Genomic DNA, 136,632 nt, shown 5'->3' with positions numbered 1-136,632 from the left:
GATTACGTGGATTCTACGCTACAGGACTGTTTTGCTAGAACAGACTGGAACATGTTCTGGGATTCATCCAATGCCATTAAGGAGTATACCACCTCAGTCACCGGCTTCATCAATAAGTGCATCGACGACGTCGTTTCCACAGTGACCGTATGTACATATCCCAACCAGAATCCATGGATTATAGGCATCATCCACACAGAGCTAGAGCTGCCGCTTTCAAGGAGCAGGACACTAATCCGGATGCTTATAAGAAATCCTGCTATGCCCTCCTGACGAACCATCAAACAGGCAAAGCATCAATACAGGACTAAGATTGAATCCTACTACACCGGCTCATACGCTCGTCGGATGTGGCAGGGCTTGCAAACTATTACGTACTACATAGGGAAACCCAGCCGTGAGCTACCCAGTGACACGAGCCTACCAGACGAGCTAAATGCATGTTATGCTCGCTTTGAGGCAAGCAACACTGAAGCATGCATAAAAACACCAGCTGTTCCGGACTACTGTGTGATCACGCTCTCTGTAGACGATGTCAGCAAGACCTTTAAACAGGTCAACATTCACAAAGTCGCGGGGCCAGACGGATTACCAGGACGTCTACTCAAAGCATACGTGGAACAACTGGCAAGTGTCTTTACTGATATGTTCAATTGCTCCCTGACCAAGTCTGTAATACCTACACGTTTTAAGCAGACCATCATAATCCTTGTGCCCAATAAAGCAAAGGGAACCTGCTTAAATGATTACCGCCCCGTAGCACTCATGTTGGTAGCAAGGAAGTGCTTTGAAAGGCTGGTCATAGATCACATCAAAACCATCATCCCGGAAACCCTAGACCCACTCCAATTCGCATACCGCCCCAACCGATCCACGGTTTACGCAATCTCAATCGCACTCCAAACTGCCCTTTCCCACCTGGACAAAAGGAACACCTATTTGAGAATGCTGTTCATTGACTACTGCTCAGCGTTCAACACCATAGTGCCCACAAAGCTCATCCTGGGAATAAATACCTTCCCCTGCAACTGGATTCTGGACATCCTGATGGGCCATCCCCAGATGGTAAGGGTAAGCAACAACACATCTGCCATGCTGATCCTCAACACGGGGTCCCCTCAGGGGTGCATGCTCAGTCCCCTCCTGTACTCCCTGTTCACCCATGACTGCGTAGCCAGGCACAACTCCTACACCATCATTAAGTTTGCTGATGACACAACAGTGGTAGGCCTGATCACAACAATGATGAAACAGCCTATAGGGAGGAGGTCAGAGACCTGACAGTGTGGTGCTAGGACAACAACCTCTCCCTCAATTTGAGCAAGACAAAGGAGATGATTGTGGACTACAGGAAAAGGAGGGCCGAACAGGCCCCCATTAACATCGAGGGGGCTGTGGTGGAGCCGGTCGAGAGTTTCAAGTTCCTTGGTGTCCACATCACCAACAAACTATCATAGTCCAAACACATCAAGACAGTTGTGAAGAGGGCATGACAACACCGTTCCCCCCTCAGGAGACTGAAAAGATTTGGCATGGGTCCCCAGATCCTCAAAAAGTTTTACAGCTGCACTATCGAGAGCATCCTGACCGGGTTGCATCACTGCCTGGTATGTCAACTGCTTGGCATCAGAGGGTAGTGCGTACGGCCCAGTACATCACTGGGGCCATGCTTCCCGCCATCCAGGACCTATATACTAGGGGAAGCTAGGCAGTGTCAGAGGATGGCCCAAAACATTGTCAAAGACTCCAGTCACTCAAGTTAAGTACTGTTCCCTCTGCTACCGCACGGCAAGCAGTACCGGAGCGCCAAGTCTAGGACCAAAATGCTCAATAATTTATTTAACAGCTTCTACCCCTAAGCCATAAGACTGCTGGACTATTTATGTTGACCCCGCAACCCCTAATGTCTACATCTGTCGTATTCATGCATTTGACAAATAACTTTTTATTTTATTTTATTGGGAGAGTGGTTTGAAACTATTTTATATTGGTCTATTAACCAATTTACAACATACTGATGTCACCAGGCAGGCCAAAAAGTCAATCTCACGAAAACAGGCCGAAATTTCAGGTAGTCTTTTGAAACAGCTCTTACACTAAAAGGGCATTATTACAATTTTCACAATTTCACAGTATTATTCCAACCTCATAGTGTGGAAATACAGTATATATAAAACACATTTTGACTGGGCCTTTAAGGTGAAAGTAATCCAAAAGTGACTGAAAGTAATCAGATTATGGTACTGAGTTTGGGTCATCCAAAAGTTGCGTTACTGATAACAATTTTGGACATGTAACTATTACATTTAAAATTAGAATTACATTTAGAACGTAACCTACCCAATCATGTATACATCTGATAAGGAAACAAGTCCAACATACAGGTAAATAATTAAATGGTTCTTCAAATTGATTAAACTAGTAGCCTAATTGGTGGTGGTACCACATAATGAAAAGGATATAGGGATGTCCATGGGACTCACTCAGGTGTCAGGTTCCTCTTACAGGAGCTTATGGGGCCTGCTGGCTTGGGGCCACTATTGAAAGTGCTTCCCTTTTAATTTCAAGATCATCATGATTAGCTTATTGTGAAAGGTTCTGCGGCTGTCTGTCTTAACTGCCAGTTACCCTTGATAAACTGACTGAGATAATAATAACAACTATATTGGTGCTTATATTTGCCTATTTCACACATCTACAAGTGTGCATTAATTAATACAGGTGTGAATTGGAAATGTGTTTTTCTGCATATTTCAGCTCCCCCTGGGGGTCACAGCAAGGGTCTGCCATTATCAACAGCAACCCTGGAGCAATTAGGGTTCAGTGCCTTGCTCTAGTTCACATCAACAGATTTGTCACCTTGTCTGCTCGGAGATTCAAACGAGCAAACTTTCAATCACTGGCCCAACACTAACCGCTAGGCTATCTGCCACCACCACTTGATGTTCATCAGATCCTGGGCCTCTTCAGTTGGGCCTCTTCATCTTGTCAGCTTCCTTTTTTTATCTATGTCTTATTGCAGTTTTTTTTCATTGTACTATTAAAGAACACTCAACAATTAACAAAATAAGCTACGCTCTACAGTGAAAATCAACAAACAGATATTTCAAACAGAACAGTGGCATCAGGTATCATTGCCACACAGATAATATACACACTTGCCATTTCTTTTTAAATTACTGATCTGTACAACTTACATATGACTTTTGTATTTGGTCTGTTCTTTCTAAATGCAATTAAGAACGTTATAAAGATCAAGAACATTTGTAGTGTTATGGTACCCCACGTTGCTCTTGAAATCTCAACACTATTAGGATGTAGCACCACCATGTGTTTGTTATCTGAAGCTGTCTTTTTTTATTATGGTTCTATGTCCCATTATAAACCAATGACTGTAGTGTACATGTGACAACACATACGTTTAATTAAGTAGCTAGACTGCATATTACTTTCAACCTGCATCAAACCTCAATATTTTGTTGTATTTTCTACTCCGGCATTAGATGTACTGGTTGTACATGCTTCCGCCACATATTACCTTATTGCCTTTGGGGCCTCCATGATTCAAGCATTAGTTTAGCAAGTTATGTTCACATAGATAAGAAAGGTTGTCCAGAAAAATACTTAAATGACCATAAATCATGCAGTTATGATTTGCTCCGGAACTTCGGCGACTACTGAGTATTTTTTAAACCTCCTGCTTTCGTCTCAATTTGTGTACACTGCAACAACAAAAAAGATATGGCGGCATAGCAGGAAGATCTGAATGCCATGAACCAAGAGGTTGTGAGTTCAAATCCCAGGTGATGATGTGTTAAACAACATGTCATTTTAAATTGACTGACTTTTAGGGCCAACAATAATGTTTTTAATAGTTCAGGTTAAAAAAAATGCTATAGAACAAGTTACTTAATAATAATAATTAGTTACAACAACTACGTTTTTTACAGTGTAGTTTATACATGCAAAAATCTATGAGCAGAATTAATGTCTTATTAGCCATGAATTCCCTAGTTTGAAAGCTGTACTGCTCCATTTTCCCTACATTTCCCCCTACATGGCCCAGCCTCCTAACAATTTGAGTTCCAGTCAATGAGCTTCAGCACCTCACCTTTTCAGTGACAGCTGAGTTAGAGAGAGAGAGAGAGAGAGAGAGAGAGAGAGAGAGGGACCACTTCTGGCTCTTGAGTGCTACTTTCAGAACTTCTGGCTAAAAAGTATACAAAAGTACCGGGGAATCTCTTTAACATTTCTCTGGATTGTGAACAGGGCTTCATTAATTTATTAGGTTAAAAGTTCAGTCATTCTTATCTATGCAAATGTCAAGAGTTCCTGGTATGACTAATAAGTCTTAGTAGAGTATTTATGAGCCTCACTATTTCAATAACCTTATTTGAACTGTAAGTCCGTAAAATCATTGAAATTGTTGCATGTTGCGTTTATATTTTTGTTCATTATAATTTTTATAGCCTACATGAAATGATCATGTTAGGGTTCATATCTACAGTACATGTTTAACCTGTTGTATCATGTTAGGGTGCATATCTACAGTACATGTTTAACCTGTTGTATCATGTTAGGGTGCATATCTACAGTACATGTTTAACCTGTTGTATCATGTTAGGGTTCATATCTACAGTACATGTTTAACCTGTTGTATCATGTTTGGTGTCATATCTACAGTACATGTTTAACCTGTCGTATTATGTTAGGGTTCATATCTACAGTACATGTTTAACCTGTCGTATTATGTTAGGGTTCATATCTACAGTACATGTTTAACCTGTCGTATTATGTTAGGGTTCATATCTACAGTACATGTTTAACCTGTCGTATTATGTTAGGGTTCATATCTACAGTACATGTTTAACCTGTCGTATTATGTTAGGGTTCATATCTACAGTACATGTTTAACCTGTTGTATCATGTTAGGGTTGCCAAGGGTCTTTGGCATATTTTGGTTAAACTATCCCCAATTCAATGGAATTGCAACCCTCTGCATGCACAGTGCATTCTTCCATCACATGTGCAGTGCACTCTTCCATCACATGTACAGCTGATTCTCAAGATCGTGCAATCAATCAATCAATCAATCAATCAATCAATCAATCAATCAAATGTATTTACAAAGCCCTTATTACATCAGCCGATGTCTTAAAGGGCTATACAGACACCCAGCCTAAAACCCCAAACAGCAAGCAATGTTAGGTTCCTCTCAAGAAACCTAGAGAGGAACCAGGCTCTGAGGGTTGGCCAGTCCTCTTCTGGCTATGCCGGGTGGAGATTATAACAGATGACCAGGGTCAGATAATAATAATCACAGTGGTTGTAGAGGGTGCAATAGGTCAGCACCTCAGGAGTAAATGTCAGTTGGCTTTTCATAGCTGATCATTCAGAGTTAGAGACAACAGGTGCGGTAGAGAGAGAGAGTCGAAAACAGCAGGTCCGGGACAAGGTAGCACGTCCGGTGAAGGGTTCCATAGCCGCAGGAAAAACAGTTGAAACTGGAGCAGCAGCATGACCAGGTGGACTGGGGACAGCAAGGAGTCATCAGGCCAGGTAGTCCTGAGGCATGGTCCTAGGGCTCAGGACCTCCAAGAGAGAGAAAGAAAGCGAGAAAAAAAGCGAGAAAGAAAGAAAGAAAGTGAGAACGAAAGAAAGAAAGAAAGAAAGAAAGAAAGAAAGAAAGAAAGAAAGAAAGAGAGAGAGAGAGAGAAAAGGAGAGAGAATACTTAAATTCACATAGGACACCGGATGAGACAGGATAAATACTCCAGATATAACAGACTGACCCTAGCCCCCCGACACAAACTACTGCAGCATAAGTGAAAAAATGTCTGGTCCTAAAACGGAACCTTGAGGAACACCGAAAGTTCAGTTGATTTGTCAGAGGACAAACCATCCACAGAGACAAACATATCTTTCTGACAGATAAGATCTAAACCAGGCCAGAACTTGTCCGTGAAGACCAATCTGGGTTTCCAATCTCTCCAAAAGAATGTGGTGATTGATGGTATCAAAAGCAGCACTAAGGTCTCGGAGCACGAGGACAGATGCAGAGCCTTTAAAATGTTATTTACCACCTTCACGAGTGCAGTCTCAGTGCTATGATGGAGTCTTAAACCAAACTAAAGCGATTCGTATACATTGTTTGTCTTCAGGAAGGCAGTGCGTTTCTGCACAACAGCTTTTCAAAATTTTTTGAGAGGAATGGGAGATTTTATATAATAGTTTTTTATATTTTCTGGGTCAAGGTTTGGCTTTTTCTAGAGAGGCTTTATTACTGCCACTTTTAGTGAGTTTGGTACACATCTGGTGAATAGGGAGCCGTTTATTATGTTCAACATAGGAGGGCCAAGCACAGGAAGCAGCTCTTTCAGTAGTTTAGTTGGAATAAGGTCCAGTATGCAGCTTGAAGGTTTAGAGGCCATTATAATTTTCATGAATGTGTCAAGAGATATATAAAAACTTGAGTGTCTCCCTTGATCCTAGGTCCTAGTAGTGTTGTGCAGATTCAGGACAATTGAACTTGGAGAAAGACACAGATTTAAAGAGGAGTCCGTAATTTGCTTTCTAATGATCATGATCTTTTCGTCAAAGAAGTTCATGAATTTATCACTGCTGAAGTGAAAGCTATCCTTTCTTGGGGATTGCTGCTTTTCAGTCAGCTTTGCGACAGTATCAAAAATACATTTTGGATTGTTCTTATTCTCCTCAATTATGTTGGAAAAATAGGATGATCGAGCAGCAGTGAGGGCTCTTCGATACTGCACGGTACTGTCTTTCCAAGCTAATCGAAAGACTTCCAGTTTGGTGTAGAGCTATTTTCCTAAATGTAAACAGTAGCTATAAAAAGTGATTGAGTAGGCTGCATAGAAATCATGACTAGAAGCTCAAAAGACGAAAACGCAATCATTTTTTGGTTGTTGTAAATTGCAATTTGGTATCGTAAATGTTAGCAACACCTCCGACCTTTGCGGGATATGCGGGGGATATGGTAACTAGTGTAACCGGGAGGAGAAGCCTCATTTAACACAGTAAATTCATCAGGCTTAAGCCATGTTTCAGTCAGGCCAGTCACATCAAGATTATGGTCAGTGATTAGTTAGTTGACTATAACTCCCTTGAAGTGAGGGATCTAACATTGAGTAGCCCTATTTTGAGATGTGAGATATCACAATCTCTTTAGATAATGACAGGAATGGAGGAGGTCTTTATTCCAGTGAGATTGCTAAAGCGAACACCACCATGTTTAGTTTTGCCCAACCTAGATTAAGGCACAGACACGGTCTCAATGGGCATAGCTGAGCTGACTACACTGCTAGTGGCAGACTCCAACTATCCTGGCAGGCTGGCTAACAGCCTGCTGCCTGGCCTGCACCCTGTCTCATTGTGGAGCTAGAGGAGGTAGAGCCCTGTCTATGTTCATAGATAAGATGAGAGCACCCCTCCAGCTAGGACGGACTCCGTCACTCCTCAGCAGGCCAGACTTGGTTCTGTTTGTGGGTGAGTCCCAGAAAGAGGGCCAATTATCTACAATTCTATCTTTTGAGAGAGGCAGAAAACAGTTTTCAACCAGCGATTGTTGTGAGAGACTGCTGTAGAGCTCATCACTCCCCCTAACTGGGAGGGGGCCAGAGACAATTACTCGATGCTGACACATCTTTCTAGCTGATTTACACGCTTAAGCTATGTTGCGCTTGGTGACATCTGACTATTTCACCCTAACATCGTCGGTGCTGACGTGGATAATAATATCCCTATACTTGTAACGACATGTGCTGAGAGTTGGGAAGCAAGTTCAGGGAGTGAGTGTTTTAAGAAATAAACGAAACATAATACAAAACATGAAACTCAACCAGCACACAGACAAGAAACAGAAACAATGACGACTGGGGAAGGAACCAAAAGGAGTGACATATATAAGTAAGGTAATAAGGGAAGTGATGGAGTCCAGGTGAGTCTGAGCCTTGCATATGTTTTTTGTTAATAAACAGTAGCCTACCATGTGTTTAAATTGTTTCGAACTTCATAGCAATTTATGCTAGTTCGTTTTTGCTACTGTGGGTTTTAGCTTGCTTGAGCCTGCGTGTTTCATTTAAAAAAAAATCTTACAAAGGAGTTGTTTGATCTAACAGCTTGACTATTTCTCTATACATGGAATTGTATTTGTTTTTTTTTATTCATTTTTTTCTAATCTTTACAGGAAAATGCCATGGGCACTATCTGGTGTGTGGAAACATTTCACTGCAGCTAATGTAGAAGGAAAAGCTGTGTACATTTGCAAATATCATTGCAGAATCATCTGGCCAAGTGCAAAAAGTTCCCACAGCGCTCACAACAAGCAACCTCTGACAAAAGTCCCTCTACTTCTATTCGAGGTGAAAATGATGAATCAGACACCTTATTGATAGCGGCAGCTCATGGCCCTCCTGGAATCAGAAGTTATTTTGACTCAATGGAGGAATGTAGTCAGAGAAATGCTGATGAATATCTTGCTCGAGCTGTGTCTGCAACTGGTTCACCTCTGATGTTCACAGGCAATGTGTATTGAAAGAATTTTCTAAATGTTCTTCGCCCAGCATACACCCCTCCAACCAGACATGCTTTATCTACACATTTGCTGGATGCAGAGTTCAACAGAGTTCAAGTGAAAGGTCAAGCAAATCATAGAGAAAGCAGACTGTATTGCAATCCTCTCTGATGGGTGGTCGAATGTTCGTGGGCAAGGAATAATTAACTACATCATCTCCACCCCTCAACCAGTATTCTACAAGAGCACAAACACAAGGGACAACAGACACACTGGTCTCTACATTGCAGATGAGCTGAAGGCAGTCATCAATGACCTTGGTCCACAGAAAGTATTTGCACTGATGACAGACAATTGTTGGGGAATAATCAGAATTGGTTGGTAACATAGGTAAGATGTTTTATACTCATCATATGCTTATGAGTTATTTCTCATAAGAATGTATTTTGTTGTACTATAGTGGTGGCCATTGGCAGTTATCTGTTCTCTGTCAGGACTAAGTCGTTTGGGCCGCAGAGAGGGGAGAGGTCAAGGTGTCATCATGTGTAAACATATTTTTTGCTCCACTGTGTCTGTGTGCCGGTCACTCCCTACTTTTCCCATCGGGGAGAGGAGGATGGCAGTGTCTGGAATCATTCTATGCTCCCTCTTTTGTTGACCTATAGCCTCACTCTCCTCTCTGTGAGTTTGTCCAGGATTGGTTGTATTTAGAATTGGTTGTATCTAAATGACAATTTGATATATATCATAGGGTGGGGGTAATGTCTTGGTACCATTTTGTACCAAGGACGAAATAAGAGCTTTGTTTAGGAGACCAAACTGAATGATAATTTATAGCCAACTCTGTCTGGCTAGGGGATACTCCTCTCTGAAGTAAAGTATTTTCTTTGTGTAAGTTCCTAAGACCTGTGGTTTGTCATGTCGTCTAGGGGGGGTGGATCTTTGCTATTAAAGGATCTCAGTTGCAATGTAGAGGGGGCTCTCAGAGAATTCATTGATAGACACTGAATTGATCTGAGAGTCACAGGGTTGTGATAGAGCTCATATAATTAAAGATGGACTTTGATAACTAACTCTGACTTGTGTTGTGGTTTGCTCTCATGATTTGGTAAATAGAGGACATTTCCAGGACACAATGCTGCAAACATGAAGGCTCCTTGGTCTAAAGTGGAGGAGTCATACCCTCTCATCACTCCAATTGGCTGTGCTGCTCATGCATTGAATCTGCTCCTCAAGGACATCATGGCACTGAAAACAACAGATACACTCTACAAGAGAGCCAAGGAAATGGTTAGGTATGTGAAGTGTCATCAAGTTGTCCCTTGTGTTGTCTTAAGGGTAAAAAATTACCCGCCACTATGCTTAACAGCAGAGAAAACCCCCTAAATGATATTTTTTCAACTTGAAATTTGAAATTGGACTTTTCCTAGAGTGACCCCAACTTTAGAAAAAGTAAAACATTGCCTTTGTTCATATTTCCATGAAAGCTGTACCCCACCAGGGTACAAAGATTATTTTAGAGTCACACAGAAATTGAGATTATGAGTGCTACTGATTGAACTCAGACAAAACTCGAACTTTCTTGTGCATGTGCAGCATCCCCCCTTCATGACCCCACACATGACTCAAGTTCACAGACAAAATAAAAACAATTTCAGACAAAATAAACATTTATTGAAAGCATTGTTTACTAATGGGGAAGGCAGTCAGAGGCCTTAAAGGTGCTGCAGATGACAGTCCCCCCAGTTCTCTCTTTGCTGAAGCCATGCGCGCATGTCTCGGTGCCCAACAAGTCGTAGATCAGATTTTTTCAGATGTCCAGGAGGAACAAGAGAACAATGATTTAGAAGTGGAGGAGGTATCTGAAGAAGAAGATGCCGAAGAATACAACCCAGAGCATGATGCATCATCGTCAGACTGCTCTATCAAATATCAAACCATAGACTTAATTATAATACACTGCTCAAAAAAATTAAGGGAAACTTAAACAACACAATATAACTCCAAGTCAATCACACTTCTGTGAAATCAAACTGTCCACTTAGGAAGCAACACTGATTGACAATACATTTCACATGCTGTTGTGCAAATGGAATAGACAACAGGTGGAAATTATAGGCAATTAGCAAGACACCCCCAATAAAGGAGTGGTTCTGCAGGTGGTGACCACAGACCACTTCTCAGTTCCTATGCTTCCTGGCTGATGTTTTGGTCACTTTTGAATGCTGGCGGTGCTTTCACTCTAGTGGTAGCATGAGACAGAGTCTACACCCCACACAGGTGGCTCAGGTAGTGCAGCTCATCCAGGATGGCACATCAATGCGAGCTGTGGCAAGAAGGTATCTGTGTCTGTTAGCGTAGTGTCCAGAGCATGGAGGCGCTACCAGGAGACAGGCCAGTACATCAGGAGATGTGGAGGAGGCCGTAGGAGGGCAACATCCCAGCAGCAGGACCGCTACTTCCGCCTTTGTGCAAAGAGGAGCAGGAGGAGCACTGCCAGAGCCCTGCAAAATGACCTCCAGCAGGCCACAAATGTGCATGTGTCTGCTCAAACGGTCAGAAACAGACTCCATGAGGGTGGTATGAGGGCCCAACGTCCACAGGTGGGGGTTGTGCTTACAGCCTGACTGCCATTAAATACCCAGATGAGATCCTCAGACCCCTTGTGAGACCATATGCTGGTGTGGTTGGCCCTGGGTTCCTCCTAATGCAAGACAATGCTAGACCTCATGTGGCTGGAGTGTGTCAGCAGTTCCTGCAAGAGGAAGGCATTGATGCTATGGACTGGCCCGCCAGTTCCCCAGACCTGAATCCAATTGAGCACACCTGGGACATCATGTCTCGCTCCTTACACCAACGCCACGTTGCACCACAGACTGTCCAGGAGTTGGCAGATGCTTTAGTTCAGGTCTGGGAGGAGATCCCTCAGGAGACCATCCGCCACCTCATCAGGAGCATGCCCAGGCGTTGTAGGGAGGTCATACAGGCACATGGAGGCCACACACACTACTGAGCCTCATTTTGACTTGTGTTAAGGACATTACATCAAAGTTGGATCAGCCTGTAGTGTGGTTTTCCACTTTAATTTTGAGTGTGATTCCAAATCCAGACCTCCATGGGTTGATACATTTGATTTCCATTGATAATTTTTGTGTGGTTTTGATGTCAGCACATTCAACTATGTAAAGAAAAAAGTATTTAATACGTATATTTAATTCATTCAGATCTAGGATGTGTTATTTTATTTGAGCAGTGTATAATACAGAAATACTAATATGGTCAAATCCAGAAACTATCATTTCGAAAACAAAATGTTTATTTTTTCAGTGAAATACGGAACCGTTTTGTATTTTATCGAACAGGTGGCAACCCTAAGTCTAAATTGCAACGTAATCGACCATAATCGCCATCCAAAAAGGCAGATTACCAATTGTTATGAAAACTTGACCCTAATTAATCGGCCATGCCGATTACTCTGTTGACCTCTAGTGCAGACCGCACCACCCTCTGGAGAGCCTTGCAGTTGTGGTCGGTGCCTTGAAGCCTAAATACCAAGTCCTTGGTAGCGGGCCGCGTTGGTGGCACTGTATTATCCTCAAAGAGGGCAAAGAAGGTATTTAGGCTTCATGTTAGGCTTCATGTTCGGCTTCATGGTACAGGTTTAACCTGTATTGTGTGTGATGAATCAAAGTGACAGTTGTATACATCACATCATTTGTTTGTTTTACCCAAAACAGAAACTTATGTTTCGTGTCCAAGTTGATTGAGGATGGTCATGTGTGTGATAGTAGCTGTAAACTACTATGGAATTACCATCATCAAGTTTGCTGACAACACAACGGTGGTAGGCGACAATGTGTCAGCCTACAGGGAGGAGGTCAGTGACCTGGCAGTGTGGTGCCAGAACAACAACCTCTCCCTCAACGTCAGTAAGTTCAATGAGACTTAAAATGGTCCAAACACACACGCACAGTCGTGAAGACTGTGAATTAGGGTCGATTTCAAGTTTTCATAACAATCGGTAATCGTCCTTTTTGGATGCCGGTTATGGCCGATTCTACATTGCAATTTAGACTTAGTGTTGCCACCCGTTCAATTAAATACGGAATGGTTCCGCACTTCACTGAAAGAATCAACGTTTTGTTTTCGAAATGATAGTTTCCGGATTTTTCTTCCCCCTCAGGAGGTTTAAAAAGTTTGGCATCGGCTTTCAAATCCTCAAAACGTTTTAATGCTGTACCATTGAGAGCCTTTTGACTGCATCACTGACTTGTATGGCAATGGTGCTACAGAGGGTGGTGTGGACAGCCCAGTACATCACTGGGGCCGAGCTCCCTGCCATCCAGGCCATCTATATCAGGCAGGGTGGGATGAAGGCCCAGAAAATGGTTAAAGACTCAAAACACCCAAGCCATAGATTATTTGGCAAATGGTACCGGTGCATCAAGTCTGGCACCAACAGGCTCTTGAACGGCTTCTATCCCCAAGCAATAAGACTGATAAATAGCTAACAAAATTGCTACACACACTATCTGAGTTAACCTTGTAACCTCATTGACATTTTATTTTTGTCTCTATGCACACTCACAGGGCCCTACACACTCATACACACACTCACAGGGCCCTACACACTCATACACACACTCACAGGGCCCTACACACTAACACACTCAAATACACACTCACAGGGCCCTACACACTCATACACACACTCACTGGGCCCTAAACACTCACACATATATATACACATTCACAGGGCCCTACACACTCATACACACATTCACAGGGCCCTACACATTCATACACACACTCACAGGGCCCTATACACTCACAATCTCTCCATCATCTGCTCACTCAAACATAACATACAGTGTCTTCATAATGTATTCAGACCTCGTGACTTTTTCCACATGTTGTTAAGTTACAGCTGTAATCAAAAATTGATTAAATGAAAAGGTCCCCAAGTACACAGTGGCCTCCATCATTCTTAAATGGAAGACGTTTGGAACCACCAACACTCTTCCTACAGCTGGCCGCCCGTCCTAACTGAGCAATTAGGGGAGAAGTGCCTTGGTCAGGGAGGTGACCAAGAACCCAATGGTCACTCTGACAGAGCTCCAGAGTTCCTCTGTCGAGATGGGAGAACCTTCCAGAAGGACAACCATCTCTGTAGCACTCCACCAATCAGGCCTTTATGGTAGAGTGGCCAGACGGAAGCCACTCCTCTGTAAAAGGCACATGACAGCCAGCTTGGAGTTTGCCAAAAGGCACCGAAAGACTCTCTGACCATGAGAAACAAAATTCTCTGGTCTGATGAAACCAAGATTGAACTCTAGCCTGAATGCCAAGTGTCACATCGGGAGGAAACCTGGCACCATCCCTATGGTCAGTGGTGTAAAGTACTTAAGTAAAAATACTTTAAAGTACTACTTAAGTAGTTTTTTAATTTCAGTATTTATATTTTTCACTACTTTTACTTTTACTTCACTACATTCCTACAAAATAATAGCAAGAACCCCCTCTGCAGTTTAGAAAATGCTGTCATAATGCTGTGCTGATAAACATTTGCAATACATGTTTAAGTAAGAAAATTATGTACGTTTTACTCCATACATTGTGCCTGACACCCAAAAGTACTAGATACAATTTGAATGCTTAGCAGTACAGGAAAACGGTCCAATTCACACACTTATCAAGATAACGTCCCTACTGATAACGTCCCTACTGCCTCACATCTGGTGGACTCGCTAAACATAAATGCTTCCTTTTAAAAATGATGTCTGAGTGTTGGAGTGTGCCCCTGGCTGTCAAAAAAAGTAATAAAAAGGAAATTGTGCTATCTGGTTTGCTAAATATAAGACATTTGATGTATAGCGTTTACTTTTACTTTGTACTTTTACTCAAGTATGAAAATTGAGAACTTTTTCCACCACTGTACTTAAGTACATTTAAAATCGGATACTTTTAGACTTTTACTCAAGTAGTATTTTGCTGGGTTACTTTCACTTTTTCTTGAGTCATTTTAATTTAACGTATCTTTACTTTTACTCAAGTATGACAATTGAGTACTTTTTCCACCTCTGCCTACGGTGAAGCATGGTGGTGGCAGCATCATACTGTCGGGATGTTTTTCAGCAGCAGGGACTGGGAGACTAGTCAGGATCGAGGCAAAGAAGAACAGAGCAAAGTACAGAGAGATCCTTGATTAAAACCTGTTCCAGGAAGGGTCACCTTCCAACAGGACATCGACCCTAAGCACACAGCCAAGACAACGCAGGAGTGGCTTCAGGAGAAGTCTCTGAATGTCCTTGAGTGGCCCAGCCAGAGACAGAACCCAATCGAACATCTCTGGAGAGACCTGAAAATAGCTGTGCAGCATCGCTACCCATCCAACCTGACAGAGCTTGAGAGAATCTGCAGAGAGAAATGGGAGAAACTCCCCAAATTCAGGTGTGCCAAGTTTGTAGCGTCATACCCAAGAAGACTCGAGGCTGTAATCGCTGCCATCGGTCCTTCAACAAAGTACTGAGTAAAGGGTCTGCATACTTATGGAAATGTGAAATTTCATTTTTTTTAAATACATTTGCAAAAATGTCTAAAAACTTTGCTTTGTCATTATGGGGTATTGTGTGTAGATTGATGATCATTTTTTAAACATACATTTTAGAATAAGGCTGTAACGTAACAAAATGTGGAAAAAGTCAAGGGGTCTGAATATTTTCCAAATTCACCGTACATTTATACTGACTTGACACACACACGTACACTCACTCACATACAAGCTGCTGCTACTCTGTTTATCTTATACCCTGATGCCTAGTCACCTTACTCTTACACATGTCTACCCCCATCACTCCAGTATCCCTGCACATTGTAAATATGGTATTGGAACTGACCCTGTATATAGTATGCTTAGTTACTTATTGTGTTCTTCATATTTCTACTAATTTCTCGTGTTTTTTTATAGCATTACATTGTTATTGATTAGTGCATTGTTGGGTTTTGAGTTGTCAAGAAATGCATTTCACTGTACTGTGCATGTAAACATAAAAACTTGAAACTGAAATGTTGAATCCTGGACTTCCTGACGGGTCGCCCCCAGGTGGTAAGGGTAGGTAACAACACATCCGCCACACTGATCCTCAACACAGGGGCCCCTCAGCAGTGCGTGCTAAGCCCCCTCCTGTACTCCCTGTTCATTCATAACTGCAGAGCCAGGTATGACTCCAACACCATCATTAAGTTTGCCGATGACACAACAGCGGTAGGCCTGATCACCGACAACGATGAGACAGCCTATTGGGAGGAGGTCAGAGACCTGTCCATGTGGTGCCAGGGCAACAACCTCTCCCTCAATGTGATCAAGACAAAGGAGATGATTGTGGACTACAGGAAAAAGAGGGCTGAGCATGCCCCCATTCTCATCGACGGGGCTGCAGTGGAGAAGGTTGACAGCTTCAAGTTCCTTGGTGTCCACATCACCAACAAAATGTCATTGTCCAAGCACAGTACTGAAGAGGGCACAACAAAGCCTATTCCCCCTCGGGAGACAGAAAAGATTTGGCATGAGTCCTCAGATCCTCAAAAGGTTCTACAGCTGCACCATCGAGAGCACTGGTTGCATCACTGCCTGGTATGGTAACTGTTCGGCTTCCGACCGCAAGGTACTACAGAGGGTAGTGCTGGGGCCAAGCTCCCTGCCATCCAGGACCTCTATACCAGGCGGTGTCAGAGGAAGGCCCTAAAAATTGTCAATGACTCCAGCCACCCTAGTCATAGACTTTTCTCTCTGCTACCGTACAGCAAGCGTTACCAGAGCACCAAGAGAGCACCAAGTCTAGTTGCAAGAGGCTTCTTAACAGCTTCTACCCCCCAAGCCATAAGAACTCTATTCGCATTGTTGTTATCATCTATGCATAGTCACTTTAATAACTCTACCTTCATGTACATACTACCTCAACTAACCGGTGCCCCGCACATTGACTCTGTACCGGTTCCCCCCTGTATATAGTCTCCAAATTGACTCTGTACCGGTACCCCTCTGGATATAGTCTCCAAATTGACTCTGTACCGGTACCCCCCTGGATATAGTCTCCAAATTGACTCTGTACCGGTTCCCCCCTGTATATAGTCTCCAAATTGACTCTGTACCGGTACCCCTCTGGATATAGTCTCCAAATTGACTCTGTACCGGTACCCCTCTGGATATAGTCTCCACATTGACTCTGTACCGGTTCCCCCCTGTATATAGTCTCCACATTGACTCTGTACCAGTTCCCCCCTGTATATAGTCTCCAAATTGACTCTGTACCGGTACCCCTCTGGATATAGTCTCCACATTGACTCTGTACCGGTTCCCCCCTGGATATAGTCTCCACATTGACTCTGTACCGGTTCCCCCCTGTATATAGTCTCCAAATTGACTCTGTACCGGTACCCCTCTGGATATAGTCTCCACATTGACTCTGTACCGGTTCCCCCCTGTATATAGTCTCCAAATTGACTCTGTACCGGTACCCCTCTGGATATAGTCTCCACATTGACTCTGTACCGGTTCCCCCCTGTATATAGTCTCCAAATTGACTCTGTACCGGTACCCCTCTGGATATAGTCTCCAAATTGACTCTGTACCGGTACCCCTCTGGATATAGTCTCCAAATTGACTCTGTACCGGTTCCCCCCTGTATATAGTCTCCACATTGACTCTGTACCGGTTCCCCCCTGTATATAGTCTCCAAATTGACTCTGTACCGGTACCCCTCTGGATATAGTCTCCAAATTGACTCTGTACCGGTTCCCCCCTGTATATAGTCTCCAAATTGACTCTGTACCGGTACCCCTCTGGATATAGTCTCCAAATTGACTCTGTACCGGTACCCCTCTGGATATAGTCTCCACATTGACTCTGTACCGGTACCCCTCTGTATATAGTCTCCACATTGACTCTGTACCGGTTCCCCCCTGTATATAGTCTCCAAATTGACTCTGTACCGGTACCCCTCTGGATATAGTCTCCAAATTGACTCTGTACCGGTAGCCCCCTGTATATAGTCTCCAAATTGACTCTGTACCGGTTCCCCCCTGTATATAGTCTGCAAATTGACTCTGTACCGGTTCCCCCCTGTATATAGTCTCCAAATTGACTCTGTACCGGTTCCCCCTGTATATAGTCTCCAAATTGACTCTGTACCGGTTCCCCCCTGTATATAGTCTCCAAATTGACTCTGTACCGGTACCCCCCTGTATATAGTCTCCAAATTGACTCTGTACCGGTACCCCTCTGGATATAGTCTCCACATTGACTCTGTACCGGTACCCCCCTGGATATAGTCTCCACATTGACTCTGTACCGGTACCCCTCTGGATATAGTCTCCACATTGACTCTGTACCGGTACCCCCCTGGATATAGTCTCCACATTGACTCTGTACCGGTACCCCTCTGGATATAGTCTCCACATTGACTCTGTACCGGTACCCCCCTGGATATAGTCTCCACATTGACTCTGTACCGGTACCCCTCTGGATATAGTCTCCACATTGACTCTGTACCGGTACCCCCCTGGATATAGTCTCCACATTGACTCTGTACCGGTACCCCTCTGGATATAGTCTCCACATTGACTCTGTACCGGTACCCCCCTGGATATAGTCTCCACATTGACTCTGTACCGGTACCCCTCTGGATATAGTCTCCACATTGACTCTGTACCGGTACCCCTCTGGATATAGTCTCCACATTGACTCTGTACCGGTACCCCCCTGGATATAGTCTCCACATTGACTCTGTACCGGTACCCCTCTGGATATAGTCTCCAAATTGACTCTGTACCGGTACCCCTCTGGATATAGTCTCCAAATTGACTCTGTACCGGTACCCCTCTGGATATAGTCTCCACATTGACTCTGTACCGGTACCCCCCTGGATATAGTCTCCACATTGACTCTGTACCGGTACCCCTCTGGATATAGTCTCCAAATTGACTCTGTACCGGTACCCCTCTGGATATAGTCTCCAAATTGACTCTGTACCGGTACCCCTCTGGATATAGTCTCCACATTGACTCTGTACCGGTACCCCTCTGGATATAGTCTCCACATTGACTCTGTACCGGTACCCCTCTGGATATAGTCTCCACATTGACTCTGTACCGGTACCCCTCTGGATATAGTCTCCACATTGACTCTGTACCGGTACCCCTCTGGATATAGTCTCCACATTGACTCTGTACCGGTACCCCCCTGGATATAGTCTCCACATTGACTCTGTACCGGTTCCCCCCTGGATATAGTCTCCACATTGACTCTGTACCGGTACCCCTCTGGATATAGTCTCCACATTGACTCTGTACCGGTACCCCTCTGGATATAGTCTCCACATTGACTCTGTACCGGTACCCCTCTGGATATAGTCTCCACATTGACTCTGTACCGGTACCCCCCTGGATATAGTCTCCACATTGACTCTGTACCGGTTCCCCCCTGGATATAGTCTCCACATTGACTCTGTACCGGTACCCCTCTGGATATAGTCTCCACATTGACTCTGTACCGGTACCCCTCTGGATATAGTCTCCACATTGACTCTGTACCGGTACCCCTCTGGATATAGTCTCCACATTGACTCTGTACCGGTACCCCCCTGGATATAGTCTCCACATTGACTCTGTACCGGTACCCCTCTGGATATAGTCTCCACATTGACTCTGTACCGGTACCCCTCTGGATATAGTCTCCACATTGACTCTGTACCGGTTCCCCCCTGGATATAGTCTCCACATTGACTCTGTACCGGTACCCCTCTGGATATAGTCTCCACATTGACTCTGTACCGGTACCCCTCTGGATATAGTCTCCACATTGACTCTGTACCGGTACCCCTCTGGATATAGTCTGTCAATTTCTTTTTTTACTGCTGCTCTTTATTTACTTGTTATTTTTGTTTCTAATCCGTATTTTTTTACATTTTTTATTTGAAACTGCATTTTTGGTTAGGGGCTCGTAAGTAGCATTTCACTGTAAGGTGTTGTATTCGGCGCATGTGACTAATAACATTTGATTTCATTAGGTCAGTTATTTAAATAACATGAAATTATCATAGCCACATCCCCATAAGTTATGTTCTTTTCGATCACACAATGGTTTTGTAAATGCGTTTTGTATTTTATCATACATTCAACTAAAGGTTGTGTCCGATTGACATGATATTAACAATGACAACACACAATGATATTGATTATTATTATGGCTGATTACTTTATATAGTATAAATATTCCTCCATGACCACTAGAGGTCATCTAGTTAAAAGCCAACTGACATTTACTCCTGAGGTGCTGACTTGTTGCACCCTCGACAACTACTGTGATTATTATTATTTGACCATGCTGGTCATTTATGAACATTTGAACATCTTGGCCATGTTCTGTTATAATCTCCACCCGGCACAGCCAGAAGAGGAATAGCCACCTCTCATAGCCTGGTTCTTCTCTAGGTTTCTTCCCAGATTTTGGCCTTTCTAGGGAGTTTTTCCTAGCCACCGTGCTTCTACACCTGCATTGCTTGCTGTTTGGGGTTTTAGGCTGGGTTTCTGTACGGCACTTTGAGAGATCAGCTGATGTAAGAAGGGCTATATAAATACATTTGAATTTGAATCTTGTTCATAGTGATAAATATTTAAAAAGACAGACATGAAAAATACAGAGATATAGGAAATACTGCAATTAAAACTGCATTAGAGTAAGAGACCCTCAGCCTCTCAAGCCTTGTTTATTTCTGGTTCTAACATGCATCCTTTGTCCTGATCTTGTTCACATTCTGATTGTGCCCACATTGGTAGAGAGGTGTATATGATTAAAAGACACATTGTTATCTGATTGTGATCAGATTTTTCTGATCACCTCCGGAGGTAGTCAGGCACTCATTGTCTCTGGATCCTTGCAAGTGTAGATGGATCTGAATAGTGAAACAATTTAAATCATCATTTTCCAACCTTCTAAATGTGGCACCATTGATTTATTGAATGTGACTTAAAATAAATAAATACATTTTTTTTAAAGACTAGCTGTCAAATTACTATTTTAACCACTTTAAAAAATCTAACATAAGCTGAAACTTCAAAGAAGTGAACTGTCCCTTAAATCAATTGTTTCAGATATTACATGTTTTCATCCTTGTAGTGGGGGCTGATACAAGAGAGAGCCAAAACCTCACACATTCTGGATATTTAAGTATTATGGCTGTTGATACTACTTCTGCAAATGATTTTGTCAAATCGATTAGACTCTAATTTTATGAGAATATTATTCAAAACATGGCAAAAGTCAAGAAGGACCTCGTCTGTCATCTAGTGGATCTTATTTAGTTTAGTTTAAGGACAGCTTGTTATGTAGCCACAACTATGAGCATAATCATAAGTCATTTATTTCTTATATTTCAGAAAATAAAATTGTTTTGATGGATGAGATTTCTATACGACCATGCTGGTCAGATACGACCATGCTGGTCATTTATGAACATTTGAACATCTTGGCCATGTTCTGTTATAATCTCTACCCGGCACAGCCAGAAGAGGACTGGCCACCCCTCATAGCCTGGTTCCTCTCTAGGTTTCTTCCTAGGTTTTGGCCTTTCTAGGGAGTTTTTCCTAGCCCCCGTGCTTCTACACCTGCATTGCTTGCTGTTTGGGGTTTTAGGCTGGGTTTCTGTACAGCACTTTGAGATATCAGCTGATGTACGAAGGGCTATATAAATACATTTGATTTGATTTGATTCTAAGATTTCCGTATTAACTAATCTCATTGGTGTCTGTGAAAATACTTTTGAGTAGAATTTTATCTAACATTGGCATGATAACATCCCATTTATTTCTCAAAAATGTTTTAGATGAAATATCCTTGGAATGTTCTCTTAACGTTCACTAAAATGTTGTGCACAACATCTGTAACAACCACCACAGAACATTCCCCAGAAGTGTGTATGTTTGTATGAAACGTTTGCCCGATGTTGCAAAAACGTTGCTATAAGAACATCTAATCTCTTCTTTAAAGTTTCCCAGAATGTTTCATTAGGTTGTGGGAACAGTCTGGTGGGGACGTCACAAAATATATGTTCCCAAAACCTCAAAACTGTCCAGTTGTGCAGATTATTCTACAATGTTTCATTAAGGGTGAAAATAAATTTTTGATGTTACAAGAACATTCCCAGAACACATTTCATCTGTTCTTTAAAGGTTTTCAGAATGTTTCATTAGGCTGTGGAAATATTGTGGGGACATGAGAGAGGTTCCCAAAACATCAGTTGTGCTGACATTCAGATAATGCTTGTATCAGTGTGCACAAAACATTCCTTTGATGTTGCAAGAATGTTGACAGTTAAGCTTTTCTGGGTTATTTAAAGGTTCCCAGAACTTGTAATTATGTTGTGGGAACAGTGTGGGTACATTACAAACAAAATATGTTCAGTTCTGATGACTTTCATGGAATGTTTAAGTTAGGTTGCACAGGACATTCCCATTAATGTTGTAAGAATAAAATAAATCAGTTTTATGACATTCATAGTGTATTTGTTTTAGGTTTAACATAATATTCCATTGATGTTCACACAATATACATTTAGCTTTCAAGAACATAAAACAATGTTATATTTACCTTTACCTAACATTCTCAGCAATAAAATCCACTATGTTGCTCACCAGATTTTATAGCAATTCACATTTGAAGACTGGTCTAGACTATGTGAATTTTACACTATAGGACATTTAATCATACAAACATAATTCCTTTTTTAAAAGTTAATCTGTGGACAATCTGCACATGTAGGGTTTGAACCTGCAATGTTTGGTTCCCAAGCCATGTCTTTTATCCTCTGCGCCACCACAGAAGCTCATCTGCGCCACCACAGAAGCTCATCTGCGCCACCACAGAAGCTCATCTGCGCCACCACAGAAGCTCATCTGCGCCACCACAGAAGCTCATCTGCGCCACCACAGAAGCTCATCTGCGCCACCACAGAAGCTCATCTGCGCCACCACAGAAGCTCATCTGCACTGTATTTTTTCAGTATATAGCCATGGCAGTATGGTCACTTAGGAATTCCATTCTTCCCTTTTAGCCTTAACTAACCCAGGGAAATACTGTTAACTGGGTTATTCACCATCACTCCACCCATCCTCTTTATATGCTGCATACTTCTGGGCCCACATTTACAAGCATCCAAGACTATGACAGTTGATCTAGGATCAAGCCAGGGGGGGTCATATCAAGCGTTTCAAAGTAAGAACAATAAAAGATAATTCTATAATCATCACCATAACTGGACAATTTTTGTGTTATGAGAACATTTGTCACGACTTAATGAATGCTCTGGGAACCTTCACAGAACCAATTTTGGTTTGCTGGGTGTATCTAGTGCTAGATTATTTCTGCCTGGGGCCTCGGAAACAAAAGAGATGTGATCAATCACACATGTTCCGAGCTGAGCTTCTCTCACAGTAACGTTGTTGGTTTAAACAGTCCCATAATATTCCATGCGTATTGTGTCCCACACAAGCTGTCATCAGACATTTTCACAGCAACCCGCTACTGTTAGTGTTCACATCTGTCAACACATTATTCATTCATTTGATCAGTGGTTTGCATTGTAAAAAGGCTAAATCCCAGTTGAGTTCTCAGTGTTTCTCAGTGATTCACAGTGTGTTAGACATGCTCAATATGCTGTATGCTGTACAGTATATAACCACCACTGAAGTAAAGGGCACAATCTCAACTAAAAATATTGACACGGCTCACGACATGTAAGGAAGTGGTCTCATAGATGAAGTCAGTCCTTGTACCATATTTATTTGTTGTCAAGTTATTTTTAGTAACGCGACTAGAAATGGATGTGTTGTTGTTTTAGGTGTGTCTGGATGCATTGCACATGGCTATTTTTACAGTATGTTGTTGCTGCAATTATTTTTCCATAAACAGCTACCTTTGTGAATCCTAGCTGACCAAATGAACTCAATGAGCAAAGAAGAGCAAACTTGACTTGACAAGTTGGGATGCCGCAGTGGGGAAGAGTGAAGGCCTTCAGAGGACTTCGTTTTAATTTCAATTTCTTTATAAGATTCACTTTTAAACTTCTTTTAAACTTTGCTTACAAATGATCATCATCTGGTTGGTGGCACTGTTTTTTTGTTGCAGCTCGCTTTCTGTTAGCTAATGACTGTGAAACATCTATGTAATTAAACTTCATATCACCGGTTGGTGTGATGAACGTGATAAAATATACAGTGTCTTCGGAAAGTATTCAGACCCCTTGACTTTTTCCACAATTTGTTGCTTTACAGCCTTATTCTAAAATTGATTAAATTGTTTTTTCCCCTCATCAATCTACACATAATACCCTTTAATGACAAAGCAAAATTGTTTTTTTTTAGAAGTGTTTGCTAATTATATATAATAAAATATCACATTTACATAAGTATTCAGGCCCTTTACTCAGTACTTTGTTGAAGCCCCTTTGGCACTGATGTGATCTTCCTATCCGGGTGTGGCGCCCCCCTCGGGTTCGTCCCGTGGGGGAGATCTTCGTGGGCTATACTCAGCCCTGTCTCAGGGTAGTAAGTTGGTGGTTGAAATGCATTCCAGGAGACTACCTCATGAAGCTGGTTGAGAGAATGCCAGGAGTGTGCAAAGCTTTGGAAGAATCACTTTTTTGGTGACAACATGATTCCATATGTGTTATTTCATAGTTTTGATGTGATCACTATTATTCTACAATGTAGAAAATAGTAAAAATTAGGAAAAACCCTTGAATGAGTGGGTGTTCTGGGTGATGGACATCTACAAATGAATACATTCCATACGGAACGTAACATATCACACGAAATGGAGTGTCCCGGTGTCACGTCCTGACCTTGTTTCTCTATGGTGTAAGAGGTCAGGGCGTGACTAGGGGGTATTCTGGTTTAATATTTCAATGTTGTGTTCTAGTTTATGTTTTCTTTGTTGGTGTTTTGTATGTTCCCAATTAGAGGCAGCTGGTATTTGTTGTCTCTAATTGGGGATCATATTTAAGTAGATATTTTTCCCACCTCTGTTTGTGGGATATATTTTGTGTTTGTGCACCACGTAGTCACGTTCTGTTGTTTGTTTATTTGATTTGTTTTTTGCTTAAGTTCCTTTGGAATAAATATGTGGAACTCAATATCCGCTGCGCCTTGGTCCCATTCTTACGACAGCCGTGACACCCGGAATAATACGAAATGCTCTGAGACCAGGTTGCTGCGGTTAATTCATAATGTCATCAACAACAACAAAAAACCTTCCTCCTCCTTCACTAGAGCTGGAATGGTCCGACTATAGAAGATATAGCCTAATGACAGGCGCATTAAGTGATGCTATGTATTCTGTAGTTGTTTTTATTTTTTGAGTTTGATACAACATATTGGAAGATTTTTGGTCCCTCTGAACGTCTACTCACTGTTGCCACTGGGTTGCCATACATGTTGTTTGTCCATTTTTGAAAGAGAAGTTCTACCAAAGTTGTTTCTGTATGCACCGTGTAATATAAATGGTCCAGGTTGAGGTTGCGCCATCCTGGTACCCAAGAAAGACCATGCTGGATTATCAGAACAGGGTTGAAGGTGTATTCCATTTTGAATCCGGTCTATACAGGAAAACAAATTTCATTTCACGTACTGACATTCCCTGAATTTATCAATCAAATCTCAAGGCCAACCTTACACTGCCATGGCTAACAGAATATTAGCAGAAAAATCACAGTTTACACAGATTGTCATTAACAAGCCAGAAACAAATATTCCCACCCATGATGATACACAGACAGTGTTGTCTTCCTTCCTTCCTAGCTAATAATCCTGTCACTGCAGCTGTCAAGGTGGGTGGGTGTGTCCCGGTAGTCTACCAAAGTGTCCTATTTAGCAGACAGACAGACAGACAGGATCTGTGTCCCAAGTGGCATCCCATTCCCTATGTAATGCACTACTTTTGACCAAGGCCAAAATAGGGAATAGAATGCCATTTGGGACAAAGCCTGGGAGAGAGTGTAGTGCCTCACCCTACTGACGTCATCAGGTGACCTTCTGGTCAGGACACTGTCCTTATCGGAGTGTTTGGTTGTTCCGGAGTGTCTCTGACAGCCCTATGAGATTTTCACACATCCACCTGGAATGCCTGGGATCTAGGTGCCATTTCCTCCAATAGCAAAACATCTTGGCGGCCGGAGACTATCTCTCCATGTTGGAGAGTTGGAGAGCTCTCTGTGTCTACATAGTTGAACTGTCTAAGCGCATCTGGACCACAGCTGGGATTAAAGATAGACAAAGCATCTTGTTGAACATGAAAGGACTGAGAACATTTTTGCTTTTATATATTAGTTACTTGAAAAGTATTTATTTGTGTTTTCTGACAGTACTCTCCCAATTTCAGACAATGTACTTTAGCATGATGTTCCAAATATGCACCTGTAGCATTTTCTTACGGGTTTCAAGAGGTCAGCACGCAAATCCTTGTGCATGCAAATATTTTCATGGACACACCTGTACAGTACATCAAGAACCTAAAATAGTGTCTCTGTCTGGCTGGTGAGCATTACATTATCCAAACTATTCACCTGCGACCTCCTCATCCTCTTCATCCCAGGTTTCCTAACCATGCAGTTGAAACCATGTGCAGTCTTTGACCGCCACCTTTCCTGCTGGTGTCTACTTAGTAAACCTTTTAGCTTGGTGGAACATGAAGAGAGACTTCATGCAATGCATTGTAGTAATCATGTACAGTGCATTCGGAAAACATTCAGACCCCTTGACTTCTTTCACATTTTGTTACGTTACAGCCTTATTCTAATATATAAATAAATATATCATCAATCTACACACAATACCCTATAATGACAAAGCGAAAACAGTTTTTTAGAAATGTTTGAAAATGTATTACAAATAAACAGATTATCCCTTATTTACATGTATTCAGCCCCTTTACTATGAGACTCGAAATTGAGATCAGGTGCATCCTATTTCCATTGATCATCCTTGGGATGTTTTTACAACTTGATTGGAGTCTGCCTGTGGTAAATTCAACTGATTGGACATGATTTGGAAAGGCACACACCTGTCTATATAAGGTCCCAGAGTTGACAGTGCATGTCAGAGCAAAAACCAAGCTATGAGGTCAAAGGAATTGTCCGTAGACCTCTGAGACAGGATTGTGCTGAGGCACAGATCTGGGGAAGGGTACCAAAAAATGTCTGCAGAATTGAAGGTCACCAAGAACACAGTTGTCTCCATCATTCTTAAATGGAAGAAGTTTGGAACCAACAAGACTCTTCCTAGAGCTGGCCTCCCGGCCAAACTGAGCAATCGGGGGAGAAGGGCCTTGGTCAGAGAGGCGACCAAGAACCCCATGGTCACTCTGACAAAGCTCCAGTGTTCCTCTGTGGAGATGGGAGAACCTTCCGGAAGTACAACCATCTCTACAGCACTCCACCAATCAGGCCTTTATGGTGAAGTGGCCAGACGGAAGCCACTCCTCAGTAAAAGGGACATGACAGCCGACAGGTACCTAAAGGACTCTCAGACCATGAGAATCAAGATCCTCTGGTCTGTTGGAACCAAAATGTAACTCTTTAGCCTGAATGCCAAGCATCACGTCTGGATGAAAGCTGGTACCAACCCTACGGTGAAGCATGGTGGTGGCAGCATCATGCTGTGGGGATGTTTTTCAGCATCAGGGACTGGGAGACTAGTCAGGCTTGAGTGAAAGATGAACGGAGCAAAGTACATCGAGATCATTGATGAAAACCTGGTCCAGAGTCCTCAGGACCTCAGAATGGGGCTTAGGTTCACCTTCCAACAGGACAACAACCCTAAGCACACAGCCAAGACAATGCATGAGTGTCTACGGGACAAGTCTCTGAATGTCCTTGAGGTGTGCCAAGCTTTAGCGTCATACACAAGACGACTCGAGGCTGTAATCGTTGCCAATGGTGCTCCAACAAAGTACTGAGTTAAGGATCTGAATACTTATGTACATGTGATATTTCTTTATTTGTTTTGCAAACATTTCTACAAAACTGTTTTTGCTTTGTCTTTTTGGTGTTATTGTGTGCAGATTGATGAGGGAAAAAAGTATTTAATCAATTTTAGAAGGAGGTTGTAACTTAACCTAATGTGGAAAAAGTCAAGAGGTCTGAATACGTTCCGAATGCACTGTATATTACACTGTCTTTGTCAACAGTGATTCAGCCTTAATCATTTGGTAATGTTTCAGAGCTGATACTTCTCAGTTAAGAAAGAACACATTGTTTCAATGTTGATGTTGGATGAATTTACTGTAAACCTTAGGAGAAAAACATCTTTCACATCATTCATTGTGCTTTATTCTTACAGACTGAGTGAGGATTGTGGAAGAGCTATGGCTCTATATTCAGCCTGTGAGTTTTAATTTGAGTTTAGAAGTTGGCAGTGAGACTGCGATGTTAGGCATCGTCTCTGCCATGAGTTTTACTGGAATAATGAGTCAATGTAAATCACAACATCGATCTATCTTTGGATTTTGGACACATACTGTAGCTAAACCATTTATTTTACAAACCTAACTTGCGAAGTTGGATCACTCTAGCTATTTCTAAACTCATATTAACACACACACACACAGACACAGACACAGACACAGACACACACACACAGACACACACACACACACACACACACACACACACACACACACACACACACACACACACACACACACACACACACACACACACACACACACACACACACACACACACACACACACACCTCTGAGCTGTCAGAGGTGATGCATCTTCCTCGTTTTGAAGATACAATAAGATCTGGCAGTCTTGACAGTTTTATTATGGCACTGCTCGGACGCCTGACGCTGTTGGTTTAGAGGCGCCCCTGTGCCAAAACCTCAGACACCAATTACATGGTGTGTGCGTGTGTGTCAGATACTGCCCCAGGGGGAGAAGGTGGGTATATTATTTGTGACTGTTGCTGGCTACAGCTTGTTGACTTTCAGTCACATTCAGATCACCCAGAGCACACTGAGTGTCACCCAAACCAGCAGCATCGTGCCCATAGGGTGCCACCTCAGATTTGTCCTGTAATGTAAGTTTATACTACTAGTCGCTTAGCAATTTCGTCTAACTATCTTAGTTGGCATGCCTTCTGGCTAGGTTGATACATTTTAGAAAAGCAAACAATAACTCAATGTACTGAATAATACTCACATTCCTTTCAATCTTTTACCCAGATTTTAGCAGAGATGCAGAGGGGGATGTTTTGTTTCTTTAAAAAAGTAATACCAGCCAGGAGGATACAGATAGTTCAAGAGGTATGCTTTTTTTTTGTTTACATATATTTATGTAAAATATTTATATTTATATAATCATTTGATTATGTCTCTAGATTGACCCTGTCCGGACTCCCCCCACCCCAGGTATCTTCACATCATTTGTGCCCCCTCAGATTTTTAGGGTGCATGATGCCGCTGACCCAAACCCATTAACCATAAAACTGGCAGACCTGAAATCTCTCGGTTAGCTGAGGAGAGAAATAGGAGAGGTGAGTTGATAGATGAAATTATGGCTTCCCACAACACTCTTTTTCATTGTGGGGACAGACAAAACCTCAACTTTGTAAGTTACAGTGTTGTTATGTTGGACCATTATTTAATATTTGAAGCCACTTTTAGATTTGTATTAATGTTGGATAGACATCTTCCTTTAACATACAGAATGTTAGCCATTCTTGCTCCAAAGTTACAGATTTGGTATAGTAGGCTCCATTTCCTTTTAGTTCTCAACACTTTGATCATTGCTTTCTTTTCTACATTAATAGGAACCATAATATTTTCATGGCTTTGCCCTACAGTCCATGTATGTTTGAATCAAATAGAGTTCCTGCACATACCATTGCATAGCTAAACAGTATCCCTTTCAAACTGAATGGGGTCATTGTATTTAGCCCTGAGGGACTTCTCCAACTGTGCCATCTCCCATCAGTTATAGTAATACTGTTGTTCTGATTAAAGCAGCAATAAAACGGGCCTCCTTTAGACCAGCTGAGTACCTGGAGCATCAGCATTTGTAGGTTCGATTACAGGCTCAAAATAGCCAGAAACAAAGTACTTTCTTCTGAAACTCGTCAGTCTATTCTTGTTCTGAGAAATGAAGGCTATTCCATGTGAGCAATTGCCAAGACGCTGTGTACTACTCCCTTCACAGAACAGAGCAAAATGGCTCTAACCAGAATAGAAAGAGGAGTGGGAGGCCCCAGTGCACAACTGAGCAAGAGGACAAGTACATTAGAGTGTCTAGTTTGAGAAACAGACGCCTCACAAGTCCTCAACTGGCAGCTTCATTAAATAGTACCCGCAAAACACCAGTCGCAACGTCAACAGTGAAGAGGCGACTCCGGGATGCTGACCTTCTAGGCAGAGTTTACAAAGAAAAAGCTGGCCAATAAAAATAAAAGATTAAGCTGGGCAAAAGAACACAGACACTGGACAGAGGAAGATTGTAAAAAAGTGTTATGGACAGACGAATCTAAGTTTGAGGTGTTTGGATCACAATGAAGAACATTCTTGAGACGCAAAAAAAATTAAAAGATGCTGGAAGAGTGCTTAATGCCATCTGTCAAGCATGGTGGAGGCAATGTGATGTTCTGGGGGTACTTTGGTGGTGGTAAAGTAGGATATTTGTACAGGGTAAAAGGGATCTTGAAGAAGAAAGACTATCACTCCATTTTGATAGCCACGCCATGCCATACCCTGTGGACGGTGCTTAATTGTAGCCAATTTCCTCCTACAACAGGACAATGACCCAAAGCACAGTTCCAAACTATGCCAAAACTAATTAGGGAAGAAGCAATCAGCTGGTATTCTGTCAATAATGGAGTGGCCAGTCAACCTTATTGAGCTGTTGTGGGAGCAGCTTGACCGTATGGTACGTAAGAAGTGCCCATCAAACCAATCCAATTTGTGGGAGGTGCTTCAGGACACATGGAAATCTCTTTAGATTACCTCAAAAAATTGACAAGGACACGGACACAATTATTATTTGAATTACAAATCACTATTTATAACCTTGTCAAAGTCTTGACTATATTTCCTATTAATTTTGAAACTAATTTCATGTATGTTTTTATATAAAACAAGGACATTTATTAGTGACCCCAAACTTTTGAACTGTAGTGTACATTGAAATTCAGAGAGCGATTCAGGCTGGATTTCTTCCAAAACATAATTGATGATCTGATGCTCTGTTTGTCATTGATTGTTTTGCTCCTTTGGATAAATAAAGCAATCTTTTTTTATTTTTACTTTAATTAATGCTTTCAGTAGGACAAATAATGACATTACATTTATATTTATAATAAACTTGAACTTGATCTTTGTAATATCTTTGCTCTACCTGTATGTTTGAACAAGCATGATATGAAGTATGCATACTCTATTGCATAACAAAACAATATTGCCTCAGCTTACTGTAGGCCCATTGTCTTCTGCACTGAAGCAAGGTCTCCTCCAAATGTCCAATGTACACTGTGAAATGCGTCCCAAATGGGACCTTATTCCTTATGAAGTGCACTACATTTGACCAGGGACCATTGCGCTCTGGTCGAACATAGTGCACTAAATATAGAAAAGCGTGCCATTTGAGATGCAGTCAATTTCTCCTCCAAATGTCCCTTGTACACTGTGGGTTACAGCAGGGCTATTGCCTTGCCTATTAGTTTGGGGGCATTGCAAATCCTGTCTTTCTTGGACAGTGTGAAAATCAAATAAAAAGGTGTTGAAAACCAAACTGGAGTTCACTTTTGGTCTGCTGTAACTGGCTAACCACATGACTCCCACCTGTGTTGGACATGCATCATTTCATCTGTCTCATTCTATTTTCAAACAATCTGTCTTTTCTTATCCCTTCACTCCCCTGTCCCAGCCTCCTTTCTCCATGTGAACTGTTATCAAGAATTCTCATAATTGAATGGAATGTTGGACCAAGGCATTTAAACGGCATAATGATGCCCAAGTAATACTCCATGTATTGTTCTTTATTAGATCCATTTCTTAACCAAAAATGTTTCAATGGTATGTAACGGTTATGGTAGGCCTATTTAATTAATACATTAAGTGAATGGTCCAGACTTTTGCAGAATTCTTCACTCACCCCAAGAAGATATTTCTATCTCTCCAGTCATACTGTTATGTTGACCGTTATGGTAACAACCTCTTATTTAGACTAGATGTTAGCATTCTCTGCTGCTTTGCTGTGGTTGCTGGGCAGTGCTACTCTTCACTACAGAATATCAGCATCCCAAATGGCACTCTATATAGCCCTACTATGGGTTTGGTCAAAAGTAATGCACTATATAGGGAACAGGGTGTCATTTCAGACACAGATTTGTTTCCTCATGGTTCCTCCGGAGTGGAACCTCTCTGTCTCTTTCACAATGGGACTAGTCATGGCCTTTCAAGTTCAGACCCATGTCAGCCATATTGCTCCAGCACCATGGCAACCACAGGACAGATGAGGTTGGCATTATAAGAGGTGACTTATATATCAATGAATTTGTTTCGGTTGTATCTAAAGTTTTGAAATAAAGAAATAATTAACAACTACCTGTTTTAATGTTATTTTCTAGGCTGTCACTATAAACAGCTGTTTATATATACAGTATGAATCAAAAGTTTGGACACACCTATTCATTTAAGGGTTTTTCGTTATTTTTACTATTTTCTACATTGTAGAATAATAGGGAAGACATCAAAACTATGAAATAACACATGGAATCATGTAGTAACCAAACAATTGTTAATTGTTTGATTCTTCAAAATAGCCACCTTTCGCCTTGATGACAGCTTTGCATGCTCCTGACATTCTCTCAACCACCTTCACCTGGAATGCTTTTCCAACAATCTTGAAGGAGTTCCCACATATGCTGAGTACTTGTTGGCTGTCTTTTCCTTCACTCTTCGGTCCAACTCACCCCAAAAAAATCGCAATTAGGTTGAGGTCGGGTGATTGTGGAGGCCAGGTCATCTGATGCAGCACTCCATCACTCTCCTTCTTGGTTAAATAGCCTTCTTGGTTAAATAGTGTTGAGTCATTGTCTTGTTCAATAAGATGGGATGGCATATTGCTGCAGAATGCTGTGGTAGCCATGCTGGTTAAGTGTGCCTTGAATTCTAAATATATCACAGACAGTGTCACCAGCCAAGCACCCCCACACCATCACACACCCTCCTCCATGCTTCACGGTGGGAACCACACATGCAGAGATCATCTGTTCACCTACATAGAATCTCACAAATACATTGTGATTGGAAACAAATATCTTACATTTGGACTCATCAGACCAAAGGCCAGATTTCCACCAGTCTAATGTCCATTGTTTGTGTTTCTTGGCCCAAGCAAGTCACTTCTTCTTATTGGTGTCTTTTAGTAGTGGTTTCTTTGCCGCTATTTGACCACGAAGGTCTGATTCACACAGTCTCCTCCGAACAATTGATGTTGAGATGTGTCTGTTACTTGAACTTTGTGAAGCATTTATATGGGCTGCAATCTGAGGTGCAGTTAACTCTGAATTAACTTATTCTCCACATCAGAGGTAACTGTGGGTCTTCCTTTCCTGTGGTAATCCTCATGAGAGCCAGTTTTATCATAGCGCTTGATGGTTTTTGAGACTGCACTTGAAGAAACTTTGAAAGTCTTGATATTTTCTGGATTGACTGACCTTCATGTCTTAAATTAATGATGGACTGTCATTTCTCTTTGCTTATTTGAGCTGTTCTCGCCATACTATAGACTTGGTCTTTTACCAAATAGGGCTATAGGGCTATCTTCTGTATACCACCCCTACCGTGTCACAACACAACTGATTATACTTTTTTAACACTTTTTTTGGTTACTACATGATTCCATATGTGTTATTTTATAGTTTTGATGTCTTCACTATTATTCTACAATGTAGAAAATAGAAAACATAAAGAAAAACCCTTGAATGAGTAGGTGTGTCCAAACGTTTGACTGGTACTGTATATAAATATATATATATATATGTTTAGGAAAGGAAAAGCGAAACCACAATCTCAAAACATAAGGAAGAATATATACACTATGAATTAGCACATTTTCATCTTCCTTATGTTTTAAGATTGTGGTTTCGCTTTTCCTTTCCTAAACATATATATGTATATGTGTATGTTATGTGAATGTTATGTCACACATAACATCTCTCTCTATATATATGTTATATATATGTTATGTTATGGAAAGGAAAAGCGAAACCACTATCACAAAACATAAGGAAGATGAAATTGTGCTAATTCATAGTGGTCTATTATACAGTACTCAACTCGCGGACCTCTCTTTTCTTTTCTCTTTGCTTATTTGAGCTGTTCTCGCATACTATCAATCCGGACCTTTGCCACCTAGGAAATATGTGTGAACGGACCTTCTCAAATAGTACTTGAGTACCCCTGCAGGAAACTTTACACCGCAAATAAGTTTTAGAGGCTATTTGACATCCAGTAGACATCCAGGAGGATAATCTATTTTTCTCCCTTCAACTTGTGTTAAGCTGTGTAAACTTAGCAGCACACCAACAGACTGAGAGGGAGAGAGGGAGAGAGGGAGAGAGGGAGGGAGGGAGGGAGGGAGGGAGGGAGGGAGGGAGGGAGGGAGGGAGGGAGGGAGGGAGGGAGGGAGGGAGGGAGGGAGGGAGGGAGGGAGGGAGGGAGGGAGGGAGGGAGGGAGGGAGGGAGGGAGGGAGGGGAGAAAGGGCTGGAAGTGTAAATGGATGACAGGGAGTAGGAGGAATGTGAAACATTTCTGATCTCGCTCCAGTGACTGTTTACACGGCGGTCAGCTCTGTGACATCACAGCTGAGACTTTATAAATGACAGCCATGCAAAGAAATGAGTAGTTAGCCAACAGCAAGCAGCACTGGTAGCTAGCTAGCACCACTACCAACAACTTCATCACTTAGAGGTTAGACAGACAGACACAACAGAGCAGTCCAATCAACCTACAGTCGTTTCAATGGAAATTTCAAGACAACTCAGTGACAATGTGATAGCCTTGGCATTACTGCTCTGTATGGGTGCACTGCAGGTGAGGCCACATAGGTTTTCTGCTTTTCTCGTTGTGTGTATGGGGAGGTGAACTGTACCTGTATCTTACACCTGTTTCTCAGGATGTGGACTGTCTGTGGAGATCAATGTGACTACACTCCATTGATTGTATCCATTAATTCCATGGAAAGATCTATCACAAGATTCCAGGTGGCTATGTTTGAATATTAAACCAAATCTGTTTCGATAGAACTGATTGTTTGTTTTTATGTTCGTGTTGTTTTTATTTGTAAATTACTCTATAGCCAATTTGTAATATTTGTACCTTTCTCTGTAGCCAATTTGTAATATTTGTAACTTACTCTAGAGCCAATTTGTAATATTTGTAACTTACTCTAGAGACAATTTTATAATATTTGTAACTTTCTCTATAGGCAATTTGTAATATTTGTACAATAAGCTGTTCATTGCATGATGTACCAGTATTGTACACTGCATATTCCGATTTTTTGTTTTTGTTATCTAGAAATGGGCAACAAGAAAAATACAATTTTTGGACACTTTGATCATCATGAATAATAATGATCAATATTGATGTATTAAGAATATTGTGAATGTTTGATGTTAATTTGTATAGTTGCATAGAGAATAGTTTGAGATGACAAATTATGTTTAAAACAATGGAAGAGTCCAGGGGGGATGACATTGAGGTCAGTATGTCCAAAGATTGCCTGCTGTGGGTTGGCTCCATTACCTGCCTGTAATTGAAAACAGGAGTATTTTGACTAGACAGTGTTGGACATAGTGTACTAGATAGTGTACTTTGACTAGACAGTGTTGGACATAGTAGACAAATTACTTCTACCAAATACACATTTTTTTACCAAACTTACATTTGGTCAAAAAAAGGATGTTTTATTTCAGAACATAACTGCAGCATTGTTTTAACTGTGATGATGTTGATGACGATTATGAGGATGGCGACAGTGAAAATATTGTTGATACTTGAGATGGTGATATTAATGATGAAGATGATTATGATGACGATGAGGACGGAGATAATGATGACGACTATGACGACAACAACAACTGACCAACAATTGACCTCCCACTCCTCTTGCTCTAATCTCTACCTGCTCTAACCTCTAACATCTGCCCCCATGTTACTCCAGGTGTGGTGTCAGCTATGCCCGGGACCATGCCAGTGCCCCAGCCCCGTGCCCCTGTGCCCAGCTGGAGTCCCTCTGGTCCTGGACGGCTGCCAGTGCTGCCAGGTGTGTGCCCGGCAGCAGGGTGAGGCCTGCAGTGATCTGTACTTGTGTGACAGCCAGCGAGGACTGCAGTGTGACTACAGCACTAGCTTCTCCGGCAACTCTGGAGAGTGTTCCAGTGAGTATCAATTGTTTATTGACTTTCAGTCATAAACAAACGCAACAGTGCCACCCTTCCTAACAGTAAACAAGCAGCCTCTGCCCAAGCCAAACCCAGGACTGAAAGATTCAGAGTCAGTTTAGACAGGTGTGGTTTGGCTTTGCAGTCTGTGTGGTTGGGACAAACAGACAACTCTTTTCTGACACTAAACAACCAACCTCTGCCCATGACAATTAGCAAATAAAGGGAGAGGGTTTGAAGCTGTACTCTGTTAGACTGTCTGTATGTAAGAGAGGGACAAACATACACTCTGTTTAGGGCATATACTCAGCCAGCTAGCCAGCCGGAAAGCGGAGGGGCTTTAGTTTGCCTGTATTTCAAAACACCTCAACCTCTATTTTCAGTGGTGGTGTTGACACACTTCCCATTGAGAATGATAGATTGCAGAGACAACACACACGGATTGCAAAACAGACTTTTCAGTCTCACCAGGCCTGAGTTGTGTCCCAAATGACACCCTATTCCCTACATGGCGCACTACTTTTGACCAGAGCAGTGCACTTAATAGGGAATAGGGTGCCATTTGGGCCACAGCCTGGTTTCCCATAACATCACATAACAACCCACAGGCTTGGCAGTAGACATGAGCCTCTTGAGTCTCTCTCTCTCTCTCTCTCTCTCTCTCTCTCTCTCTCTCTCTCTCTCTCTCTGTTTGAGGTTTTCCTTTCCTAATTGTATTTCCTTCAGACCAGAGCAGGGGCCAAGTTCCAGGGTACGGGTTAGGATTAGGGTGGGGATGCCAGTCCAGGGTAAGGAGCCTAAGATAATCTCTCTGTCCTGTTCCCACATCATACTGGGGTTCAAATACTATGTGAAATCCTTTCAAATACTCTATCTGTGCTTGATTGAGCTTGCCTGGTTTGATGGAGCAATAGAATAGTCCCAAAAATACAAACTCTGCCCATCTGGACTCCAGGCAGGCTGGAACAAACGCTCAAACTATTTGATAGATTTCAAATAGAATTTGAACCCAGCTCTGTTCTGTTCATACCCGTCCAGGTCAGGAGGAGTTGATCTGTGAGATGAATGGGGTTTCTTACCTGGATGGCCAGGTGTTCCAGCCCTCCTGTGCCACCCAGTGCCGCTGCCTGGGGGGAGGTGTGACCTGTGTGCCCCTGTGCCCTGAGGACATCCGTCTGCCCAGCCCAGACTGCCCATACCCCCAGCGGGTACAGCTGCCTGGGAAGTGTTGCAAGGAGTGGGTGTGTGAGAACACGGACAATACCATCCTTCAGGATGCCATCACAGGTAACATCAAGCTTGGATAACAGTCATACAATAGTCTGGTCCAAGATCTGTTTGTGTTGTATAGTCCACTACTATGGTGGTTGTCATTGACAATACAATACAAACAGATCTGGCACCAGGCTTGTCATCCTCTGTTCTGACGCAGGTTTCTGCTACATCTTTAAACTGGACCATATTTAAAAGTCACTGTGGATTCCAAATGTTATTTTCTGATTTTAGGCAAGCTACTTGACATATATAAGGAATTGTTCACACAATTGGATACCACAATGACAGATGTTATTTTGTTGATCAAGCTGTAAGACAATATTAACATCCCACAAGTGCATCGATGACGTCGTCCCCACAATGACTGTACGTACATACCCCAACCAGAAGCCATAGATTACAGGTAACATCCACGCAGAGCTAAAGGGTAGAGATGCTGCTTTCAAGGAGCGGGACTCTAACCCGGAAGCTTGTAAGAAATCCCGCTATGCCCTCTGACGAACCATCAAACAGGCAAAGCGTCAATACAGGACTAAGATAGAATCGTACTACACCAGCTCCGACGCTCGTTGGATGTGGCAGGGCTTGCAAACTATTACAGACTACAAAGGGAAGCACAGCCTCGAGCTGACCCGTGACACAAGCCTACCAGACGAGCTAAATTACTTCTATGCTCGCTTCGAGGCAAGCAACACCGAAGCATGCATGAGAGCATCAGCTGTTCTGGATGACTGTGTGATCACGCTCTCCGTAGCCAATGTTAGTAAGACCTTTAAACAGGTCAACATTCACAAGGCCAGACGGATTACCAGCATGTGTACTCCAAGCATGCGCAGACCAACTGGCAAGTGTCTTCCCTGAAATGTTCAACCTGTCCCTGACTGAGTCTGTAATACCAACATGTTTCAAGCAGACCACCATAGTCCCAGTGCCCAAGAACACTACGGTACTGTAACCTGCCTAAATGACTACCGACCTGTAGAAGTTACGCCATAGTCATGAAGTGCTTTGAAAGGCTGGTCATGCCTCACATCAACACCATTATCCCAGAAACCCTAGACCCAGTCCAATTTGCATACCGCCCCAACAGATCCACAGATGATGCAATCTCTATTGCACTCCACACTGCCCTTTCCCACCTGGACAAAAGGAACACCTATGTGAGAATGATATTCATTGACTACAGCTCAGGGTTCAACACTATAGTGCCCTCAAAGCTCATCACAAGGCTATAGACCCTTGGACTAAACACCTCCCTCTGCAACTGAATCCTGTACTTCCTGACGGGCCACCCCCAAGTGGTAAGGGTAGGTAACAACACATCTGCCACGCTCATCCTCAACACGGGGGCCCCTCAGGTGTGCGTGCTCAGTCCCCTCCTGTACTCCCTGTTCACTCCTAACTGCATGGCCAGGCATGACTCCAACGCCATCATTAAGTTTGCCAATGACACAACAGTGATAGGGCTGATCACTGACAACGATGAGACAGCCTATAGGGAGGAGGTCAGAGACCTGGCTATGTGGTGCCAGGATAACAAACTTTCACTCAACGTGATCAAGACAAAGGAGATGATTGTGGACTAGCAGGCATAGCAGGAAAAGGAGGACCGAGCACGATTCCATTCTCATCAACGAGGCTGCAGTGGAGCAGGTTGAGAGCTTCAAGTTCCTTGGTGTCATCACCAACAAACTATCATGGTCCATACACACCAAGACAGTCGTGAAGAGGGCATGTCAAAGCCTATTCCACCTCAGGAGACTGAAAAGATTTGGCATGAGTCCTCAGATCCTCAAAAAGTTCTACAGCTGCACCATCGAGAGCATCCTGACTGCTTGCATCACTGCCTGGTATGGCAACTGCTCGGCCTCCGACCACAAGGCACTTAGTGCGTACGGCCCAGTACATCACTGGGGTAAAGATTCCTGTCAGTGAAAGGCCCTAAAAATGTCAAAAACTCCAGACACCCCACACTCTCTGCTTCCACATGGCAAGTGGTACCGGAGCGCCAAGTCTAGGTCCAAAAGGCTTCTTAACAGCTTCTACCCACAAACCATAAGACTCCCGAACAGCTAATCAAATGGCTACCCAGACGATTTGCATTGTCCCCCCTCCCCTCTCTCTTATAATGCTGTTACTCTCTGTTTATTATCTATGCATGTCAATTTAACTCTACCTACATGTACATATTACCTCAATTACCTGGACTAACCTATGCCCCCGCACATTGATTCTGTACTGGTACCTCCTGTACTCTATACAGACTTGCTACTGTTATTTTGCTGCTGCTCTTTAATCATTTTAAGAATTATATATTTTTTTTAATTTATCTATTTTTTTCTTAAAACTGAATTGTTGGTTAAGGGCTTGTAAGTAACCATTTCGCTGTAAGATAACACCTGTTGTATTCAGCGCATGTGACAAATAACATTTGATTTGATTTGAGCTGTCACTGACATTCACTGTCTGAGGTCTTTTATTGATGGATGTTTAGCATTTAATTGGGGTGAATTTGGCCAAATGAAAAGACACAATGTCCAAATATAACCACAGCATTTCAATGGAAAAGTCTGGCCAGATGAAGATTCACATTATTGTTCAAATAGAAAGTCCTCTTACAGTGGACCATGTTTCCCATATGCATCCCATAGGGCACCCTATTCCTTATGTAGTGCACTATTTTTGACCAAAACCGATATGGTTCTGGTCACAACGGACCATTATTATGACTCACAGATTCAACCAGAGTTAGGGAGTGATCTCTGTCGATAACACTGCTTTTCTGTGATACAAAAAGACAAAAAGTTCCTGTCCAATTTGAGGCCAATTGAGTCATTTAAGAGACATTATGACATCTGAAACACACTGATACATTTTTTTTTTTACCTGGGAATTCATGTCAGATTAGTTTTTGGGCTCTGATTGAGTTGTTAACAGCTGGATGTCGTGACAAGTCACTCATTCCTCATTGTCCTGTTTGTGCTCGAAGCGCACTGCTGTTATTCCCCATACTTCTTCTTCTTTTTAAGACAGCTGAAGCAAGCAATCAAGTATTCTTGAGGAAATTCACCATTCAGTCTCATTTCTCTCCTGGCCTCCTCTCTCCAGCCTCCAGATCAGACAGGTTGTGGCCAGGCATGTCTGGTCCCCAGCCAAACCCAGCCTTTAACTGTATAGACCAGAGTACAGAGTGGAGTGTCTGCTCCCAGACTTGTGACGCTGGGGTCTCCACTCGGGTTTCCAACAAGAACCCAGCCTGCCGGCTCGAGATGCAGAGCCGTCTTTGTAAGGTCTGGCCCTGTCAGGCACTCCAGCCACGCAGAAGCCCCATGGTGAGTCCATACCTGCCTATATAACCACTCGTAAACCACTCCCCAACCGGCCTACCTCACATGTCATAGGTTATATCAACAGGGATATTAGGTTATGTCAACAGGGATATTAGGTTATGTCAACAGAGATATTAGGTATGTCAACAGGGAGGTTAGGTTATGTCAACAGGATCATTAGATTATGTCAACAGGGATATTAGGTTATGGCAACAGGGATATTAGGTTATGGCAACAGGGATATTAGGTTATGTCAACAGGGACATCAGGTTATGGCAACAGGGATATTAGGTTATGGCAACAGGGACATTATGTTATGTCAACAGGGATATTAGGTTATGGCAACAGGGATTTTAGGTCATGGCAACAGGGATTTTAGGTCATGGCAACAGGGATATTAGGTCATGGCAACAGGGATATTAGGTTCTGTCTTATGGCAAAAGGGATATTAGGGTATGTCAACAGGGATATTAGGTTATGTCAACAGGGATATTAGGTTATGTCAACAGGGATATTAGGTATGTCAACAGGGATATTACATTATGGCAACAGGGATATTAGGTTATGGCAACAGGGATATCAGGTTATGTCAACAGGGATATTAGGTATGTCAACAGGGATATTACATTATGGCAACAGGGATATTAGGTTATGGCAACAGGGATATTAGGTTATGTCAACAGGGATATTAGGTTATGTCAACAGGGATATTATGTATGTCAACAGGGATATTACATTATGGCAACAGGGATATTAGGTTCTGTCTTATGTCAACAGGGATATTAGGTTATGTCAACAGGGATATTAGGTATGTCAACAGGGATATTACATTATGGCAACAGGGATATTAGGTTATGGCAACAGGGATATTAGGTTATGTCAACAGGGATATTAGGTATGTCAACAGGGATATTACATTATGGCAACAGGGATATTAGGTTATGGCAACAGGGATATTAGGTTATGGCAACAGGGATATTAGGTTATGTCAACAGGGATATTAGGTATGTCAACAGGGATATTACATTATGGCAACAGGGATATTAGGTTATGTCAACAGGGATATTAGGTATGTCAACAGGGATATTACATTATGGCAACAGGGATATTAGGTTATGGCAACAGGGATATTAGGTTATGGCAACAGGGATATTAGGTTATGTCAACAGGGTTATAAGGTTATGTCAATGGGGGTATTAGGTTATGTCAACAGAGATATTAGATCAGATCAACAGGACCCATGCCAAGGATATGCCTCATATATGTGCTAAAATGTGTGCTCCTGTCACCTCGACTCTAATGTAAAGTGTGCAGTCCTTTATTAAATGGCCATACTGTATGGTCTGGAGTATGCTTGTGTTGGAAACGCATGTGCTATGTGTACAACATTGTACAAAAAATCATGTATCTTCAGTAATTGCATTTGAGTTCATTCCTAATTTAATAAAACACACATGAACCTCTATTCTCAGCAGCCATGAGCTCATCTAGTAGGCTAACATTGGTGATCTGTGTGTGTTTTCTCAGTCGGGCCGGCGCTGCGAGCCGAGCTACAGGTCAGTGGTGCCAGTGAGACTGGTGCACCAGGGCTGCTACAGCACACGAGTCTACCGGCCCCGGTACTGTGGCCAGTGTACCGACGCCCGCTGCTGCTCCCCGTACCGGACCAGCACGGCCACCGTGGCATTCCGGTGCCCCACAGGCAGGCTCCTACACCGGGCAGTCATGATGATCCAGTCCTGTGCCTGTCACTACAACTGCCCCTACTCAGCTTCAGGCCCCTATGCAGCTGTACCCTACTCAGCTTCAGGCCCCTATGCAGCTGTACCCTACTCAGCTTCAGGCCCCTATGCAGCTGTACCCTACACAGGCCCTTCACGCTCATACAAGAGCCCTGCCATTTGGGGCTAGACTTGCATTTCGATTCAACCCTCTAGTCCCCCTTGAGAACCTAGGGCGTCCACCGTGGCTCTCCACCTCAATATGTTCCGCATAGGGCATTTTCCCAGGAGATCTCCACTTTACTACTTACTGTAAGTCATTGTAGAGATCTAGAGCCCTCTCCTACCCCCCTTCATGCACTGACACTCCCATACTGAGACATGGGAGCAACACGTATTCTGTGTCCCAATGTCCATACTGGTACACTACTTGCCAAATAGATTGTTGAATACATGCCCATTACATTGCTTCCTTCTAAGTGGTATACAAGTATAGATATTGGAACAGAGCCTCTCTCTATCACGTCTGGATCCAGCAGGTGTAACCTATACATCTTAGGATAGATAGGGGAAGTGAAATGGTCTTCTGGGTAATAAACTGGGACTGAGTTGGGGGATAAAGCCCTGACATGACTGGACAAGGTCAGTCTGCACTAAGACCTCTACTCTCTTCCATTTTATCACCTGTCATAGGGTGACCTCATGAGGAGTAGAATAGGTCAATAAACCCTAATTAGCTAGGCTCGTCCCAGGTCTGTTTGTGTTTTTCTCTACTACATGGTCATTGTCAAGCCAAACATTTAGCATGACGTCTCCATAAGGAGTTGGCAAGTGAGCAGAAACAGACTGATAGAGCTACTGTTTAGCATATGGAAGTGAACTACTGTAACACAACACGTCTTGTTTACTGATTGACCAACTGTAGTATCATATGACTAGACTAGCCGACACCTGACCAGAGACATTTGTTGCCTTTCTTGACTCATCTTAGGTCTTAGTGTTTCTCCTGGACTCGTGACCTGACTTCGTTGACTGAATACGTGTTGTTACTTACATTTTCGTGAATTTATTTTACAGAATGACACCAACTTTTGGGTTGATAGACACTGTATCTTGACATGCAAATTCCATCTGTTGTATCAGTTTGTTTGTTTATAAATGTGTCTATTTTGTGATAAAATTTTACTTTTATTTTCTAAGTTGCTGTAAATATAAACCATTCTTATGCTTTTTGAAACATACAACTGTATCGCTGATTCTATGCATTGTCCAAAATGTTTTCCATTCACAGTGCCTTTTGTGTAAAGCTTGAGCTCATTTGTACATTGCATATTATTCAATAATTATTTGCTATATTGAGATGTTGTTGTAATTTCTTCTGTAACTTTCCCATAAATCTCCTTATGATTGATTAGTGATTTGTGTGCTGATATTTCAACATACACACTGTAGAGTCCCAATATCAGAATGCCATGTAAATTCATTGACATCTAGTGGCTTCTATTGGACTCACAGTATCAGTGCAAATAGTTGTGTGATGAATAGGAAACTGACCGGATCTAAATTGATGTCATTTATTTTTATATAAAATGACTGAATGTTGACCTTGATCAAAAAGTTATGTTCTAGGCTTTCCTCAAAAAGCATCTTGTTTCAAACCACTGTTACAAAACTGAATGAAAAAAGGGGTCACTGTGTGTGTGTGTGTGTGTGTGTGTGTGTGTGTGTGTGTGTGTGCGTGCGTGCGTGCGTGCGTGTGTGCGTGCGTGCGTGCGTGCGTGCGTTGGTGTGTGCGTGCGTGCGTGCGTGCGTGCGTGCGTGTGTGTGTGTGTGTGTGTGTGTGTGTGTGTGTGTGTGTGTGTGTGTGTGTGCGTGTGTGGTGTGTGTCTAGACATGGAAATGAGTCCCTACTGATAATTTCAGAATTCTTCTGTATAGAGAGTCAGTGATACAGCTTGTCATAGAGCACTTTCACACAAAACATTGTGAGAGAACACCTACCTCCACCTTTTGCAATCTCAATGTGGAGCACTGAGAATAACTGACAAGTGCTAGGAAACTGAGCGACTAACTTCTTCATTCATCTTGAAGGAAATACTTTTTTTCCATTCAACCTCTATTCAGGTAATTCTCAACTGTATAAGATCCATTTCTGTGGGGGAGAGAAAATGGAGACAAACTCTTCCTGTGGACAAGTTAACAAGGCCTTTTCACACAAATTCTTACCTGCAGTGTATATGTCAGTATTCATCATTGGTCTTGTTGCTAACTGTTTGGGACTAAAATTATTGTTTGTGAACTGGAAGAAATTCAGAAATATCAATGTTTTTCTTCTGAACCTTGGAGTGGCAGATATTCTATATTTGATGACACTTCCATTTCTGGTTGCGTCCTACTCAGCAGACAGTCACTGGAACTTCGGACAAGTCTTCTGCAAGATGATACGATTCTGCTTCAATTTGAACTTGTATGGAAGTATTGGTTTCCTTACATGTATTAGCGTATACAGGTACCTGAGCATTGTCCACCTCTCTGAGAGTGATGGGCAGGATAACTGAGGGTCTCTGTAGTTATTTATCACTGCTGTAGTTTGGGTTTTCGTCTGCATTCAGATGGGGTGGCAGGGTAGCCTAGAGGTTAGAGCATTGGACTAGTTGCAAGTTCAAATCCCCGAGCTGACAAGGTACAAATCTGTCGTTCTGCCCCTGAGCAGGCAGTTAACCCACTGTTCCTAGGCTGTCATTGAAAATAAGAATTTGTTCTTAACTGACTTGCCTAGTTAAATAAAGGTAAAATAAAGTCAGAGTCTTCCAGAACAGTACCCAACTCTTCTTCAGGGACAGAAACATGCTTTGACACCACCTCTGACTGCTTTACCAATGATTACCTGAACTACAGTATTGTATGGACAGTATGTGGATTCTGCATCCCTCTGCTCATCATATTGGGTTGCTATGAACACATGGCTGTGGTTCTCTCCACCAAAACCAATATCAACCAAGTGATGAAGCAGAGATGCCTAAAACTGGTGTTCCTTGTGACTTTTCTCTTCTCTGTTTGTTACACACCGTATCATATATTCAGGAATCTAAACCTGAAAACTAGGATTTTGAAAAGAGAATTGTGTGTCAGAATTGGTTCACAGACATCTACATTGCTCACCAAGTCACCCGAGCCCTTGTATGTCTAAACAGTGCCATCAACCCATTGGTCTACCTCTACAGTAATGATGATCTTCTCATGCAGATCACCAGGCTTTGGGAATGAGCTCAACAGTCTGTCCCTCAGATATTCAAGCATCACATCCAGGGACAAGCTTCAGCACCAATATGAGTTCAGCACAGCATTCTCATTGTAAAAGCAGACAGAGGAGCTTTGTTTGCATGCTCTCCTTTCTCCCCCACTCTTATCTATTTCTGCTGTGTTTATTACTGTGCAAAGATTAACTGTAAAAGCACGTTTGGCAGCGATTCCAGCTGTGAGTCTTTCTGGGTAAGTCTCTAAGAGCTTTACACACCTGGATTGTGCAACCTTTGCCCATTATTCTTTTCAAAATACGTCAAGCTCTGTCATTTGGTTATTGATCTGTAATGGCCGCTGGTGGAAGAAGGTGAAGACCAAGGTGCAGCGTGATACGTGTTCGGCATTTTATTAAATATAACTGAACAATAAATACAAAGTAACAAAAGGCACAACCCACACTAAACACAAAATAACAATAACAAATCACAGTGGGAAAACAGGCGGCCTAAGTATGGTTCTCAATCAGAGACAACGATAAACAGCCGCCTCTGATTGGGAACCATACCAGGCCAAACACAGAAATACAAAAACATAGAACAACACAAAGAATGCCCACCCCAACTCACGCCCTGACCAAACTAAAATAGAGACATAAAAAAGGAACTAAGGTCAGGACGTGACATGATCGTTCTAGACAACCATTTTCAGGTCTTGCCATAGATTTTAAAGTATATTAAAGTCAAACTTGTAACTTGGCCACTCAGTAAGCAACTCCAGTGTAGATTTGGCCTTATGTTTTAGGTTATTGTCCTGCTGAAAGGTGAATTAGTCTCTCAGTGTCTGTTTGAAAGCAAACTGAAGCAGGTTTTCCTCTAGGATTTTGCTTGTGTTTAGCTCAATTTAGTTTATTTTTAATCCTGAAAAACTCCCCACTCCTTAACAATTACAAGCATACACATAACACGATGCAGCCACCACCATGCTTGAAAATATAGAGAGTGGTACTCAGCAATGTGTTTTATTGGATTTGCCCTAAACACAACACTTTCTATTCAGGACAAAGAGTTAATTTCTTTGCAGTTTTACTGCAACCTGGTTGCAAACAGGATGCATGTTTTGGAATGTTTTTTTTCTGTCCTGGCTTCCTTCTTTTCACTCTGTCAATTAGGTTAGTATTGTGGAGTAACTACAATGTTGTTGATCCATCCTCAGTTTTATTCTATCACCGCCAATAAACTCTGGAACTGTTTTAAAATCACCATTGACCTCATGGTGAAATCCCTGAGCGATTTCCTTCCTCTCCCGCAACTGAATTAAGTTTAACTGACTCCTGTACCGTATCCTTGTAATGACTGGGTGTATTGATACACCATCCAAGTGTAATTAAGAACTTCACCATGCTCCAAGGGATATTCAATGTCTGCTTTTTTTTTACCCATCTACCAATAGATGCACTTCTTTGCGAGGCGTTGGAAAACCTCTCTTGTCTTTGTGGTTAAATCTTTGTTTCAAATTCAATTCTCGACTGAGGGAACTTACAGTTAATTGTATGTGTGGGGTACAGAAATGAAATAGTCATTAAAAAATCATGTTCACCACTATTATTGTACATGGAGTGAATTCATGCAACTTATTATGTGACTTGTTAAGCAAATGTTTCCTCCTGAACTTATTTAGGCTTGCCATAACGAAGGGGTTGAATAATTATTGACTCAAGACATTTCAGCTTTTCATTTTTTATTAATTAGAAAAAATGTCTACAAACATAACTCCACCATGTCGTTATGGGGTATTGTGTGTAGACCAGTGACAAAAAAATCTAATTTTCTTTCCATTTTAGATTCAGGCTGTAAGACAACAAAATGTGGGAAATGTCAAGGGGTGTGAATACTTTCCGAAGTCACTGTATATGCATGCAGCTTCTTCTGTGTTAAAGAGACGTGACTCTGTTTATCATCTATCCTTATGCTTCGTTACAAATGCTCAGTCACTCACCCACCATTGCCCCTTGTACCAAATGGTGGATTGGAACAATCTTTATATGTGCAGACAGCTACATTGGTACGTGTTCATTTACAAAACCATATTGGATAAACTCCCTCTCTACATCTGCAGCCTGCTCGCCTCTACCACTAGCAGTTACCAGACCCGGTCTACTAGGTGGTTGCTACTTAAAGTCCCCAGGGCCTTCACCGAGTAAGGCAAGACTGCCTTCTGCTATTGTGGACCAGAGGCATGGAATAGTCGACAAGATATGCTTCACCTAGATGTATTAGTGCCCCTAAAGGGTTTAAAACTCTGATGCAAGACGGTTCATGATGAGTGTAAATATTTCCTGTAGACTGGATTGTGCTGTTGATGTGCTGATTGTATTGTATGTTTTACATGTAGTAATGTTGTAATGATTACTGCTGCCTTCTTAGCCAGGTATCCCTTGCAAAAGAGACTGGGTGTCAATGAGCTTTTCCTGGTTAAATAAAGGTTAAATAAAACAAAATAAACATTGTTTTCCGTGTATGGTAATATGCATGAATTGACGTTCCTGGTTATTCATTGTATCTAATAGATGTAAATATATTGTAAATCACAGGATGCCGCTGAGGGGAGGCTCATAATAATGTCTGGAATAATAATGCTGCTGAGGACGGGCTCATAATAATGTCTGGAATGAAATGAATGTGTGTTCGAAACCATTCCATTGATTCCATTTTAGCCATTACTATGAGCCCGTCCTCCCCAAAATATTCTTAAAAGTCTATTGACACAACCGTGTGTCAATCTAAGTAACATAATAAAGAAATCCACATCACAATCCATCAGCTTAAACTAGAGATACTGTATCATTGCATGGGCTGCATCTCAATCCACCTCATCCGAGGTCGGCGGCATCCTCACCTCATCCTTATGTCGGCCTTCTGCATCTGAAGTGGAAGGTGGCCAAGCTACAGTGGTGTTTGTCAGACCATGAGACATCCCGAAAATTGGTCTGCATCCGAATGGTTTGGTCTACAAAACTACACTGAACAAAAATATAAACGCAACATGCAACAACTTCAAAGATTTGACTGAATTACAGTTTGTCAATTTAAATGAATGAATTAGGCCCTAATCTATGGATTTGACATGACTGGGAATACAGATATGCATCTGTTGGTCACCAATACATTTTGTTGTAAAAGGTAGGGGAGTGGACCAGAAAAACAGTCAGTATCTGGTGTGACCACCATTTGCCTCATGCAGCGTGACAAATCTCCTTCGCCTAGAGTTGATCAGGCTGTTGATTGTGGCCTGTGGAATGTTGTCCCACTTCTCTTCAATGGTTGTGCGAAGAAGTAGCGGGAACAGGAAAACGCTGTTGTACAGGTCGATCCAGAGCATCCCAAACATTCTCAATGGGTGACATTGTCTGGTGAGTTTGCAGGCCATGGGAGAACTGGGACATTTTCAGCTTCCAGGAATTGTGTACAGATCCTTGTGACATGAGGCTGTGCATTACCATGCTGAAACATGAGGTGATGGCGGAGGATGTAATGGCACGACAATGGGCCTCAGGATCTCATCATGCTATCTCTGTGCATTCAAATTGCCATCGATAAAATGCAATAATTTTCGTTTTCTCTAGCTTCTGCCTGCCCATGCCATAACCCCACCGCCACCAAGGGGTACTCTGTTCACAACGTTGAGATCAGCAAACCACTCGCCCACACAACGTCTGCCATCTGCCAGGTACAGTTCGAACCGGGATTAATCCACAAAGAGCACACTTCTCCAGTGTGCGAGTGGCCATCGAAGGTGAGCATTTTGAGGACAACGAGTAAGCAGAGCAAGCAGATTAACTTCCCTGAGACGGCATGTGGCAGTTTGTGCAGAAATTCTTTGGTTGTGCAAACCCACAGTTTCATCAGCTGTCTGGGTGGCTGGTCTCAGGCGATCCCGCAGGTGAAGAAGCCGGAAGTGGAGATCCTGGGCTGGTGTGGTGACACGTGGTCTGCGTTTGTGCGGCCGGTTCGATGTACTGCCAAATTCTCTATAACAACTTTGGAGATGGCTTATGGTAGACAACTTAACATTAAATTATCTGGCAACAGCTCTGGTTGACATTCCTGCAGTCAGCATGCCAGTTGCACGGTCCATCAAAACATGAGACATCTGACAACTGCACATTTTAGAGTGGCCTTTAAATGTCCCCAGCACAAGGTGCACCTGTGTAATGATCATGCTGTTTAATCAGCTTTTTGATATACCACACCTGTTAAGTGGATGGATTACCTTTGCAAAGAAGAAATGCTCACTAACAGGGATGTTATTTGTGCACAACCTTTTGAGAAATATATATATATATTTCAGCTCATGAAGCATGGGACCAACACTTTACATGCTGTGTTTATATTTTTGTAAAGTAAATTATGAAAGGGGGAGACTCTCATCCCGATGGTGTTCTCCATTGTGCTCTACGACCCCCACAAGTTTCATTGGACTCATCTGAAGGTAACCCATACAAAAAAATGAAAGTATGGAGGTAATTTGTGCCAACAAAAATAAGGGGTTAAATATTCCAAAAGCTTTCTTATATCTCCTAGATATAAGACAGACACTTCAAAACCTTGTTGCTTGTGATTTTTGCCATTTATGAGTGTGTTATTCAATGCGTTTCTAAGGTCGAATTCAATATTTACATTTTTTTTATTTTATTAAAAATGTTGATACCTAAATGTATCAAGGCACAAGGCGAGACCCAAATGCACACACAGGAGGCAGATGGTTGGAGTCTTACAATGTTTATTAATCCAAAGGGGTAGGCAAGAGAATGGTCTTGCACAGGCAAAAAGGTAAAACCCAGATCAGAGTCCAGGAGGTACAGAGTGGCAGACATGCTTGTGGTCAAGGCAGGTGGGTACAAAGTCCAGAAACAGGCAAGGGTCAAAACCGGGAGGACTAGAAAAAGGAAAATGCAAAAAGCAGGAGAATGGGAAAAACACTGGAATAAATACACTGGGGAAAACAAGCAACATCTGGAGGGGGTGGAGACAACAACGAGGACGGGTGAAACTGATCATGTGGTGACAAAAGCGTTATCTAAATCAAATAGCTACATGATACATGGTATGACCATCTAAAAACAATTCCATAGGTTAGGTTAAGGTGCCAATTGTATTTTAAATATATCATATGTTAAACTGATTTAAAGCAAAGTGTAGACTGTGTTGGTTTATGGCACATGGTATTGATTGCACCACCTAATATGTATGAATACATGGCTAAAGGTCAATCAGATGTGTGAATTCTTTATATTTTTTATATATTCTTTTCACCTTTATTTAACCAGGTAGGCTAGTTGAGAACACCTTTATTTAACCAGGTAGGCTAGTTGAGAACACCTTTATTTAACCAGGTAGGCTAGTTGAGAACACCTTTATTTAACCAGGTAGGCTAGTTGAGAACACCTTTATTTAACCAGGTAGGCTAGTTGAGAACACCTTTATTTAACCAGGTAGGCTAGTTGAGAACACCTTTATTTAACCAGGTAGGCTAGTTGAGAACACCTTTATTTAACCAGGTAGGCTAGTTGAGAACACCTTTATTTAACCAGGTAGGCTAGTTGAGAACACCTTTATTTAACCAGGTAGGCCAGTTGAGAACACCTTTATTTAACCAGGTAGGCTAGTTGAGAACAAGTTCTCATTTGCAACTGCGACCTGGCCAAGATAAAGCGTCGCAATTTGACACATACAACAACACAGAGTTACACATGGAATAAACAAAACATACAGTCAATAATACAGTAGAACTAAAGAAAAAAAAAGTCTATATATAGTGAGTGCAAATGAGGTAAGTTAAGGAAATAAATAGGCCATGGTGGCGAAGTAATTACAATATAGCAATTAAACACTGGAATGGTAGATCAGCAGAAGATGAATGTGCAGGTAGAGATACTGGGGTGCAAAGGAGCAAAATAAATAAATACCAGTATGGGGATGAGGTAGGTAGTTAGATGGCCTGTTTACAGATGGGCTATGTACAGGAGCAGCGATCTGTAAGCTGCTCTGACAGCTGGTGCTTAAAGCTAGTGAGGGAGATGTGAGTCTCCAGCTTCAGAGATTTTTGCAATTAGTTCCAGTCATGAGCAGCAGAGAACTGGAAGGAAAGACGACCAAAGGAGGAATTGGCTTTGGGGGTGACCAGTGAGATATACCTGCAAGAGCGCGTGCTACGAGTGGGTGCTGCTATGGTGACCAGTGAGTTGAGATAAGGTGGGGCTTTACCTAGCAGAGACTTGTAGATAACCTGTAGCCAGTGGGTTTGGCGACGAGTATGAAGCGAGGGCCAACCAACGAGAGCGTACAGGTCGCAATGGTGGGTAGTGTATGGGGTTTTGGTGACAAAATGGATGGCACTGTGATAGACTGCATATAATATAATCCCTAGCTTTGTATTGCCGCTTTCCATGTTGTCTGTTGTCTGTAGCTTGTGAGGTGTGGAAACACTTTGTGTTTTATGAATTTTGTCTTGCTGCTTTTTGTTCTATGTTGCTCTGTCTGTATGCTACGTCTTGCTTGTCCTATGTTGCTTTGTCTGTATGCTGTCTTGCTTGTCCTATGTTGCTCTGCGTGTGCTCACTGCTCAATGATTGTCTATATTGTAATTGTTTTTAATAACCTGCCCAGGGACTGCGGTTGAAAATTGGCTGGCTGGCTAAAACCGGCACTTTTACTGAAACGTGGATTAATGTGCACTGTCCCTGTAAAAATAAAATAAACTCAAACTCAAACTCAAACTCAAACAGAGCAATGTGAAATCTGGGCTGGTAGCCCTTTCCTGCAGTTAAATGACCTAGTGGCCTCATTGGTGGAATGTTATTCATATTTTTCATAATTTCATAATTAATAGATAGCTTATCCTATGTACAAAACTACACTGAACACAAATATAAACGCAACATGCAACAACTTCAAAGATTTGACTGAGTTACAGTTTGTATAATGAAATTATTATATATATTTTTTTAATTAAACGCTTAAAATCCTATGTTTCATGTCAAACGGTTGTATTCTATTTCAGTCTTCTGTGATGTATATGAAGTGTAATATTGGGAAACAAACTCATAACTGAATGCATTTCAACGCTATATCTGACATGATATTGGTGTCTTCTTTTTTTAACGCAATAACCATGTAAGTGAGATGTATACTTTCGTTTCAAAGTAGATTTGTTTAAGACTACCAGGAAGCACTCTTTGTGACCCTGATTTAGCCGCCTGCAGTAAAAAGATGATGCATGTGCAGAGGAACAGGAAACAGACTAACTGCCAGCACAGTTTTTAATATAGGTGTGAAACTCCATTCAAAATAGAACATTATTATAATGTGCTGATCGGCTTTAAATGTGGTGAAGGTCTAAAATGAATGCATGATACTGTATATATTCTAAAGTGAACATTTTAATTTAAAGAAGACTTTTGAACGTATTCTTATTCTTATTTCAGGAAACATATATCTCATCCTTTATATGTATGGAATCAAATGTTACAATTTATACTGTATTACAAAATGTATAACATTAGTTCAAATACATGGCGAAGGTACTTCATTACAATAACTCAATAAAAACTTGATTCAAAAGATGAATGTAATAATTACATATGACTTGCATATTTTACATATTAGAAAGATTCTCTACATAAAATACCAGAAACTTTGGAAATCCCATTACATCAACCTTCAGGTTTTTTCAATTGCTTTCCCTATATATGAAATACACTGCATTACTTAACAGGAATGACAGGCCCACTGTCACTACAATCACTACATTAAAATCAGAACTGATACATGGGAATACATTTGAATCCTTAAACTAAGAATGTACAGGACTTCACACACCATAGTTCCTTATCACTTTGGTTCACATTTTGCTTAGAAATGTTCTGCAATTTGATGCGACATAGTTGTTCTGCCAAGAATAGCCTTGTGTTCCTCAGTAAGAACATTCGGTAAAGTACACACTCTAGTGCTTAGCAGTCATTCAGCAGCAGACAGGAACACAACCTATTTACGCTGCAGGATGTGGCAAGGTCCCAAACGATCTCTAATGATGCACGGTAGTATTGTATAGCATACTATGTTAAGTTTAAACAAAGATCTCCTAGATTAGAGTGCGAAGTGCAAGACCTGATACAGCACAGGAAAAGCTTCATAAAAAGGGATTAAAAATGATTAAGGGCAAAAACTATGGGAACCAGTGCTTTTCAAATGTCACTGTACAAATATATTTTCTCTGAAAATGTGATAAATTAATGTCATGACCTCAAGCAAAAATAGTGGTGTAATATTACAAGAACAAAACTACATACTGTGAAGTGAGGTAAATTACTGTGCAGTGAGGTCAATTACACTGCATTGAGGTCTGTGAATTGAGGTCAATTACTGTGCATTGAAGTCAATTATTGTGCAGTGAAGTCAATTATCAATTGAGTATCATTAACCATTTAAGTAGTTGGATCTGTTTGTTTTATAAATGGAAACCATCAATAGTGTTTCGGCCTATGGCATAAATACTAGAACACCTCTGAAAATCCATTGTCTCTGTGCTTATCCTATGTCCGAGCCTCATATACAGGATACTGTACCATTGTACTTTGCTGAGGAGTCTATCACTCATGAGGGTCCTCGTTAATTAACCCGACTGTCAGAGAGCACAGAGCAGCCCATCAGTCATTCCCTCTCTCTGCCCTCTACTATGCCTATGTTTCTTGATTTCTTGGGTGGGTGTTTTTTTGTTTAGTTGTCAGACTTCAAGGTTTCTTAACCAAGGGTCTCTTCTCAGTTTCCCTGTTGATATATGTATATTGCGGACCCAAGGAAATCTAGTGCTCACCGATGCGTCTGCTAATGGGGATCCAGATAAAGAATACCTTTTGTTCGTTTACAACCCTCGCCATATGAAATCAACCTGCACCATATGAAAGGCCACACTTGTGTGGTGACCCAAAGGATCATTACAGTACTGTAACACACTGTGCAGGCAGCAACTCATTACAACAAAATACACCCAACAGTGTTATTGAGAATAGGGAGGCAAAGTCTTGAGGGAGAACTGATTGTGATTCAAATCAAACAGATTATTATTTTCCATATTTACTATTGTTTTGGTGCACTAAGGTTTTTGCTCAGTAAATGAGCTGTAGTGATATGTTTGAGTTTTGCTGGCTGCCGTCCATGGCTGTGTGAAAGATAGGGATAGTGGTAAATGAGTTGATCCTGACAAAGTAAGTGGAAAAGTTTAGTGAAGGAAATGCCCCTTCACAATCCATAAGAGTAACATGAGATGGTACCTTACTAAACTATTTAGAATAGGAGCAGATCATTTGGGGCTTGGTTATAAAATAAGGCATGGCTAGATGCTTTGTTTTGCTGCCAAATTAAACCACCATCCATTGCTTTTTACATTACCCCTGTGCGGACCCAAGGAAATCTAGTGCTCACCGATGCGTCTGCTAATGGGGATCCAGATAAAGAATACCTTTTGTTCGTTTACAACCCTCGCCATATGAAATCAACTTGCACCATATGAAAGGCCACACTTGTGTGGTGACCCAAAGGATCATTACAGTACTGTAACACACTGTGCAGGCAGCAACTCATTACAACAAAATACACCCAACAGTGTTATTGAGAATAGGGAGGCAAAGTCTTGAGGGAGAACTGATTGTGATTCAAATCAAACAGATTATTATTTTCCATATTTACTATTGTTTTGGTGCACTAAGGTTTTTGCTCAGTAAATGAGCTGTAGTGATATGTTTGAGTTTTGCTGGCTGCCGTCCATGGCTGTGTGAAAGATAGGGATAGTGGTAAATGAGTTGATCCTGACAAAGTAAGTGGAAAAGTTTAGTGAAGGAAATGCCCCTTCACAATCCATAAGAGTAACATGAGATGGTACCTTACTAAACTATTTAGAATAGGAGCAGATCATTTGGGGCTTGGTTATAAAATAAGGCATGGCTAGATGCTTTGTTTTGCTGCCAAATTAAACCACCATCCATTGCTTTTTACATTACCCCTGTATATCGAGACATCCCAAGATTTCACTGGATTCTTTTGGGGCCTCACGTGAAGAATGGAGCTTGGGTATGGTACTGACTGCAGCAATACCATGCTTCTGTAGCAGACGTTACACATACAGCTAATGGTAGGCTATACATTTTGATGTGCATGCAGTAATATGCTGTATGTGACATATTTTTGAATTTGTCTGCTGCATAACACAGTCGGTATTGGTTGGATAGAAAATATTATTGTGTTGTGTTGGTTTTATGATTGCGGCACATAGTAAGCTCCAGTCATTAAAAACATATTTGTTGAAACTTTTAATGTTACACACCCTTTCAAATCAAATCAAATCCAAATGTATTGGTCACTACACAGATTTGAAGATGTTATCGCAGGTGCAGCAGAATGCTTGTATTTCTAGCTCCAACAATGCAGTAATAGACAAAATACTGCAAAGTTGTCTAGGAGCTAGAAACAGGGTGTCCGTGTCTGTCAGTGCCATCTTGCCAGAGAAACTGTAGTGTATGGAACACAACAACAAGAGTTCAAGACATGGCCTATAAGTCCCTACTTGTCGCATTCTCATGTAGTTATTACTTTGTATTAACCCTGGGCTCAAATACTATTTGATATTACTTCAAATAGTTTAGCTGGGCTTGATTAAGCTTGCCTGGTGCAATTGAACCAATAGAAGAGTCACAGAAGGGTAAAACCAGCCCGCCTGGCAATAAAGGCAGGCTTAAGTTAAAGCTAATAGTATTTGAAAGATTTCAAATGCTATTCAAACCCAGATCTGAATGATAAGCGAAGCCACGGAGTTGTAAAGGTTCAAATCCCCTCGGTGACCTTTGCTCCTGTTCTGAGCTCACTCCCCTGGCTGTGTGTGTGTGTGTGAGTGTGCGTGTGTGTGAGTGTGCGTGTGTGTGTGTGTATGTGTGTGTGTGTGTGTGTGTGTAAGTTGTGAATGGTGAACCCAAGACCTGGCAAACATTAAAGGACAAGCCCAGCGTATGTCCATGTGTCGTAGAAAGAGGGAGAAGGTGGTGAGAGGGGAGAGAATGCTTTGGCCGAGGGGTTTGGTTACATTAATAAGAGTATCTGACAGCAGAGCCATAGGCATTAGTAAGTCTTCTTCAGACCGTGCACCCTGCAGGGATAGAACTGCTCCATATGGAATACATAATGAGGCGTCGCTGTGACAGCGCAGGTGAGAGCATTCAATGATAAACATGCACTCGCTTGAGAGAGAGGAGTAGGAAGCACTAAGATGGTATAGTAAAGTCCAACTTTACTATGCTGGTTCACTTCTGTCTATGCACATGTTGTCCCGAGCACATGTTGTCCAGGGGGCTAAGTGCAGCAGCACAAAAATACACTCGAGCAAGATAGACTTGGTGGATTGGTGTTACACTCTATGATTCAGACAGTGCAGCAGACACTGCTACAGACCGGACAACGTCTTCTCTGGGTTTCAAGTTGCCTTGATTTAGAAAGCTGCCTTGATTTAGAGCGGATGGACACGCAGACGAAATGGGAAAGGACTTGGGAAGGTCTGTCTGTCACTCTGGTAACTCTGATATCTTCTGTTGTTTCCCTTCTATTTCCTTATACAGTAGTGGTATCATCTTTGTGCTCTGTTACAGTGTGATTAGCACAGTCAAGTATAGTAGTAACCTATCACTGAATGAATGCTACAGTTGTAGGATCTTAATTGGAGCCAGTTTGCTACAGCAGGAAAATGATTCTACAGCAACAGGAAATGTGAATTATTATGTGGATTATAAATAATGGTATAGAACAAGAAGGCCTGCACACTGTTAAAGCTCCGAATTCACCACTTTATTGACAACATTTCCATCTGAAGCGGATCTTGGACAGGTCATTATAAATAATGGACATTGTTTGTAGGGGTTGATACATCTTTTGTATCACAAAAAGGAAGCCTTTTTAAACCTTGAATATACTAGAAGTTAACATTTCCTGATGTGGAGGAAAGGTTTATATACTGTTTTATAAACTTCAGATGTATATACTGTATTCTAGTCAAGGCACATCCTATATACTGTAACTACACATGCACACACCTTTTCAATTCATATACTGTCTATACACACCATTACACACTGAGTGTATAAACATTATGAACACCTGCTCTTTTCATGACAGACTGCCCAGGTGAATCCAGGTGAAAGCTATGATCCCTTACTGATGTCACTTGTTAATTCCACTTCAATTGGAGTAGATGAAGGGGAGGAGACAGAATAAAAAAATATTTTTAAGATTTGAGACAATTGAGACATGGATTGTGTATATGTGCCATTCAGAGGGTAAATGGGCAAGACAAAATATGCAAGTGTCTTTGAACGGGGTATGGTAGTAGGTGCCAGGTGCACCGGTTTGTGTCAAGAACTGCAACACTGCTGAGTTTTCCATGCTAAACAGTTTCATGTGTGTATCAAGAATAGTCCACCACCCAAAGGACATCCAGGAAACTTGACACAACTTTGGGAAGCATTGGCGTCAACATGGGCCAGCATTCTCGTGAAAAGATTTGGACACCTTGTAGAACCCATGCCCCACCGAATGGGAGGTGCAACTCCCCACCGAATGGGGGGGCAACTCAATATTAGGAAACTATTCTTAATTTGTTGTACACTGAGTATATATACAGTGGAAGTTGGAAGTTTACATACACTTTAGCCAAAAAAATGTAAAGAAAAATCATAATTCCTGACATTTAATCCTAGAACAATTCCCTGTTTTAGGTCAGTTAGGATCACCACTTTATTTTAAGAATGTGAAATGTTAGAATATTAGTAGCTATTTTGCCACAACTTTGGAAGTATGCTTGGGGTCTTTGTCCATTTGGAAGACCCATTTTCGACCAAGCTTTAACTTCCTAACTTCCTTGAGATGTTGCTTCACTCTATCCACATAATTTTCCTACCTCATGAAGCCATCTATTTTGTGAAGTGCACCAGTCCCTCCTGCAGCAAAGCACCCCCACAGCATGATGCTGCCACCCCCGTGCTTCATGGTTGGGATGGTGTTCTTCGGCTTGCAAGCTTCCCCCTTTTTCCACCAAACATAACGATGGTCATTATGGCCAAACAGTTCTATTTTTGTTTCATCAGACCAGAGGACATTTCTCCAAAAAGTACCATCTTTATCCCCATGTGCAGTTGCAAACTGTAGTCTGGAAGTTTAATGGCGGTTTTGGAGCAGTGGCTTCTTCCTTGCTGAGCGGCCTTTCAGGTTATGTCGACACACGACTCGTTTTTTTACTGTGGATATAGATACTTTTGTACCTGTTTCCTCCAGCATCTTCACAAGGTCCTGCTGTTATTCTGGGATTGATTTGCACTTTTCGCACCAAAGTACGTTCATCTCTAGGAGACAGAATTCAACTCCTCCCTGAGCAGTATGACGGCTGCGTGGTCCCATGGTGTTTATGGTTGTGTACTATTCTTTGTAGAGATGAACGTGGTACCTTTAGGCGTTTGGAAATTGCTGCTAAGGATGAACCATACTCGTGGAGGTCTACAATTGTTTTCTGAGGTCTTGGCTGATTTCTTTTTATTTTCCCATGATGTCAATCAAAGAGGCACTGAGTTTGAAGGTCGGCCTTGAAATACATCCACATGTACACCTCCAATTGACTAATATTATGTAATTTAGCCTATTAGAAGCTTCTAATGCCATGACATCCTTTTCTGGAATTTTCCAAGCTGTTTAAAGACAGTCAACGTAGTGTATGTAAATTTCTGACCCACTGGAATTGTGATACAGTGAATTATAAGTGAAATAATCTGTCTGTAAACAATTGTTGGAAGAATTACTTGTGTCATGCACAAAGTATATGTCCTAACCGACTTACCAAAACTATAGTTTGTTAACAAGAAATTTGTGGAGTGTTTGAAAAACAATTTTTAATGACTCCAAGTTTTAATGACTGTTTTGAGGGTGCTTTGCTGCAGGAGGGACTGGTGCACTTCACAAAATAGGTGGCGTCATGAGGAAGAAAAATTATGTGGATAAAGTGAAGCAACATCTCAAGACATCAGTCAGGAAGTTAAAGCTTGGTCGCAAATGGGTCTTCCAAATGGACAATGACCCCAAGCATACTTCCAAAGTTGTGGCAAAATAGCTTAACGACAACAAAGTCAAGGTATTGGAGTGGCCATCACAAAGCCCTGACCTCAAACCTATAGAACATTTATGGGCAGAACTGAAAAAGCATGTGCGAGCAAGACGGCCTACAAACCTGACTCAGTTATTCCAGCTCTGTCAGGAGGAATGGGCCAAAATTCATCCAACTTATTGTGGGAAGCTTGTGGAAGGCTACCTGAAACGTTTGACCCAAGTTAAACATTTTAAAGGCAATGCTACCAAATACTAATTGAGTGTATGTAAACTTCTGACCCACTGGGAATGTGACGAAAGAAATAAAAGCTGAAATAAGCTATTCTCTCTACTATTATTCTGACATTTCACATTCTTAAAATAAAGGGGTGATCTTAACTGACCCAAAACAGGGATCTTTTTAGTTTAAATGTATTTGGCTAAGGTGTATGTAAACTTCCGACTTCAACTGTATATATATATTATTTATTAAAATCAAAGTTTAAATGAATGAATTAATATTATTAATATTATTTATATTCCCGGACTCTGACATTGCTCGTTCTGATATTTTTTATTTATTTTTTATTTTGTGTATATTGTTTTGTATTGATAGGTTTTATTGCTGCACTGTTGGAGTCGTGAAAACCTGTGAAAACATCTGCAAATCTCTGCAACCGACCAATAAACTTTGATTTTAATTGATTGATTGAAGATTCTCTGCAACAAAAGAGTGATCATCTTTACATCTGTTGTAGCCTATAAGTGAGTGAATGGTTAGGATTGGGTTCAGTTTTCTGCTAGCAGCCTAAATGTGAATAAATGACAGAAGCTAGTCAACCGTACTGGGATAGTTATCCCACCAGGACCCCTTCAAGTGGAACCTGATCAGATCTTTGGGACCTGTTACGGAACGGGACGGTCTGTCTTCTGAAGGAATCTTGCTCAAGCATAAACCAACTCCAAAATGTCATGTACCCTCATGCCATCTTAATATCTCATTCCATCTTCGTATGGAATGTAACCTCAACCACCTTAAAGGCCCAGCACAGTGAAAAACGTGATTTTCTGTGTTTTATATATATTTCCACACTATGAGGTTGGAATAATATTGTGAAATTTTGAAAATTATGGTAATGCCCTTTACGTGCAAGAACTATTTGAAAAGACTGTTTGAAATTTCTGCCTGTTTTTGATGGGATGGAGTTTTGGCCAGACTGGTGACATCACAAGGTGGTAAATTAGTTAATAGACCAATACAAAAAAGAGTTTCAAACCTCTCTGCCATAAAAGCTAGTTTCTGATAGTCCTAGCAAAATTCTTGCTTGAGGAATTGCTCATTGTTAGGAAGCTGTTTTTGTTTATTTTTGACCATTTTAATTGAAAACAATCACAGTAAGAACTATATTGTTACCGAAAAATAATTTGATATTGAGATAAACATTTCTGCATTGGACCTTTAAGTACAGTATGTTCCATGTAAACTTTTATTATGCAATTTACAGTTCCTCTGAGAGAGAGAGAGAGAGAGAGAGAGAGAGAGAGAGAGAGATAGAGATGTTTTCAGGAACACATTTACACTTAGCTGTGGTTTACAGGAGCTGCCCATAGCTCATTTCTCAGCAGCTACAGTGCAGTCAATCCCTGTCATTCTATTTGGAGCATGGAGGCCAGGCTAAATTCCTGCCAGGCCAAACTCTCAGCCAGCAGGGATAGCATGTTCCTCTCTCGCTTCTCCTGGGCTCTACTAACAAAACCAGATCTAGACTCTGTGGTCATTACTGTTGCTGAAAGGCATAAACATTGTCTGTACTGCAGAATATCAGGTTAGATACTTAACCTTTTTAACATATGCCAACATAGGCCTACTGTATGATTTGCCCAGAATGTTGTCAGTTAGGTAGCTTAACAGTTGGTATGAGGTCTGACACTTAGATACAGAATGTATTGCTGTGTTATGGGAATTATATTTTCTGTTGGAGAATAATGGCAGAGGCCAAAGACACTGTAAGACTAACTGCCAAACTAACTGTCTGTCTCTGTTAGAATTTGACCACAAAGTTTTATTCAAAGTATCCTGTTCCAATGCCCATTTCAGCCTTGCTAAGTTACTGCAGGTCTAAGTAAAAATGTGTTACAGCAAACCCCACAGTGGAAATGTCTAAACAATGTTGCCACTGCATGTATAACCTGATAATGTACAGTAGGCCTACACTCGTAGAAAAAAGGGTTCCAAAAGGGTTAATTGGCTATCCCTGTAGGAGAACCCTTTTTGGTTCCATGTAGAACTCTTTTGAAACAAAAATATGTTTCAAAGGGTTCTCCTATGGGGACAGCCGAAGAAGCCTTTTTAGTTCTAGATAAAGAATGTACGGATATAACATAAATAAGAACTGCCCAGCGGGCCCAGTGAACAAAGCTGGTTGACATGACGTCAATACAACTAGTTTGCAACCAGGTTGTAATGGTGTAGTACTGATATCATTTCAACCAGTTTTGCTCGCCTGCTGGGAGGCTACATTACGTATTGATGACATTATCTAACCCATGACGCCTCTTCCCTTTAATACTCCACTGCATTAAGTTGTAATGAGATCAGATCAGGGACTCTCCATGTCTCATAGGTTGTCAGATGTCTAATTCCTTAGTCAGGTTAATGCCTCGTTGCCTTGGTAACCTCTTGAAGTATTGTCAACAAAGTCAGATATTTTCTGAATGAGAATGATTTGCACCAGAGCAGAAAGATAGCAGAGAACATAGGGATGAGCTGTTTTGTCAGTTTATTTGCTACCTACAGGCTACAGACAGTGAGAGTGTATGTAATGATAGAGCCAGTTGATCTTTCCTCTGGATTAGCATTTCAAAAGGAACTGTGAACTCTGACTTCCAACTGCCACCTTGTGGTATAATTGAGCAACACCACACCATTGCCAAATACAAATCAAGCAACATATATGTGCTGTACTATAGCCTCACAACATATATTGTTTTGATCAGTTCATCGTAACAGTTAACTATGGTAAACTGTTACTCTATGATGAGCTTGTTCTTCAAAGGGACTGATATATTTAATGCTTTAGTGCCATGTCACCACCACAACACAGACTTGTGTGACTTTGTGATTCCTTCTCCCTACTGGCTGATATCCCAGGATATTTTAGATCCCTCTAAAGTAGTTGGCCTCGGACCATGTTCTACGCTAACTGCTGAGTAGCAGTGAAACAGCATGGCATCAATGAGCTAACATGTGTCCCAAATGGCACCAAATTCCCTATGGACCCTGGTCAAAAGCATTGCATTATATAAGGAACCAGAGCCCTATGGACCCTGGTCAAAATTATTGCATTATTTAGGGAATCGGATGACATTTAGAGGTCCTCCCCTTCCATCGTCCCCTCCGCCTTCTGCTCCTTGGCAACAGTCAGGTGACCCCGCCGGAGTTCACTGAAGCAGGCGGCTGTGTTGCTCCTCTTGTCTCCCTCACTCACACTCGCTCCGCTGAACAGGGCCAGGGGGACTGTGCTGTGTTGCATGACTCTGTCTGTCTGGGCTCTGCCGAGTGCTGACATGACCACAGAACAGGAGAAGAATGAGCTCACACAGACTCCTCTGCTCAAGATATGGGTGCCATGGTTGGGGATGGGAGGCTGCAAGCTAAGTCGCCGGAGAGGCTGTAAGTGTGAAGAACCAATTTGTGTCTAGTGCTCTCTTTTTCTGTTTCTTTTTTTCCTGTTTCCGTCTGTTTCTGTCTGTTTCTCGCTCTCTCTTTGCCTCTCTCTCTCGCTCTGTCTCTCGCTCCTTCTCTTCTCCTGTCTGTTTTCTCTGTCTCTTCTTTCCTCTCAAATACCTAATTCATTCATTAGTATAAGCCAGGGGAAAGTTATCTTCAACAACAGGTGGATGAGTGCTCAAGTTTTGATCTTGTTGCCATGTTAAGACTATGATCGAATGTTTCCTAGTGTAAATCTTAGATCTGTTGAATGACTTCCCTCCCTCCTCCTCCATGCCCCATGTGTGAGAATAAGATGAATCCTACTCTAACATTGTCCTGTGACCTGTAATATATGAATACTGTATACTGACGCTGCAGTCAGTCGTCATTCATATAGACTACCAGCTTCTATATCCTGCAATACGTCCTGGTTCTCCTATATCCTCCCTCATACTACCTATTGTACTGTAACGCTCTTCTAAAGTCTCAGTTAAGTGGAGTTGCTCCCTGACATGTGAAATGATATCTGGTGCCGTGTGTGGATATGCAGTTTGAACATTACTTTATTGAGAGGTCTGATGTAGCCTGTGGAATGATTCTGTTCCACATGCTTTCACAGTTATTTTGTTTCTACGATGAAATCTCATGCTGAACAAGAGGTACTGCATGCTGGTACTGTCTGCAGTAGCACCCTTGTCCCAGTGTGTTGTCACCGATGTGACTGGCTGCATGGGATACTCTGGTTCTCAGGGTATATTCTGAAGTAGTCTTACACTCTTAAAGGAGTTGGCTAATTACCTTGGGATTACTATGCAGAACACATTACCTCTGGCGATCCTGTTGACAAGGTAATTAAGACATAACATGGTAACAATGTGGGCTCAACCAATCCTTACCTGTTGGGAGATGACTCATCAGATAGGTGTGCCATGGTTAACAGATATTTGATCTCTCTGTCACCTGGTGTTCTCTCTCTTGAGGAGATGGTGAGGATTACTTCGGCAATTGGTACACACACACACACACACACACACACACACACACACACACACACACACACACACACACACACACACACACACACACACACACACACACACACACACACACACACACACACACACACACACACACTGTGTGCGTAAGTGTTTACTCTCACCAGTGATTTGTGCCTTGTTAAAAGTGTTCACAGGGAACCACTCTATTTACCTACCAGGCATGTACAGTAGATTCCTACGGTCTGTCTTGTTTTTCCCCAGCCTCCGTGCCCCAGCTCACCAACTCCCCCACTCTGATTGTGATGGTTGGACTGCCTGCCAGGGGGAAGACATACATATCCAAGAAGCTCTCCCGCTACCTCAACTGGATAGGGGTTCCAACAAAGGGTCAGTTCACACCCACACACTAGCCAAGTTAAATGACCTGAGGTGTGCTTGAGTACTCATACACGTCACTGAGGATTGGAGTTTATGGTCTTTCCCTTATCTATCCTATATCATCTATCATCAATCACCTATCGTCTAGTCTTCAACTTGGGCCAGTATCGCAGGGAAGCAGTCCAGAGCTACAAGAACTTTGAGTTCTTCAGACCGGACAATGAGGAGGCCATGCAGATTCGCAGGTAAGAGATTCCTCAGGTTTGATGGGTTTCTCTATCTATGTGACGAAGCTATGGGTGGGGCTGCGTCTGAAATAACTATTTTCCCCATAGCACTCTACTTTCCCACTACTTTCATTGTCAAAGTAGCAGTGCAATGTATAGGGAATAGGGTGACATTTCAGGTGCAGACTAGTGGTGGTTTGTGTAAAGTATTACGTAACAACTGACATGCTATGTCCTTTTGTGCTGTGAATTATCTTTCTGTGGTTAATCCAATGATTTCTCATTGCATTTGCTTTCTCAGGGCCTGTGCTACAAATGCCCTTGAAGATGTAGTTATCTACTTCTCAAAGGAACATGGACAAGTAGCCGTGAGTAAGAGGACAATTTAAAACTGCCCCTCTGAGCTGACTGTCAATAGGGCAAACACACCATACCTCTTACACATGACTGAGACATACTGTACTCAGGGTGGACAGGACATTGAACTTCAAACACACTGTACATGATAAACTGGATACTTCCAGGTCTCCATGGGTAAAACTATATTTTGACCTCTATGGATTTACAGATTAAATAAAGGCTAAAGAAATATACACTGTGCCAATGTTCCCTCTATGCTGCGGGTGCACAGTAGCCCCAAACCTGCTGCTCAGCTCCCCTTGGACTGCCAAGCAGACGAAATATCAGCCCACAGAGAGAAGTACGAGATTGAATTCCACTCAACTTTCTAGAGCAGTGGTTATCAAACTCGACTGATTGATCTCCAATGCATTCCTAATCGATCGACAAACATTTATGTAAAAAACAAAACAAAGATAAAGCCTTGTGTTCCTATTTTGTTTTGCCATTTTGAACAATTTCATGTGTCTGAAAGTACAAACTCTGCCTGTTGGCGGGACCGGAGAGCAAATCAAGTGCACTATAGGCCTACAATGGGCCAATCGGATGGCTCAGATAAAGTGTCTGCAGTAACGTAGCAGGCATAACAGAAAGCTACAGCAAAATTGATACTGTAAGATTTCAAAACGTTTAAAACCATGACTAGAAAGAGACTGTCAAATGAATATAGCAAAGCGCTGCTGTTTTACGAGTGAGTTCATGTTTAAGTTCTTACTCAGCACTGTCAACACTTCGTATTCAACATTAAATGTGTGTTTTTCCTATTCCCACTCAGCGCTACAATAAGCACTGTAGCAGTAAGGAATGAGTAGGAAAGTATATATATATATATATATATAGGCTTGCGTTTTTGTTATTATTAGCGGCTTGGGTCTTTTTAACATTGAGGAATATTTCTCTTAATCTGTTCATAAGAGTAACAACACATTTGTGGATGATGTGCGGTGCAACTTCAGTTTCACCATCAGCTGGAAGACAGTGTCCCTTTTGGTCAGTGTCAGTGGAGGAAAGGGAGAGCGGAGGGATGGACCCTAAATCTGCTGCTCTCTGCCTCCATTGAGACTATAGATCAGATGCAGGCACCGTCAGCCCAGTAAAATATTTAAATGTTTGCTCACTCAGCTGTGACTCACAAGTAATACAACAACGGATCTATTACGGGAATGATCATATAGCCTACCTCAATTTTTTTAATATATATTTTTTTAAATGCCCGAACAACAATGCGGTGATAATACAGTTGAAGTCGGAAGTTTACATACACCGTAGCCAAATACATTTCAACTCAGTTTTTCACAATTCCTGACATTTAATACTAGTAAAAATACCCTGTTTTAGGTCAGTTAGGATCGTCACTTTATTTTAAGAAGGTGAAATGTGTAACGGCGTTCTTCGTTTGTCGAAAGAGAGTCGGACCGAAATGCAGCGTGGTGGTTAATCATGATCTTTAATAAAGAAAACGGCGATACATGAAATAACTTATAAATACAAAAACAACAAACGGAACGTGAAACTTATTACAGCCTATCTGGTGAACACTACACAGAGACAGGAACAATCACCCACGAAATACCAAGCGAACTCAGGCTACCTAAATACGGTTCCCAATCAGAGGCAACGAGAATCACCTGACTCCTGATTGAGAACCGCCTCAGGCAGCCAAGCCTATACAACACCCCTAATCAGCCGTGATCCCAAATACTACAAACCCCAATACGAAATACAATAACATAAACCCCTGTCACACCCTGGCCTGACCAAATATATAACGAAAACACAATGACCAAGGCGTGACAGAACCCCCCCCCCCAAGGTGCGGACTCCCGGACGCACCTCGGGACTGAGGGGCAACTCGGGACTGAGGGGCAGCTCGGGACTGAGGCAGCTCGGGACTGAGGGGCAGCCCGGAACTGAGGGACAGCCCGGAACAGAGGGGAAGCCCAGTACTGAGAGGAAGCCCAGTACTGAGATGAAGCTCAGGTAGGTAGTAGGCTCCGGTAGATCCTGGCTGGCTGGCGGATCTGGAAGATTCAGGTTGACTAGCAGATCTGGAAGATTCTGGTTGACAGGCTGATCTGGAAGAATCTGGTTGACTGGCAGATCTAGAAGATCATGGCTGACTGGCGGATCTAGCTGCTCTATGCAGACTGACAGCTCTGACTGCTCCATGCAGGCTGACAGCTCCTTGCAGACTGGCAGCTCTGGCTGCTTCATGCAGACTGACAGCTCTGACTGCTCCATGCAGGCTGACAGCACCCTGCAGACTGGCAGCTCCTTGCAGACTGACAGCTCCTTGCAGACTGACAGTTCTGACTGCTCCATGCAGTCTGACAGCTCCTTGCAGACTGGCAGCTCCTTGCAGACTGGCAGCTCCTTGCAGACTGACAGCTCCTTGCAGACTGACAGCTCCCTGCAGACTGGCAGCTCCTTGCAGACTGACAGCTCTGACTGCTCCATGCAGGCTGACAGCTCCTTGCAGACTGACAGCTCCTTGCAGACTGGTAGCTCCTTGCAGACTGACAGCTCTGGCTGCTTCATGCAGACTGACAGCTCTAACTGCTCCATGCAGGCTGACAGCACCCTGCAGACTGGCAGCTCAGGCTGCTTCAAACAGGCCCCTGGAATTTGCTCAGTGGCAAAATAATTTTGAGGGAACATTGCACTGTGCCCACAGTGCCCACGTTCTGCTACATTGACTGGAATGTATAGATGTAGGATCTTCATTTAAGCCAGTTTGCTACAGCAGGAAAATAATTCTGAAGCAACAGGAAATTTGAATTTTTATGTGGATTATAATTAATGGACCTTTTTGTAGGGGTTGATACATTTTTCGTGGTGGGAAATGACAAACTATAGAAGCTTTTTAAAAAAATCAAATACACAGGAAAATGCTCAGCAACAAAATAGTAAAACAATCCTACATCTGTAAAATCCTACATCTGTACATCCGATTAAAATATATTTTCTTCCCTCCAGGTGTTTGATGCCACCAACACAACACGGGAGAGGAGGATATCCATTGTGAGCTTTTCCAAGGAAAAAGGCTACAAGGCAGGTTCAAGGGCAGGCCAACTGACAGTCCTGTAGCTGCTACTATACATAATGAATAAACACTTTACTACCACTGCAACAGCTCAATACAAACTCAGATGGTGAAACTGGACAAAACCCCTTTGGTATAATGAACACAACTGAATTGTCCTTACAGGTATTTTTTGTGGAGTCCATTTGTGATGATCCAAACATCATTGCACAGAATATCACGGTGAGAAAGTATATTCTCAAACCTTACCGGAGGGCTCTCTGTTTCTAAGATGCCAAACTCTGCAAGATGTTAAACTCTACACTGTGACACTGACCTTTGTCCCAGGAAGTGAAAGTGAGCAGCCCAGACTATGTGAACTGTGACAAGGATGAGGCGCAGGCAGACTTCCTGAAACGTATCGAGTGCTACAAGCAAACCTATGTGCCTTTGGACGATGAGAAAGACAGGTAGAGTTCAACAGACTATGCCAACTAGCCTGGTCCCAGAACTGTTTGTGCTGTCTTGCCAACTCCCTTATAGTCATAGTCAAAAAAACACATCTGGGATCAGGCTTTATGCCAACAGCTCCTCTCCCTGAATGAGAGAAAGAGTAAAAACTAAACTGAAAAAAATACTTGGTTATCAGATACCTGTGATTAACAAAAAATCCAACTCTCCTTCTATCTTCCTGTATTTCCCCTACATGTTATTGTGTCGGCACCTGTCTTGAATAATAATTGTCTCCCTATGTGTCTCTCTATATTTCCTATACAAAGGCATCTGTCTTACATCAAGATCTTCAACGTGGGCTCTAGGTACTTGGTGAACCGTGTGCAAGACCATATACAGAGCCGGATCGTGTACTACCTTATGAACATCCACGTCACACCGCGCTCTATCTTCCTGAGCCGCCACGGGGAGAGCGAGCTGAACCTGCTGGGTCGCATTGGGGGAGACTCAGGACTCTCTCCCAGGGGTCACAAGGTCAGTAGGCCACACAGGCACAGTGGCTTGGAAAAACTCCCAAGAAAGGCAGGAACCTAGGAAGAAACCTAGAGAGGAACCAGGCTCTGAGGGGTGGCCAGTCCTCTTCTGGCTGTGCCGGGTGGAGATTATAACAGAACATGTCCAAGATGTTCAACCATTCATAGATGACCAGCAGGGTCAAATAATAATAATAATTACAGTGGTTGTAGAGGGTGCAACAGGTCAGGACCTCAGGAGTAAATGTCAGTTGGCTTTTCATAGCCGATCCTTCAGAGTTAGAGACAGCAGGTGCGGTAGAGAGAGAGTCGAAAACATTAGGTCCGGGACAAGGTGGCACGTCCGTTGACCACGTCAGGGTTCCATAGCCACAGGCAGAACAGTTGAAACTGGAGCAGCAGCACGACCAGGTGGACTGGGGACAGCAAGGAGCCATCATTAAAACAATAGAGGTCCTAAAACGGAACCTTGAGGAAAACCAAAACTTACAGTTGATTTGTCAGAGGACAAACCATCCACAGAGACAAACTGATATCTTTCCCGACAGATAAGATCTGAAATCAGGCCAGAACTTGTCAGAACCAATTTTGGTTTCCAATCTCTCCAAAAGAATGTGGTGATCGATGGTGTCAAAAGCAGCACTAGGGTGATTCTCACGAAATCTTGGTTTCAAAGATTTCAAACATGACATCTTTAAAAAGACTTGCATCAACAAATTTCCTTTATAGGCATAAATAACGAGGTCTGTGTTTGTGTTTGTGAGCATTCATTTAAAAACATTTACTGACAATTTAATGCCTTTATGAACATAAAGAATATCATTACCACAATGGTCTGAAAACATCAAGACCATTAGGAAAGCTAATACATTTTTTTTTTTTTTAAAGATTATTAACAGTCATGCACAGAATACTTCAACTCTGAAATAATATAGATTTTTAAATTAACATTTTTTATTGATTTCTCCCATTACCGAAACACCTTCCGCAATCTACAATTTAACATTAACACTGGAGTGATAGATGTGCAGATGATGATGTGGAGATACTGGGGTGCAAAAGAGCAAAAATAAATAATAATATGGAGATGAGGTAGTTGGGTGTGCTATTTACAGATGGGTTTCAAGTTCAATCAATTTCATTTTGCAGTGCTTCAAAAGTACATAACACACATACAGTGCCTTGCAAAAGATTTCGCCCCCTTGGCATTTTTCCTATTTTGTTGCATTACGACCTGTAGTTTAATTTTTATTTGGATTTCATGTAATACACAAAATAGTCCAAATTGGGGAAGTGAAATGAAAAAAATTACTTGTTTCAAAAAATTCTAAAAAATACAAAATGGAAAAGTGGTGCGTGCATATGTATTGACCCCTTTTGCTATGATGCCCCTAAATAAGATCTGGTGCAACCAATTACCTTCATAAGTCACATAATTAGTTAAATAAAGTTCACCTGTGTGCAATCTAAGTGTCACATGATATGTCACATGATCTCAGTATATATACACCTGTTCTGAAAGGCCCCAGAGTCTGCAACACCACTAAGCAAGGGGCACCACCAAGCAAGCGGCACTATGAAGACCAAGGAGCTCTCCAAACAGGTCAGGGACAAAGCTGTGGAGATTACAGACCAGGGCTGGGTTATAAAAAAATATACGAAGCTTTGAACATCCCATGGAGCACCATTAAATCCATTATTAAAAAATAGAACGAATATGGCACCACAACAAACCTGCCAAGAGAGGGCCGCCCACCAAAACTCACGGACCAGGCAAGGAGGGCATTAATCAGAGAGGCAAGAAAGAGTCCAAAGATAACCCTGAAGGAGCTGCAAAGCTCGACAGCGGAGATTGGAGTATCTGTCCATAGGACCACTTTAAGCCGTACACTCCACAGAGCTGGGCTTTACTGGAAGAGTGGCCAGAATAAAGTCATTGCTTGCACATTTGGTGTTCGCCAAAATGCATGTGGGAGACTCCCCAAACATATGGAAGAAGGTACTCTGGTTAGATGAGACAAAAATTGTGCTTTTTGGCCATCAAGGAAAACGCTATGTCTGGCGCAAACCACACACCTCTCATCACCCCGAGAACAACATCCCCATAGTGAAGCATGGTAGTGGCAGCATCATGCTGTGGGTATGCTTTTCATCGACAGAGACTGGGAAACTGGTCAGAATTGAAGGAATGATGGATGGCCCTAAATACAGGGAAATTCTTGAGGGAAACCTGTTTCAGTCTTCAAGAGATTTGAGACTGGGACAGAGGTTCACCTTCCAGCAGGACAATGACCCTAAGCATACTGCTAAAGCAACACTTGAGTGGTTTAAGGGGAAATATTGAAATGTCTTGGAATGGCCTAGTGAAAGCCCAGACCTCAATCCAATTGAGAATCTGTGGTATGACTTAAAGATTTCTGTACACCAGCGGAACCCATCCAACTTGAAGGAGCTGGAGCAGTTTTGCCTTGAAGAATGGGCAAAAATCCCAGTGGCTAGATGTGCCAAGCTTATAGAGACATACCCCAAGAGACTTGCAGCTGTAATTGCTGCAAAAGGTGGCTATACAAAGTATTAACTTTTTTTTGGGGGGGGGGGTAGTTATGCACGCTCAAGTTTTCTGTTTGTTTCACAAGAAAAAATATTTTGCATCTTCAAAGTGGTAGGAATGTTGTGTAAATCAAATGATACAAACCCCCCAAAAATCTATTTTAATTCCAGGTTGTAAGGCAACACAATAAGAAAAATGCCAAGGGGTTGAATACTTTCGCAAGCCACTGTAGGCTAAGAACAGAGAACACATAAAAACAACACATACAAAAACATTAGAACAGCACACCATCGTCAATACACACACTGGCCTGTATAGTGTCCCTTGGGGATGATGTTTCTATGACCCCAAGCTGGGGCAGCTTCTTTATCTTCAAGCCAAAGTTGTCATGCGTTTTGCAAGCACATGTTCTCTGTCTGTGACATGGCTTAAGGTTAAATAATTGAGGCTTGGAGAGGTTGTGCCTCATCAGACAAATCCGTTAAGGCTCTCTTAAGGAAATCTGGCCCTTTTTCCGAATTTCTCCGGATTTCCCATTTATTACAATGGAGACTTAATCTTGATGAAGGAAGCGGCTAACAAGTTTGCGCATTAGTCTTCTCTGGCTGTTACTGGGTAATGTTCTCTGATCACCTCTCTTTGTAGTTTTCTTCTGGACCTCTCTGCCTTCCATGTTGACAATTACCTGCTTCCTCTTGGCCATCATCTCAAGTCTTTTCAGTCTTTTCTTTAGGTTGACCATCTCTTTGGTCCATTCCAGCAGCTTCTCTTCTGTGTAACGCAACTTTGACCTCAATTTTAATAGTGTTTTCTTTCTTCTGTTCCTCTTTTTGGGGGATTCCTTTGGGGTAGATGTCTTCATTGGTCCAGGTGTCTGTAGAGATGTCTCTCTTCTTTTAGGAGTTGAGTTGATGGCATGGACATTTACCTGCTGAGGTGATAATGGCTGTTCTCTTGGGGAGGCTGTGTCTGAAGATTTTGAATAACTTCTTAACTTTGCTTTTTGAACATGTTGAAGTGTATCATCTTCCTGGTTTGATGGTATCATGTCCAATACAGCTTTTAGCTGTTTCTCTCTTCTGTAATACCTTTTTGAGTTTTCCCGCCACTCTTTTCTTCTTTTCATGTTGCTTCTTTGTCAGATCTAGAGTTTTCTTAATTTTACATTTTGATTTCGATTTTGATATCTGGAACTGGAAAGGAAGATGAAATTAAATGAAATGAGCAAGTCTCAAAACATGGGCAAAATGTTACGGACCAAGTCATCCTATAGTAGAGACTGAATGGCTTACAGACTGTGTGTGTGTGTGTGCATCCTACAGTAGGGACTGAATGGCTTACAGACTGTCTGTGTGTGTGTGTGTGTGTGCATCCTACAGTAGGGACTGAATGGCTTACAGACTGTCTGTGTGTACACATCCTATAGTAGGAACTGAATAGCTTACAGACTTTGTGTGGACATTTTATAGTACAAACTAAAAGGCTTACTGGATATGTGTGTGTCTGTATGTGGTGGACGTGTGCTCGCGCATGTGTAGACTTCCTAACAATGTAGGGTATTGACTTCCTATAGAGACTGTATGAGGGCATAGGCTTCCTACAGACTATATATATGCTAATTACTCTTGCTGTAACCTCTCCAACCCCTAACCTCTCTCTCCTTCCTTCTGTACTCTTCCAGCAGTTCTGGGAAGGGTGTAAACATTTTCTCTGAATTTGAATTTGTCAGCCTAGCCTTCGAAAAATATGTATTTTTGTCCTTTGCTGACTGTCTGCAATTAAACAGGACATAAGGCAAAATATCAACAGTCAGTAAATAATATTTAAATGAATAGTTCATTTTATATATTTAAAAATATAGTCTGTATGATTAAATTCTCATTACCGAAACAAAAGTTCTCTCTACCGCAACTGGCCTTAAATTGCACCGGTAAGTGAGAATGGTGTTGCAGAGGAGGAGGAACCTTGGCATGTTTTGCTAGCAATGGAGACGACATGATGACTAAGCACATTTTTACTCAATGTACATAATTAGACATTAATGAAGTATATTTTCATAGAAAAATTGAAATCTAACGTTTTTCTAAATGTGGAAACCTTCTTGTATCAGTAATGATAATCAATTCTGTCTCGTAGTCTGACAAGAGAATGTTTAACTTTTAACTAGAGAAATATAAAGAGATCTGATTACCTGGTAGCCATATTGAAGGTACTGGCAGATGTGTTGCTTCATTCAAAGTCAAACTTTGTTTAAAATTCTCTGTGTGTGTAAACAGTCCTTCAAAAATGTGGATGAGAAAATCAGTCCTATTATAATTATTATACATGAATATTCAGTTTATATTTTTTATGTCATTTGAAAACACCTGGTAGAACATCAATTTATTTTTTTCTGAATATTTTCATTTTACTCTGTTAAAATTAAAACATGACATACATTCTGGACGCTGGACGCGTTGCGGTAATGAGTATTTAATCAGAAAATGCAATAAAACACCAAAATAATTAATTCCTACGTTGAAATTACTGTTTGTGCAAGAGAACACTTTCTTTCTTATGATATTTGGTTATATTACTAAATTACATGTTTTATATTTAAAATCATTACTGCCGTGGTATTTCAATGGTTTCATGAGAATAATAAGGTCTAGGAGCGGGAGGACAGATGCAGAGCCTTGGTCTGACGCCATTAAAAGGTCATTTACCATCTCCATGAGTGCAGTCTCAGTGCTATGATGGGGTCTAAAGCCAGATTGACGTGTTTCGTAACATTGTTTGTCTTCAGGAAGGCAGTGAGTTTCTGTGCAACAGCTTTTTCTAAAAGTTTTGAGAGGAATGGAAGATTCGATATAGGCCAATAGTTTTTCAATATTTTCTGGGTGAAGGTTTGGCTTTTTCAAGAGAGGCTTTATTACTGCCACTTTTAGTGAGTTTGGTACACATCGGGTGGATAGAGAGCCGTTTATTATGTTCAACATAGGAGGGCCAAGCACAGGAAGCAGCTCTTTCAGTAGTTTAGTTGGAATAAGGTCCAGTATGCAGCTTGAAGGTTTAGAGGCCATTATAATTTTCATGAATGTGCAAGAGATATAGGATTAAAAAACTTGAGTGTCTCCCTTGATCCTAGGTCCTGGCAGTTCTGTGCAGACTCAGGACAACTGAGCTTTGGAGAAATATGCAGATTTAAAGAGGAGTCCTTAATTTGCTTTTGTAATGATCATGATCTTTTCGTCAAGGAAGTTCATGCATTTATCACTGCTGAAGAGAAAAATATCCTCTCTTGGGGAATGCTGCTTTTTAGTTCGTTTTGCGACAGTATCAAAAATACATTTTGGATTGTTCTTATTCTCCTCAATTAAGTTGAAAAAATAGGACGATCGAGCAGCAGTGAGGGCTCTTCGATCCTGCACAGTACTGTCTTTCCAAGCTAGTCAGAAGACTTCCAGTTTAGTGTAGCGCCATTTCCATTCCAATTTTCTGGAAGCTTGCTTCAGGGCTCTGGTATTTTCTGTATTCCAGGGAACTAGTTTCTTATGACAAAGGTTTTTAGGGGTGTGACTACATATAGGGTATTACGCAAGATAAAATTTAGTTCCTCAGTTAGGTGGTTAACCAATTTTTGTACTCTGATGTCCTAGGGTAGGTGCAGGGCGTCTGGAAGGGCATCTAGGAATCTTTGTGTTGTCCGAGAATTTATAGCACGGCTTTTGAGGATCCTTGGTTGGAGACATGTTGGACAAAACCCACTGAGTCAATGATGGCTCCGCAAGCCTTTTGGAGTGGGTCTGTGGACTTTTCCATGTGAATATTAAAGTCACCAAAAATGTGAATATTATCTGCCATGACTACAAGGTCTGATAGGAATTCAGGGAACTCAGTGAGGAACGCTGTATAAGGGCCAGGAAGACTGTAAACAGTAGCTATAACAAGTGATTGAGTAGGCTGCATAGATTTCATGATTTCATTTTTGTAAATTGACATTTTCTATCGTAAATGTTAGCAACACCTCCGCCTTTGCGAGATGCGCAAGGGATCTACTCACTAGTGTAACCAGGAGGTGAGGCCTCATTTAACACAGTAAATTCATCAGGCTTAAGCCATGTTTCAGTCAGGCCAATCACATCAAGATTATGATCAGTGATTAGTTCATTGACTATAACTGCCTTGGAAGTGAGGGATCTAACATTAAGTAGCCCTATTTTGAGATGTGAGATATCACAATCTCTTTCAATAATGACAGGAATGGAGGAGGTCTTTATTCCAGTGAGATTGCTAAGGCAAACATCGCCATGTTTAGATTTGCCCAACCTAGATCGAGGCACAGACACGGTCTCCATGGGGATAGCTGAGCTGACTACACTGACTGTGCTAGTGGCAGACTCCACTAAGCTGGCAGGCTGGCTGTCTGACCTGCGCCCTATTTCATTGTGGAGCGAGAGGAGTTAGAGCCCTGTCTATGTTCATAGATGAGATGACAGCATCCCTCCAGCTAGGATGGAGTCCGTCACTCCTCAGCAAGCCAGGCTTGGTCCTGTTTGTGGGTGAGTCCCAGAAAGAGGGCCAATTATCTACAATTCTATCTTTTGGGAGGGGCAGGAAACAGTTTTCAACCAGTGATTGATTTGTGAGACTCTGCCTTAGAGCTCATCACTACCCTAACTGGGAGAGGGCGAGAGACAATTACTCGATGCCGACACATCTTTCTAGCTGATTTACACACTGAAGCTATGTTGCGCTTGGTGACCTCTGACTGTTTCATCCTAACATTGTTGGTGGCGACATGGATAACAATATCCCTATACTCTCTACACTCGCCAGTCTTAGCCTTAGCCAGCACCATCTTCAGATTAGCCTTAACATCGGTAACCCTGTCCCCTGGTAAACAGTGTTTGATCGCTGGATAATTATTTTTAAGTCTAATACTGCGGGTAATGGAGTTGACAATGACTAGGGTTTTCAATTTGTCAGAGCTAATGGTGGGAGGCCTCGGCATCTCAGACCCCGTAACTGGTGGAGGAGAGACCAGAGAAAGCTCGGCCTCTGACTCCGACTCGTTGCTTAATGGGGAGAGCCGGTTGAAAGTTTCTGTCGGCTGAATGAGCGACACCGGTTGAGCATTCCTACAGCATTTCCTTTCAGAAGCCATGAGAAAATTGTCCGGCTGTGGGGACTGTGCAAGGGGATTTATACTACTATCTGTACTTATTCCTACACTTAAATTACCCTTGCTTAACGATTGCATCTGAAGCTGGTCTTGTAGCACGGCTATCCTCACCATAAGGCGATCGTTCTCCTGTACATTATGAGTACAGTGACTGCAATTAGAAGGCATAATGTTAATGCTATTACTTTGCTTCGGCTGGTGGAGGTCCTGTATAACCATGTCCAGATGAAGCGTCCGGGGGGAAAAAGTTTAATGAAAAAAGTAGAGCGAGGGAAAAAATGAAAACATAATTGTTTTAATCCAGATATAATGCTATTGTCCCATCCAATGACTTAATGTATTGGGCCCTCCCTTATGTAGAAAAAAAAAAACATTACGCATAAAGTACATGTGTCTCGGGGGTTGGGTTGAAATCTGAAATATAAAATGTCATTCTCCGCAAAGAAAGTGGACAATAAACATTCTTCTATAGTAACTGATTGTGGAAAAAATCACCCCCACCCACTCCCTGTGAACATGGTCTGTCCCTGTAGTATGCCACTGCTCTGGGGGGCTTCATCAAGGGCCAGCATATAAAGGATCTGAAGGTGTGGACCAGCCATATGAAGAGGACCATCCAGACTGCAGAGCATCTGGGGATTCCATACGAACAGTGGAAGGCTCTCAATGAGATTGATGCAGTAAGTCACTGTTTACTGCTGAGTTTAAACAAGATTTATACAATAAGTCACTATTTACTGCTGAGTTTAAATGAGATTGATGCATTTAACCACTGTTTACTGTTGAGTTTAAGCATACATTTTATGTGAGTGTGTAATGCATGTACACAGTTTGCAGTGAATGTGTGGCCAACTGAGCTTAAGTCAATGCATTGCCCTGAAGAGCTAATGCAAATCTTTCGGTCTCGGGATAGGTTACTCATCACTGTACATGCCCGTACCACTCATTGACATCTTCTCTGCACCGCCATTTCCTCCTCAGGGTGTGTGTGAGGAGTTGACATATGAAGATATCCAGGAGAACCACCCAGAAGAGTTTGCACTGAGAGACCAGGACAAGTACCGGTACCGTTACCCCAAGGGTGAGGTAGGACCTGTCTTAATTCACCACACACTGCTTACAAAATACACACAAAATATACATACACTGTACATTACTCAGACAAATTGTGGACATCTTAGTACAACACCTAGCAGTCATAGAACAACACATAGCGATCATAGTACAACACCTAGTCATCTTAGTACAACACCTAGCGATCATAGTACAACACCTAGTCATCTAAGTACAACACCGAGTCCTCTTAGTAGAACACCTAGTCCTCCTAGTAGAATACCTAGTCATCTGAGTACAACACCTAGTCATCTTAGAAGAACACCTAGTCCTCTTAGTAGAACACCTAGTAATCTTAGTAGAACACCTAGTCCTCTTAGTAGAACACCTAGTCCTCTTAGTAAAAGACCTAGTCCTCTTAGTAGAATACCTAGTCATCTTAGTATAACACCTAGTCATCTTAGAAGAACACCTAGTCCTCTTAGTAGAACACTTAGTCCTCTTAGTAGAACACCTAGTCCTCTTAGTAGAACACCTAGTCCTCTTAGTAGAACACCTAGTCCTCTTAGTACAACACCTAAGTCATCTTAGAAGAACACCTAGTCCTCTTAGTAGAACACCTAGTCCTCTTAGTAGAACACCTAGTCCTCTTAGTAGAACAGCTAGTCCTCTTAGTAGAACACCTAGTCATCTTAGTAGAACACCTAGTCCTCTTAGTAGAACAGCTAGTCCTCTTAGTAGAACACCTAGTCATCTAAGTACAACACCTAGTCATCTAAGTACTACACAGAGTCCTCTTAGGAGAACACCTAGTCCTCTTAGTAGAACACCTAGGCCTCTTAGTAGAACACATAGTCCTCTTAGTAGAACACCTATTCCTCTTAGTAGAACACCTAGTCATCTTAGTACAACACCTAGTCCTCTTAGTAGAACACCTAATTATGTTAGTAGAACATCTAGTCCTCTTAGTAGAGCACATAGTCCTCTTAGAAGAACACCTAGTCCTCTTAGAAAAACACATAGTACTCTTAGTAGAACACCTAGTCCTCTTAGTAGAACACCTAGTCCTCTTAGTAGAACACCTAGTCCTCTTAGTAGAACACCTAGTCCTCTTAGTAGAACACCTAGTCATCTTAGTACAACACCTAGTCCTCTTAGTAGAACACCTAGTCCTCTTAGTAGAACACATAGTCCTCTTAGAAGAACACCTAGTCCTCTTAGTAGAACACCTAGTCCTCTTAGTAGAACACCTAGTCCTCTTAAAAGAACACCTAATCATCTTAGTAGAACACCTAGTCCTCTTAGTAGAACACCTAGCCATCGTAGTAGAACACTTTGTCCTCTTAGAAGAACACCTACTCCTCTTAGTAGAACACATAGTCCTCTTAGAAGTACACCTAGTCCTCTTAGTAGAACACCTAGTTATCGTAGTACAACACCTAGTCCTCTTAGTAGAACACCTAGTCCTCTTAGAATAACACCTAATCCTCTTAGTAGAACACCTAGTCCTCTTAGTAGAACACCTAGACATCGTAGTAGAACACCTAGTCCTCTTAGAAGAACACCTAGTCCTCTTAGAAGAACACCTATTCCTCTTAGTAGAACACCTAGTCCTCTTAGTAGAACACCTAGCCATCATAGTAGAACACTTAGTCCTCTTAGAAGAACACCTAATCCTCTTAGTAGAACACCTAGTCCTCTTAGAAGAACACCTAGTCCTCTTAGTAGAACACCTAGTCCTCTTAGTAGAACACCTAGTCCTCTTAGTACAACACATAGTACTCTTAGTACAACACCTAGTCCTCTTAGTAGAACACCTAGTCCTCTTAGTAGAACACCTAGTCCTCTTAGTAGGACACCTAGTATCGTAGTACAACACCTAGTCCTCTTAGTAGAACACCTAGTCCTCTTAGAATAACACCTAATCCTCTTAGTAGAACACCTAGTCCTCTTAGTAGAACACCTAGACATCGTAGTAGAACACCTAGTCCTCTTAGAAGAACACCTAGTCCTCTTAGAAGAACACCTAGTCCTCTTAGAAGAACACCTATTCCTCTTAGTAGAACACCTAGACATCGTAGTAGAACACCTAGTCCTCTTAGAAGAACACCTAGTCCTCTTAGAAGAACACCTAATCCTCTTAGTAGAACACCTAGTCCTCTTAGAAGAACACCTAGTCCTCTTAGTAGAACACCTAGTCCTCTTAGTAGAACACCTAGTCCTCTTAGTAGAACACCTAGTCCTCTTAGTAGAACACCTAGTCCTCTTAGTAGAACACATAGTACTCTTAGTACAACACCTAGTCCTCTTAGTAGAACACCTAGTTATCTTAGTACGCCTTAGCTACCCTATAAGAGGTGGATCTGAGTGACTGGGAAAGATAATTAAAGATGATTTTCTTTATTGTCACATACACTAACATTATTCAGACAAATTGTGGACATCTTAGTACAACACCTAGCAGTCATAGAACAACACATAGCGATCATAGTACAACACCTAGTCATCTTAGTACAACACCTAGCGATCATAGTACAACACCTAGTCATCTAAGTACAACACCGAGTCCTCTTAGTAGAACACCTAGTCCTCCTAGTAGAATACCTAGTCATCTGAGTACAACACCTAGTCCTCTTAGTAGAACACCTAGTAATCTTAGTAGAACACCTAGTCCTCTTAGTAGAACACCTAGTCCTCTTAGTAAAAGACCTAGTCCTCTTAGTAGAATACCTAGTCATCTTAGTATAACACCTAGTCATCTTAGAAGAACACCTAGTCCTCTAAGTAGAACACTTAGTCCTCTTAGTAGAACACCTAGTCCTCTTAGTAGAACACCTAGTCCTCTTAGTAGAACACCTAGTCCTCTTAGTAGAACACCTAGTCCTCTTAGTAGAACACCTAGTCCTCTTAGTACAACACCTAAGTCATCTTAGAAGAACACCTAGTCCTCTTAGTAGAACACCTAGTCCTCTTAGTAGAACACCTAGTCCTCTTAGTAGAACAGCTAGTCCTCTTAGTAGAACACCTAGTCATCTTAGTAGAACACCTAGTCCTCTTAGTAGAACAGCTAGTCCTCTTAGTAGAACACCTAGTCATCTAAGTACAACACCTAGTCATCTAAGTACTACACAGAGTCCTCTTAGGAGAACACCTAGTCCTCTTAGTAGAACACCTAGGCCTCTTAGTAGAACACATAGTCCTCTTAGTAGAACACCTATTCCTCTTAGTAGAACACCTAGTCATCTTAGTACAACACCTAGTCCTCTTAGTAGAACACCTAATTATGTTAGTAGAACATCTAGTCCTCTTAGTAGAGCACATAGTCCTCTTAGAAGAACACCTAGTCCTCTTAGAAAAACACATAGTACTCTTAGTAGAACACCTAGTCCTCTTAGTAGAACACCTAGTCCTCTTAGTAGAACACCTAGTCCTCTTAGTAGAACACCTAGTCCTCTTAGTAGAACACCTAGTCATCTTAGTACAACACCTAGTCCTCTTAGTAGAACACCTAGTCCTCTTAGTAGAACACATAGTCCTCTTAGAAGAACACCTAGTCCTCTTAGTAGAACACCTAGTCCTCTTAGTAGAACACCTAGTCCTCTTAAAAGAACACCTAATCATCTTAGTAGAACACCTAGTCCTCTTAGTAGAACACCTAGCCATCGTAGTAGAACACTTTGTCCTCTTAGAAGAACACCTACTCCTCTTAGTAGAACACATAGTCCTCTTAGAAGTACACCTAGTCCTCTTAGTAGAACACCTAGTTATCGTAGTACAACACCTAGTCCTCTTAGTAGAACACCTAGTCCTCTTAGAATAACACCTAATCCTCTTAGTAGAACACCTAGTCCTCTTAGTAGAACACCTAGACATCGTAGTAGAACACCTAGTCCTCTTAGAAGAACACCTAGTCCTCTTAGAAGAACACCTAGTCCTCTTAGAAGAACACCTATTCCTCTTAGTAGAACACCTAGTCCTCTTAGTAGAACACCTAGCCATCATAGTAGAACACTTAGTCCTCTTAGAAGAACACCTAATCCTCTTAGTAGAACACCTAGTCCTCTTAGAAGAACACCTAGTCCTCTTAGAAGAACACCTAGTCCTCTTAGTAGAACACCTAGTCCTCTTAGTACAACACATAGTACTCTTAGTACAACACCTAGTCCTCTTAGTAGAACACCTAGTCCTCTTAGTAGAACACCTAGTCCTCTTAGTAGGACACCTAGTATCGTAGTAAAACACCTAGTCCTCTTAGTAGAACACCTAGTCCTCTTAGAATAACACCTAATCCTCTTAGTAGAACACCTAGTCCTCTTAGTAGAACACCTAGACATCGTAGTAGAACACCTAGTCCTCTTAGAAGAACACCTAGTCCTCTTAGAAGAACACCTAGTCCTCTTAGAAGAACACCTATTCCTCTTAGTAGAACACCTAGACATCGTAGTAGAACACCTAGTCCTCTTAGAAGAACACCTAGTCCTCTTAGAAGAACACCTAATCCTCTTAGTAGAACACCTAGTCCTCTTAGAAGAACACCTAGTCCTCTTAGTAGAACACCTAGTCCTCTTAGTAGAACACCTAATCCTCTTAGTAGAACACCTAGTCCTCTTAGTAGAACACCTAGTCCTCTTAGTAGAACACATAGTACTCTTAGTACAACACCTAGTCCTCTTAGTAGAACACCTAGTTATCTTAGTACGCCTTAGCTACCCTATAAGAGGTGGATCTGAGTGACTGGGAAAGATAATTAAAGATGATTTTCTTTATTGTCACATACACCGGATAGGTGTAGTGAAATGTGTGGGTCAGCCATGGTAGTACGGCGCCCCTGGAACAGATTAGGGTGAAGTGCCTTGCTCAAGGGCACATACAACAGATTTTTGACCTTGTCTGCTCAAGAATTCAAATGTTTCCAGCTGGAACCAAGCCGAGCTGGTAAGGAAAGAAAGAAAATAGAGAGCATGGTGTGGTTCAGGTTGGTGCAATAGTATGAAGAAGGTACATTTCCTGGTGCAATAGAATGAAGAAGGTACATTTCCTGGTGCAATAGTATGAAGAAGGTACATTTCCTGGTGCAATAGAATGAAGAAGGTACATTTCCTGGTGCAATAGTATGAAGAAGGTACATTTCCTGGTGCAATAGTATGAAGAAGGTACATTTCCTGGTGCAATAGTATGAAGAAGGTACATTTTCTGGTGCAATAGTATGAAGAAGGTACATTTCCTGGTGCAATAGAATGAAGAAGGTACATTTCCTGGTGCAATAGTATGAAGAAGGTACATTTCCTGGTGCAATAGTATGAAGAAGGTACATTTCCTGGTGCAATAGTATGAAGAAGGTACATTTTCTGGTGCAATAGTATGAAGAAGGTACATTTCCTGGTGCAATAGAATGAAAAAGGTACACTTCATTTTCCTCTCTCTACCACAGTCGTATGAAGACCTGGTCCACCGTCTGGAGCCAGTGATCATGGAGCTGGAGAGACAGGAGAATGTGCTGGTCGTGTGTCACCAAGCCGTCATGCGTTGTCTGCTGGCCTACTTACTAGACAAAACCGCAGGTACTTTACAGTCCAAAATACATGGATTCATTTAGCATTGTCTTGTGGTAATGAAGTTGGTCATGTCTAAGACTATCTCGTCACTCAGAACCAAATCTCGCATGCGCACTGGACTAGAGACTACTTTTTCTTCCACAGATGAGTTACCATACCTAAAATGTCCTCTTCATACTGTGCTCAAACTTACACCGGTGGCCTATGGTAAGTTGTTGTCCAATTGGACTTGAACAAATTCACATGCTGTAATTGGATCCAACAATTTCACTCATATCTCTTTCTCCTGGTACAGGGTGTAGAGTGGAGCACATTTGCCTAAACATTGAGGCAGTCAACACGCACAGAGAGAGACCTGGGGTAAGCTTTACAAAACGTATCCATTTATTCCAAGCACAATAGAAAAATGTTATAAGAGATTCCACAAATCTAACGGTGTGACTCCATGTGTGTTGTTGTTGTAGAATGTGGACATAACCAGAAACCCAGAAGAGGCGCTGAAGACTATTCCTGACCACTTTTGAATATGATTTAGAGGATATGGACTCTAGGACCGTACTGAACCAGCAATATTATATTTTCAAGTTTTAACTTTATTGCTCGATCAATTATGTCTTAGTACCTTTTCCCGATTAAACTTGTCAAAATCAGCAAGTGTCAAAGGGGAAAAAGATAAGGAAGAAGACTAGATGAATAGAAGATCAAAAAGGACAAACTCCACTGCCTCCTGAAGCAGTGAGGGGGAAATGGACTTTCTGCCTCCAACATGGGATGGCTAAAGCCCAGTACTGTATGAGTGTTGTTGACTGACCTATAACGTCCAATAAATGTGCATCAGTCTGCTCTGTCTTACCCTGGAGTCTCATGGTGAAGTGCAGTCGGACAGGCTGTGTGAGAGGTGGTTTGGCATGGTATTGTCACTAGAATGTCAAAGAGGTCAGACAATTCTGACATTAGGCTACAGGATGACGAAATGAAAATGTCCTCCATTCTAGTAGATTAATAAACACATCTTCTGTTACTTAATGATACATGTCTGACTAAGTGTCAACATCATGAACAGTTCCCAAACAAACAACATGTCTACATTTTAGCAGACTCTCTGGTCTTATAGTTGTGAGTGGGTAGATTTTAGATTATTTTTTTCCGTACTGGTCCCACATGGGTATTGAACACAGAACCCTGGTGTTGCAAGCACCATGATCTACCAACCGAGCCACACAGGACCTGATGGATGTGAAAAACGGTGTGACTTTGCTAAAGGAGTCTCTTGGCTTGGCTAGATGTGCAACACTACTGATTACATACAAGAAAACTTGTTGTCAATAAATACATTTGTGACAATGGTATACGATACCACTAGTTAAGACAAAGAGTTTATTGTACTGAATAAGTGGAACTAGATTTATGAAATAAATGGTGAAATTAAAATAAATTGCCCCACCAATTTTTATGAATGTTTTACAGATCATGCAAACTTTCATTAGAGCCTAGATGTCAGATAGTCATTTATAAAAATTAAAGATACTTGTTTTACATTTGTCGGCCTATGTTGTAGCCTATTTATTTGTATGTCAGGGTGGTATAGCGTCCTTTATAGGGTCCCATTGTGGAATTGAGAAAGGGGCAAGAGCAGAGAGTATGGGATGTTTTTCTGTCAAACTGTCGACATTCATGGGTTAATAATTTGTCATTTCTTCTCATGCTGCTGATGGCAACAGTGCGCGAAATATCCAGTTATGTACACTCGAGGATACCCTACCGAACTCAACTCTTGCAACTTTGCGCCCACTGATTTTCTTTTGAGTTTTCATCTGAATATCTGTCAGTTATAAATTATACGTCAACTTATTTTCGGTTATTTTTTCATAGGTTACAAAACGATTAAAATAAAGTGGAGGGAGGGGAACGAGTCGACTGCCCTTGGCAAAACTAACTTGTGTAATATGTGAGATTGTACTCCTACCGCGTGCTGTGTATACGCACTGGATCTCTCTCACTGACTGGCAACGTGAGACCACTGGCAACATAACGTTTTTCATCTCCGAGACAAAAGTATATGACCATGGGGAAAGTGGATTTAAAAATCCGTTGTATTTTCTTTTTCATCATCATCTCAGTCCAGCGGGGATTTTCAGAGGAATTAGGAGCACACCAGGGAGCAAAAGACATACTTTTACAGGTGAGAATTATTGTATATTCCTATGGGACTGGACTAATATTGGAAATTAATGTATATTTCTATGGGACTGAATTAATATAGGAAACTCTTGAAAAACAGGCTACTCAGTCAAGAAGAAAAAATCATGTTTCTTTTCTTCATAATTGATCCACGGTCAGCTCCCCCCCCTTATACTATACTACATTCCTTTTTGCACTCAATATGTAATTTTTGTACTCGAGTGAGGGTGTAACTTTACTGCACATTACATTGGGATACAGTTCCTTCAGAAAGTATTCATACCCTTGCCTTATTCCACATTTTGTTGTGTTACTGCCTACATTAAAAATAGATTAAATATATTTTTTCTAACCCATCTACACACAATACCCAAAATGACAAAATGAAAACATGTTTATAGTATTGTTTTGCAAATGTATTGAAAAAGAATTACAGAAATATCTAATTTACATAAGTATTCACACCCTTGAATCAATACATGTTAGAATCACCTTTGGCATCGATTACACATGTGAGCCTTTCTGGGTAAGTCTCTAAGTGGTTTGCACACCTGAATTGTACAATATTTGCACATTATTCCTTAAAGAAATACTCAAGCTCTATCAGGTTGGTTGTTTCAAGTCCATTTTCAAGTCTTGCCATAGATTTTCAATACGATTAAAGTCCAACTGTAACAAGGCCACTCAGGAACATTCAATGTCGTCTTGGTAAGCAACTCCAGTGTATATTTGGCCTTGTGTTTTAGGTTATTGTCCTGCTGAAGGTGAATTTGTCTTCCAGTGTCTGTTGGAATGTAGACTGAAGCAGGTTTTCCTTTAGGATTTTGCCTGTGCGTAGCTCTACTCCATTTCAGTGATTTGTTTTGTTGGATTAGCCCCAAATATAACGCTTTGTATTCAGGACAAGTTCATTTCTTTGCCAAATTGTTTGCAGTTTTACTTTAGTGCCTTATTGCAAACAGGATGTATGGAGTAACTACAATGTTTTTGATCCATCCTCAGTTTTCTCCTATCACAGCCATTCAACTCTGTAACTATTTTAAAGTCACCATTGGCCTCATGGTGAAATAAGTGAGTGGTTTTCTTCCTCTCCAGCAACTAAGTTAGAAAGGATGCCTGTATCTCTGTAGTGACAAAGTGTAATAAATAACTTTCCATGCTGAAAGGAAGATTCCATTTCAGTTAAATTTTTTGTTGTTGCCACCTACCAATATCTGACCTAATTTGCAAGGCATTGGAAAACCTCCCTGATCTTTGTTGTTGAATCATTGTTTGAAATTCACTGGTGTACAAAGATGAGGTAGTCATTCAAAAATCATGTTAAACACTATTATTGCACACAGAGGGAGTCAATTCAACTTATTACGTGACTAGATAAGCAAATATTTACTCCTGAACATATTTAGGCTTGCCATAACAAAGGGGTTGAATACTTAATGACTCAAGGCATAAATTCATTTAATTTGTAAAAATGTCACAAAACATACACTATATATACAAAAGTATGTGGACTACCCATCAAATTAGTGGATTTGGCTATTTCAGGCACACCTGTTGCTGACAATTGAGCACACAGCCATGCAAGCTCCATAGACAAACATTGGCAGTAGAATGGCCTTACTGAAGAGCTCAGTGTACCCCTGGCTATCTGTAAATGGAAAAATGTAATTGTTCCATCTGGTTTGCTTAATATAAGGAATTAATCATTTGACTTTGACTTTTGATATTTCTAAGTATATTTTAACAGTTCCATTTACTTTTGATACTTTGATACTTGTATATTTAAAACCAAATACTTTTAGAGATGTTCGACGAGCAGGTGTCCACATACTTTTGGTAATGTAGTGTGATTCCACTTTGACATAATGGGGTATTGTGTGTAGGCCATTGGCACAAAATCTCTATTTATTCCATTTTAAGTTCAGGCTGTAACACAACAAAATGTGGAAAAAGTCAAAGGTTGTGAGTACTTTCTGAAGGCTCTACATATGGCAGATGTGAATACGATTATGAAATGGAAACGCATAATAAACATAGTAACACATAATATAGCCTACATTTACATTCATTTAAAATAAAGTTTCTATTTCACTTAAAATGTATATTAAAATTGTCACTGAAGAATGAACCCCGGCCTGCAAATTAAAATGTTTTGTGTTGTATATCTTGGATATGTGGTAAAGTATTGACACAACAATGATTTGTGATCTAAATGAACATTTGAAACCGAACCTGCACCTCTGTGTACAGTGAAAGCATTTATTTAAAGTTACCCCTTCATTCATGAATAGCTTCGATTCATCTTATTTTGACACAGAAATATTGACCCAACACCACACATAGATTCTGGAGATTAATTTAAAAGGAGGGGATTTTGTAAGGTAATCCTTGTTAGAATGTTGTCACTTTTCTAAGTCAAGTTCTCCTCTTTAATACAACTTATTATCGTAGATAAGGACCTAAATGTACTAACTTACATTTTAAATCATCTTCTTTCCCATACAGTGATAGAAAATTGTGTGGAAGCTTATACATTTTGGAATAATGATGGCTTTAGGGCAACTCTGTGGTCTTAAGTCACTACTAAGCAAGCTTTTATGAATCTATTAAGATTTTAAAGCTTTGCACAATGTTCAGAGGACATCAGCTTGTTTTGATTACATTTTTACAAACTACAGGACTCCAGAAATCTGTTACTGTCAGGGCACTGGTGTGAATAAATGTTCCTTACTGCTGCGCTCAATCCTATAGTTAGGATTCATTACACTTTTGTTAACTTTCTCTCTGTTATTTTCTCTCCAGAGAGTGAGACGCCAGAGCAAAGCAGCTAAATCTGTGGTGAGTATGAGCTACATGAAACAGCCTGTTGTTCATGGCCCAGTCCCAGTGGAATGTGTCATAAGCAACAACAAAAAACATTCAAATCAGAGATATCTGGCTAGTGACAAAAGTGGCGGCTTAGGGCCCCGCGTGACTAACAAAATCAATGGGGCCCCCTGGAAGTCAAGGCCCTTGGGCACGTGCCCTGCCTGCCAGGTTGATCATTCGGCCACGATTATTACAAGTTTACTGTAGATACTGTCGCTGGCTAGACTAACTAGACTAATTTACCAATCAATTTTTATTTTTTACTAACCGGGTAATTGAGTGACTGAGTGACATATAACAAGAGGAAAACTCATCAGTAAATTGAGTCTTCCCACCAAAAAAGTAGCTACATGCCTGCTGACAGTCACTCAATTAGCCAGTGATGTAATGTACTTAAAGTAAAAAATACTTTAAAGTACTACTTAAGTAGTTTTTTGGAGTATCTGGACTTCACTTTACTATTTATATTTTTGCCAACTTTTACTTTTCTAAAGAAAATAATGTACTTTTTACTTCATAGACCCAAAAGTACTCGTTACAATTTGACAGGAAAATGGTCCAATTCACGCACTTATCAAGAGAACCTCCCTGGTCATCCCTACTGCCTCTGATCAGGCAGACTCACTTAACACAAATGTTTCGTTTCTAAATTATGTCTGAGTGTTGGAGTGTACCCCTGGCTATCTGTAAATGGAAAAATGTAATTGTTCCATCTGGTTTGCTTAATATAAGGAATTAATCATTTGACTTTGACTTTTGATATTTCTAAGTATATTTTAACAGTTCCATTTACTTTTGATACTTTGATACTTGTATATTTAAAACCAAATACTTTTAGACTTTTACCGAAGTAGTATTTTACTGGGTGATTTTCACTTTAACTTGAGTCATATTCTATTATGGTATCTTTTACTTTATTAATTGAGTATTTTTTCCACCACTAGCCCTTGTCAGCAACATTTTATAGATGGCTTTAAAACTGCTAAATGTTCTCTCCGTCCCTTGGCATAATGTAAAGAACTGCAGGAAATTAGCTTTAAAAGTGCAACATTTTCTCTCCATCTCATAGGAAAATGTTTAGAATTGTATTAAATATGCTTTAAAACTTAATTTCTTTCTCTCAGACCAATGGCAAAATGAATAGAATTGCCTGAAATTAGTTTTAAAACTGCAAAATGTTTTCTCTGCCCCATGGAAACATTTGTAGAGTTGCAGAAATGATGCTTTAAAACATTTTTCTCAACGCCCCATGCTACTCTACATTGGTTCAACGTAATTACGTGGAAACAACTTTTCTTTTTGAAAATAGTGTCAAATTTGACTACAAAGTGTAAAATAGGATAATTTTGGTCATAAACTCAGTCTCGTCAAAACTGAGATTTGCGAGATGATAGGGAAACATTTTATGTCACGCAATGAATTGTCTCATAACAGTTTTCTATTGGTTGGGTTTGTTTTAACACTGCCCACCTGCTCACAGCTGGCAGCACCCAATAAATATTCCTATGGGGCTAGTGAGGGACCATCAGTAAATTACACACTGTACATGGGACAATATTTTAAAAGGTCAATATCGACAAATAACAATGACTTGAAAATCTCAAACCACCTACAAATTGTAGAAATGCATATTCGAATGTCGAAAGCATTTAATGAGACAACTGAAAAATGTGCAACATGAAAATGTTGTCCCATTTACATTGCGTAGTTCATTGACTGTCCCTATCTATCCCCAGAGCTAGGCTATTCAAAGTCAAAACAACTTTGCCACGGTAGCACACCAGCCAGCTGAAGCTAATTGGTTAAATAATTTGGCTTACGCTTCCCACCTGCGAACACACACAAGAGACATCCACATCAAACCCAACCCTGAACCAACTAATATTTGAATTCAGTTTATTAATGAACCAAATCTAAAACAAGGCCACATCAGGAAATGTATAGCAACATGATGATTAAAGGCACTAGTATTAGGTTAGGAAAAAGTAATGCAGCAAGTGAAGATCTACCTATCACTCTCATTGCAATCTGTAGTTATAACCTGTGTGCCACACATAGTAAGAAACCCTACAGTGCTCAATGGAGGCAACACTTTATTTGATGCTTTGAATGTTGCCAGTGACAGAATGTAAATCATCCATTATTACTCTAAATTGATAGGTCTCTGATGTGTCAGAAAGCTTGTCCACTGTCTTTGATACCAGTGAGTAACGAGAAACCTGTCTGTCTGTCTGTGTGTCTGTGTCCTGGCCTAGCAGTAATGTGGCCCAGCTGACCAGATTGGTCTCAGCAGGGCCCAGAATTAGCCAAGTAAACAAGGGGGTGGGAGGGATATCTTGCAGAGTGTGGCTTTGTATCATTTGTCTAAACTTGTCAAGCCACTGAAGCCAGGGTAAAAAGCCCAGTAATAGTTGGATTTCCAATTCCAAAAGAGCCCGACCAGGACTCAAACCTGGGTCTACTCAACTGTCAGTCAAACAGCCATTACACCAAGAAGTCCAAAGCTCCTCATGAGGTCACTATTGGTTTTGTACTAGGGTAGCTATATAAAGATTTCATCAGATCAAATGTACATGTTAGTTGCTGAAGGTTTGGTGTGTCTTGTGTGTTCACAGCTGAAGGTGACAGACTACCATGTGAGGTGTTCTGTCGTGTCTCGCTATGCCCACACCACAATCCAAAGCTATGTGTGGAACCAGCTACCTGTCACCAAGGAGGCAGCCTTTGAGGTGGACCTGCCCTCTGCTGCATTCATCTCCAACTTCACCATGTGAGTCAGAATCACACGCTTCAAGTCAAGTTTACTTATTATCCTCTCTCTCTCTCTCTCTCTCTCTCTCTCTTGTGTTCTTATAAGACACCTCATCACAGGTAGTGGGCATGTAATCAAATTAATTGTTCTTTCCCTTGGAATTATATCCTTCTTGCCTGGGTCCCAGTCTGTTTCTGCTCCCTTGCCAACTCCTTATGCTTGACAATGAGGGACGAGGAGTTGGCATTATAGCACAAACATACTGGCACTCAGGCTATTGTCCTTCAGGATCAAAAGGACTTTTACTTTAAACTCTGAAGGGGATCGTTCACATGCGGGAGACAGTATGACTCACCTTAGAGAGTATAACATTTAATTAGTACATAGAAATATAGAAAAAAGTAAATAAACAAAACAAATCCTGTACACCAGTCAGGCCAGTGGTTCCAAATAAAAACTTCAAAGGAATTATGTCAGGAACTGACATTCCGTGCAGTGTGGAAAGGAGACACATCATTTGATGTGTAAACATTACAGACACAACGAGGAACCGCAGTCTGTAGTTGGGTTTGGGAGCAAGAAGCGGCTCAGAAGGGGGAAGACTCGGAGGGACCTTAGAACCAGATGAATACCCAGCTTTATAAATGTACGTCGGAAAGTTATAAGAAAAAATGACAGGACGTTGGCCTGTTTTCCTCCCCCTCTCTCTCTCCTGCGAAGTTTACCAAGGCATTGAGCCAAGGTACACGTGCACGCACACACATATAACTACATACTGACACACAGCCTACACATGTCACGCACAGACCCATTTACATGTAGTTTTAGTTTAACATGCATAGAATCTCAATCTCTTTTACTGTCAGTCACACACTCGACACACTCGACACAGGGCCGCCTGCTCGTCACCAACTAACTCAGTAGGAAAATAGCCGTGCGACTCTATTTCTTAGTTCAGTTGCGTTTCTCAACGTGGGACTGAGGGCCTTGTGTTCTGTGTGTAGGTCACTCAATTGCAGCCGTTCCCAGTTCCCACTCCCTCTCAGCTACACATACATACAGGCCGCTATATTTTCCACCCTGATAAACCCAACATTCCATTCTGCTGTGTGTCTGAAACAAGACTTGCTTCAAGGCTGCAGTTTATTTCGGTCCCTGTTGGTTATTATTTTAATATATTTGTTCAAAGGACCTTATTTTAGCACATAAACTGTATGGTTTGGATGAAGGTCTTTCCAGTAATCAGGTATGGGTCCCAAATGCCACTCTATTCCCTATATACAGTGCATTTTTTAAGTATTCAGATCCCTTGACTTTATCCACATTTTGTTACGTGACAGACTTATTTTTACTAATAAATCTACACACAATACCCCATAATGACAATCCGAAAACAGGCCTTTAGAAAAAACTGAAATGAGACTCGAAATTGAGCTCAGGTGCATCCTGTTTCCATTGATCATCCTTAAGATGTTTTTACAACTTGATTGGAATCCACCTATAGTAAATTAAATTAATTAGACATGATTTGGAAAGGCACACACCTGTCTATATAAGGTCCCACAGTTGGCAGCGCATGTCCGAGCAAAAACGAAGCCATGAGGTCAAAGGAATTGTCCGTAGAGCTCCGAGACAGGATTGTGTTGAGGCACAGATCTGGTGAAGGGTACCAAAAAATGTCTACAGCATTGAAGGTCTCCAAGAAGACAGTGGCCTCCATCATTCTTAAATGGAATAAGTGTGGAACACCAAGACTCTTCCTAGAGCTGGCCACCCGGCCAAACTCAGAAATTGGAGGAGAAGAGCCTTGCTCAGGGAGGTGACCAAGAACTCAATGGTCACTCTGACAGAGCTCCAGAGTTCCTCTGTGGAGATGGGAGATCTTCCAGAAGGACAACTATCTTTGCAGCACTCCACCAATCAGGCCTTTATGGTAAAGTGGCCAGGTGGAACCTACTCCTCAGTAAAAAGCACATGGAGTTTGCCAAAAGGCACCTAAAGACTCTTACACCATGACAAACAAGATTCTCTGGTCTGATGAAACCAAGATTAAACTCTTTGGCCTGAATGCCAAGTGTCACGTCTGGAGGAAAACTGGCTCCATCCTCCTCTGTGGAGATGGGAGAACCTTCCAGAAGGACAACCATTAGAATTGATTTTCTTTGGAGAATAAAACACACAGACGCATACAAATCTCTCCCTTGCCCTCCATTTGGCAAATCTGACCGTAATTTTATCCTCCTGATTCCTGCTTACAAGCAAAAATGAAAGCAGGAGGCACCAGTGACTAGATCAATAAAAAAGTGGTCGGATGAAGCAGATCCTAAGCCACAGGACTGTTTTGCTAGCGCAGACTGTAATATGTTCAGGGATTCCTCCGATGGCATTGAGGAGTACACAACATAAGTAATTGGTTTCATTAATAAGTGCATAGATGACGTCGTCCCCACAGTGACCCCAACCAGAAGTACATACCCCCAGTACATACCCCAACCAGAAGCTATGGATTACAGGCAAAATCCACACTGAGCTAAAGGGTAGAGCTGCCACTTTCAATGAGTGGGACTCTAACCCGGAAACCTATAAGAAATCCTGCTATGCCCTCAGACAAAACATCAAACAGGCAAAGCGTCAATACAGGACTAAGATCGAATCGTACTACACCGGCTCTGATACTCGTCGGATGTGGCAGTGCTTGCAAACCATTACAGACTACAAAGGGAAGCAGAGCTAAACTACTTCTATGCTCGCTTCGAGGCAAATGACACTGAAACATGCATGAGAGCACCAGCTGTTCCGGTAGACTGTGGGATCATGATCTCCGCAGCCGATGTGGGTAAGACCTTTAAACAGGTGAACATTCACAAGGCTGCAGGGCCAGATGGATTACCAGGACGTGTACTGTGAGCGTGCGCTGACCAACTGGCAAAGTGCCTTCACTGACATTTCAATCTCTCAGTGTCCGAGTCTGTAATACCAAAATGTTTTAAGCAGACCACCATCGTGCCTGTGCCCAAGAACACTAAGGTAACCTGCCTAAATGACTACCGACCCATAGCACTCACGTCTGTAGCCATGAAGGGCTTTGAAAGGCTGGTCATGGCTCACATCAACACCATTATCTCAGAAACCCTAGACCCACTCCAATTTGCATACCGCCCCAACAGATCCACAGATGATGCAATATCTAATGCACTCCACACTACCCTTTCCCACCTGGACAAAAGGAACACCTATGTGAGAATGCTATTCATTGACTAGAGCTCAGCTTTCAACACCATAGTGCCCTCAAAGCTCCTCGCTAAGCTAAGGACCATGGAACTAAACACCTCCCTCTGCAACTGGATCCTGGACTTCCTGACGGTCTGCCCCCAGGTGGCGAGGGTAGGTAACAACACATCCACCACGCTGATCCTCAACACAGGGGCCCCTCAGGGGTGCTTGCTCAGTCCCCTCCTGTACTCCCTGTTCACTCATGACTGCATGGCCAGGCACGACTCCAACACCATCATTAAGTTTGCCGATGACATAACAGTGGTAGGCCTGATCACCAACAACGACGAGCCAGCCTATAGGGAGGAGGTCAGATACCTGGTCGTGTGGTGCTAGGACAACAACATCTCCCTTACGGGACAACAAGCATACCGTACGATTATTTGAGAACATAGCCCAGCAGACAAATCATTACAAACAGTAACCAGCAAATTAGAAGAGTTACACAAGTCAGAAATAGAGATACAATTTATCACTTGCCTTTGATGATCTTCATATGGCTGCACTCAGAAGACATTAATTTATTCAATAAATGTTATTTTTGTTCGATAAAGTCTCTTTATATCCAAAAACCTCTGTTTTGTTTGCGCGTTTTCTTCAGTAATCCACAGGCTCAAACACAGTCACAACAGGCAGACAAAAAAATCCAAATAGTATCCGTAAAGTTCATAGAAACATTTCAAACAATGTTCATAATTAATCCTCAGGTTGTTTTTAGCCTAAATAATCGATAATATTTCAACCGGACAATAACATCGTCAATATAAAAGGTAAACAAGAAAGGCACTCTCTCGGTCGTGCGCATGAAAAAGCTCTGACACGGCAGGGTCCACTCATTCAGACTGCTCTTACTCCCTCATTTTTCAGAATACAAGCCTGAAACAATTTCTAAAGACGGTTGATATCTAGTGGAAGGCATAGTATACATTAATGGATACTGTAATGGCATTGATTAGAAAACTACAACAAACAAAATAAATCCTACTTCCTGAATGGATTTTTCTCAGGTTTTCACCTGCCAAATCAGATCTGTTATACTTACAGACACTATCTTAACAGTTCTGGAAACTTTAGAGTGTTTTCTATCCACATCTACCAATTATATGCATATCCTATCTTCTGGGGCTGAGTAGAAGGCAGTTTAATTTGGGCACGCTTTTCATCCAAAATTTCCAAAAGCTGCCCCCTACCCAGAGAAGTTAAACTCAGGATTCTGTAAAGGCCTACCCCAATGAGGATATGTGTTTACTTTTAGCTTCCTGTGCCAATGGAAGTGCATTACATTGGGGTCAAAAGGGCTGCTTCGAAGGGTTAAGAAAGTCACATATTTCCAAAACTTCAATGTGTGATTAGGCAACCCTCATGAACTTTAAATCAGTCATTTATCCCATCAGATTTCCAAGAAAAACTCACACACAGCAAGGATGGAATGACACACTGTGGAGCTTACAGACACACAGAGCCTGCAATAGTTACCTTTGTTCGAACTATCAAAGAACCGTCAGACCTAGAGCTCTGAAACTTTAGAAACCTGTTCTAGAGCTCAAGTTGATAGTGCACGGTGAGTTATGTGGCTCTAGAAGGTTCTCAGACCTAGAAACAGCCTGGTACATTTGCAATAACTTCAATTCATTTTGACCATCAAGAAAATGACGACATTTAGAAAAGTCCCAGAGTTGGAAAACTAGGTGTATTGAAACTGCCTCGGCCCATAGAGACGGACCCTAACATTTCTGTCCGATAGCTCATTCAAGGACCCCGTAGCAAAGCCCGGAAAATGTGGATTTTCAGCACCAATTAAGATCACTGCTCGGGCTCCATATGACCTATCGAGCCGAAACTCGGGATTTGGGGTCGCCTCACATAGGCCTACACATAATGTCAGAACTGGAACCGCAGCTAGAACGTAACTATGTGTTTTATGTTTTTATTATGGTTTAAACTGAAGGCGCTGTGAATTATGGGCCTGCTCTGAAATATGTAATAGTTGGCTTCTAAACGAGTTGTAAAAAGTGGGTTTGGTGTCAGATGGTATCAGTTTGGTGTCAGAATGATATCTATTTGACGATGGACGATGACTTGCTGGCTGACTTTTGTACATTTGCAATATGTTTAACCTCTAGCGACGAGCAATCCTGTATCCGGGAGCGTAATCATAGCCTCAAGCGCATTACCATAACGCAACGTTTCCTATTCATGAAAATCGCAAATGAAATGAAATAACTATATTCAAACACAAGCTTAGCCTTTTGTTAACAACACTGTCATCTCAGATTTTCAAAATATGCAGTACAGCCAACGCTAGACAAGCATTTGTGTAAGTTTAGCATAATGCTATGCTAGGCTGTGCTGGCAGCAGGCAACATTTTCACAAAAATAAGAAAAGCAACCAAATTAAATCATTTACTTTTGAAGAACTTCAGATGCTTTCACCCAGGAGACTCCCAGTTAGATAGCAAATGTTCCTTTTTTACAAAAATTATATTTTTGTAGGAAAAAACTTTTTTCAAAATTTCCTCCATAATATCGACAGAAACACGGCAAACGTTGTTTAGGATCCATCCTCAAAGTGTTTTTAACATATGTATTCAATAATATATCTGTGGAGGCAGTTGGTTTCTCATAAGAAACTATTGGAAAAATGGCTACCTCAGTATTTTACGCAACGTTTTCTCCGGGAGACACCATGCGTCCACTCGCCCTATATGGTCTCTTACAGCCATTCTCCAATGGAAATGCCTAAAAAGACGTCTTGTGCAAAACGTAAGCTGACTCCTAGCTCCTTCACAGCCATATAAGGAGTCATTGGCATGAGGCTGTTTCAAAAAATGCGTCACTTCCTGATTGGATTTTTATCTGGGATTCGCCTGTAACATCAGTTCTGTGGCACTCACAGACAATATCTTTGCAGTTTTGGAAGGTCAGAGTGTTTTCTTTCCAAAGCGGTCAATTATATGCATAGACAAGCATCTTTTCGTGACAAAATATCTTGTTTAAAACGGGAATGTTTTTCATCCAAAAATTTAAATAGCGCCCCCTATATCCAAGAAGTTAAAAAGTGATGAACCATCACCAAATTGACATTCTGAAATCAACACCAACAAGCAATGGAGAGGAACCAGAATCACTGCCCGGCCATCCCAAATTCTTCGGGACAGTACAGTTTGGTAATTTTGGACGTTTTTCAAAAGATCGTAAAACAATGACAGAGTCCCACTTCTCTCATGTCACCATCGAGCAATGTAGAGGAACCACTATCACTGCCCGGCCATCCCGAGTTCATCGGGCCAATCAATTTGGCATTTCTGCAGTATTTTTGAGTATGTCAAATTCATTGATGGTAAATGCCTATTGAAACATATTGCAAATGGACTGTACATTTGCAATAAGATTCAACAGTGAAAAAACATCACCAAATGGACATGATGAAATCAACACAACGAGCGATGGAGAGGAACCACTATCACTGCCCAGCCATCCCGAGTTCATTGGGCCAGTCAATTTTGCATTTCAGCAGTATTTTTGAGCATGTCAAATTCGTGATGTAAATACCCATTGAAGCATATTGCAAATGGACAGCCGTGCACCTGGTGATTGGAATGGGTTCCCAAGAGCACATTTTAAAAATGTTTTTTAATGGCTTAAGAGGGTAGCAAGGGGTCTATGGTTGGGTAGGGAGCACCCTCCACCCGAGCCCACCCAATAGGGGGCGCCCCTGGTTATTTTGAACACTTAAAAAAAAATTGTTAAACAACAGATTCCAACTTCTCCCTCATCATACATGACAAATAGACCATCTAGGTTGATTCATGGCTTAACATAGTTCACTGACTTTTGGGTTTGGAAACCGACTTCCTATGATCGTACATGGAAAATGGACATAACATCCTGATTTGCCACTCTCAATATTTTCATATTGCATTTGGACATTTCTTATGGCATTTGGCAATGGTTCACTGACTTTTGACTTTGACTTTTGACTTCCTATGAAATCATATTGCAAATGGACAAAACATATGCCTTATGAACAAGTTTTTTTTAAATGACAATAAAATATGACAAAGGTATGTTCATACAGTTCTTATACATGTATAATTGTCAAAAATATCTAAAGAATTTTCGAAAAACGGTCCAGAAAGCACTTTTTTAGAGGGTGATACATTTTTTATTTTGTTTTCAAATTGTCTAAATTTCACCCTTGGGTCTTGACTTGATGTGCATTTGCAGTATGACAATTTACTGTGGAGCTCGCTCGCCATCTTTTGGATTTTTGCTGTGTGACACATGGCATTAGCCATATGACATTTGCCATATGACATTTGCCATAAGCTTTCAATGATCTGCTGTCCATTTGAGTGTTATTGGACATCATGTATATATATATTTTTTTAACCTTTATTTAACTTCTATATCAAGCGGCAACAGTGAGAGACTTATTTCTGGAAAGGCACAGACCTGGATAGCATGACAGAACTTTACAGACTGTCTCTGCAATAGATTGCAACTCCACCCCCGTTGGCAGTTCTGTCTTGGTGGAAAATGTTTTAGTTGGGGATGGAAATTTCTGAATTTTTGGTGGCCTTCTAAGCCAGGATTCAGACATGGCTAGTACATCAGGGTTGGCCGAGTGTGCTAAAGCAGTGAATAAAACAAACTTAGGAGGAGGCTTCTGATGTTAACATGCATGAAACCAAGGCTTTTACGGTTACAGAAGTCAACAAATGATAGCGCCTGGGGAATAGGAGTGGAACTGGGGGCTACAGGGCCTGGGTTAACCTCTACATCACCAGAGGAACAGAGGAGGAGTAGGATAAGGGTACGGCTAAAGGCTATAAGAACGGGTCGTCTAGTGGGTTGGGAACAGAGAATAAAAGGAGCAGATTTCTATGCGTGGTAGAATAGATTCTTTTGCATAATGTACAGACTATGGTAGGATGTGAGTACAGTGGAGGTAAACCTAGGCGTTGAGTGACAATGAGAGAGGTTTCGTCTCTGGAGGCACCAGTTAAGCCAGGTGAGGTCTCCGCATGTGTTTGGGGTGGGACAAAGAGCTATCTAAGGCATGTTGAGCGGGACTAAGGGCTCTACAGTGAAATAAAACAATAAGATCTAGCCAAGACAGCAGTAGACAAGGCATATTGACATTAGAGAGAGGCATAAAGCATTCACAGGTGTTGATCAGGCGAGCTAAGACAATTGGCGAAGGAGGTATTGTAGCCCTAGAATTAGTTGGTTTATGGGCCTAGCTCGAGGCTAGCTCAATGCTAGCTGGTGCTTGCTTTGGGACAAAGATGTCTAAGATGTCCTCCATCTTAGTCCAACTCGAATGCTGTGAAGTACAGTATATTATTGTTTTTATTTTTTGTAACACGTGACTGATAATACAAATAGTTACCATAAAGGAAAGTACATTTATGGTAAAGGAAAGTCTATTTACTGTCAATAAACCTTGACGTTTTCAATCTATGAGACCAAAGCATGTTTGTTCACATAGTCGGACCATTATGAGTTACCCAGAGGGCTATTTTACTTTATTTCTGTCCTCTTATTCCACAGCACCTCCAATGACAAAGTGTACATCGCCCAGGTGAAGGAGAGGAGTGTCGCCAGGAAGATGTATGACGCAGCCAAGAAACAAGGAAAAACAGCTGGACTTGTTGCCACCAAGTCAGTCTGAAAAAGTATTTGATACCACGTTCACTCTTTGATATGCGTTTTATTCAGATTTCTATGTTTTGTGTGAAAGAGTAAGAAACTACTTCCATTTTTCTCTAGATTTTCTGCAGTACAAATCAAACATCCATCACCCACCCACCACATCCACTCACATCTTTCTATCACTTTAGTCTGGATCCTACTCCATTCCATCAATGCTCTCTCAGCCATTCTTTCAGGTTCACCATAGACCACTGACACCATCACTCCAATACTGTCTCTCTCTGTTGTTTCTCCTCTGCTGTGGTCTCAGAGAGAGGGAGATCGAGAAGTTCCGAGTGGCGGTGAGTGTTCCCTCGGGGACCCGGATGTCCTTCTCTCTGTCCTACGAGGAGCTGCTGCCCCGCAGGTTGGGTCGCTATGAACTGACCCTGGGTCTGAGGCCTGGAGGACTGGTGACTAACCTCACCCTGGACGTCAGTATTGCAGAGAGGACAGGACTCAGCTTCATCAAGGTCCTCCCGCTGAAGACCAGTCGACTGCTCTCCAACACTGTCACAGGTAACATAGGAAAAGACAACCATCAATGTTCATTGTCAAAGTAGTAGTACTAGTTGTAATACAATCAGAATGTTTAGGGCATCAGTTTGAGCAAGTCAGGGCGCAAAATCACTAATGGCAGGTAGCCCAGTGGTTACAGCATTGGGACGAGCATTGAGACGGTAACCGAAATGTTACTGGTTGGAATAGCTGAGCCGATAAGGTGAAAAATATTGAGCAAGGCACTTAACTCTAAATTGCTCCAAGGCTGCGGTACTACTATGGCTGACCCTGTAAAACAACACGTTTCACTGCACCTATCCGGTGTGTGATGTTAGGTTCTAATTTTCAGAGTACAAACTCAACGGACACTATGGAAGCTTCAAGCCAAGTTTATTCTGCCCAGAGGGTCAATACAACTGCATTAAACAAAAAACATGGTTTCCCCCATGGTAGTATGCATACCCACTTTGGGTGGAGTCTCCTCCTTATCGCTAAACATTGCATCATTATTGCTAGTCAGGGAGCTGAGTGATATGGGCCTTAAATGGTTCTTCCCCTTGTCAGTACTGCCACATGTGACCATGTTCCCTGCACTCAGCCCCTCCCAAGCTTCATTATGGCACCCCTCATGTCTCTTTTATAACTAATGATTAATTATAGTTAAAGCTCAGAAACCAAACCTATCAGTGACAATTAAACTTAAAAAATAACAATGAGTAGTTATTGTATAGTAGGGTGATTTGTGTTTTTGTGATTGTGTGCAGTCTGACTTCAACACACTGTAGTATATCTCAAACATGCACAATGACTGTCTGTGAACTGACTGGGTGTTCTCTGGCCTCCCTTCTCTTCCATCCAGGTGAGTCTGAGGCTCCAGCCTCCACCCAGGTCCAGCAGAACCCTCTTTGTGCTCGTGTGCACTACAGCCCCAGCCTGCAGCAGCAGAGCAGTGCCTCTTCTAAGGGACTCAACGCTGACTACATCATCCAGTACGATGTAGAACTCAGTGACCTCATTGGGGACATACAGGTCATCACACACACACACACCCATGTATGCACGCTTGCACAAGCATTACACACTGTCTAGGACCAAAGTCCTACACAACAAATGCTGTACAAATGACAGTATCTAGTGAGACAATAATCTCATCAAGTGAGTTATCATTCTCTTCTTTTGGCCTCTCTCAGGTGTTTGATGGATACTTTGTCCACTACTTTGCACCTCGGGGGCTTCCTGTTGTCCCCAAGGATGTCATCTTTGTCATTGATGTCAGTGGCTCCATGATTGGCACCAAGATCAAACAGGTACAGTAGAAGTATTACAGATGTATTTATTTATTTGACCTATATTGTCACAGCAAAATAATGCAGCAACAGGATTTGAACGTTTAGTCCATAATGTTGCTTGATCGGTGGTTAGGCTATTAGCTTGACAAAAGTATGCTACATGAAAAGTGCAATATTGTTAATATACAGTAACCGTGTGTTAGTGTGGGTTTTCAGTGAATTTGTGTAAATCACGAAGCTCATCTGCATTTCCTGCAAAATTCCCAGCTACAAAAGTGATCAAATTAAGATCCTACACCTGTACCTCTTTCACATTGCACCCAGCTGCACCCCATTCATTTAGACAAGAATGACAACATTGACTCTACATTATATAGATCAATAAATTATCCTTTCTCTTCTCTCTGCATTTGTGTGGACCAGACAAAGCAGGCGATGTCCACTATCCTGGGGGACCTGCGTGAGGAGGACCACTTCAACATCATCACTTTCTCAGACAAGGTCCACACCTGGAGGAAGGGTCGCACAGTGAGGGCCACGCGGATTAACATACGCGACGCTAAGGACTTTGTCAAGAGGATCATCGCTGAAGGATGTGAGTGGGATTGAGTCTGATGTACTTGAATTGCAATATATCTGCAGCAACTTGACAAGACCATGAAAACACTGTCGGTATTTCTCTCTTCTTCATTCCATTCCATCTTCTGACTCCTCTTTTTCATCCTCTTCTGCATCCTCCATTCCTTCCACCTTCACCCCTCCCTCTCTGCTCCACGCCTCCTTCCCATTTGTCCCTCTATCCTCCAGGGACCAACATCAATGCAGCCCTCCTCTCAGCCGCCCAGCTGGTCAACCCTCCCTCCTCCTCCGGTGGTACCCGCCGGGTTCCTCTGGTCATCTTCCTGACAGACGGTGAGGCTACCATCGGCGTGACATCCGGTGACTTCATCCTGAGCAACGCTAAGAGCGCCCTGGGGGCCACCTCTCTGTTCGGCCTGGCTTTCGGGGACGACGCCGACTTCCCTTTGCTACGGCGCCTGGCACTGGACAACCGCGGCGTGGCGAGGATGGTGTACGAGGATGCGGACGCCGCACTCCAGCTGAAGGGATTCTACGATGAGGTGGCCAGCCCGCTACTGTCAGACATCCAGCTGACCTACATGGACGACCAGGCCTTTGACGTCACACGCTCCCTCTTCCCTAACTACTTCCAGGGCTCCGAGCTGGTGGTCACTGGGAAGGTCAAGCCAGGGGTCAGGGACCTGAAGGTTTGTGTCATTTAGATCATGTTGCTTGATCTGTGTTTGTCAATTGTTTATACCAGAAGATGAAAGGAAATGTCCACTTGAATTATTCATATTGTAATGGGCAATAAAGATGTATCTTCTCTTCTCTATTTTTGGATTTTCATCTCAGGTGTCTCTGACGGCCAGTGGCTCCAAGCAGAAGGTGAAGGTGGAGAATGAGGTGTTGGTATCTAATGGAGAGGGGAATAGGACAGTGCTCTCTATGGGCTGCCCTGGGGGCATGGATGGGATCCCCAGCTTTGTACGGCGTCTCTGGGCTTACTTCACTATCAAAGAGCTGCTGCTGGCCAAACTGAACACCACTGACCCTAACATACAGAAACTGCTGGGAGAGAAGGCCACCAACCTCTCCCTCAAGTACAACTTTGTCACTCCTGTTACTTCCCTCGTTGTAGTTAAGCCTGATGCCGATGAAATTCCTACCTCAGCGTCAACTACAACGGTTCGACCCACCACCACCACAGGTACTACAACAACCACAGTAGCCCACACACCTGCCACCAACATAGCCTCCTCAATCCATGTGAAAAAGCCCAGGATGATCAAAGCTAAACCAGACCCTCTTGTCACAAAGCCTCCACCTCTCCAACCATCTCAACCCAGAAAGGGCTCCACCCCACCAACAAAACCCAACCCAGTGAAAACAGTGGCTCCACCATCCCCCAAGAAAACCACTACAACTACCACCCCCAGCCCCAGTGCTGTAAAAACCGTCCCTGTCCCTCTCTCAGGGAAAATCCCTACCCCTCCTCCCAGCTCTCCTAAAACTGCTCCTGCCCCTCCTGCCAGAATAGTCAGTACCCCCCTGCCCAACTATCTCAAAACAGCCACCGCTCCTGCACCTGGGAAAACCACCACCACAACCCCTGCACCCACCACAGTGAAGACCATCCCTACAACCACCACCACTACCACCCAACGCAAAACAGTAAAGACTACAGTCCCTACAACTGTGAAAACCACTACCACCACCACCTCAGTCAGAGCTGACCCAACCCCTGCTCCACAGCCTGGGAAACCCACTACGCCCCTGCCCATCTCTGTTAGAACAGCCCTCCCGCCAGTTAGAATATCCCTCTCATCCCTCTCATCCTTCTCTTCCTCAGAAAACGCCACCATGTCTGCCGCTGATGCCAACCAACCTCAGGTCACCACACACCTGTACAGTCTTAAGTATGTCCCCTCTACTCCAGCTCCACAGGGCAGTAACACAGACACAGACCCAGATGTGGACCAGATTGCCACCTTTGTCTCTGCCACGTTTTCCCCCATGCCAGGCGTTACAGACGGACCGAAACTGTGGGAGGCTGCAGGACTATTGGGTAGGTCTTCCACTTTCTACTGTCTATTTCACTTGGAACTCCAAAAAGCAGTATGCAAAGTATAGGCAAGGATACATTTTTACTGAATACCAGTATTGCATATTATATACATTTCTTTGTATCAGGTATTGAACTTACAGTCCATATTTTGTACCTGTCTATCAGAGAAGTACTAGTACAATAGCTAGAGGACTCCTGATATCGCCAGGAGTGAAAAGTATCATTTGTTTTGTCTTTATCTGTTGTGGTCTAGTACTGTATTTTTGCTAGCTATGGCCATCTACTTTAAGTGCTGCCTGTTTTCACAGTAGCATACTTGGTGTGAACTGCTGACTGCTTATAATTTTCTGATAGTTTTCACACATCAACCAGGATCAAGGGGCAGCGCAGTTTGTGACTTGTTTTGTAATCAGTGGCTGTATTGGGGGGGGAGTGGTTTCATCTCTCCTAGGCAATCAGCAATTAGTACAGGGTGTGGTGTTCTCCATCTCTTCTAAGCAATTAGCAATTATTGTTACTTCTTCAGTCTCCCCTGGTTTCACAGCAGCAGCTCTATGCGGCGGGTGTGTCAGTGGCGCTTTTGTCAAGGAAACAAAGGTGTTTTTTCCAAATAGTTCTGTGGAGTTGTTGGAGGAAGGAAAGAGAGAGAGGCGCTACACCCCACTCTCACTTGAGTATCTTACCTACGTAGTTATTTACAGATTATCTAATTTTGCTCTGTTGTAGCTTTGTCAAATATGTGTGTGTGATTTCAATACCTGTTCGGCACCACTCCCTGTAGGCTTTACAGATGTCCCCCACCCCTTGGCTGCAACCCGTCTAATTTAGTGTACCCTGTATGCACAACCCATGTGGAATTCCAGGTCTCTGGCAGTGTTTGGAACTGCTGATCTGTGGTCAAGAATGTTGAGTTCATCTCAGCCTATACTGCCCTTCAAACCCTTGACTTTTTTGGCCCTGACGGAGACATGGATCACTACAGAGAGCACTGCTACTCCAGCTGCTCTTTTTTTCACCTGACTATGTTTTCTCTCATAGTCTGAGAGCATCTGGTTGTGGAAATTTTCTCTGTTCTCCATCTCTCACCTGTCCATCTTCTCATTTGAATTCCATGCTGTCACTGTCACTTGTCATCTATCGTCCACCAGGTGCCCTTAGAGAGTTCCTCAATGAGCTTGACACCTTGATAAGCTAATTTCCTGACGATAGCTCACTGCTCTTTGTACTTGGTGACTTCCACCTCCCGACATCTGCCTTCAATTAATTTCTTTCCAAATCTCCCTTTCCCCTCCTTGCCTCTTGACCCCACCCTTTCACAATCCCCTCCAACTCACAAGGCAGATAATACGCTTGACCTCATCTTTACTAGAGGCTGTTTGCCTACTAATCTCACTGCAACCCCCCCCCCCCAACAGGTTTCTGATCACTTATTTCCTTTTTCCTTTTCTGTCTCCTTTCCTCCAACCCTAACCACTCAGCCCCTACCCAGATGGTCATGCATCTTCTCTCTCTCTCTTTCTTTCTCTCTTTCTCTCTCACTACTCTCTCCTCTTCTATTCTATCATCTCTCCATTCTTCTAAATCCTTCTCGCTTCTGTCTCCTGATTCCGCCTCTTTTCCCTTTCCGCATACTACGACTCACACTGTCCACTTTCCTCCCGGCCGGCTCGGCCCTCCTCTCCTGCTCCATGGCTGGGTGAGTCATTGTGAGTCTCCCTCCTCCCTATCTGCGGACAAAAAAGATGGACCACATCCGCTACTCATTCACTCAGCCTATTGAGTCCACTGGTCTCACTCACACAGAACTACCTTATGCCTTGACCTCTTGCTCCCCTCTCTCTCCAGATGACAGAGAGAGGGGAGAAAGCGCCATTGAGAAAATCAAAGATGGTAGCCAATCAGTTTGTATGTGTGATCCTTGAGATCCAAGTTTTAAGAGTTATGTTTTAATGACCCTGATCCTGTTTACAGAAGCACATACTTTTGATGTGGAGGCTGTATATAACAATTCTTTTTTAGATCTGTCTCTATTTTACAAAATATACTTGTACAAAGATTTTGGATTGAGAAGGCCTTTATTTTTTTCTACACCTTCCTGGAGTTGGAACTCACCGAGTCAGGAGTGTCTGTCTGCGTGCAAGGCCTGCTACGCGAGCACAGGTGCGCACTGAAGGCTAGGAGCGGAGTAGCGGTCAGATTGGAAAACCTGATGCACCTTGGGCGGTGGGAAAATCTACATTCTACAGTTGTGGCCAAAACTTTTGAGAATGATACAAATATGAATTTTTACAAAGTCTGCTGCTTCAGTTTGTATGATGGCAATTTGCATATACTCCAGCATGTTATGAAGAGTGATCAGATGAATAGCAATTAATGGCAAAGTCCCTCTTTGCCATGCAAATGAACTGAATCCCCCAAAAACATTTCCACTGCATTTCAGCCCTGCCACAAAATGATCAGCTGACATCATGTCAGTGATTCTCTCGTTAACACAGGTGTGAGTGTTGACGGGGACAAGGCTGGAGATCACTCTGTCATGCTGATTGAGTTTGAATAACAGACTGGAAGCTTCAAAAGGAGGGTGGTGCTTGGAATCATTGTTCTTCCTCTGTCAACCATGGTTACCTGCAAGGAAACGCGTGCCGCCATCATTTCTTTGCACAAAAAGGGCTTCACAGGCAAGGATATTGCTGCCAGTAAGATTGCACCTAAATCAACCATTTATCGGATCATCAAGAACTTCAAGGAGAGATGGTGTCAAGAAGGGCAGCAAAGAAGCCTCTTCTGTCCAGGAAAAACATCAGGGACAGACTGATATTCTGTAAAAGGTACAGGGATTGGACTGCTGAGGACTGGGGTAAAGTCATTTTCTCTGATATATCCCCTTTCTGATTATTTGGGGCATCCCGGAAAAAAGCTTGTCCGGAGAAGACAAGGTGAGCGCTACCATCAGTCCTGTGTCATGCCAACAGTAAAGCATCCTGAGACCATTCATGTGTGGGGTTGCTTCTCAGCCAAGGGAGTGGCCTCACTCACAATTTTGCTTAAGAACACGGACAGAACGGTACCAACACATCCTCCGAGATCAACTTCTCTCAACCATCCAGGAACAGTTTGGTGACGAACAACACCTTTTCCAGCATGTACCTTGCCATAAGGAAAAGGTGATAACTAAGTGGCTCGGGGAACAAAACATAGATATTTTGGGTCCATGGCCAGGAAACTCCCCAGACCTTAATCCCATTGAGAACTTGTGTTCAAACCTCAAAAGGCGGATAGACAAACAAAACCCCACAAATTCTGAAAAACTCCAAGCATTGAATATGCAAGAATGGGCTGCCTTCAGTCAGAATGTGGCCCAAAAGTTAATTGACAGCATGCCAGGGCAGATTGCAGAGGTCTTGAAAAAGAAGGGTCAGCACTGCAAATATTGACTCTTTGCATCAACTTCATGTAATTGTCAATAAATGCCTTTGATACTTATGAAATGCTTGTAATTATACTTCAGTATTCCATAGTAACATCTGACAACAATATCTAAAGACACTGAAGCAGCAAACTTTGGAAATCAATATATGTGTCATTCTCAAAACTTTTGGCCACGACTGTAGACAACGTCTACTGGTCGTTGCACACTTGTGCTGAAATACCTCTAAAAACTGACATTATGTATCTGTTACTGTGCTTGCTCTTTACTCAATGCCATCATGGATTAAATGGGCTGAATGATCAATGGGTGACTGAATTATCTTTGCCTTATGCCCTACAATTTGCAAACGCTCTGAGACCATAATGTCAATACCACCAGGAACTTGGTCTCTCTCTGCAATTGCATTTGTACCACTCTCAAACGCGACTGGACCTACACTTGATGACCTACTTCCAAAATCTCAAACTATTGAATGACAAAAATAATTCTCTGTCAAAAGACTGTTTTATTGACAATAGTGCTGGCTCCACCAAGTCCTCACGCATTGGACAACAGATTTATTGTTATGCTTTTATTGTTGATCTCTGGTAATGTGTGACCAATCCCTGGGCCGGTAGATACCATGCGATCTCTACCGACTCCCTATGATTTCAAAAACAGAGCAGGTTTTGGCCTCTTGCATGTTAATGTCAGACGTCTATTTCCAAAAAATAGACATGATTAGAATATGGGCCAAAATGACAAATGCAGACAATGGCTTTATCAGAAACTTGTGTCAAATAACTCGATTTCCATTGATGGGTACACGGTTTTTAGAACGGATCGGATGAGTAAAGGAGGAGGGGTTGCAATTCATGTTAAATCCGAGTTTAACACCTCTGCAATTCTCTCGATTACCAAAGCCAAACATTTTGAATTGCTTGCGGTTAAAGTGAACGCAAACTCAACCAAAAACAACTGTGTTTATTTTCAGCAAACTTAACATGTGTAAATATTTGTATGACCATAAGACACAACAACTGAGACATAAACTGAACAATTTCCACAGACCTGTGACTAACAGAAATTGAATAATGTGTCCTTGAACAAAGGGGGGTCAAAATCAAAAGTAACAGTCAGTATCTGGTGTGGCCACCAGCTGCATTAAGTACTGCAGTGCATCTCCTACTCATGGACTGCACCAGATTTGCCAGTTCTTGCTGTGAGATGTTACCCCAGTCTTCCACCAAGGCACCTGCAAGTTCCCAGACATTTCTGGGGGGAATCACCCTAGCCCTCACCCTCCAATCCAACAGGTCCCAGACGTGCTCAATGGGATTGAGATCTGGGCTCTTCGCTGGCCATGGCAGAACACTGACATTCCTGTCTTGCAGGAAATCACGCACAGAACGAGCAGTATGGCTGGTGGCATTGTCATGCTGGAGGGTCATGTTAGGATGAGCCTGCAGGAAGGGTACCACATGAGGGAGGAGGATGTATCCCTGTATTGCACAGGGTTGAGATTGCCTGCAATGACAACAAGCTCAGTCCGATGATGCTGAGACACACCGCCCCAGACGATGACAGACCCTCCACCTCAAAATTTATCCCGCTCAAGAGTACAGGCCTCTGTAATGCTCATTACTTCAACGATAAACGCAAATCCGACCATCACCCCTGGTGAGACAAAACCACTTTTTGCCAGTCCTGTCTGGTCCAGCGACGGTGGGTTTGTGCCCATAGGCGCCATTGTTGCCGGTGATGTCTGGTGAGGACCTGCCTTACAACAGGCCTACACGCCCTCAGTCCAGCCTCTCTCGGCCTATTGCGGACAGTCTGAGCACTGATGGAGGGATTGTGTGTTCCTGGTGTAACTCGGGCAGTTGTTGTTGACATCGTGTACCTGTCCCGCAGGTGTGATGTTCGGATGTATCAATCCTGTGCATGTGTTACGTGGTCTACCACTGTCCGCTATGTCTCCCTGTAGCACTGTTTTAGGCATCTTACAGTTCCAATATTGCCATTTATTGCCCTGGCCACATCTGCAGACCTCATGCCTCCTTGCAGCATGCCTAAGGCATGTTCACACAGATGAGCAGGGTCCCTGGGCATCTTTCTTTTGGTGTTTTTCAGAGTCAGTAGAAAGGCCTCCTTAAGTATCCTAGGTTTTCATAACTGTGACCTTAATTGCCGACCGTCTGTAAGCGGTTAGTGTCTTAACGACCGTTCCACAGGTGCATGTTCATTAATTGTTTATGGTTCATTGAACAAGCATGGGATCCAGTGTTTAAACCCTTTACAATGAAGATATGTGCAGTTATTTGGATTTTTACTAATTATCTTTGAAATACAGGGTCCTGAAAAAGAGACGTCTCCACATCACTGTTGTCGGCTTCTACAGACCGGCTTTGGGAGGCGCACTAAACTCTTTCAATGTCATGCACAAGTTAAATGACTCAATTTGTTTTTTAAAAATGAGATTTGAACTGGGACATGCTTACATCTGTCTGGCTTTAGATCGGGGCACAGCACCACAACTGCAGCTGTGGCAAATGACATTAATGCGCTTGATAAAAAGCAACATTGCTGCTCCGTTTGTGGATTCATCAAAGGCCTTTGATTCAGTTGACCATGAACTGTTGCTCGCTAGACTCAGAAACATTGGTCTCAGTGAAGAGGCAGTAAATTGGTTTAGGAATTCTTTCTGACAGAAAACAATGTGTATATACTGATAATTAAAAGTCTAGCTTTCTTGAGATTTAATATAGGTGTGCCCCAGGGTTCCATTTTAGCTCCAGTGTTCTCAATTTTTATGAATGAATTGGGAAATGGGATACAACCAGCAAAGTTACATCTATATGCAGATACAGTCATATATTCATGTGCTCCTTCTCTGGTTCAGGCTGTTGATGAGCTCCAGACTGCTTTTAAGTCAATGCAGGCCTCCCTTTATGGTCTTGAATGTACAAAAAACTAAATTCATGACCTTTACCAGAGCTAGAACTCTGCCAGAGAAGGTTAGCATTGTCACATCTGGTGGCTTATCCATTGAAAAAGTGTCATCCTACAAATACCTAGGTATTTGGTTGGATGACAAGTTGTCCTTTAAAGTTCATGTAGATAATCTTGTGACAAAGCTTAAATTGAAACTGGGTTTTTATTTTCTTAAGGCTTGCTTCCATCTTTTGGCTAGAAAGTAGCTTGTTCGGGCCATTTTTCTCTTTAATTGATTATGGTGACTTGCTGTACAGTGCCTTGCGAAAGTATTCGGCCCCCTTGAACTTTGCGACCTTTTGCCACATTTCAGGCTTCAAACATAAAGATATAAAACTGTATTTTTTTGTGAAGAATCAACAACAAGTGGGACACAATCATGAAGTGGAACGACATTTATTGGATATTTCAAACTTTTTTAACAAATCAAAAACGGATAAATTGGGCGTGCAAAATTATTCAGCCCCCTTAAGTTAATATTTTGTAGCGCCACCTTTTGCTGCGATTACAGCTGTAAGTCACTTGGGGTATGTCTCTATCAGTTTTGCACATCGAGAGACTGACATTTTTTCCCATTCCTCCTTGCAAAACAGCTCGAGCTCAGTGAGGTTGGATGGAGAGCATTTGTGAACAGCAGTTTTCAGTTCTTTCCACAGATTCTCGATTGGATTCAGGTCTGGACTTTGACTTGGCCATTCTAACACCTGGATATGTTTATTTTTGAACCATTCCATTGTAGATTTTGCTTTATGTTTTGGATCATTGTCTTGTTGGAAGACAAATCTCCGTCCCAGTCTCAGGTCTTTTGCAGACTCCATCAGGTTTTCTTCCAGAATGGTCCTGTATTTGGCTCCATCCATCTTCCCATCAATTTTAACCATCTTCCCTGTCCCTGCTGAAGAAAAGCAGGCCCAAACCATGATGCTGCCACCACCATGTTTGACAGTGGGGATGGTGTGTTCAGGGTGATGAGCTGTGTTGCTTTTACGCCAAACTGTGTTTTGCATTGTTGCAATTTTGGTTTCATCTGACCAGAGCACCTTCTTCCACATGTTTGGTGTGTCTCCTAGGTGGCTTGTGGCAAACTTTAAACAACACTTTTATGGATATCTTTAAGAAATGGCTTTCTTCTTGCCACTCTTCCATAAAGGCCAGATTTGTGCAATATACGACTGATTGTCCTATGGACAGAGTCTCCCACCTCAGCTGTAGATCTCTGCAGTTCATCCAGAGTGATCATGGGCCTCTTGGCTGCATCTCTGATCAGTCTTCTCCTTGTATGAGCTGAAAGTTTAGAGGGACGGCCAGGTCTTGGTAGATTTGCAGTGGTCTGATACTCCTTCCATTTCAATATTATCGCTTGCACAGTGCTCCTTGGGATGTTTAAAGCTTGGGAAATCTTTTTGTATCCAAATCCGGCTTTAAACTTCTTCACAACAGTATCTCGGACCTGCCTGGTGTGTTCCTTGTTCTTCATGATGCTCTCTGCGCTTTTAACGGACCTCTGAGACTATCACAGTGCAGGTGCATTTATACGGAGACTTGATTACACACAGGTGGATTGTATTTATCATCATTAGTCATTTAGGTCAACATTGGATCATTCAGAGATCCTCACTGAACTTCTGGAGAGAGTTTGCAGCACTGAAAGTAAAGGGGCTGAATAATTTTGCACGGCCAATTTTTCCGTTTTTGATTTGTTAAAAAAGTTTGAAATATCCAATAAATGTCGTTCCACTTCATGATTGTGTACCACTTGTTGTTGATTCTTCACAAAAAAATACAGTTTTATATCTTTATGTTTGAAGCCTGAAATGTGGCAAAAGGTCGCAAAGTTCAAGAGGGCCGAATACTTTCGCAAGGCACTGTATATGAATGCAGCCTCCTCTGTCTTACAGAGACTGGACTCTGGTTATCATGCATCCTTGCATTTTATTACAAATGCCAAGTCACTCACCCACCATTGAACATTGTACCAAATGGTAGGTTGGACCTCACTTTATATGTGCAGAAAGATACATTTGTATGTGTTCATCTACAAAGCCCTTTTGGGTAAACTCCCTCTTTACCTCTGTAGTCTGGCCTCCTTCACCACCAGCAGTTACCATACCTGGTCTGCTAGGTGGTTGCTACTTAAAGTCCCCAGGACATTCACAGTATTAGGCAAGACTGCCTTTTCTTCTTGTGCACCAGAGGCATGGAATAGTCTACAATCCATGCTTCATCTAGATATGTTAGTGCCACTGAATTCATTTAAAAAATATTGTATGTTTTAATGATGTATTGATTGTTGCTGCCTTCTTGGCCAGGTCTCCCTTGAAAAAGAGACTGGGTCTCTTTTTTTCCTGGTTTAAAAAAAAAAAGGTTTATCCTGCAACGAGTGAAGTCTGGCCACCCGACAACCTGCCTGCTCAACCCCATCGCCTTCTCCAGACCATCTCTGGAGACCTCCTATTCGTCACTTCCCTCATCAACTCATCCTTGACCACTGTCTGCGTCCCCTCTGACTTCAAAATGCCTTGAGCTGCTCCCCTCCTCAAGAAACCAACACTCGACTCCTCTGATGTTAAACTATAGACCTGTATCCCTTTTCTTTCCAAAACACTTGTGTGCTGTCTCTGATCAACTCTCTCTCAAAGATCTTCTTGACTCTAACTGTATGTCGCTCTGAAAAAGAGCGTCTGCTAAATGACTCAAATGTAAATGTGCAATCGAATGCACCACAGGCACTGTACTATCAATCTGCCCTTAGTTGTGACATGTTCCACTTCTCTCCACCAGATGTCTCTACTTCCATTCAGCTCCAGAGAAAAGGTGAATCAAGCACACACTTAGCACCTTTTTCTCTATCTAGAACCTAAAAGGGTTCTTCGGCTGTACCCATAGGAGACCCCTTTGAAGAACCCTTTTTGGTTCTAGGTAGAACCCCTATGAGTTTCATGTAGGACCTTTGCACAGAGGGTTCTACCTGGAACCAAAAAGGGTTCTCCTTTGGGGACTGCTGGAATCCTTTTGGAAACATTTTTATGTAAGATTGTGCCAGTAGATTTAATCATTCTATTGCACAAAATGTATTAAGTGATGAAGTGGTGCTTTAAACTGTAATCTTTTTTTCCTCCCGGGTCTTCCTTTAGATATGGAGGTGGTTAAAGGTGAGTTCTCTCTTACTTCCCTGCCATGAAAAATAGATTCACTGTAACAACATAAATGTTGTATATTAAAATATGTTTCCCCTATAGAGATTCTGATGACAGCCCCCAGACCAGCTCAGGGAGAGGGTATGTTTTAACTGTCTGGTGTCTAATGATGTCCGTCTGATTTCATCTTTCAGATTATGATGCAACCTACGACAATGACCTTGACTATGATTCCTGTAAGTCATAGTTTCTAGATGTATATACATAAATGTGTGTGTGTGTGTGTATATAACTGTTTAGTTGTGTTGGCCATGTGGATACTTTGTTTCTAAGTCGATACAGATGTTTAACATCTTTTTTTGGAATTTGTATGTTTACAGGGGATGAATCAGCATCAAATCCTTGTAAGTATTTCTATGTAGTCTAGCATAAGATTAATATACTTCAGACCCAGGCTCTGACCTGTCATTGGTTTCAGTGCTTCAGATAGATGAGATTGCCACTGTTGTCCTTCCAGGGCCGGCCCCCCCCTCCAGACTGAGCTCTGTCAGAGTCTTCTCCTCTTCTGGTAAGGGGCCTACACGACATAACATATGACTGAAAGTTAATGTTTCTCACCTGTTTTTCTTAATGTCCAACATGTTTTATTCCGAAGTTGATGGAGACCCTCACTTTGTGGTCCAGCTCCCTAAACTGAAACAGAATCTGTGTTTCACGGTGGACGGCAGGGCCAACGATGTACTGAGACTGCTGGAAGACTCCGAGAGAGGTTAGTCAGCACAGACTACCAAGACAAGTCCAGAACTCTCATATTATATTACTGGCATGCAATTTCATTTTAGCAATGTGCCGTATAATTTGAGAAGCACACTGACATTGTATAGGAACTCATTAATACGAACACATGAATCCTGTTAATGCATATATATATATATATATATACATACATTAACAGGATTCATGTGTTCGTATTAATGAGTTCCTATACAATGTCAGTGTTGTAGTGTTATATATATATATACATACACACACACACACAGTGGGGAGAACAAGTATTTGATACACTGCTGACTTTGCAGGTTTTCCTACTTACAAAGCATGTAGAGGTCTGTACTTTTTATCATAGGTACACTTCAACTGTGAGAGACAGAATCTAAAACAAATATCCAGAAAATCACATTGTATGATTTTTAAGTAATTAATTTGCATTTTATCAAATACTTGTTCTCCCCACTGTCATATATATATGTATGTATGTATGTATGTATGTATGTATGTATGTATGTATGTATGTATGTATGTATGTATGTATGTATGTATGTATGTATGTATGTATGTATGTATGTATGTATGTATGTATGTATGTATGTATGTATGTATGTATGTATGTATGTATGTATGTATGTATGCATATATACATACATACATACATACATACATACATACATACATACATACATACATACATACACACACACACACACACACACACACACACACACACACACACACACACACACACACACACACACTGTGGGGCAAAAAAGTATTTTGTTTCTGGTCTTGGTCATAGTGGAGTTTGGGGTGTGACTGTTTGAGGTTGTGGACAGGTGTCTTTTATACTGATAACCAGTTCAAACAGGTGCCATTAATACAGGTAACGAGTGGAGGACAGAGGAGCCTCTTAAAGTAGAAGTTACAGGTCTGTGAGAGCCAGATATCTTGCTTGTTTGTAGGTGACCAAATACTTATTTTCCACCATAATTTGCAAATAAATTCATACAATGTGATTTTCTGGATTTTTTTCCCCCTCATTTTGTCTGTCATAGTTGAAGTGTACCTATGATGAAAATTACAGGCCTCTCTCACCTTTTTAAGTGGGAGAATTTACACAATTGGTGGCTGACTAAATACTTTTTTTGCCCCACTGTGTGTGTGTGTGTGTGTGTGTGTGTATATATATATATATATATATATATCACACACACAGTTAACCATTGCCTTCCTCTCACTGAAGGTATCATGGTGGATGGTCATTTGATGTGGGCTCCGTCCAAACAAAACGTTGAAGACCGTTCCCGTACATACTTTGACCAGATAACCATCTCCACCAGGGGCGGGACAGGTGTGCTGGGCACCATAATGATCACCCTCTCATTGGATGCTGTGGTGGTGGAAGGGGAGGGGCGGGACACCCTACACACCAATCAGGAGGGATCTGTGACAAGGCAGGGTGTGATGGTTTCCATGGAAAGCAGAGATGACTTCCATCAGAGCTGTTGGATCGAGCTGACGAAGGACATTCGTTTCCTGGTTCTCTTCCACCACTACAGACACCCCAGCTACCTGCAGATGGCACACCTCGGATTCTACATCACTAATGGACAGGGCCTCTCTCTTTCAACCAAAGGCCTACTGGGTACATTCATTTATCACCCTTCAATTACTTTAAACGGGTTTCTTTGTCTTTTTGCACCTGACGCTAAAGCCCCTGCTGTATATAGGGATTTAGAAAAATATGTAATTTAGTGATTGTTCGCTTGTCCCAACAGGCCAGTTCCAGCATGCTGACATGCGTGTCACGCTGATGAAGGACCCTCGTGACACACTGCGTCAGCCCAGTAAAGAGGGGGTGCTGAGGTGGGGGGTGATACACATGCCCGTCACCCTACAGGACAAGACCCTGAAGGACACAGTGAGGAAAGGTCACCTGGGAAGTTGTTGGGTCGTGCCCAAGGCGCAGGTGGAGAGACTGCTGGGGCATCCCTACCAGAGCTATGTGGTGGATCACCTGTAAATACTCACTGGCTCTTTTCAAATGTCCATCCTAGCACACTAGTTAGAATACTATACATGCCTAATGCATTGCTTTATATTAAGTGGTATGGAGATTGGAACCGAGACACTCATCTAGCTATCCCCTTCAACTCAAAGCTGGGTAGCTCAGGCCATGGGAAACTCTGTAAGGACAAACAGCACTGGGACAAAGGGTGCTGCTGGCTAGCCTTCAATACCAATGTCACATAGTGAGTTATTACTCTCTGAAAGCACCGGTGGCAGTGTGCATGAATGCATATTCATGATTATGAGAGGAAAAAGAGAGCCAATTACGAGACAGAGAAAAGAGAGGGCAAAAGAGAAAACGTGAGAGACCGATACAAAGAGAAAAATAGTGAGAGACCGAGGGAGAGTCCAGTAAGTATGATGAGGTAATTCACACAGGTGTCAGACATGAATAAATAAAGGATATGGGATGATGTCATTGCACCAGTCCTTTCTGAAACAACAATAGTGAGAGACTTCTCCTTCTGCAGTTAACATTGCAACAGTAAGATCTTAATTTTCTGTATACTTCGGCAGACAAATGCTGCTTGATCTTCACATACAGCTAATTCCAATCTCCTTCAAGCAAATCATGTTTCATAAGTACTTTTATAATTCCAATGTTATAACAAATATATGAATAGATGATTTGAGCAATGTGGAATTGTTTTAAGTGTCAGGGTTGTGTATATACAGTATGTGTATTCCTAAAATGACTAAATATTATAAATTGTCTATGGAACTTGTTTTGGTCTTATTGGGGTAGTTTTACACAAATGATTTAGTTCTGTTAAAACACATTGACTCTCAGACACTATGGATTTGACTTTTCAGGTTTGCCATGTGCTTTTAATTTTTTTTCTATACTTTTGTTCATAGTTTAATTCATTTTATTTGTTACACAAGACATTGTTCACATACTAGTGATCAAACAAAGGACTGTAAGTTGTTTACTTCTCCGTCTGCCCTATGTTTTCGGCAATTTCAAGGGATGTCATCAATAATATTAGTCAAAGGCCAAACATCAAACCACATTTTAGGCTTTCATTTAAATAAATAAAGAGAAGATGGCGTCTGGTGTCGAGGAAGGGGGGAAATGCCCAAATATAACTAGCTACGCTTGCAGAGTAAACTCAACACAATTCACCAAGGTAACATAATTCTAGTATGAAATTCACACAATGTGAAAACTGTGCACAGTCTGAAACTGTAGAAATGAGTCTAAAAGATGACTGGACTGAAGGATTGAAAGCTTAATTGAACCCTATGATTGAGGACCAGACTGTTGCTATCGTCCCACTGTCCTTCATCACAAACTGTTATAAGACCTGTTAATGTTTAACCCATGTAAAACTGTAATAACCAGTAAATCAGGTCAAACATGATACAACAAAACGAAAACAATGAAGTCGGCATATGCATCACTTTGAGATCAGTTATGATAATATAACAAACTAATAGCAGAGAAGCATATTCAGCATTACCTTCCATAACATCAGTGAAATCAAATAAATTAGCATTGTACTAAGACACACAGACCCACCCCAAATACGTAAAAACTGAGGCGTTTAGAGATATGAGGGACTACATGAAGGGATCGGCAATAATTCCCACTAACGTCATCCATGTTACTGTAATCGAATTTGAAGGGAAATGTTGTGGCATCTTTCTCAGCATTGCTGCCCACAATTGATATGTACTGTAAATAACTAACCAAGCTGCAGATCCAAATCTCAAAACAATGTCATGCCTGGAAACATATAGATGAAGAGAACACAGCTAACCTCAAAGGGTCAGACGGAATGGAGGTTAAGGGTTTCTACAATGGAGGAGATTCACATTAGGGCCCAGCCAAGTCCACAGAACCACAGGATTTACTAGAACATGAACTAGAATGACTAGAATTTCTGAGATTCTATCGCTGTTATATTAGACTGTGGTGGTAGTTAGTGGAAATACAATGTTCACAGTTAGCAGTCATGAAAGACACAAGACATTTGCAAGTCAACCAACTGACATCAATAAGCAGAGAAATGGTCGGCAGATAACATTGTTTTTAAATATACTGAAATTATTTGAGAACCCAAACATATTGGATAAGACCCCAAATTTAAGGCTAAAACCAAGTAAAAGCAATTGGTTCATACTCTGGGGAGGCACTTCATATCGAGGCCTCAGAACCTTTTGTAATGGTGCATTCTGTTAAGTGTTTTACATTTTGGGAGTGTCTGCGTTTCCCTCCACTTGCTACTGTAAGGTTGCCTAGCAGGAGTCCAAAGGGAATTTGTCTCTCTGTGTGACATACACAACAAGGGTTAGTTAGACCACAACAATGATCTGGAGCTTCCTTTCACTACAAGCTGAGAGTTCAGTCTTCCTTCTTTTACACAAAAGCAATACTTTCCTGATCTCAAATCTGCGACAGTCCCTAACTACATTCGTTCTTTATCACCTTGTTTCATCGTATCTCAACATGTAGTGATCTGATTTCCTATTTGAGTACAACTCAGTGCTATCCTTGGGATGTCCCTACCCTAAACCTAACCTTAACCATAACCCTAACCTTGACCCTTACCTTAACCATTTTCAACTTCAATGAGGTGACATCAGTTCGGTCATCCCAAGGACACTGTTTAGACTTTCTCATTTCATGAAAAATGTATTCATGTAACCTCACCAACATGCCTAGCCTCCAGACAGACCCTCACTGTAACCGCCCTCTCTCACTCTTCTACACAACACATTCCCTTTTCAGTTTGACCTCAAAGTCCACTTCAGAGTATTACAGTCCATGTTTCTATTTCAAATTCAGTAAACTTCATAACTTCAGCAAGTGAAAATGCGCACCAAATGTTGAAATAAAAACTCTAAACATTTAAAAAATAAAGAACGGAAACCATTCAAATCGTAACTTTGACATCACACAACAAACAGAGAAATAAAACGTGGTTTTAGGGACAACAGAACAGTTAGCCACCGGTTAGCTTAACTACTAGCACAGAGAACACAGCAGCACTGCAAAGTGAGCACTATCAGTTTGACAGAACAGCCTATTGATATTATAACTTTTCATTTGAAAACATTTTATCTGACCGAGTGAGAGATTTGCCGAAAAAAGAGCAGTTGTCTATGTAAATAAGTAACAGGTTAAATAGTAGGAAGAGAACAGGGTGAAAGCAGGGTTGACAGGAGGGAATGATCAGTGTGAGAATGGCCCAGCCTTCAGAACGCTGCCGCATCATCGTGTTCTATGTGCAATACTACTGTGTATTCATGCATGTTGAAAAGTGAAAAGGCTTTTGAAATTGCAACTACAATGAATCGGTCTACCTCTAATGATCATAGTTTAGACGTAGTTTAAAATGGAATGAGAGACCATATCAACCTTGCCTTTCAGTGAGAGATAGAAATAGGGAATGTGAGTCTTGGAACAATGTGCTGTGTGTGTGTGTGTTTTAATTATGTTTGAGTACGGAGACCTCAGGAGGGGGAAAAAAGGAGGACAACCGGAAGGCAGAACCTCTCTGTCTACTCTGGAACCTTCTAGAACTCCCCTGAACACTCCCACCATCTCCCATATAAGGTACCCTACCCAGTACCCTGCCCCTACAATCTGTAAATGATCTAACTCGTTACCCTTTGTACTCTTTACCCTGCCCTCTACCACCTCATCCATATGTTCTGCCTTCTTCCATTAACCCCCTCTTCACTCCCTTCTCTGCCCCGCCCTCTCCCTGATGCCCCTCCCTCCTCATTGCTCATCCTCCCCAAACACATCGTTCTGTTTGCGTTTCATGTTCTCAAAGTCAAAGTCGCTTCCGGTCATACGCTTGTAGATGTCCTTGATGTCGTTGCAGGTGGTCTCGAAGTGAGTGGTGGCGTCGTAGGCCGATGAGGCAAATATCTGAACGAGACATAAAATCACACCAATTTTTTTTTCACTCAACTGCCTTGTCCTAAAACATGTCTCAGAAAGGTGGTGTTTTAGCAATATAGGAGGTATATCCAGATGTGTTTGACTCACCTGACTCTCAGTACCGTCGTCTGTGGGCTCATAGAGGTCACTGAGGGACACAAACCTACAGATAAAGAGGGAAGAGGTCAGTTATTGACTTACAAAAGCCTCCTTACTGCTATTCATTTTATTCATTTGTGATAGCACACATCGTACAAGCTGAGTTTTGGACAGTGATGAAACAACACGAGATATACAGTATAATATATATAGAAATACATAATATGTAAGTCGCTCTGGATAATAGCATCTACTAAATTGCTAAAATGTAAATTATAATACATGCCATTTAGCAGACGCTTTTATCCAAAGCGACTTAGTCATGTATGCATAAATGTTATGTATGGGTGGTCCTGGGAATTGAACCCACTTTCCTGGTGTTGCACGCACCATATGCTCTACCAACTGAACTACAGAGGACCAAGACAATCAGAGAAGTGGGAGGGAGAAGAGGAATGGAGGAGAGAGGAGGAGAAGACAGAAGGAAGAGGGAGAAGAGAGTAGTAAAGTGGAGGAAGAGGTAGTAGAGAAGAGGGAGTAGAGACACACTTCTGGTCAATGGGTTCCAGCAGCTCCAGAGCAGGCTCTATCTCAGCCTCAGGCTCGTTGGTCTCCACAGTGGTGCTGACAATGGCAATGTACTTCCCCTGGGCTGCCACATTGTGGGCATAGGAGATCATACACACGTAGATGTCTGGAGGACAGAACACAAGTTCGATCAGTTTAGGGATTTGGAAAAGAGGGTTTGTGATATATGGCAAATATATCACGGCTAAGGACTGTGTCCAGGCACTCGGCGTTGCTCTGTGCATAAGAACAGCCCGTAGCCGTGGTATATTGGCCATATACCACACCCTCCCTCCCCTCGTGCCTTATTGCTTAAGTATTAAATATGCCTGACAAATATGTTCTGTGGCAGTCACTTTGCTTTTCTGATACCTAATTGTGTATTCGATTGAGATTTTACAATTGTACTTTTCTGGACTATTCCAGACTTTTTCACTCTCCAACAACACTGCTATTGTACTTTATGTGAGGTAAACTTACTGGTAGAGAGAACATCTGACAACAGGAAGTCAGAAACATCCCATCTTAGTAAACCTGTATTTGGTCCACCCCTCACCTGACTTGCGGTTGACCTGGTTCTGGGGGATGATGATCTGACAGGAGTTGGCGTCGTTGGTGTCCTTGATCGGGTGGCTGAGGATACAGATGACCCTGATCACCTGACCTGCCTTACGCACACGGTCCTGGATGTAGCTGGGGTCACAGATCAGCTGTTTGCACCGAGCCACCTGACAAGGGAAGGACAATATAGAAGACAACAATGTCAATCTAACATACTGTACTTTCTCTCTTCTACCAATTGTATATGTGCAGGTATTGTTCACTTTTCTTCAGTGCATTATCAGCAGTCTTGACTACTTTACTATAAAGTAAAGAGATTTGATCTTATAGACCTATTAGATTGTGATTTTAATGATAGTTTAGCGTGATTTTTATAGATAGATTGTGATTTTATTGAAGTTATTAGATTGTGGTTTTATAGAACAGATTAGATAGATTACATTGTGATTTTATAGAACTGATTAGATGGTGAATTTACCTCTCCCTCAGACTTCACTCCCACCACATGGCCATCCTCCATCACTATCTCCTCCACTGGTTTGTTGAGCATGTAGGTTCCTCCATAAATTGCACTCAATCTAACAATGTATGAGAGAGAGACTATGAATTATACGTTATTATAAATATGCTAATACACTATTGAATACATTTTACATTTACAATTTAGTCAGTTAGCTTTAGCAGACTATTTTATCCTTATCCAGAGTGACTTAAGATCAGAATTCTATATGAACAGCTTTGTCTGACTAAAGAAAGGACATAGAGATTTAGGGATTACAAATGTAACACACAGACCTGGCAAATCCTTGAGGCAGCTCCCCCAGGCCATAGAGGGGGTACAGGTAGGGGCTTTTCCCATATCGGGCCAGAGATTCACTGTACAGCTTGATACGATTGATGGTCTCCAAACAGGGCACATCAAGGTAGCTGGAGAAAATTACAATTTATTCAATGCTTTTCAAAGCATTAATTTGGAATTTCAGTTTACTTCCTGATAGGCCCGGGCCAGGTTAAATCTCATTAGCGATTGGTAATCAATCTAAGTGCTCTTACTCGTCTGTCCTGTAGAGGGCCAGGGCGTGGCCAGTGAAGTCGATGACATCCTGACCCAGGTCAAACTTCTTGTACACATCTCTCATGGTGGTGACTTTGGGGTCGACGCCCTCGAAGGTCTTAGGGTCGTTCTCGTCAAAGTTGGCCACAAACACGAGGAATTTCCGGAACCTCCTCTTCTCAAACATACCCATAAGATCTGGAGGACGTGACAAAAACAAAAGTGAAAGCTCTGCCTCATATACGACACTATACTGTATATATAGTAGGAAAACGTTAATAAATGTAATCTTTGATGGTACATATAGCAAACTCACAACACAATCTAAAGTACAGTTTACTGTATATTCAAACTTACTTGAAGCTAGAGCCTCAGTCTCAGTTGAAGGAACCTTGTAGATCTTTCCTCCCTTGTACACAAAACTACCCTCCACTACTTTGAAGTCCAGGTATCGTGTCACTTCTGTGTATAGCAGCATTTTCACAAGCTGACCTGTTTTATTGGATTTTCAGACAAAAAGGATGGTTTTCATTTAATAACTTCAAGGTATCTCCATGTTTCATCAACAGCCATGCCATATTTTGCTTTATTGGTATCATGATTTACATTTTTTCTTGGGTAAATTCTGCTTCCTACTTATACTCATGATGTGGTGATGGTCTGCATACATTAATAAGTTGAGTAACTGAGCAACATGATTTATGATTGAGGCTATTGGTGTACCGATTGGTTCTGTATGTATCGACTGGTAACAGGAATATTCATGAATCTAATAGGTTTAATTGTATCTCTCATTTGCAAACAAAAAACAAATCCCACAACTGACCATTGGCCATAAGAAATTTGGGGATGAGGTCCACGTTCCAGTCTCTTCCACGACCCATAGACTCTGGAGGGCTGTCAGGCAGCTCAAACCGCTTATACAGCTGTGGAAGGGAAATATATGCACGAGTGAAAACATCAATAAATACTCTTACAAATACCAAACCATTAACCTGGGGCAGTGAAAGGAAAATACAGGATAAAAAAATATCTGACTTAAACCATGGAGGGCTGGGTGGAACTTTGGAATATATTAAATATGATTGAATATTTGAGTGGATATTGACACAAAATGATGACCATTAGATCCACAATGTTCTACGCCCTTACCTCTTCCAGAGGGGTGATGGAGGAGCTTTCACCTCCATAATAGGGGTTCCTGTCCATGTGCAGAACTTTCTTTCCATTCACAGACATGATCCCAGAGAGGATGCATTCCTAAAAGGAAATGAAAGGCAAAATATGAATCAGTATTAAAAAAGCAAGTGTGTGTGTGTATCAGGAGGGAGAGATAGAGAGAGGAGGGGGGGGGGGGGGGGGGTGTAGGAGGGAGGGACAAGATGTACGCAAGCGCGAGCCGATGTCTGAGCCATAACAATAATACTGTACGAATAATACAAATAATACTATTCATAAAAAAACGAACAATTGTAGTATAAATAAAGAAAATACATTTTTTTAAATCTTTGCATGTGCCACCCCAAATGAAACGAGTGTAGTGGATATTGTAAATATCCAGGCTAAATCATTAACTGTCTGCACTAAAAAAATATTCATTTTATGTATATCCATCGTACTCTTAAAATGTTGGCTTTGTCTTATTGTAAACTCTGTACACATGTGCCTCGAATATGGAACAGGGTGTGATGACTGAGGCGAGTCTACGAAACATTATACAGTACTAGGGAGAGGTTCTATTTATTTAAAACCATTCTCAGACCTGCGCAAATGCTGTTCAATGAAGGCCACTACACCATCACTCTGGGGCTACGCCTAAAGATGCTGCACAACGAATGAACAATGCATTGACAACACAAATGTATCCAAATAAATTGTTGCCTACTTGTATCCATTATGCAAAGATATCTTATTAGCTTTGGGGCAGATAGGCTATTTACCATCACATTTTCCTAAAGTCAGCCAGAGATGCAGATGCTCCTATCAATTACATTATTGGATGAATAAGGAAACATAGGCAAATGTCATAAATGTAAAGTTGAGTATGCTATATCACAAATACAATTGATTAGACTACTTACTGTGAGTCCGGTGCCCAAAACGATCACATCATATTCCTCATCCATGTTGTATCACCGCCTCTCCTGTCTCGCCCTCTTTTGCCTAGTGAAATTTCTGGGAATTGGCAGGAAAGGAAACCAAGTGGAAGAACGGACGCAATTTGTCCCCGTTTCTTTTTAGCAAGTGTGTGTTGGTTAGATACCTTTTTAAGTTAGTATTTATTTATAATCAGTTGTAATTTGTAAGTGGAATATGGTCCACACACTGTCACCGGCAAGAACGACCAAAGATGGCCCTAACCATGGAACGCTGTGGAACAGCAATGATGCATTCGCGTCGGAAAGTAGGGCACATCCCTTGCGTCTGCGCCTCACGCTAGGCTACACCCCTAGTCGCACAACAGACGAAACAGAGAAACCTCAAACCGTCCCTCCTCACGTTTAAACAGTTATGTTATTGTATGCTTACGCTATTCATAAAAAGGCTAGGTTTCTTTTTTTGAACATTTTTCAATTATCTTCTATTGTCTGATTAGACACTAACGTGTGCGTTTTTATTTTATTTTCCCCTTCAGTCCTTTTCATTGCGGTAGGCGCAGCAATTGCGGATGCAGTGGTATTCCTCCGCCAACACTGCTGTTATGAAAAAGCTCAGAAGAATGATAAAAGACTGAAAATAGTTACCGGTAGCTATGTCTTCTATGGGCCTAGTCAACTAGGTGTGTTTATAGGCTAAAAGTAACATCAGCTGTGTAAACTAAAGAATGACATACTATTAATGTTGCTCATGGAGGCATTATGTTGGTTACTTTGTGTAGCCTATTCATGGTGGCATATAAAAAAAACATTCATTTTAGCCCTATATGCTAATTCCTCCTCAAGATTAGACACACGTGGAAATGTCTAATGGCCTACTTATTTATACTATAAGACCACCATATTTGACTAGGTCTAGGGGCCACCTACATATTGACCACATCGATGACTGACAGCAACGAAAACGAAGGCCGGAAATATGCGCACGCTAGCTGTCACTCATATCAGCATTAATGTGACCCGCTCTGACGGTCCACTCAGGTCCTCGTTTCAGGACCAAGGAAAGCACCGCAGGTTTCTAGGACAACAAAGCGCCCGGTTTACTTTAAAAGTCAAATCAAATCAAATTGTATTTGTCACATACACATGGTTAGCAGATGTTAATGCGAGTGTAGCGAAATGCTTGTGCTTCTAGTTCCGACAATGCAGTAATAATCCAACAAGTAATCTAACTAACAATTCCAAAAAATAAACTACTGTCTTATACACAGTGTAAGGGGATAAAGAATATGTACATAAAGATATATGAATGAGTGATGGTACAGAGCAGCTTAGGCAAGATACAGTAGATGGTATCGAGTACAGTATATACATATGAGATGAGTATGTAAACAAAGTGGCATAGTTAAAGTGGCTAGTGATACATGTATTACATAAGGATGCAGTAGATGATATAGAGTACAGTATATACGTATACATATGAGATGAATAATGTAGGGTATGTAAACATTATATTAGGTAGCATTGTTTAAAGTGGCTAGTGATATATTTTACATAATTTCCCATCAATTCCCATTATTAAAGTGGCTGGAGTTGAGTCAGTGTGTTGGCAGCAGCCACTCAATGTTAGTGGTGGCTGTTTAACAGTCTGATGGCCTTGAGATAGAAGCTGTTTTTCAGTCTCTCGGTCCCAGCTTTGATGCACCTGTACTGACCTCGCCTTCTGGATGATAGCGGGGTGAACAGGCAGTGGCTCGGGTGGTTGTTGTCCTTGATGATCTTTATGGCCTTCCTGTAACATCGGGTGGTGTAGGTGTCCTGGAGGGCAGGTAGTTTGCCCCCGGTGACGCGTTGTGCAGACCTCACTACCCTCTGGAGAGACTTACGGTTGTGGGCGGAGCAGTTGCCGTACCAGGCGGTGATACAGCCCGCCAGGATGCTCTCGATTGTGCATCTGTAGAAGTTTGTGAGTGCTTTTGGTGACAAGCCAAATTTCTTCAGCCTCCTGAGGTTGAGAGAGAGAGAGACAATTGATAGGCCTACAATCAATAGGCCTTCGTTGCTAGGAATCAAAGGCTAATCCTAACATAATGATTATATAATCTCACAGATCCTTATCTAATTTGATAAAATCTCAAATATTGTGGTGGTAAATCAATTGCAAAATAATCTAGCTATTTTGGGCTATTTCCTTCCTTGCCTACTGCAATTATTACTGTTATTGCTTGGCAAAAAAAGAAGCTTGATGTTGCATTTGTACGTGTCTTTGCTCTAGGGCAGGGCAGGGGTGCGTTCCAATCGCGGCAACGTTTGCAACGTTGCGTGACGGTTTACTGCCCCCTACTCTTATTTTGATGTTTGGATGAAAAACGTACCCAAATTAAACTGCCTATTTCTCAGGCCCAGAAGCTGGAATATGCATATAATTGTCAGATTAGGAAAGAAAACACTCTAAAGTTTCCAAAACTGTCAAAATATTGTCTGTGAGTATAACAGAACTGATATTGCAGGTGAAAACCTGAGGAAAATCCAACTAGGAAGTGCCTCTTATTTTGAAAGGTCCCTGTTCCATTGCATGCCTTCCCTCCATTTAAAGGAATATCAACCAGATTCCTCTTCCTATGGCTTCCACATGGTGTGAACAGTCTTTAGACATAGTTTCAGCCTTTTATTCTGAAAAATGAGCAAGAACGATCACATCGCGTCAGTGATGGCTGGGTGCCAGCAGAGTTTTGCATGCGCCAACAGCTTGGAGCAGACATTTTCTCTCTCTCTCCAATTGAAAAAGCTACAGTCCGGTTGAAATATTAATCATTATTTATTGTAAAAACAACCTGAGGATTGATTATAAAAACCGTTTGACATGTTTCTACGAACTTTATGGATACTATTTAGAATAATAAATAATCTTTATGAATAAAAGGAACATTTATTGTGTAACTGGGAGTCTCGTGAGTGCAAACATCCAAAAATCATCAAAGGTAAGCGATTCATTTGATTGCTTTTCTGACTTTCGTGACCAATTTGCTATCTAATTTGCTGGTAGCTGTTGTAATTTTTTGTCTGCTGAGAGAGATGTCCTTACATAAATGCTTTGTTTGCTTTAGCTGTAAAGCTTTTTTGAAATCTGACACGCCAGGTGGATTAACAACAAGCTAAACTGTGTTTTGCTATATTGCACTTGTGATTTCATGAAAATGAAATATTTGTAGTAATTTAATTTGAATTTGGCGCTCTGCAATTCAGAGGATGTTGACGAAAATGATCCCGCTAACGGGATGGGTGCGCCAAGAAGTTAACGACACGTTTCCCAAAACAGTGCGCACAGTTCTTGAACGGCTTGAATCCCGCTAACGGGATCGATATGACAACAGCCAGTGAAAGCGCAGGGCGCCAAATTCAAAACAATAGAAATCTCATAATTTAAATTCCTCAAATATAGATGTATTTTACACCATTTTAAAGATAAACTTGTTGTTAATCCCACCAGAGTGTCCGATTTCAAAAAGGCTTTGCGATGAAAGCACATCAAACGATTATGTTAGATCTGCACCTAGTCACAGAAAAACACAGCCATTTTTACAGCCAAAGAGAGGAGTCACAAAAAGCAGAAATAGAGATCAAAATGAATCACTAAACTTTGATGATCTTCATCAGATGACACTCATAGGATTTCATGTTGCACAATACATGTATGTTTTGTTCGATACAGTTCATATTTATATACAAAAATCTGAGTTTACATTGGCGTGTTATGTTCAGTAGTTCCAAAACATCCAGTGATTTTGCAGAGAACTACATCAATTTACAGAAATACTCATAATAAACATTGATAAAAGATACAACTATTATGCATGGAATTATAGATACACTTCTCCTTAATCCAACCGCTGTGTCAGATTTCAAAAAAGCTTTACCGAAAAAGCACACCATGCAATAATCTGAGTACAGCGCTCAGGCAACAAATCAAGCCATACAGATATTCGCCATGTTGTGGAGTCAACAGAAGTTAGAAATAACATTATAAATATTCACTTACCTTTGACGATCTTCATCAGAATGCACTTCCAGGAATCCCAGTTCCACAATAAATGTTTGATTTGTTCGATAAAGTCCATCATTATTGTGAAAATTTCTCCTTTTTGTTCGCGCGTTTAGCCCAGTAATCTAAATTCATGACGCGCCACTCTGCCAGACCACTGACTCATTCAGCTCCCATTCCCCCCTCCTTCACAGTAGAAGCATCAAACAAGGTTCTAAAGATTGTTGACATCTAGTGTAAGCCTTAGGAAGTGCAATTTGACCCCATAGACACTGTATATTCAATAGGCAAAGAGTTGAAAAACTACAAACCTCAGATTTCCCAAACCTCTGATTTTTTTCTCAGGGTTTTGCTTGCCATATGAGTTCTGTTATACTCACAGACATCATTCAAACAGTTTTAGAAACTCCAGAGTGTTTTCTATCCAAATCGACTAATGATATGCACATATTAGCAACTGGGCCTGAGTAGCAGGCAGTTTACTCTGGGCACCTTATTCATCCAAGCTACTCAATACTGCCCCCAGCCATAAGAAGTTAACAGCCTGAGTTAAATAAAGGTTTTATTAAACCTTTATTTAACTAGTCAAGTCAGTTAAGAACACATTCTTACTTTACAATGAAGGCCTATCCCAGTCAAACCCTGCCCTAACCTGGAAGACGCTGGGCCAGTTGTGCTCCGCCCTGTGGGACTCCCGATCAAGGCCGGTTGTGATACAGCCAAGGATCGAACCAGGGTCTGTAGTGACGTTTCTAGCACTGAGATGCAGTGCCTTTAACCACGACACCACTCGGGAGCCCTATGGTGTACATATGGTACAGTAACACACTGAGGTATAATACGAACCATATGGTAACTGCCCTCTGGGTGACCATAATTACAACGTTTTTCAACTGGTCTTTCAGTCGAGTACCGGTTCCGCTGAATTCAACGTTGCACACCGTTCTGACATACTGAATGCAACCCAGGCTGCATAAGCAGGAAGTGTTCCATGCACACGACAGTCAGTTGATTTAATGAAATCGTTTTACCCCACGTGACTTGGACTTTACGGAAAAGAAAACTGACGATGGCAGGATCTGAGTCGTCAAGTAAAATGCGTACAAAAATGGCCTTTATTGCTCTTTTATTCGCCTTATTTTCGACTGGAAGTTGTAGCAGTCAGGTACCACTTGTAATGTGGTCCAGTGAAGGGTAAATATGGATTATTAGTTTGAAAGCGAAGGGATTTTGAGCACTGTGCTAACTATATATATCATTCTACTGTAAGCTAACCAATCCAGCTGTATTGCATAGCTATACTCACTTTATAAGACAACGTTATAATGGTCATAGCATTAACTACCTTTTGGATATCATTGGGTTATTATGCACTGCTAATCATTTCCGTGTTAGTTGTTGATTTGAGTAGTTAGATGTACTGTTATTCTATCATTTTAAGATGTTGTACATCTTTCCAGGTACACCTTACCACAGCTGGTATCTCCCGCAGCTGGTCACATAATATCTAATGTCCAGCTGATGGCCTACCTAAACTCTGCTCTGGGATCTGCCCCACACAATATGCTGCTCTTCCTACAGGACAAGGTCAGGCCTGATATTAATCATATAATTGTATTCAGTTGTACCACGTACAATTGTCTACTACTTGGCAGACACTATTGAAAGCTGTGTCACATAGTATGCAATGACCATTATATACTGTAATGTCAAAGCTGAATAGCCTACTGTGCTCTTGCTTTAGGGACCAGTAGTGCAGAGCTTGGCCAGCTACAGTATAGTAACCCACTTGTGATTCCCTGTCCTGTTGTTTCCCACTCTGGTGTCCTGTCCTGTTGTTTCCCACTCTGGTGTCCTGTCCTGTTGTTTCCCACTCTGGTGTCCTGTCCTGTTGTTTCCCACTCTGGTGTCCTGTCCTGTCCTGTTGTTTCCCACTCTGGTGTCCTGTCCTGTTGTTTCCCACTCTGGTGTCCTGTCCTGTTGTTTCCCACTCTGGTGTCCTGTCCTGTTGTTTCCCACTCTGGTGTCCTGTCCTGTTGTTTCCCACTCTGGTGTCCTGTCCTGGTGTTTCCCACGCTGGTGTCCTGTCCTGTTGTTTCCCACGCTGGTGTCCTGTCCTGGTGTTTCCCACGCTGGCGTCCTGTCCTGGTGTTTCCCACTCTGGCGTCCTGTCCTGGTGTTTCCCACTCTGGCGTCCTGTCCTGGTGTTTCCCACTCTGGCGTCCTGTCCTGGTGTTTCCCACTCTGGTGTCCTGTCCTGTTGTTTCCCACTCTGGTGTCCTGTCCTGTTGTTTCCCACTCTGGTGTCCTGTCCTGGTGTTTCCCACGCTGGTGTCCTGTCCTGGTGTTTCCCACTCTGGTGTCCTGTCCTGGTGTTTCCCACGCTGGTGTCCAGTCCTGTTGTTTCCCACTCTGGTGTCCAGTCCCTTTGTTTCCCACTCTGGTGTCCTGTCCTGGTGTTTCCCTCTCTGGTGTGACAATGCGTCTCAGCCCCACTTCCTCCTTACTTCTTCCTATTCTCAGACTGACCTGTTTCTGCAGGCTGGAATTTCAGATGTGTAGTAATAATGAGACTAGCCATGTAAATAGATTTTAGCTTGTTATATTGTACTGTTTTTGTGAAGCAGATGACACTGACATTGTTGTTGATATATGCATTTTCTACATAGCTGAGCAAAGATGACTTCACAAGGTATGGAGGAGTTTTTGGAAACAAGCAAGACAGTGTCTTTCCTAACCTTGAGGTAAATATTCTGTCTTTTGAGGTGGGGCATGGTATTGAGATACTAATATGATCAGGGCCATAAATCATCTCAGCATAGGAGTGGGGAATAAGATCGCATGGACAGTGGGGATCTAATCCTACATCAGCACTCCTACTTTGTGAATTTAGACCCGGGTGTATGTTGACAACTCATTTTGACTACATTTCTCTCTCCCAGTCTGCGTTACAGTCTTCGTCTTCACCGTTGGTGCTGCCTGCCCTGTCATGGCTAGGAGCTAGTGCGGTCCCAAGCCTGCTACAGGAGAAGCTGGGTGTTTCCCCACTCAGCGTAGACCCAGACACACTGGAGCATCTCCGCTTCAATGCCTCAGAAAACACTCTGCTGGTTATCAACCTGCCATATTCTTCTGGGTAATACAATTACACCAAATGTTTCTAGAGTGCAGGGTTCTGGAAAAATACTTTTTGATTGATTTGTTCACAATCCCACAGTAACTTGAACATGTATTGTATACTTATGTTCCAGTGCTTACCTGTCCTGTCAGGATGTCTTGCGTAACAATGGTACGTTTAAGTTTTGGCCATTTATTGTTCTTGTCAAAACCTTGTTATTATAGGTATTGGTATGTATGTATTCAAAAACTATTTCTGTGACTCAACAATGTGATGCATTTTTCTCTCTCCCTAGATGAGGTCATTGGTAAGGTTCTGAGCATCATGAAAGCCCAGAGTGTGCCCTACACTGCCATTTACACTGGACTCAAGCCCTCAAGAGTAAGAAACATAAAAATATGCTTAACAAATGCTTCTAATCTATACCACGTATCAGCACTTTTTCAGAATTCACCTGACTTGAAATAAAGTGGCATGGTGTACTTTTTGTCATGTTCTATAGATCTTCTCAATAACGCTGTAGCTGTATTTTGATTGCGTTCTCTCCTTGCTCCCTAGGTGATTGAGGAGCCGTCCCTGATTGTCCAGTCTTCTATGAGCCGTTCCTTGCTGCAGGCAGTTGTGGATGAGGTCAAACCTCCTCTGATGTTCAATTCCACCAGAGGCCCTTGCATCATGCTCTGGGCCCAGAATCTAAACGTCAGCTTTAGTGACAAGGAATGGATTGATCTCGGTCCATCGACCTTTGCTTCTGGTGGCTCTGTGAGCATGTCTGGGTCCTTCTGTAATGAAACCAACTCCCAGTGAGCCTGATACTCTCTTTTTACTATGACATGACACTTTTTGCTATGTATTTCAGTATAGTAGCAGTATAGTGACATCATTGATACCACAGTATAGTAACATCATTGATACCTCAGTTTAGTATCAGTATAGTGACATCATTGATACTGCAGTATAGTAGCAGTATAGTGACATCATTGATACTGCAGTATAGTAACATCATTGATACTACAGTATAGTAACATCATTGATACTGCAGTATAGTAACATCATTGATACTGCAGCATAGTAACATTGATACTGCAGTATAGTGACATCATTGATACTACAGTTTAGTATCAGTATAGGAACACCATTGATACTGCGGTATAGTAACATCCTTGATACTGCAGTATAGTAGCAGTATAGTAACATAATGTATACTACAGTATAGTGACATTGATACTACAGTATAGTGACATTGATACTACAGTATAGTGACATTATTGATACCACGGTATAGTGACATGGTTGATACTGCAGTATAGTGACATTATTGATACCACAGTATAGTAACATCATTGGTACTACAGTATAGTAGCAGAATAGTAACATTGATACTGCAATATAGTAACATCATTGATACTACAGTATTGTAGCAGTATAATAACATAATTGATTAGTTGCCTTATGTTACATGTGTTGCATATTTTAGCACTATCAAATGACCCAGTTGTGTGTTGACCGCAATAGGGAATCAGAGCACTGTGGTGGAGGATTTGGATATGAATCCTATTTTGTTTTTCTCAGGCTTGTCCTTGATTATGGGAGTTCTGTTTCACCTTACAATCCATTCCGTCTCATGTAAGTATATAATGTTAACATTTAAAATAGTTTTTGTATTAATGAGATGCAAGTCAAATATCATAGCAGCTTATACCAAAAAAGTGCACAACATCTGTTCCTATGACACCACCTGTCTCCTTTACCTTCTTTATTTATATTTTCAATGCATGAACAGTTAATTCCTGGACCTTCCCATTCCTATGTCAAGTGTGAGGTTACTAGAGTCTTATCATTTCCAGCTTCTCCATGAGCCAGCGGCGCTATCCTGTGTCTGCACGGAACTGGTTCACCCTGGACACTGTGCAATTGGTATTCAACACCCTAACAGCCACCTACAATGGCAGCCACGGAATCTATGCCCCGGCAGAGTACTCTTTCCACTGCCAGAATGTCAACAACTTCCGCAATGCACTTCTAGTGCCCCGCGCTCAGAATGCCACCCAGTGGAGAATCCTCTTCACTGACTTCCAGGTACGATTGCTTGAATTTCAGCCACGCAAAGAGCCTTTCAATAATCAGGGTTTAACTTCTAGAGGGTTTTGAACTTCTTAGAACAAAAAAGTTTATTTTTTATGCATCCTTTATTTACCCAGGGAAGTCACATTGAGCTTGACATATATTTTTCAAGTGAGCCCCTGCTCCACTGTTAATAATTTTGCCGGCATCTGTTTCCATCTAGATCCAAGGCTTCAGCATACTGAATGGGACAACAGATTTCTCCTATGCCAGTGACTGTGCTGGCTTCTTCACACCAGGGATCTGGATGGGCCTGATCACCTCTCTGCTGATGCTGTTGATCCTCACCTACGGCCTGCACATGATCATGCAGCTACGCTCCATGGACCGCTTTGACGACCCTAAAGGCCCCTCCATCTCAGTGCCTCAGTCGGAGTAATGAAGACGAGACAATGCCCCCTAGACTGCTCGTGCTGTCTTTCCTATTGTCATGTGACAATGTTCCCTCCACTTTGATTTGTTCAATAAATTCTATTGTCAGTTGCTTTAGCCACCTCCCCGTTCTGATTACCAGTTCAGCCATCCCATCCCCTTAGCCTTTATTCTGTTTGTATTACACAAACAGTCATTTAACAGATGCTCTTGTCCAGAGCGACTAACAGGAGCAATTAGGGTTAAATGCCTTGCTCAAGGGCACAGACAGATTTTTCGCCTAGCTGGCTCTGGGATTTGAACCAGCTAACTTTCGGTTACTGGCGCAACACTCTTAACCTCGAGGCTACCTGCCACCCAAGGGGGTACGTTCCTTTACCTCTCTTCATTTGCACTTGCCCAAAGAACTGTATAATGTACTGTAAATGCCTCCCTTTTCCCTTGATACCTAATCAGCTCACGCATGTGCCAATAAAAGGGGTTTGTTTGTACAGGAAAGCTTTTGATGCCAATTCAGTGGCAGTTTGTGGAACTGATTTTGGTTATTTCGCTTGCATTGTAAATTTCTCAGCTGTGTAATTTAAAGACTAATGCAAGAATTGCCTGTAAATATTAAGTTGAATTTATGTGTGCAGACTTGATGTTTGTGGGCATTTGAGAATGCCTACCCTAAATTTTGCTGTTGGAAATGCATAGTAGGATGAAATGTGAGAAAAGAATGCTCTGAAAATTATGCTTTGTTTCAAAAGACCGTTTTACTCAATGTTGGCATTTTTTCATTGACATCTGTGAAATTTAAATAAAATGTCAAAACTATCAGTGACCCTCATGCCTCTATACATACAAAATAGTGCTAAAATCCAAGGCTTTGCCATTTTATCTTGACAGTGCATTCGGAAAGTAGTCAGACCCCTGGACCTTTTACACATTTTGTTACATCACAGCCTTGTTTACAAACATTCAGACCCTTTACTCAGTACTTTGTTGAAGCACCTTTGGCAGCGATTACAGCCTCGAGTCTTCTTGGGTATAACGCTACATGCTTGGCACACCTGTATTTGGGGAGTTTCTCCCATTCTTTACAGATCTGCTCAAACTGTCAGATTAGATGGGGAGCGTCACTCCGCAGCTATTTTCAGGTCTCTCCAGAGATGTTCGATCGGGTTCATGTCCGGGCTCTGGCTGAGCCACTCAAAGACATTCAGAGACTTGTCCTGAAGCCACTCCTGCATTGTCTTGGCTGTGTGCTTAGGGTCATTGTCCTGCTGGAAGGTGAACCTTCGCCCGAGTCTGAGGTCCTTAGCGCTCTGGAGTAGGTTTTCA

At 41.9% G+C, this 136,632-nt stretch overlaps 5 protein-coding genes and 1 pseudogene across 9 annotated transcripts; 5 read left to right on the top strand and 1 right to left on the bottom strand.

Annotated features, from left to right (window-relative positions):
* The first annotated feature begins 34,488 nt into the window (after nt 1–34,488).
* Nucleotides 34,489–43,762, top strand: LOC109907062 (CCN family member 2-like). Its single transcript, XM_031794947.1, has 5 exons — nt 34,489–34,674; nt 35,807–36,023; nt 37,065–37,313; nt 40,410–40,633; nt 42,158–43,762. The coding sequence occupies exons 1-5, from the start codon at nt 34,603–34,605 to the stop codon at nt 42,539–42,541; spliced, it is 1,146 nt and encodes a 381-aa protein (XP_031650807.1). The 5' UTR covers nt 34,489–34,602; the 3' UTR covers nt 42,542–43,762.
* A 757-nt stretch (nt 43,763–44,519) lies between these two features.
* Nucleotides 44,520–45,618, top strand: LOC109907061 (P2Y purinoceptor 1-like; annotated as a pseudogene).
* Nucleotides 45,619–56,683: 11,065 nt separating this feature from the next.
* LOC109908267 (6-phosphofructo-2-kinase/fructose-2,6-bisphosphatase) lies at nt 56,684–85,238 on the top strand. Of its 3 annotated transcripts, none has more exons than XM_020506867.2 (14): nt 56,684–56,847; nt 64,734–64,859; nt 64,999–65,095; nt 65,379–65,445; nt 68,453–68,527; nt 68,685–68,741; nt 68,847–68,968; nt 69,278–69,485; nt 77,733–77,879; nt 78,181–78,285; nt 83,684–83,813; nt 83,952–84,014; nt 84,103–84,167; nt 84,272–85,238. In XM_020506867.2, exons 1-14 carry the CDS (start codon nt 56,811–56,813, stop codon nt 84,329–84,331), a joined length of 1,359 nt encoding a protein of 452 aa, XP_020362456.1. In that variant the 5' UTR covers nt 56,684–56,810; the 3' UTR covers nt 84,332–85,238. The 3 variants fall into 3 exon arrangements, with proteins under 3 accessions (XP_020362456.1, XP_020362455.1, XP_020362454.1); XM_020506866.2 differs by lacking the exon at nt 56,684–56,847 and adding an exon at nt 56,892–57,190; XM_020506865.2 differs by lacking the exon at nt 56,684–56,847 and adding an exon at nt 62,167–63,435.
* A 109-nt stretch (nt 85,239–85,347) lies between these two features.
* itih6 (inter-alpha-trypsin inhibitor heavy chain family member 6) lies at nt 85,348–118,102 on the top strand. Of its 3 annotated transcripts, none has more exons than XM_031794552.1 (19): nt 85,505–85,989; nt 88,791–88,826; nt 91,472–91,626; nt 100,438–100,548; nt 100,850–101,097; nt 101,939–102,108; nt 102,270–102,386; nt 102,792–102,963; nt 103,176–103,636; nt 103,785–104,139; nt 104,869–104,997; nt 114,182–114,214; nt 114,535–114,552; nt 114,732–114,773; nt 114,918–114,941; nt 115,055–115,105; nt 115,193–115,306; nt 116,555–116,956; nt 117,090–118,102. In XM_031794552.1, exons 1-19 carry the CDS (start codon nt 85,867–85,869, stop codon nt 117,332–117,334), a joined length of 3,006 nt encoding a protein of 1,001 aa, XP_031650412.1. In that variant the 5' UTR covers nt 85,505–85,866; the 3' UTR covers nt 117,335–118,102. The 3 variants fall into 3 exon arrangements, with proteins under 3 accessions (XP_020362453.2, XP_031650412.1, XP_031650411.1); XM_031794551.1 differs by having other exon boundaries at nt 104,782–104,997; XM_020506864.2 differs by having other exon boundaries at nt 85,348–85,989; nt 103,785–104,997.
* Nucleotides 118,103–118,181: 79 nt separating this feature from the next.
* On the bottom strand, nt 118,182–126,229 carry LOC109908265 (rab GDP dissociation inhibitor alpha-like). The gene is made up of 11 exons (XM_020506863.2): nt 125,639–126,229; nt 124,710–124,817; nt 124,384–124,483; nt 123,915–124,049; nt 123,557–123,755; nt 123,299–123,430; nt 122,982–123,081; nt 122,499–122,670; nt 121,925–122,069; nt 121,385–121,439; nt 118,182–121,264 (listed from the first exon to the last, which is right to left on the bottom strand). The coding sequence occupies exons 1-11, from the start codon at nt 125,681–125,683 to the stop codon at nt 121,112–121,114; spliced, it is 1,344 nt and encodes a 447-aa protein (XP_020362452.1). The 5' UTR covers nt 125,684–126,229; the 3' UTR covers nt 118,182–121,111.
* A 4,416-nt stretch (nt 126,230–130,645) lies between these two features.
* LOC109908264 (V-type proton ATPase subunit S1) lies at nt 130,646–136,125 on the top strand. The gene is made up of 10 exons (XM_020506862.2): nt 130,646–130,889; nt 131,156–131,282; nt 132,365–132,439; nt 132,638–132,831; nt 132,947–132,984; nt 133,109–133,194; nt 133,372–133,616; nt 134,386–134,439; nt 134,661–134,892; nt 135,101–136,125. The coding sequence occupies exons 1-10, from the start codon at nt 130,765–130,767 to the stop codon at nt 135,314–135,316; spliced, it is 1,392 nt and encodes a 463-aa protein (XP_020362451.1). The 5' UTR covers nt 130,646–130,764; the 3' UTR covers nt 135,317–136,125.
* The last annotated feature ends 507 nt before the right edge of the window (nt 136,126–136,632 follow it).

The sequence above is a fragment of the Oncorhynchus kisutch genome, linkage group LG17 (assembly GCF_002021735.2).
Source record: "Oncorhynchus kisutch isolate 150728-3 linkage group LG17, Okis_V2, whole genome shotgun sequence".
Classification (NCBI taxonomy): Eukaryota; Metazoa; Chordata; class Actinopteri; order Salmoniformes; family Salmonidae; genus Oncorhynchus; species Oncorhynchus kisutch.
This window is presented reverse-complemented; position numbering and strand designations above follow the sequence as displayed.

Excerpts from the sequence above, each read along its gene's own strand:
- LOC109907062 (XM_031794947.1), top strand. The coding sequence starts at position 34,603 with ATGGAAATTTCAAGACAACTCAGTGACAATGTGATAGCCTTGGCATTA. Across the intron at positions 34,675-35,806 it reads TCTGTATGGGTGCACTGCAG|GTGTGGTGTCAGCTATGCCC; the intron begins GTGAGGCCACAT and ends ATGTTACTCCAG. Across the intron at positions 36,024-37,064 it reads CAACTCTGGAGAGTGTTCCA|GTCAGGAGGAGTTGATCTGT; the intron begins GTGAGTATCAAT and ends ATACCCGTCCAG.
- LOC109908267 (XM_020506865.2), top strand. The coding sequence starts at position 63,294 with ATGACTCTGTCTGTCTGGGCTCTGCCGAGTGCTGACATGACCACAGAA. Across the intron at positions 68,742-68,846 it reads TCATTGCACAGAATATCACG|GAAGTGAAAGTGAGCAGCCC; the intron begins GTGAGAAAGTAT and ends CCTTTGTCCCAG. Across the intron at positions 78,286-83,683 it reads ACCGTTACCCCAAGGGTGAG|TCGTATGAAGACCTGGTCCA; the intron begins GTAGGACCTGTC and ends TCTCTACCACAG.
- itih6 (XM_020506864.2), top strand. The coding sequence starts at position 85,867 with ATGACCATGGGGAAAGTGGATTTAAAAATCCGTTGTATTTTCTTTTTC. Across the intron at positions 101,098-101,938 it reads GCTCTCCAACACTGTCACAG|GTGAGTCTGAGGCTCCAGCC; the intron begins GTAACATAGGAA and ends TCTTCCATCCAG. Across the intron at positions 114,774-114,917 it reads TGACCTTGACTATGATTCCT|GGGATGAATCAGCATCAAAT; the intron begins GTAAGTCATAGT and ends GTATGTTTACAG.
- LOC109908265 (XM_020506863.2), bottom strand. The coding sequence starts at position 125,683 with ATGGATGAGGAATATGATGTGATCGTTTTGGGCACCGGACTCACA. Across the intron at positions 123,082-123,298 it reads CTGCCTCAAGGATTTGCCAG|ATTGAGTGCAATTTATGGAG; the intron begins GTCTGTGTGTTA and ends ATACATTGTTAG. Across the intron at positions 121,440-121,924 it reads CTGGAACCCATTGACCAGAA|GTTTGTGTCCCTCAGTGACC; the intron begins GTGTGTCTCTAC and ends CTTTATCTGTAG.
- LOC109908264 (XM_020506862.2), top strand. The coding sequence starts at position 130,765 with ATGGCAGGATCTGAGTCGTCAAGTAAAATGCGTACAAAAATGGCCTTT. Across the intron at positions 131,283-132,364 it reads TGCTCTTCCTACAGGACAAG|CTGAGCAAAGATGACTTCAC; the intron begins GTCAGGCCTGAT and ends TTTTCTACATAG. Across the intron at positions 134,893-135,100 it reads TCCTCTTCACTGACTTCCAG|ATCCAAGGCTTCAGCATACT; the intron begins GTACGATTGCTT and ends GTTTCCATCTAG.